This window comes from Papio anubis, chromosome 11, assembly GCF_008728515.1.
Source record: "Papio anubis isolate 15944 chromosome 11, Panubis1.0, whole genome shotgun sequence".
Lineage (NCBI taxonomy): Eukaryota > Metazoa > Chordata > Mammalia > Primates > Cercopithecidae > Papio > Papio anubis.
In genome coordinates this window covers 14,037,089-14,162,598 of record NC_044986.1, presented here as the reverse complement: position 1 = coordinate 14,162,598, position 125,510 = coordinate 14,037,089, and the positions used below count along the sequence as shown (strand labels likewise).

The 125,510-nt window shown below is 47.0% G+C and overlaps 4 protein-coding genes across 21 annotated transcripts in view; 2 read left to right on the top strand and 2 right to left on the bottom strand.

The window, feature by feature from the left end:
- Positions 1 to 8,643: 8,643 nt before the first annotated feature.
- DENND10 (DENN domain containing 10) lies at positions 8,644 to 39,255 on the top strand. 10 transcript variants are annotated; one of them, XR_652006.2, is made up of 11 exons: positions 8,657 to 8,768; positions 9,279 to 9,517; positions 12,434 to 12,650; positions 15,370 to 15,449; positions 20,143 to 20,291; positions 22,781 to 22,892; positions 25,914 to 26,014; positions 31,382 to 31,489; positions 34,103 to 34,197; positions 35,291 to 35,424; positions 37,739 to 37,850. XR_652006.2 is itself a non-coding variant. In XM_009215477.2 (10 exons), the coding sequence occupies exons 2-10, from the start codon at positions 9,339 to 9,341 to the stop codon at positions 37,913 to 37,915; spliced, it is 1,218 nt and encodes a 405-aa protein (XP_009213741.1). In that variant the 5' UTR covers positions 8,657 to 8,768; positions 9,279 to 9,338; the 3' UTR covers positions 37,916 to 39,255. The 10 variants fall into 10 exon arrangements, 9 of the variants coding, with proteins under 9 accessions (XP_031507889.1, XP_003904372.1, XP_009213741.1 ...); XM_009215477.2 differs by lacking the exon at positions 35,291 to 35,424 and having other exon boundaries at positions 37,739 to 39,255; XM_017944371.2 differs by lacking the exon at positions 35,291 to 35,424 and having other exon boundaries at positions 8,684 to 8,768; positions 9,279 to 9,533; positions 37,739 to 39,255.
- SFXN4 (sideroflexin 4) lies at positions 34,197 to 67,268 on the bottom strand. 5 transcript variants are annotated; one of them, XR_001891592.3, is made up of 16 exons: positions 67,077 to 67,267; positions 65,681 to 65,746; positions 63,929 to 64,003; positions 62,666 to 62,692; positions 62,508 to 62,562; positions 61,377 to 61,402; positions 59,626 to 59,679; positions 59,486 to 59,542; positions 59,283 to 59,348; positions 57,947 to 58,025; positions 56,321 to 56,436; positions 48,558 to 48,643; positions 47,065 to 47,182; positions 42,437 to 42,527; positions 40,061 to 40,298; positions 38,019 to 39,967 (listed from the first exon to the last, which is right to left on the bottom strand). XR_001891592.3 is itself a non-coding variant. In XM_017944376.3 (15 exons), the coding sequence occupies exons 1-14, from the start codon at positions 67,188 to 67,190 to the stop codon at positions 42,450 to 42,452; spliced, it is 1,017 nt and encodes a 338-aa protein (XP_017799865.2). In that variant the 5' UTR covers positions 67,191 to 67,267; the 3' UTR covers positions 34,197 to 34,522; positions 42,437 to 42,449. The 5 variants fall into 5 exon arrangements, 4 of the variants coding, with proteins under 4 accessions (XP_017799865.2, XP_017799864.2, XP_021799428.2 ...); XM_017944376.3 differs by lacking the exons at positions 38,019 to 39,967; positions 40,061 to 40,298 and adding an exon at positions 34,197 to 34,522; XM_017944375.3 differs by having other exon boundaries at positions 38,019 to 40,298.
- A 1,983-nt stretch (positions 67,269 to 69,251) lies between these two features.
- Positions 69,252 to 79,873, bottom strand: PRDX3 (peroxiredoxin 3). The gene is made up of 7 exons (XM_003904326.3): positions 79,769 to 79,873; positions 78,037 to 78,169; positions 75,505 to 75,646; positions 74,815 to 74,950; positions 73,630 to 73,733; positions 70,741 to 70,906; positions 69,252 to 70,074 (listed from the first exon to the last, which is right to left on the bottom strand). The coding sequence occupies exons 1-7, from the start codon at positions 79,802 to 79,804 to the stop codon at positions 70,021 to 70,023; spliced, it is 771 nt and encodes a 256-aa protein (XP_003904375.1). The 5' UTR covers positions 79,805 to 79,873; the 3' UTR covers positions 69,252 to 70,020.
- A 29,024-nt stretch (positions 79,874 to 108,897) lies between these two features.
- GRK5 (G protein-coupled receptor kinase 5) overlaps positions 108,898 to 125,510 on the top strand; it is a 251,195-nt gene continuing 234,582 nt past the window's right edge. For 4 of the 5 annotated variants that reach the window (XR_002524477.2, XR_002524476.2, XM_021943740.2 and 1 more), the window contains exon 1: positions 108,898 to 109,196. Coding sequence is in view for 2 of the 5 variants with exons in the window: in XM_021943740.2 (XP_021799432.1) it covers positions 109,145 to 109,196 (52 nt within the window). In the remaining 3 variants the exon portion in view is untranslated. Of the gene's footprint in view, positions 109,197 to 109,291; positions 109,879 to 125,510 lie in introns of those variants that run through there. The other variant, XM_017944378.3, reaches the window with a different exon arrangement.

The window sequence follows — 125,510 nt, the reverse complement described above, 5'->3', positions numbered from 1 at the left end:
CTACTAAAAATACAAAAATTAGCTGGGTGTGGTGGTGGGTGCCTGTAATTCCAGCTACTCGGGAGGCTGAGGCCGGAGAATCACTTGAACCCGGGAGGCAGAGGATGCAGTGAGCCGAGATTGCACCATTGCACTCTAGTCCAGGTGACAGAGCAAGATTCCGTCTCAAAAAAAAAATAATAAATAATAATAATGTAACAATATTGGTTGATTAGTTGTGACAAATGTACCATACAGATGTGTTAATAAGATGTTAATGACAGACAAAATCAGTTGCGGTATATGGTAATTTTCAATACCGTCTTTGCAACTTTTCTATAAATCTAAAGCTATTCGAAAGGTTTATTTTATTTTTATTTATTTATTATGTATATATTATTTTTTTGGAGATGAAGTCTCGCTCTGTCACCCAGGCTGGAGTGCAGTGGCACAATCTCGGCTTACTGCAACCTCCACCTCCCAGGTTCAAGTGATTCTACTGACTCAGCCTCCCAAGTAGCTGAGATTATAGGGGCACGCCACCACGCCCGGCTAATTTTTTGTATTTTAGTAGAGACAGGGTTTCACCGTGTTGCTCAGGCTGGTCTTGAACTCCTGAGCTCAGGCAATCTGCCTGCCTCAGCCTCCCAAAGTGCTGGGATTACAAGCATGAGCCACCATGCCGGGCCTAGGCCTATTATTATTATTATTTTGAGACAGAGTTTCGCTCTTGTTGCCCGGGCTAGAGTGCAAAGGTGTGATCTCAGCTCATTGCAACTTCTGCCTCCTGGGTTCAAGGAATTCTCCCACCTCAGCTTCCCAAGTCACTGGGATTACAGGCGCCCACCACCACGCCTAGCTAATGTTTGTATTTTTAGTAGAGACGGGGTTTTACCACGTTGGCCAGACCAGTCTCAAACTCCTGACCTCAGGTGACCTGTCTGCCTTGGCCTCCCAAAGTGCTGGAATTACAGGCATGAGCCACCGCCCCCGACCTAAAAGGTTTATTTTTAAAAATCTGAGAGGAAAGGAATTTTAAGACATTTCACTGTAGGTAATAAATTCTGTCCTCTTTAATGTTTTTTGGGAAACGGAAATAAGGATCAGAATTATTTTAATTACATTTTCCTTGCTGAACTATGTCGTATTCTTTTTTTTAGAGACTGCTTTTTTTTAGAGGCTGAATTTTGCTTTGTCACACAGGCTGGAGTGCAGTGGCTCAATCATAGCTCATGACAACCAGTGACTCCTGGGCTCAAGTGATCCTCCCATCTCAGCCTCCTGCGTAGATAGGTTCAGGTGCATACCTCCAAGCCTACCTAATTTTTAAATTATTTTTGTAGAGACAGGGTCTTGCTATGTTGCCCAGGCTGCTCTCGAACTCCTGGGCTCAATGCTTCTGGAAGCCTCACATATGCTAGAAGTGAGGACAAAGTGTCAGAGCAGTTGACTGAATCCCCTTCCAGTTCCCAAGTGAGACTGAATCCCTTAAATTAAAAGAGCTTGGCCAGGCGTGGTGTCTCACGCCTGTAATCCTGGCACTTTGGAATGCCAAGGCGGGTGGATCACTGAGGCCAAGAGTTTGAGACTAGCCTGGCCAACATGGTGAAACCCCATCTCTACTAACAATTACAATTAGCAGGACGTAGTGGTACACACCTGTAATCCCAGCTATTCAGGAGGCTGAGGCAGAAGAATTGCTTGAGCCTGGGAGGTGGAGATTGTAGTTAGTGGAGATCACACCACTGCACTCCAGCCTGGGTGACAGAGCAAGATTCCGTCTCAAAAAAAAAAAAAGGGCTGGGTGCAGTGGTTCACACCTGTGCCTGTGATCCCAACACTTTGGGAGGCCAAGGTGGGTGGATCACCTGAGGTCAGGAGTTCGAGACCAGCCTAACCAATGTGGTGAAACCCTGTCTCTACTAAAAATACAAAATTAGCTGGGCGTGGTGGCCTGCACCTGTAGTTCCAGCTACTTGGGAGGCTGAGACAGGAGAATTGCTTGAATCCAGGAGGTGGAGGTTGCAGTGAGCCGAGATTGCATCACTGCGTTCCAGCCTGGGCAACAGAGCAAGACTCCATCAAAAAAAAAAAAAACATAACAAAACTTCCACTCTAATGGCTCCCTTGGCTGACACAAAACCAATCTATGATGGAATCCAATTACAGAAACAAAGATGAAAAATAACCACATTTGACTCACAGGAACCTGGGATTGGACTTTGTGGGGTCTGAAGTGCACTTGTCCACGTGGCCGGTTTAGGCACTTTCCAAATCTGCTTCAGTGCCAGTAACTTACTCTTTTTCTGCAGAGCAAGGAGTGAGCAGTCTGTGCAAAAAAGAATTCACACGACAGGCCTGAGGGTGATATCCATAGAAAGTCTACTGGCCAGGTTGGCCCATGGCTGTGCCTGGAAACTTGGACTTCTGCAGTGTTCCCAGCATTTCCAGAACTGATAGAACTGATCAGAGTGATGGACTATGCCTGAACTATTTGTACATACAATGTGGTTCATGAGAGTCTGGAAATTTGGTATGAGCTAGGCAGAGGGTACTTATGTGACTGGCTCCCAGTAAAAACTGAGTTACTCGGTGACTGAGTTCTAACAAACTTCCCTGGTTGATAAATATCACAAGTATTGCCACAACTTGTTGCTGGAGGAATTAGGTGTGTCCTATATGACTCCACCAGGAAATAACTCCTGGGAACTTGGCCCTGGTTTCCTCCAGACATCACCCCATGTGTTTTTTCCCTTTGCTGATTTTGCTTTCTATCCTCTGGCTGTAATAAATCATAGCCCTGAGCTGGGGATGGTGGCTCACAGGTGTAACGCTAGCACTTTGGAGGCTAAGGTGGGTGGATCACTTGAGGCCAGAAGTTTGAGATCAGCCTGCACAATAAAGTGAGATCGCATCTTAAAAAAAAAAAAAAAGAGCTAGGCATGGTGGTGCCTGCCTGTAGTCCCAGCTACTCAGGAGGATGAGGTGGGAGGATCACTTGAGCCTGGATCAAAGCTGCAGTGAGTTGTGATCGCGTCACTGCACTCCAGCCTGGGTGACAGAGTGAGACCCTGTTTCACAAAAATAAAAATGTGTATCATAGCCATGAGTATAGCTATATGCTGAATCCTGAGAATCCTTCCAACGAATCATTGAGTTTGGGGGGTGGTCTTGGGGACCCTTTGTATTCTTATCTATAAAATTAGACTATTCTTATCTATAAAACTAGCATAAAGATTTTTCCTGATTCAAATCTTTATTGGGAGAGTCATGGAGGAAAGTATGGTTAGCTCCATTTGATCACTGAGAAAACATGCACAGAAAAGATAGGCAACATGTGTGAGGTTTTGCAGCTAAGATGGGCAAGGGGGGTTGGAACTCAAGTTGTCTGTTTCCACACCCCAGCTCCATCTGTCTGTGACAGCGCAGAGGTCATTCTTACTTCTAAAGGTTGGGGATGCATCGCCTCTGCTCTCTCCACCTTCTATTCTCTCCACCTTTTCCCTTCACTCTGGTATACCTGTCTGGCAGGTGAGACAGCACATGTGGAGAAATAGGAGGGAAGGAGGTGTCAATTCCAGGTATCATCCCACTCACTGGAGCCTGGACACACCCCTCATTATCTTTCCCCTCCCTGCACCCACTGTCATCTCCCTCTCCTTTGTTTTATTATCTGTTCATCATCATCTTCATCCTCGTTTCTTTTCTTTTTTTTTTTTTTCTGAGATGGAGTCTCTGTCACCCAGGCTGGAATGCAGTGGTGCGATCTTGGCTCACTGCAACTGTCGCCTCTTGGGTTCAAGTCACTCTGCCTCAGCTTCCTGAGTAGCTGGGATTATAGGCGCCCACCACCATGCCTAGCTAATTTTTGTATTTTTAGTAGAGATGGGGTTTCACCATGTTGGCCAGGCTAGTCTTGAACTTATGACCTCAAGTGACCCACCCACCTCGGCCTCCAAAGTGGTGTTATTACAGGCATGAGCCACCACGCCCGGCCAGTCCTCATTTATTTTCTAAATGCTTCCTGTTACAAATATTTGCACAATGTGCAAAGGAAATCAAGTTTTATTGATCTTGTGTTCTTGCTAATTTCATGGAAAATGACTCTCCAAGCCCAAATGCCACACATAATTATATCATGTATCGTGGGGTAAATGTGTCTCTGTAAGACTCAACAAATGACCTTGGTGAAGCAAAAAGGATAGGAGATCTAGGGCAAATTTTTTTTTTTTTTTTTTTTTTTTGAGACGGAGTCTCGCTCTGTCACCCAGGCTGGAGTGCAGTGGCGCGATCTCGGTTCACTGCAAGCTCCGCCTCCCAGGTTTGCCATTCTCCTGCCTCAGCCTCCCGAGTAGCTGGGACTACAGGCGCCCGCCACTACGCCCGGCTAATTTTTTTTATTTTTAGTAGAGACGGGGTTTCACCGTGTTAGCCAGGATGGTCTCAATCTCCTGATCTCATGATCTGCCCGCCTCAGCCTCCCAAGGTGCTGGGATTACAGGCGTGAGCCACCGCGCCCAGCTGGGCATATGGTTTTAACATATTTTCTCATCATTTCTGTTTATCATGTTTCATCAAATCTAGAAATGCTATCAATGATGATGTATCATTATTTTATACACCCCTTGGGGAAAAAAAACACTATGAATTATAATTGTAAAATGCATCCCAATTTCAGAGACTTTTTATTTAAACAACTGGAAGCAGCCAGCATGGTGGTTCACACCTGTAATCCCAGCACTTTGGGAGCGTGGGGCGGGTGGATAGCTGGAGCTCACAAGTTCAAGACCAGCCTGGGCAACATGGTGAAACCCCATCTCTACTAAAAATTCAAAAAGAAAAAAAAAAAAGTATTAGCCAGGCGTGGTGGCACACACCTGTAGTCCCAGCTGCTTGGAAGGCTGAGGTGGGAAGATGGCTTAAGTTGGAGAGGCTGAAGTTGCAGTGAACAGAGATTTTGCCAACTCCCAGATCATTCAGGGGAACAAGCTGCCCCAGGAGCAACAAGTTAGTCCTGAGGTCCTGAGGTCCATGACTCCACACACACACACACCCCTTGTTGCCTTCTCTCTGTGGTATTGGTATTCCTGTGGGTATCTGGCACATTTCCTCTTAAACCCTTCTCACAAAGGGAGGTAATTGTATGTTTTTTTTTTTTTTTTTTTTTTTTTTTGAGACGGAGTCTCGCTCTGTCGCCCAGGCTGGAGTGCAGTGGCGCGATCTCGGCTCACTGCAAGCTCCGCCTCCCAGGTTCACGCCATTCTCCTGCCTCAGCCTCCTGAGTAGCTGGGACTACAGGCGCCCGCCACCGCGCCCGGCTAATTTTTTGTATTTTTAGTAGAGACGGGGTTTCACCGTGGTCTCGATCTCCTGACCTTGTGATCCGCCCGCCTCGGCCTCCCAAAGTGCTGGGATTACAGGCGTGAGCCACCGCGCCCGGCAATTGTATGTTTTAATTCCAGACAAGGGACTGAGTGGCTGGCCAAGGAAGACTAAGCAAACTCAAGGGGCCCACACCTTGACTGCAGAGAGAAGAGAGGGGTTACCTTCAGTAATTCAAAGTTTTGCCGGCTTCTCTTTCGCAAGAGAAAAGGAGGAAACCCCCACAGAAATACAATCTCTGGCAAGGCAATCCATATACATCGAATACAAATTACCAGCCAGGCACAGTGGCTCTAACTTGTAGTCCCAGCACTTTGGAAGCCAAGGTGAGTGGATTGCTTGAGCTCAGGAGCTTGGGACCCGCCTAGGCAATCTAGTGAGACCCTGTCTCCGCTAAAAATACAAAACAATAGCCAGGCTATTTTGCACACCTGTGGTCCAAGCTACTCCAGAGGCTGAGGTGGGAGGATGGCTTGAGCCCAGAGGGCGAAGGTTGCAGTGAGCTGAGATTGCACCACTGCACTCCAGTCTGGGTGAAAGAGCCAGACCCTGTCTCAAAAATAAGTAAATAAATAAACAAATAAATAAAGAAGACATAAATAAATGAGCTCAGGAGTTTGAGACCAGCTTGGGCAACACAGTGAAACCCCATCTCTACAAAAAATACAAAAATTAGCAAAGCGTGGTGGCGCGTGCCTGTAGTCCCAGCTACTCAGGAGGCTGAGGTGGGAGGATCGCTTGAGCCCAGGAGGCAGAGGTTGCAGTGAGCGGAGATCATGTCACTGCCCTCCAGCCTGGGCAACAGAGTCAGATCCTTTCTCAAAAAGAAAACAAAATCAAACGACCCCCAAACCCTCCAAATTACCTAAGGGTAGCTACATTCGTTTTCTCAGGCTGCCATAATGAAGTAGCACAGAGTGAGTGGCTTGAACAACAAAAATGTACTTTGTCACATCTCTGGAGGCTAGAAATCCAAAATCAAGGCATGTGGGCAGGTTAGTTCCTCTGCTGCCTCTCTATTTGGCTTGCAGATGGCTGCCTTCTGGCCACCTCTTCACATATGCTCTTTTCTATGTCCACGCAGGCCTCTGGTGTCTCTCTGTGTCCACATTTCTTCTTCTTTTTTTTTTTTTTTTTTGACAGTGTCTCGCTCTGTTGCCCAACTGGAGTGCAGTGGCGCGATCTTGGCTCACTGCAACCTCTGCCTCCCGAGTTCAAGTGATTCTCCTGCCTCGGCCTCCTGAGTAGCTGGGATTACAGGCACCTGCCAATATGCCTGGCTAATTATTTTTGTATTTTTAGTAGAGACAGGGTTTCACCATGTTGGCCAGGCTGGTCTAAAGCTCTTGACCTCAAGTGATCCATCTGCTTCAGCCTCCCAAAGCGCTGAGATTACAGGCTTGAGCCATTGCACACGGCCCACATTTCTTCTTTTAATAAGGACACCCATTAGATTGATTAGGGCCCACCATGAATGGCCTCATTTTAACCTAAGCACCTCTTTAAAGGCCTCCAATACAGTCACTTTCTGAGGTACTCAGGGTTAGGGCTTCAACATATGAATTTTGAGGGGACACAATTCAACCCAGAATAATAGCTGAAATATGTTAAGTTTTTTTTTTTTGAGACGGAGTCTCGCTCTGTCGCCCAGGCTGGAGTGCAGTGGCATGATCTCAGTTCACTGCAAGCTCCACCTCCCGGGTTCACGCCATTCTCCTGCTTCAGCCTCCCGAGTAGCTCAGACTACGGGCACCCACCACCACGCCTGGCTAATTTTTTGTATTTTTATTAGAGACAGGGTTTCACCGTGTTAGCCAGGATGGTCTCGATCTCCTGACCTTGTGATCCGCCTGCCTCGGCCTCCCAAAGTGCTGGGATTACAGGTGTGAGTCACTGCGCCCAGCCGAAATATGTTAAGTTTTATATAATACTCTGGAAGGTTAAGGCAGGATTGCTTGAGCCTAGGATTTCAAGACCAGCTGGGGCAATATGGCGAGACCCTATCTCTACAAAAAATAAAACAGGCAGAGAGCGGTGGCTCATGCCTATAATCCCAGCACTTTGGGAGGCTGAGGCAGGTGGATCACCTGAGGTCAGGAGTTCGAGACCAGCCTGGCGAACATGGTGAAACCCCCGTCTCTACTAAAAAAAAAAATCAGCCAGGTGCGGTGGCTCACGCCTCTGATCTCAGTACAATAAGAGGCCAAGGCAGGAGCATCACTTGAGGTCAGGAGTTCGAGATCAGACTAGGCAACATAGTGAGACCCATCTCTACAAAAAAAATTTTTTAATTACCTGGGCGTGATGGTGGGCGCCTGTAATCCCAGCTACTCAGGAGGCTAAGGCAGGAGAATGGCTTCAACCCGGGAGGCAGAGGTTGCAGTGAGCCAAGTTTGTGCCACTTCACTCCATCCTGGGCAACAAGGCGAGACTCTGTCTCAAAAAAAAAAAAAAAAACCTTGACAATACAACACCAACTTGTATCAATCTGCACCTAAAATATCTGCTTTGGATGCAGGGCACTGCCATCCAGCAAACTGGGACAAAGATGTACCTTTTTTTTTTTTTTTTTTTGAGACTGGGTCTCACTCTCTCACCCAGGTTGGAGTGCAGTGGTACAGACACGGCTCGTTCTGGCCTCAGCCTCCCAGACTCAAGCGATCCTCCCACCTCAGCCTCCCAAGGATCTGGGACCACAGGCACACACCACCACGCCCAGCTAATTGTTTTATTTTATTTATTTATTTATTTATTCTACTCACCAATTGTCTGTCTTCCCCAGTGGACTGCTCTGTCCTGTTCAGCCCTATAAGGTATCCCTAATGCCTTATTAGGCCCTCAATTTTATTTTTGTTTTGGGGATGGCTGGATGAAGGAATGAATGGAGACCCTTCCTCCATCCTCAGGACGCCCCTTTTTAGGAACAAGGTGACCTGTTCTTTTGAGCTTGACTAGAGGGCAGAGGTAGAACAAGGAAAGCCTAAAACGGGAAGAAAGATTGGAGTGGATTGAGAAGAATGATGAAGAGCTGGATTAGAGAAATTGAGGGAGGCTGCGGAGACTCAAGGAGGTTTCCAAGGGCGAAGGGCCAAGGGCAGAAGAGGAGGAGAGCTGCATCCAGCACGTTCTGACAGGTAGGACTGGGGCTGGAATAGGTGGGCCTGCGGGTGGGGTGGGGCCGACGTGGGGGTTGATGGTCCTGTGATTGGGCGGGGCGGGAGGGAGGCGGGTCCTACGGCGGGAGGCGGGGCCTGTTATGGGGCGGGCCCTACGGCGGGCGGGCGGGGCGGGGCTCGGGTGAGAGGCGGGTCCTGCAGGCGGCAGCCAGAGCTGCGCGCCGCGGCGGCGGAAGATGGCTGCGGCCGAGGTGGTGGACACTCAGCTGATGCTTGGAGTCGGGCTGATCGGTGAGGACGTAGGCGCCCTGCCTGGCAAGCCTGCACCCTGGTTCTGCCTCTGCTCCACCTCGGCCCGGGGTAGCCCTGGCTCCCGCGGCCCCTGGCGCCGCCCGCATGAGGAGGGCGCGGCCCCCTCCCTGTTGGGCCTGGACTGGGGGCTGCGGAGCCCGGCCTCGGAACAGGGGACCCGGCCCGCCGCCGTCGCCCGCCCGCCCGCGGCCGCCTGTGGGGCCCTTCCGGCCTGAGGGAACCCGGGGACCTCTAAGATCCCAGGGTGGAGCTCCCCCTGCGCGCCCAGGCTGGGCGGCTGCGAGGGGCGCTGCGCGGGCAGGGCCGGGCCGGGCGGGAGCGGCCGGCTGGCGGCGCGGCGCGGCGCGGCGCGGCGGGGAGGAGGTAGGGCCCGGTTCTCCCGAGCCGCGCGCGGGCGGCTGCCTCGGAGCCACGGGTGACTGTGGGACCGGGCAGCTGGAGACTTCTGGGCCGGGTGCTGCGCGTAGTACACACGTTGTCTCCTTTTAGCTCTCACCAAGGACCCAGGGGCCGTGGGAAACGTCTGACGCGCACTTCACGGAGGAGCAAATGGAGGCCCAGGCCGTCATTGTGCACCGACACACTATAGGCAGTACAGAGCCGGGCGTGGGACCCTCGCAGTGTAGCCCAGAGCCCCCAACCCCCACCAGTGGAGAGCTCCTGCATCATGTGATCGAGCTTGTGCATAAAGCAGGAGTTTCTACACAATCGTGTGAGGTGGAATCTCGGTTAGCTCTGAGGAATGTAATTATCTTCCATAATTAAAAAATATCACATTGGGATCTTTGGGCAGCCTCGTGCAGTGTTTAGGGGGTGGAACCCCTTGGTTCCCTTCGAAAAAGTTTTATTTTCCCGAGATTTTTGCACACCCCTAAACTCTTTCTATTCCCCAAGTGCACAATAACATTGCTTAGGCTTTAGCAAAACTGAAGAAATATGCTGATTATTTTTCACTGCCTCGAAGCAGTGTGTTTATGTGGGAATCGCTTACTGTATTTCTTTTTCTTTCATCTTTTTTTTTTTTGTTTTAGGCAGGGTCTCCCTCTTATCCAGACTGCAGTGCAGTAGCGCAATCACCGCTGTCTGCAGCCTCCACCTCCCGGGCCCAAACTATCCTCCCGCCTCGGCCTCTGAGTAGCTGGGACCTCAGGCGTGCACCACCACCCGATTAATTTTTGTATTTCTTGTGGAGATGGGATACCGACATGTTATCCAGGCGGATTACTGTATTTATTTCTAATGTGATTTTCAAACTGCTTCAAAACAAAACCTAAGTAACTTAGTTTCTCCAGAAGGTACTTTTGAACTAAGGCTAAGTTAAACTGTCTTTACTAATAGCAAATAAAAAAATGACATACAATCATGTTTTGAACTCAGCAGTTTTTTTATTATTCACATTAATATGAATTTAAAAGGGGTTTGCAGCCAGCCTGGGCAACGTGGTAAAACCCTGTCTCTACAAAAAATACAAAAATTAGCCAGGTGTGGTGTGCCTGTAGGTGGGAGGATTGCTTGATCCCAGGAGGCAGAGGTTGCAGTGAACTGAGATCATGCCACTGTACTCCAGCATGGATGACAGAGCGAGATCCCCCACCCCGTCTCAAAAAAAGAAATAAAAAAAAAAAAAAAGAGGCCAGGCGTGCTGGCTCATGCCTGTAATCCCAGCACTTTGGGAGGCTGAGGCAGGTGGATCAATTGAGGCTGAAAGTTGATCAGCCTGGCCAATATAGTGAAACCCTGTCTCCACTAAAAAGGCAAAAAGTTAGCTGGGTGTGGTGGTGCACGCCTGTAATCTCAGACACTTGGGAGGCTGAGGCAGGAGAATCACTTGAATCTGGGAGGTGGAGGTTGCAGTGAGCTGAGATTGTGTCACTGCACTGCAGCCTGAGTGACAGAGTGAGACCCTGTCTCTACAGAGAAAAAAAAAAAAAAAGAGTGCGGGTGTCTTTTTTAATATAATGATTTCTTTTCCTTTTGGCAGATACCCAGTAGTGGAATTACTGGGTGGAATGGTAGTTCTGTTTCAATAACAATTTTTTATTTGTAGTTTTGAGAGACAGGGTCTCTCTCTGTTGACTAGGCTGGAATGCAGTGGTGCATAGCTCACGACAACCTCTGAATCCTGGGCTAAAGTGATCCTCCCACCTTAGCTTCCTGAGTAGCTGGGACCATAGGTGTGCACCACCATGCCCAGCTAATTAAAAATTTTTTTTGTAGAGATACAGTCTCACTATGTTACCCAGGTTGGTCTGGAACTTCTGGTCTCAGGCGATCCTCCTGGCTTCCCAAAGTGTTAGAATTATAGGCATGAGCCATTGTGATTGGCCTAAACAATTTTAAATACAAAATTCATACAGTTGCTATGCAACATGGTTTGAAAGATTTCACTGTTCATCTCCAGTTTTGTTTTCGACAGACCTTTTCTATGTATTTATTAAGAATTATTCAGCTTGGCACGGTGGCTCACGCCTGTAATCCCAGCACTTTGAGGGGCTGAAGTGGGCGGATCATCTGAGGTCGGGAGTTCGAGACCAGCCTGACCAACATGGAGAAAACGAAACCCCCTCTCTACTAAAAATACAAAATTAGTCAGACGTGGTGGTGCATGCCTGTAATTCCAGCCACTCGGGAGGCTGAGGCAGGAGAATCACTTGAACCTGGGAGATGGAGGTTGCGGTGAGCTGAGATTACTGCATTGTACTCCAGCCTGGGCAATAAGAGCAAAACTGCATCTAAAAAGAAAAAAAAAAAAAATTATTCCACCCAGCACTTTGGGAGGCCGAGGTGGGCAGATCACCTGAGGTCAGGAGTTCAAGACCAGCCTGGCTAACATGGAGAAACCCTGTCTCTACTAAAAATACAAAAATTAGCCGGGCATGGTGGTGGGCACCTGTAATCCCAGCTACTCCGGAGACTGAGGCAGGAGAATCGCTTGAACCTGGGAGCCAAGATAGCACCAGTACACTCCAGCCTGGGTGACAGAGTGAGACTCCGCCTCAAAAAAAAAAAAAGAAGAATTATTCCAACTAGATAAAAACTTAATATAATTTTAGTTTATAAGCATTTGTGTGGGAGGAGATGGGGAGAAACTCTAACAATCTCTCTCTTTTTTTTTTTTGAGACCGAGTTTCGCTCTGTTGCCCAAGCTAGAGTACAGTGGCGTGATCTTGGCTGACTGCAACCTCTGCCTCCCAGGTTCAAGCAATTCTTGTGCCTTAGCCTCCCAAGTAGCTGGGATTACAGGCATGCCCCACCACACCTGGCTAATTTTTGTATTATTAGTAGAGACGGGGTTTTTCCAGATTGGTCAGGCTGGTCTCGAAGTCCTGACCTCAGGTAATCCACTCGCCTTGGCCTCCCAAAGTGATGGGATTACAGGCATGAGCCACCGTGCCCGGCCAAAACTCTACCTTATCTCTAAGGCTGAATTTTCATTCATGGTTTGTTATAAAAACTTTTTACTCAGGTGGCCTGTAATTCAGGATCATGACAGCTAGATAATTTGAGCAGTAGAGATAGGTGGGAATTTGGGGTCTCAAGTACTCTAAGTTGCTTTGTAAAATGGGGTGTTAAAACTGATTCCACTAAGTGTTTCTGAGTAACCAATCAATTCACTTCCTTGCTGCTGTTTGACATTCTCACAGTGACCATCTTTCCACCGTAGAAAAGGACACAAATGGAGAAGTTCTGTGGGTGTGGTGTTATCCTTCCACGACAGCCACATTAAGGAACCTGCTGCTGAGAAAATGCTGCCTTACAGATGAAAACAAACTTCTCCATCCCTTTGTCTTTGGTCAGTACAGAAGAACATGGTTTTATATCACAACAATTGAAGTTCCAGAGTCTTCCATTTTGAAAAAGGTATGATTGCATGAAGATTAAAAAAAACCCAAAATAGGCTGGGCACAGTGGCTCACCCCTGTAATCCCAGCACTTTGGGAGGCCAAGGTGAGCGGATCATGAGGTCAACAGATCGAGACCATCCTGGCCAACATGGTGAAACCCCGTCTCTACTAAAAATACAAAAATTAGCTGGGCGTTGTGGTACACGCCTGTAGTCCCAGCTACTCAGGAGACTTAGGCAGGAGAATCGCTTGAACCCAGGAGGCGGAGGTTGTAGTAAGCTGAGATCACGCCACTGCACTCCAGCCTGGTGACCGAGTGAGACTCCATCTCAAAAAAAAAAAGAAAGAAAATATTAAATATTATTTTCATTGGGAATATTCTCTTTCACACTTCATTCTCATTCATTCTGTAAATATTTATTATTGTCTATTATATGACAGACCCTGTAGTTGGTATATTGGTGAGCAGTACAGCAATATGTGGTCTTTTCCCCTTTTTTTTTGTTTTTGTTTTTTTGAGATGGAGTTGTTCTCTGTTGGTCGGTCTGGAGTACAATGGCACAATCTCGGCTCACTGCAACCTCCGCCTCCCAGGTTCAAGCGATTCTCCTGCTTCAGCCTCCCAAGTAGCTGGGATTACAGGCACCCACCATCACGCCTGGCTAATTTTTTGTAGTTTTAGTAGAGACAGGTTTTACCATGTTTGTCAGGCTGGTCTTGAACTGTTGACCTCAGATGACCCGGCCAGGATAAATTCAGAATTTAGAAAGGCAAGCCGAGTGCGTTAGCTCACGCCAGTAATCCCAGCATTTTGGGAGGCTGAGGCGGGTGGATCACCTGAGGTTGTGAGTTCAAGACCAATCTGACCAACATGGAGAAACCCCATCTCTACTGAAAATACAAAAAATTAACCAGGCGTGGTGGCGCATGCCTGTAATCCCAGCTACTCGGGAGGCCTGCGGCAGGAGAATCTCTTGAACCTGCGAGGCAGAGGTTGTGGTGAGCCGAGATTGCGCCATTGTACTTTAGCCTAGGCAACAAGAGTGAAACTCTGTCTCAAAAAAAAAAAAATTTAGAAAGGATATTTAAGGCAGCTCAAGTATGAAGTAGACTTTTCTTGGTGTGTTGTTTGGTATGAACAGTATCAGTGTGACGTGGAAGACTAGGATGTCTAGTCGTGGACTTTCCTAATCCCAAGCAACCAGCAGGTTTTTTCAAAGAATAGAATATTGGAACAAAGTGGCTGAGCCTCTGGCATGTACCCAGACAGACATTTTTTCCTGTTTTAGGGCTAATGTATAGCCAATAGTGGGACTCTGTGAAACGTGACTAGAATACCAGCTTAAATTTAAGAAATTACATTTAAAATAGCAGGAAGGTAACAATTTAGAAACTGTAGAAGGCTTAAGACAAAGCAGATTCATAGTTACAAAATATAAAAAATACAAATTTGCAAGAAGATAGGTTGTGTTTTTTTTTGTTTTTTTTTTGTTTTGATGCGAGTTTTGCTCTTGTCGCCCAGGCTGGAGTGCAGCGGCATGATCTCAGCTCACGGCAACCTCTGCCTTCCAGGTTCAAGCCATTCTCCTGCCTCAGCCTCCTGAGTAGCTGGGATTACAGGCATGTGCCACCACGTGCAGCTAATTTTCTTTCTTTCTTTTTATCTTTTAACTTCAATTTTTAATTTTTATTTTTTGAGTCAGAGTCTCATTTTGTCACCCAGGCTGGAGTGCAGTGGTACAATCATGTCTCACTGCAGCCTTAATCTCCTGGGCCCAAGTGACCCTCCCACCTCAGCTCCCTGAGTAGCTGGGAGCACAGGCGTGCACCACCATGCCCTGCTAGTGTTAAAATTTTTTGTAGAGATGAAGTCTCACTCTGTTGCCCAGGCTGGTCTTGAACTCCTGGGTTCAAGTGTTCCTCCTGTCTTTTCTCCTAAAGTTCTGGAATTACAGGCGTGAGCCACTGCACCTGGCCAAAAAGATAGGTTTCAATATGTAATGAAATCTTTGGTTTATTGCTCAGTAAGTTCTTTTTATTTATTTTTTTCTTTTTTTGAGATGGAGTCTTGCTCTGTCACCCAGGTTGGAGTGCAGTGGTATGATCTCGGCTCACTGCAACCTCTGCCTCCCAGGATCAAGCGATTCTCATGCCTCAGCCTCCCAAGTAGCTGGGATTACAGGCATGCGTCACTACCTACTCTTCATTTTAAATGTATCTCTTCAAAGTTTTGTATTTCTAAAATTCTGAATTTTGTCTCATTAGTGGAAATATTAGGTATATGATTATCAGAAATTTATAATAATAGAGGCATATAAGTAAATGAAGCTTCTTTTCTTTTTTTGAGACAAAGTCTCACTCTGTTGCCCAGGCTGGAGTGCAGTGGCACGATCTCGGCTCACTGCAACCTCTGCCTCCTGGGCTCAAGCAATTCCCTGCCTCAGCCTCCCAAGTAGCTGAGACTACAGGCGCTCGCCACTACGCCCGGCTATTTGTATTCCTTACTAGAGACGGGGTTTCACTGTGTTAGCCAGGATGGTCTCGATCTCCTGACCTCGTAGTCCGCCCGCCTCGGCCTCCTAAAGTGCTGGGATTACAGGCGTGAGCCACTGCGCCCAGGCGGTCTTTTTCTTTTAATACTGTTATGTCTTAAAAGGTTTGTTAGAATATAGTAATAAAAATTCTGCTAAAGCGTCTTTAAAAAGTGTGTTTTTTTTTTTGTTTCTTTTGAACAGGTGACTCATTTTTCTATTGTTCTGACCACCAAAGATTTTAACCCAGAGAAGTATGCTGCCTTCACTAGGATATTGTGTAGGTCTGTATAAAAATTGTATTAAATGCTAATATATAAAATGAAGACCTTAATATAGTTAAATAGCAGATTTCTATACTGAGAAAACAAAGTTCAACCTTGTGTCTCCCCAGCAAAATCTTTAGTAGCCCTTCACAGACTGTAAAGAGGGCGTTTCTCTTTTGCTTTGTTGATACTTCTCTTATTTGGGTAAATGATCTAGGGGAAGAGAAGAAGCAGTTTGTGTAGCTATTGTAGCTCCTGGGTGTTCTGAGTCACTTCCTACTTTTGGTCTGTTACTTCTGTTCACTTCTAGTCTAGAATTCCCTTAGTAGGTTGGATAAGTTAAGTGCCTTATGACACGGTAAACTGGTTTGTATGTGTCAAGGTCTGTGTGTGCAGTCATTTTGGGGGAAGAATTATGCCGAAACACAAGAACACATTTCTTAGCTGGAATGTTGAGAAGCTAGGGAATTCTGATTAATTGGTTAGTCGTGATTCAGCTAGACTGTTTTAGTTTCATCTCCATTGTTGAAAAATTTATCAAAAATGGCCTGGCATAGTGGCTCATACCTATAATCCCAGCACTTTGGGAGGCCGAGGTGGGCGGATCACGAGGTTAGGAGATCGAGACCATCCTGGCTAACATAGTGAAACCCCGTCTTTACTAAAAATACAAAAAATTAGCCAGACATGGGGGCGGGCGCCTGTAGTCCCAGCCACTCGGGAGGCTGAGGCAGGAGAATGGTGTGAACCCGGGAGGCAGAACTTGCAGTGAGCCAAGATCGCGCCACTGCACTCCAGCCTGGGCAACAGAGCAAGACTCCGTCTCAAAAAAAAAACCTCAATAAATGGTTGCCTTTTGGCTGTTTTTGTCCATCAATGTATATACACACACCAGAAAAAGCAAAAAAAATAAAAAAGAGAAAAACTATCATAAGACTATCTTCTCATTACCTAAGGGTTTCAGTTAGATTATATCTTGGCTAAATGAGATTTCACCATTTTTGCAGCCAGCCAGAATAAAAAAGCTTCCTACTCTCATAAATTCCAGGTGAATGTCTCACTCTGGATAAACAGCTGTCTGCTAATGTGGCACTTACACAAAGGGAGATTATTATTGCCAGAAAAGACGCTATCCAGAAGCCATAAACTGAAACACTACAGAGGTATTTTTGAACAAACATTGGACTCCCATTTCATTTGGTTGCTCAACTGAATTCACTGGGAAATATTCTGGAGTCCAAAAGGCAAGGTTGCTTCAGACCCCACTTCCTGCCCAGAAGGAGGCCCAGATGGTTTCTCAGCTTCTGCGGTGCATGGCATTGTAGTATCCCGGATTTCCTCTCCCGTCATGGTGCAAGAGAAGTGAGAACTCGGAGCTACTGCCAGCCGCCTCCTCTGCTTCCTGCCCTTTAATGCAGCACTATGCTCTCTCTTGCATGTATGCACGTCCACGTATTTGTACACACACACACACACACACAGGTCTGCGTGTACATGCACACACTCATAGGCAAAGACTTCTTTTCTTCATGACAGTGAGGTTGATGGAGTTGTCTCCCTCCGTTTGTGGTGAGAGGAGCAGGCAGGCGTGCCTTCCACACACAGCTTGCTGCGCACAGCCGCAGCGGAAGCCCGCAGGAGGGAACCTCATTCCCTGTGTGGCTGCAGGTTCACTGCCGTGGTCCCCTTCAGCCTCTAGTCGCTTGCAGCTAGTGGCCCTGCTAGAGAACCAGGGTTTCATGCACACTTGCAGTCAGCTGTCCAGGCCAGGTGTGGCAGCCTATGGATGTCTATCTGAAAAAGGCCCTCTGGGTCACACTGTGGGCTTTTCCTGTGGAGTGCTTTTGGGGGGATTTTCCCCTCTGTTTTATCTCTCCTGGCCCAGGGTTGTCATGTAAGAAGTCATCTTATCCTACCAACCTTATGTTTCTCTTCTCTATTACTGTGTATTGTTTATATTTCATAATTTTTTTTTTTTTTTTTACATGGTCTCACTCTGTCACCCAGGCTGGAATGTAATGGCGCCATCTCGGCTCACTACAACCTCCACCTCCTGGGTTTAAGCAATTCTTGTGCCTCAGCCTCCCAAGTAGCTGGAATTACAGGCACCCACCACCACGCCTGGCTAATTTTTATATTTTTAGTAGAGACAGGGTTTCACCATGTTCACCAGGCTTGTCTTGAGTTCCTGCCCTCAAGTGAGCCTCTTGCCTCGGCCTTCCGTAGTGCTGAGATTATAAGCATGAGCCACAGTGCTCGGCCTCTATTTTAGAAAGTTAATGGCATTTTGCTTTTTTTGTTGTTGGTGGTAATAAAGCACACTTAGAAATACAGGAGATTATACAGTGAAAACTAAGCTCCCTCCTCCTCCTGTTTCCAGACTCCAGTTCTACCTCCTGACCCCCACTCCACACAACTCCTGTGACCTCCTTTTTTATATCCTATCAGAGAAGTTTTTCTCCCCGTGTGAGCTTGTGTGTGAGTTCCTGGGTTTGAATGTATTTTACGTGTGTGAAAGCTCACCACATTCCTTGTTCTTTACCTTTTTTCCCTCAAGTTATGAACTGAATTAGTAGTTTTGTTTTTTTTGGTTTTTTTTTTGAGACGGAGTTTTGCTCTTGTTGCCCAGGCTGGAGTGCAATGGCGTGATCTCAGCTCACCGCAACCTCCACCTCCCAGGTTCAAGTGATTCTCCTGCCTCAGCCTTCCCAAGTAGCTGGGATTATAGGCATGCGCCACCAAGCCCGGCTGATTTTGTATTTTTAGTACAGATGGGGTTTCTCCATGTGGGTCAGGCTGGTCTCAAACTCCTGACCTCAGGTGATCCACCCACCTCAGCCTCCCAAAGTGCTGGGATTACAGGCGTGAGTCACTGCGCCGGGCCTGAATTAGTAATTTTTTAAAAACACTGATGATTGACAAAAGGTGGCAAGCAGTTAAAACACTTGCTTTTTTCATTTAGTCTGTGATAAATATAATTTTCAAGTGATCTGTCTTGTTTTTTTTTGAGACGGAATCTCACTCTGTTGCCCAGGCTGGAGTGCAGTGGTGTGATCTTGACTCACTGCAATCTCCTCCTCCTGGCTTCAAGCGATTCTCCTGCCTCAGCCTCCCAAGTAACTGGGATTACAGGCATGAGCCACCAGGCCCAGCTAATTTTTGTTTTTAGTAGAGACAGGGGTTCACCGTGTTGCCTGGGCTGGTCTCGAACTCCTGGCCTCAAATGATCCGCCCGCCTCGGCCTCCCAAAGTGCTGTGATTACAGGTGTGAGTCACCGTGCCCAGCCCTCAAGTGATGTGTGTTAAATATGTTTTATTTTCTTCCCGATTTTCTATCCCACCAGCTCCTGAAAGGCCCAAATAGACCCAGTCATATTTCTCAAGCAAAATTTAGTTTTCGTTGCTCACAGGAAGAGATTTCAAGGGGAAGAGAGGGATTCCACATGTGAGCTATAAATGCATCCAGTTTCCTGTCAGCATTTTCTGGAAGCTTTAACTTGATGATGAATGTCTAATGTGCATTTATCACCAGAAACCTAAAGGAATGTTGATTTTTTATTTTTTTTTTTGAGACGGAGTCTCGCTCTGTCGCCCGGGCTGGAGTGCAGTGGCCGGATCTCAGCTCACTGCAAGCTCCGCCTCCCGGGTTTACGCCATTCTCCTGCCTCAGCCTCCCGAGTAGCTGGGACTACAAGCGCCCGCCACCTCGCCCCGCTAGTTTTTTGTTATTTTTTAGTAGAGACGGGGTTTCACCATGTTAGCCAGGATGGTCTTGATCTCCTGACCTCGTGATCCGCCCGTCTCGGCCTCCCAAAGTGCTGGGGTTACAGGCTTGAGCCACTGTGCCCGGCCTGATTTCTTAATTAGCTAAATGTAGCTACCTCTGGGAACTCTAATAATAAGTATGGGTTCTACAACTAATTACTGCTTTCTCTGTGAACAGTGCATAAAACTCCTTTCTTGTCAAAGGAAATCTTAGTAATAAAACAGAGTTGCATGACTAAGAACCCCAGTTGGGAATGTGAGACACAGGATAAGTGCACAACATTTTTTTTTTGAGATGGAGTCTCGTCACTCTGTCGCCCAGGCTGGATTGCAGTGGCGCGATCTTGGCTCACTGCAAGCTCCACCTCCCGGGTTCACGCCATTCTCCTGCCTCAGCCTCCCAAGTAGCTGGGACTACAGGCGCCTGCCACCACGCCCAGCTAATTTTTTGTATTTTTAGTAGAGACAGCGTTTCACCGAAGTAACACTACTTTCTACATGAAAAGATTCAAGCATTCAGGCCAAGTGCGGTAACTCATGTCTGTAATCCCAGCACTTTAGGAGGCTGAGGTGGGTGGATCACCTGAGGTCAGAAGTTAGAGACCAGCCTGGCCAACATGGTGAGATCCCATCTCTACTAAAACTACAAAAATTAGCGGGGTAGGGTGGCGCACACCTGTAATCCCAGCTACTCGGGCGACTGAGGCGGGAGAAACACTTGAAGCCAGGAGGTGGAGGTTTCAGTGAGCTAAGGTTGTGCCACTGCACTCTAGCCTGGGTGACAGAGTGAGACTCTGTCTCAAAAAAAAAGAAGAGTGAAGCATTCAGAAGGGCATAGCAAGGTGGCTTCGGATTCTTGAGAAAGCACCCAGACCAGCCTGGGTGCATATCTCCACATGATTTATGCCAAATGGAAGCATAATTGCTTTGTTGTCCTTTCTTACAGAATGTACCTGAAACATGGGAGCCCAGTTAAAATGATGGAGAGTTATATTGCAGTTCTCACAAAGGGGATATGCCAGAGTGAAGAAAATGGCTCTTTCCTTAGTAAGGATTTTGATGTCCGAAAGGCCTACCTGGCTGGCTCCATCAAAGGTAAGAAGGGAAAAAACAAAACCCATCCAACGACAAAATCCCCAAGCCAAGAACAGTCTCATTAGATCCTATTGTTCCTACTAATCAGATAATTAGATTATCTAATTAGAATTATCTAATGACTAGATAATTCTAATCCTTCCATATGTTATTTTCATTTACATAATATTTTTCATATCATTTGTACACAAGAGGGTAACTTTAACCCCTGTATTTCCTTATTGAGTTAGAATTCTCTCACGGGAAAACAGGTTTTTGTAGTGTTTGTTTCCATATTATTCTATTGGCTATTTTATTTTATTTTATTTTTTATTTATTTTTTTTGAGACGGAGTCTCGCTCTGTCGCCCAGGCTGGAGTGCAGTGGCGCAATCTCGGCTCACTGCACGCTCCGCCTCCCGGGTTCACGCCATTCTCCGGCCTCAGCCTCCCGAGTAGCTGGGACTACAGGCGCCCGCCACTGCGCCCGGCTAATTTTTTCTATTTTTAGTAGAGACGGGGTTTCACCATGGTCTCGATCTCCTGACCTTGTGATCCGCCCGCCTCGGCCTTCCAAAGTGCTGGGATTACAGGCGTGAGCCACCGCGCCCGGCCCTATTGGCTATTTTAGAAATGTTTTCTCACTGGTAAGCTCAATTTTATGGCTCGAGGTCTTCATGGATTACATTTCTTTTCTTAGATCTTAGCAGTTATCTCTGTCATCTGAAGAGCCCAAGTCCTTGACCCCAAGCTCCTAATTTAAGTTCCAGCTGGAAAATCCAAAATGCAGACAGCCCAGGCCTAAGCCACAGACTTCAGTGTCCCTGAGCAGGAGGCGAGGGGATCTCTGAAGGCGAGGCTGCTTTCTGTCATGTCCCCCCACAGTGCCCATCTGTCTTTTCTTTTGATCCCGCTGTTCTTTGAGTTTTCTCAGCATCCCTGTTGAGGTGTTAGCTGTTTGTCAGGCTAACTTAAGGACTTAAGTAATGATACTGGGGGACATGATGGAGTTAGTGGACTTACTTTTTTTCCTTTTGAGACAAGGTCTTGCTTTGTCACTGAGGCTGAAGTGCAGTGGTGGTACAATGATGGCTCACTGTAACCTCAACTTCCTGGGCTCAAGCAATCCTTCCACCTCAGCCTCCCGAGTAGCCCTGCCCAGCTAATTTTTTTTTTTTTGAGACAGAATCTCACTGTGTCACCCAGGCTGGAGTGCAGTGGCATGGTCTCAGCTCACCGCAACCTCTGCCTTCCAGGTTCAAGTGATTCTCGTGCCTCAGCCTCCCAGGTAGCTGGGACTACAGGCAGCTGCCACCACACCCAACTAATTTTTTTTTTTTTTTTTGAGACAGAGTTTTGCTCTTGTTGCCCAGGCTGGGTGGCGCGATCATGGTTCACCGCATCCTCTGCCTCCTGGGTTCAAGTGATTCTCCTGCCTCAGCCTCCCTAGTAGCTGAGATTACAGGCATGTGCCACCACGCCCACCTAATTTTGTATTTTTAGTAGAGATGGGGTTTCTCCATGTTGGCCAGGCTGGTCTGGAACTCCTGACCTCAGGTGATCCACCTGCCTTGGCCTCCCAAAGTGCTGGAATTACAGGTGTGAGCCACTGCTCCCAGCCTAATTTTGTATTTTTAGTAGAGATGGGGTTGCACCATGTTGGCCAGGCTGGTGTCAAACTCCTGACCTCAGGCGACCCGCCTGCTTAGGCCTCCCAAAGTGCTGGGATTACAGTGTGAGGCACTGTACCTGGCCCCATATACTTTTAAAACATTTTTTAGAGACAGAGTCTCCCTGTGTTGCCCAGGCTGATTTCAAACTCCTGGGCTCAAGTGATCCTCCCACCTTGGCCTCCCAAAGTGTTGGGATTATAGACATGAGCCACCCTGCACCTGGCAGACACTTTATTATTATTTTTTTTAATCAGGAAGTTTTAATGATACAGAAAGGTGCTGGTTCCCTTCACATCAGTTGTTTCACTTTTTTGTGAATCTAACTTCCTCTCTGCATCCCACCATAGAGTCTCATGTGGGGCAGAGCACACGTCCTGGGAAGCCGACATAGGATAGATCCCCTCGTCCACCAAATAAAGTGTTTGTAAGCTTTACAACATTTGCCTAAATTCTCTGTATTAAAAATAATTTTGTAGGCCAGGCACTGTGACTCACACCTGTAATCCCAACACTTTGGGAGGCTGAGGTGAGTGGATCACTTGAGGTCAGGAGTTTGAGATCAGCCTGGCCAACATGGTGAAATCCCGTCTCTACTAAAAATACAAATATTAGCTGGGCATGGTGGCTTGTGCCTGTAATCCAAGCTACCCAGGAAGCTGAAGCAGGAGAATCACTTGAGCCCAGGAAGCAGGTTGCAGTGAACAAAGATCATGCCACTACATTCTAGCCTGGGTGACACAGTGAGACTCTGTCTCAAAAAACAAAAAAAGAAAAAAAAAACCTTTGTTTCCTTACATGATGTGTAATGCAGTAACATTACAATTTCTCTTTCTTGAAGACATTGTATCTCAGTTTGGAATGGAAACTGTTATCTTACACACAGCACTGATGCTAAAGAAAAGAATTGTGGTGTATCACCCCAAAATAGAAGCGGTCCAGGAGTTTACCAGGTATCATCTCTAATTATCAAAAAGTGTTAACTTTCTTGGCAGACAGTTTGCGGTACTAGATGTTACTGTGTGCTCTGTTCTGTTGCACATTTGCTATAAATAGCATGTGGTGAAATACCACCTTTGGTCTGAAGTTTCTGTTTAGCTCTAGTAGTTCAAGGCCACTGATTTGGACTATTTATGACTATTCTAGAGCAGGGCGTTAGCAAACTTTTCCTTGCCAGACAGTAAATACTTTAGGTTTGTGAGCCATATGGTCACTGTCCCAACTACTCAACTGCCTGGGTAGCACAAAAGCAACCATGGATGATATGCACTTAAATGACTCAGCATGGCTGTGGTCAATGAAACTTTATTTTCAAGGACAGGCAGCTGGCCCATGGGCCATAGTTTGCCGACCCGTTTTAGGTAAATTGTTCCTTCTGTTCAATTTTATCAAAGACTCTTTTTTTTTCTTGTTTTAATTAAAAAATGTTAGAGCAGGACAAAGACTTATTTTGAGAGTACATATAGATTTTTAAAATTTTATTTTATTTTCATTTTTAGTAGAGATGGGGTCTTGCTGTGTTGCCCAGGGTGGTCTCAAACTCCTAGGCTCCTTGGCCTCATGCCTTGGCCTCCCAAAGTGCGGGAATTATAGGCATGAGCCACTGTGCCCGGCCAAAATACATATAGATTTTGTTATTGTTAATAATTTTTTTGCCAGGGGGGGTCAGCTCAGGGCCAGGAGGTGTCTGCCAGGCCCCGTCCCCTCTAACAGCCCCCCCACCTGCCATACATATTTTTAAAGAGTTTTTGTTTACTAAATCTAACTTGTTACTAGGTCCTTGTAAATTTTTTTCTTTTTTATTTTATTTTATATTTTTTGTCAAGATGGGGTTTCTGGGGTCTCACTATGTTGGCCAGGCCGGTCTTGAACTCCTGGGCTCAAGTGATCCTCCTGCCTCCGCTGAGATTACAGAAATGAACCACCACACCCAGCCATTAGGTCTTTTTTTTTTTTTTTTTTTTGCAACAGAATCTCGCTTTGTCGCCAGGCTGGAGTGGTGCAGTGGCGCAATCTCGGCTCACTGCAGTTTCCTGGGTTCAAGTGATTCTTCTGCCTCAGTCTCCCGAGTAGCTGAGAGTACAGGCACGCACCACCACGCCCAGCTATTTTTTGTATTTTTAGTAGAGATGGGGTTTCGCCATGTTGGCCAGGATGGTCTCGATCTCTTGACCTCATGATCCTCCCGCCTCAGCCTCCTAAAGTGCTGGGATTACAGGCATGAGCCACTGTGCCCGGCCAGATCCTCTTTTAAAAGCAAGAGGACTTAGCATTCGTGTTGGGTTTACTGTATGCCAGGCATTTTATAAGATACCTTAAATTATTGAAAGTACTTATAACAAGAACCCTGCCAGGAAGTATTTTTACCCTGTTTTATGAATGAGAAAATTAAGGTTGGCAGAGGATAAGTATAAGGTAATGAAAAGAACAAAGGCTTCATAGTCAGAAAGAACTGAGTTGAAATCTTGGGAGGGCAACTTATTAGCTCTGTGAACACATAAAAGATACTGAATGTTGGCCGGGCATGGTGGCTCACACCTATAATCCCAGCACTTTGGGAGGCTGAGGCTAGCAGATTGCCTAAGACCAGAAGTTCAAGACCAGCCTGGGCAACACAGCAAAACCCCATCTCTATAAAAAAATACAAAAATTAGCCAGGCATGGTGGCATGTACCCTTAGCCCGAGCTACACAGGAGCCTGAGGTGGGAGGATCGCTTGAGCCCAGGAGGTGGAGGCTGCAGTGAGCCATGATCACGTCACTGCAGCCCAGCCTGGACGACGGAGTGACACCCTGTCACAGAAACAAAACAAAAGAATTGATTGTTTCTGAGCCTGTGTTTCTTTATCTGTAAAATGATCATAATATCTACCTTACAAGTTTGTTTTTAAGACTGGAAATAATTTGTGTAAGATGCTTAACATGTACCTAGCTTAACATGTACCTAGCCTCTAAGACACACTTTAGGAGTTATTATTGTTATGATCATGATTGCATCAGATTTTAAGTGAGAGGGCCAGAACTTTTACCCTGCCCTCTCTGGGTCCAAAAGCCTGTATTTTCTATCCCATCACCTTTTCCCCCTCTACGTATGCTACTCAAACGGGACCGGTCATAGCTTCTGACATATTTAGCAGGGCACCGGGGGTTCATGAAGCCACAGATAAATTTGATACATCTTGTTGCAGTCATTATTCTACCATAAGTTTTTTTCAAAGAAACCCGTGTTATAGGAAAACAAACACACGTGGTTTGCGAGTTTTACTAGAATTTTAAATATAAACAGGAGACTTCCAGAAAATTTCTTGCTTGCAGAGGTAACTTTGAATTTTACCTTCAGACTCCCTTTCCATGGCAGTCTCCAGAGTGGGATGTTCAGAGGAAAACCTTAGAAGCATCACTCCTTGCTGCCACAGGGATCTTTTGAAATTTCACCTTGAGCTTTCTGTAGCTGATCTGATCCCCAAGAGCAGAGTTTAAAACATTGCATAGAGGATGGGTGCAGTGGCTCACACCTGTAATCCTAGCACTTTGGGAGGCCAAGGCAGGCGGGTCACCTGAGGTCAGTTCAAGATCAGCCTGGCCAACATGGTGAAACCCCATCTCTACTAAAAATACAAAAATTAACCGGGCGTGGTGGCAGGCACCTGTAGTCCCAGCTACTTGGGAGGCTGAGGCAGGAGAATCACTTGAACCCCGGAGGTGGAGGTTGCGGTGAGCCAAAATCACGCCATTGCACTCCAGGCTGGGTGACAAGTGAAACTGTGTCTCAAAAAAATAAATAAATAATAAAACATTGCATTGCTTTAATTTGAAGCCCAGAGGTTAACACATTTGGGACTTGGTCTCACCTCTGTCCCTGATTAGCTATAAACTCTACCCTCTTCATTTCCTCCTCAGGAAGAGGAGAAGGGGCAGGCTGAGTCTTTAAGGTGTGGACCAGCAACAACTTGAGTTCTTGCCTTGATTCCCCAGGACTCTGCCTGCCCTGGTGTGGCACCGACAGGACTGGACCATCCTTCACTCTTACGTGCACCTCAATGCCGATGAGCTGGAAGCCCTGCAGATGTGCACAGGTAGACAAGAGGATCCCAGGGGAGGAACTGTTTCACTTTTTTTTTCTTCCTGAGACGGAGTTTCACTCTTGTTGCCCAGGATGGAGTGCAATGGCATAATCTCAGCTCACCGCAACCTCTGCCTTCGATTCTTCTGCCTTAGCCTCCCAAGTAGCTGGGATTACAGGCATGCGCCACCATGCCCCGCTAATTTTATTCCACTTGTTTTTATTTTGTGCATTCCTAAGTGGAATACTGATCCTTTATTATTTCTTTGGCACATGCAATCAATTTTTTGCCCTTACATTTTTTTTTTTTTTTTAGTTTAAAAAAAAATTGTGGCCGGGCGCAGTAGCTCACGCCTGTAATCCCAGCACTTTGGAAGGCCAAGGTGGGTGGATCACCTGAGGTCGGGAGTTCAAGACCAGCCTGACCAGCATGGAGAAACCCAGTCTCTACTAAAAATACAAAAAATTAGCCGGGCATGGTGGTGCATGCCTGTAATCCCAACTACTTGGGAGGCTGAGGCAGGAGAAACGCTTGAACCCAGGAGGCAGAGGTTGTGGTGAGCCGAGATCATGCCACTGCACTCCAGCCTGGGCAACAACAGTGAAACTCCGTCTCAAAAAAAAAAAATTTTTTTTTTGGTAAAATGCATGTAGAATTTACCTTTTCTTGGCCGGGCGCGGTGCCTCATACCTGTAACCCTAGCACTTTAGGAGGCTGAGGCAAGTGGATTGCCTGAGCTCAGGAGTTTGAGACCACCCTAACCAATGTGGTAAAACCACATCTCTATTAAAATACAAAAAAAAAAAAATTAGCCAGGCTTGGTGATGGGTAGTCCCAGCTACTTGGGAGGCTGAGGCACAAGAATCGCTTCAATCCAGGAGATGGAGGTCGCAGTGAGCCAAGATTGAGCTGCCGCACCCCAGCTAGGGCGACAGAGCGAGACTCTTGTCTCCAGAAAAAAAAAGATTTACTTTTTTTTTTTGAGACCGGGTCTTCCTATGTTGCTCAAGCTGGTCTTGAACTCCTGAACTCAAGCGATCTGCCCACCTTGGCCTCCCACACTGTTGGGATTACAGGCGTCAGCCACCACGCACAGCTCCATTTACCTTTTTAACCATTTTTAAACATAGAGTTCAGTGGCATTAAGTACATTCACATTGTTGTTCAGCCATCATCAAAATGCAACCTGTTTTTGGCTGGGCACAGTGCCTCACACCTGTAATCCCAGCACTTTGGGAGGCCGAGATGGGGTGATCGCCTGAGCCCGGGAGTTCCAGACCAGCCTGGGCAACACAGGAGACCCCGTCTTTTAAATTTTTTAAATTATACTTGTAAAGTTCTTTTTTTTTCTCTTGAGATGGAGTTTTGTTCTTTTTGCCCAGGGTGGAGTGCAACGGTGTGATCTCGGCTCACTGCAACCTCCACCTCCTGGGTTCAAGCAATTCGCCTGCCTTAGCCTCCCTAGTAGCTGGGATTACAGGCACCTGCCACCATGCGCAGCTAATTTTTATATTTTTAGTAGAGACAAGGTTTCTCCATGTTGGCCAGGCTGGTCTCAAATTCCTTACCTTAGGTGATCCTCCCGCCTAGGCCTCCCAAAGTGCCTAGATTGCATGAGCCATTGTGCCCAGCAGAACTTGTAAAGTTCTAGTCTTAAAAGTTTACCAGTGACTTTTTTTTTTCATCTTAACTTTTTAATTATTATGGGTATATAATAGGTATATGTATTTATGGGGTACATGTGATGTTCTGATACAGGCCTACAATGTATATAATGATTACATCAGGGTAATTGCAGTATCCATCACCTCAAGCATTTATGATTTCTTTGTTTTAGGAACGTTGTGATTCCACTTCTAGTTTTTTTTTGAGTTGGAGTCTCACTCTGTTGCCCAGGTTGGAGTGCAGTTGCACAATCTCAGCATACTACAGCCTCCACCTCCCAGGTTCAAGCGATTCTCCTGCCTCAGCTGCCCGAGTAGCTGGGATTACAGGTGTGCACACCATGCCCGGCTAATTTTTTTGTATTTTTGTTAGAGAATAGAGATGGGGTTTTACCATGTTGGCCAGGCTGGTCTCAAACTTCTGACCTCAGGTGATCCACCTGCCTCAGCTTCCCAAAGTGTTGGGATTACAGGTGTGAGCCACTGTGCCCAGCCAACTTCTAGTTATTTTTAAATATACAATAAATTATTCACTGTAGTCACCCTATTGTGCTATCAAATACTAGGTCTTATTCATTCTAACTATATTTTTGTATCCACTAACCATCCCAAATTTTCCTCCTCTCCCCACTACCCTTCCTAACCTCCGGTACCCACCATTCTACTTTCTATCTCCCTGAGTTCCATTGTTTTAATTTTTAGCTCCCACAAATAAGTGAGAACATGCAAAATTTGTCTTTCTGCCCTTGCTTCTTTTACTTAACATTGATGCCTCCAATTCCATCCATGTTGTTGCAAATGACAGAATTTCATTCCTTTTTATGGCTGTATAATATTCCACTGTGTATATGTACCATATTTTCTTTTCCATTCATCTGCTGATGGACACTTGGTTGGATTCCAAATCTTGGCAGTTATGAACAGTGCTGCAATGAACATGGGAGTGGTGGTATCTCTTTGATACACTGATTTACTTTTTTGGGGGTAAATACCCAGTAGTGGGATTGCTGGATCATATGGTAGTTCTATTTTTAGTTTTTTGAGGAATTTCCATACTGTTCTCCAAAGTGACTGTACTAATTTACATTCCCACCAACAGTGTACAAGAGTTCTTTTTCTCTACATCCTTGCCATCGTTTGTTATTGCCTGTCTTTTTTTGAGACGAAGTCTCGCTTTGTTATCTAGGCCGTAGTACAGTGGCACGATCTCAGCTCACTGCAAACTCCACTTCCCTGGTTCAAGCAATTCTCCTGTCTCAGCCTCCTGAGTAGCTGGGACTACAGGCACCCACCACCACGCCTGGCTAATTTTTGTATTTTTAGTAGAGACAGGGGTTCACCATATTGGTCAAGCTGGTCTCGAACTCCTGACCTCAGATGATCCACCTGCCTTGGCCTCCCAAAGTTCTGGGATTACAGGCATGAGCCACCACGCCCAGCCGTCTGTATTATTTTTTTAGATACAAGGTCTTGCTTTATTGCCCAGGCTTGTCTCGAATTCCTGGAATCTAGGATTATAGGCATGAGCCACTGTGCCCGGCCATTTTCTTATGAAAATTTTTCGTTCTCTTTTTCTTTTCTTTTCTTTTCTTCTTTTTTTTTTTTTTTTAAGACAGGGTCTTGCTCTGTTGCCCAGGCTGGAGTGCAGTGGCTCAATCTCAGCTCACTGCAACCTCCACCTCCTGGGCTTAAGCCATCCTTCTACCCCAGCCTCCCAAGTAGCTGGGACTACAGGCATGTGCCACCGTGCCTGGCTAATTTTTGTATTTTTTTTTTTTTTTTTGTAGAGATAAGGTTTTACCATGTTGCCCTGGCTGGTCTCAAACTTTTGAGCTCAAACAGTCCACCCGCCTTGGCCTCCCAAAGTGCTGAGATTATAGGTGTGAGCTACTGTGCCTGGCCCAAAATTTTTTAATGTTTTTTATTTCCCAGTTAAGTTATTAATTTATCTGGAATAATTTTTTGTGTAGTGTGTGAGTTTGGGATCTGACTGAACTTTTTTACCCTATAGATAACCACTTAGACCAGGACATTTATTGAATAATCTCTTTTTTTTTTTCAGTAATGAGTAATATTACTTGTCATCTGTCACATTTTCTCATTCATGGGTGGGCCTGGGTCTGAGCCACTGCCCCCACCTGTTGTTTTTTAAAGTAAAACTCTAGGAATGATAAATTGGTCCTTGTATTAGTGTGTTCTTGCACTGCTATAAATAACTGAAGGCCGGGCATGGTGGCTCACACCTGTAATCCCAGCACTTTGGGAGGCCGAGGTGGGTGGATCACCTGAGGTCATGAGTTCAAGACCAGCCTGACCAATATGGTGAAACCCTGTCTTTACTAAACATACAAAACTTAGCCGGGCGTGGTGGCATATGCCTGTAGTCCCAGCTACTCAGGAGGCTGAGACAGGAGAATTGCTTAAACCCAGGAGGTGGAGGTTGCAGTGAGCCAAGATTGCGCCACTGCCCTCCAGCCTGGGCAACAGAGAGACTCTGTTTCAAAAACGAATGAACAAAAAGGCCGGGTGCGGTGGCTCGCCTGTAATCCCAGCACTTTGGAAAGCTGAGGCAGGTGGATCACGAGGTCAGGAGTTTGAGACCAACCTAGCTAATATGGTGAAACCCCGTCTCTACTCAAAATACAAAAATTAGCCAGACGTGGTGGCACATGCCTGTAGTCCCAGCTACTCAGGAGGCTGAGGCAGGAGAATCACTTGAACCCTGGAGGTGGAGGTTACAGTGAGCCAAGATCATGCTACTATACTCTGGCCTGGGTTACAGAGTGAGACTCTGTCTCAAAAAAAAAAAAAAAAAATGATAACTGATACTAGGTAATTTATAAAGAAAAGCAGTTGAATTGGCACATGGTTCTGCAGACTGTACAGGAAGCATAGTGGCTTCAGCTTCTGTGGAGGCCTCAGGAAACTTACAATCATGGCAGAGGGTGAAGGGGAAGCAGGCACGTCTTACATGGTTGGAGCAGGAGGAAGGTGGGGGAAGGTGCTGTATACTTTTAAACCAGATCTTGTGAGAACTCAATCATGAGAACCACACTAAGGGGATGGTGCTAAACCATTCATGAGAAATCACCCCCATGATCTAGTCACCTCTCAGCTGGCCCCACCTCCAACATTGAGGATTACAATTCGACATGAGATTTGGGTGGGAACACAGATCCAAACCATACCAGTCACTCCTCAGATAATTTTTTTTTTTTTTTTGGTAATTGTATTGCTCTGTGAAATCAAAAAAATCTGGGAATCATTGTTCTAACACCAATCCCAGAGGTCTGCTAATTCCTGATTTGCCTTGAATCCTTAAAGATGATGCCATTTCTACCCTGAGAACCCAGGCATTTGGCATTGATTTCCTGAAGGCAAAGACCTGAAGGGGGAACATCAGTCAAGAGATTCCTTGCTGCCTTCTGCCCCAGCTATCATTCTTGACCCCAAGAGCAATGATTGGAAAGTAAATGCCCTACTTCAGTCTTGTCTTTGACACTGACGGATGATTTTGGAATATTTGGAGTTGTGTGAATTTCTTCAGGCAACTGATAATAATGTAGTCTAAGTAACTGCCACAGGGTGCAGCTAATGTTCCCAAATGAATAAAGCAGTGAAAGAGAGCAGTCAATGAGCTTTTAGACCCAATGCTTTTGATGGGTTCACCATATTTCTTCCTACTCCAGTAAGGTTGGTCATGTTTATGATGCAGGTTACATCGCTGGATTTGTAGACTTGGAGGTGAGCAACAGACCAGACCTCTATGATGTGTTTGTGAATCTGGCAGAGAGTGAGATTACCATTGCTCCCCTTGCAAAAGGTTTGTTCTCTGTTCTGTTCTGTTCTTGATACAAGATATAAGCCAAACAGTTGTACATTTTTAGGCTGATTCTCTAAAACCAGTATTTGAGGGCTGGCTTACCCACTCTGCTGAAGATGGAGATTTCCGTGTCTAGAACACAACATTTATTCCTGCAGACATAGACATATGAGCAGAACATCCCGGGTGCTTACAAAGCAAAGTATATGCTAAGAAGTTAAATAGTCTGTTCATCTTGTTTCACCACTTTTGTGTTTAAACAAGGTGTATTATCTATTGCCACGTAACAAATTACTTCAGAACTTAGCGGTTTATTTTCTTAATTTTGAAATGTCTCTGAGTCATACAGAACTTGGTGGTTTAAAGCAACAAATATTCCCTTCTTCTTTTTTTTTTTTTTTTGAGGTGGAATCTCGCTCTGTCACCCAGGCTGGAGTGCAGTGGCCTGATTTTGGCTCGCTGCAGCCTATGCCTCCCGGATTCAGGTGATTCTCATGTCTCAGCCTCTCCAGCAGTTGGGTTTACAGGCATGCACCACCATGCTTGGCTAATTTTTTTTTTTTTCAAGTTGGAGTCTTACTCTGTTGCCCAGGCTGGAGTACAATGGCACGGTCTTGGCTCACTGCAACCTCCGCCACCCAGGTTCAAGTGATTCTCCTGCCTCAGCTTCCCAAGTAGCTGGGATTACAGGTGCCCACCACTGCGCCCAGCTAATTTTGTATTTTTAGTGGAGATGGGGTTTCACCATGTTGGTCAGGCTGGTCTTGAGCTCCTGACCTCGTGATCCGCCTGCCTCAGCCTCTCAAAGTGCTGGGATTACAGGCGTGAGCCACTGCGCCTGGCCTAATTTTTGTATTTTTAGTTGAGACAGGGTTTCACCATGTCAGCCAGGCTGGTCTTGAACTCCTAACCTCAAGTGATCCACTGACCTCAGCCTCTCAAAGTGCTGGGATTACAGGTGTGAGCCATCATGTTCTAAAACAACAAATATTTATCTCACAGTTCTGGTGAATCAGGAATGGCTTATCTAGAGGTAGTTTTGGCTCAGGAAGTTTCAGTCACGATATCCCTGAGCCACAGTCATCTGAAGGCTCCACTGGGGCAAGAACACCCGCTTTCAACGTGCATGTCTGTTGGCAGGAGGTCTCAGTTCCTCCTGCCATGGGCCTCTCCATAGGGCTGCTTGAGAGTTCTTACAATATGACAGCTGGCTCCCTCAAGAGTGAGTGACCCAAGAGAGAGATGGAAGCCACAGTGCGTTTTATAATCTTGTCTTGATAAAGACATTGATAGTCACATCATTACTTCCTCCATATGCTATTTGTTAGAAGCAAATCACTAAGTTTAGTCAACATTTAAGGAGAAAGGAGTAAGTCTCCAACTCTTGAAGAAAGGCGTATCAAAGAATATGTAGACGTTTATCACTACATAGGGTTAAATGTGACTCCAGTATGGAAAATCTTTTTGAAGCACGTCTCGGTAAGCACAAGGGAATGAAACTGTTCTTAGAGCTAAAGATCAGGAAAGGGTGTACTAGTGTTAGAGTGGCATTCTTAGACATTTTAAATTGTCCCAAATTACAGCTACATAAAGTAGAAAAGATTGGCTTAAATGTGTGTTGAGCCCAGAGCACTACTCAGGTAGTGGTTTTAGATGGGATTACTGCTAACAGCTTTGTTTTGTCACTTATCTTTCTCCTAAAAGTGGGGACAGCTGAATGCTGACTGATTGGGAATTGAATTGGGAATTGTTAGATTCAATTATGTGAGGTTTTATTGAACAACTTCAAATTAATAGAACCATAACTGACTTTAATTCATTGTAAAATTGCAAACATAATGCACACTCATGGTAAAAAATTCAAACTGTGGGTTCAGATCTTTAGGAAATAACTGCCTTTTGCCAAGCGAAAGTGAAAGAAAACTGGCTGTGGCCCGGGCCACTTAAGCAGCTGAAGCGTTAGGACCAGAAAAAGTGGCCATCTCCCTGCTGCCCTGTGTTGCTCTGTGTCTATAAAATGGGCTCATCCTAATCAGCACCGTTTGAATGGAGTTTGTCTCTTGAAGTGACAAACAAGTTTCTGTTAACCTCCTCAGTGCAGACAGTAGCAGTGTTTGTAACCAAGCTAACTTAGGTGGCTTCCTTTGCTCATTTCTAAGAACCTAAACGAATTGAGTGCTCAGCTGTCTTCTGCAGAACTGACAGGAAACTCCTCTTTCACAATATTCCCACCAAAAAGATAAATTTCTTAACTGAAAAGAGCTGGACTAGAAGGTCAGGCTCTTGGCTTATAGTCACAATTTAGTTGTAGTCAGAATTGTTCATTATGCTTTGGGAAGAAAAATAAAAGTTCTGGTCAGGTGGGTGTGAAGGGGAAATCTGGTTTGGTGTGATGTGTTTTTATGTTGGCCAAGAAGTATAAATCACGATTATATTATGCCTTTCCTCCCAGCATGTTGTCATATTTGTGGCTAGTGATAAAATGGACATGTGGGAGGTTGTCAGCTGCTGTTTGAAAATTTCCTCAGTGTGGTCTTTCAAGTTTTCAGATAGATGGCATGATTAGTTTTTATTATGTCAATTTCTAAATATTCACCTTCTTGATCTCACCAGAGGCCATGGCAATGGGCAAACTGCACAAAGAAATGGGTCAGCTAATTGTTCAGTCTGCAGAAGATCCAGAGAAATCAGACAGCCAGGTGATACAGGTAACTCCCTCACCTTCTGACTTACTGGAAGTCCTGACCCGGTGCCGCTGGGTGGTGTGCAGCAGAGGTGTGCACATCAGCAGAGTGGGGGGCTGTGGGAGAGGCCAGCGGGCAGGTGCTTAGAGGAGGGTTTGCAGACGGCCACAGCGATGATGGACAAGCAGGTGCAGGCTGGCCTGATCTAGTTAGTTACCGGGCTCGAGGGCAGGTATACACTGGGGCTGGTGCTGACGCCGACCATTGGCAAACAGAAATGTAACTCCCGAGTGGTCTGGAAGGCTTTTCTGGGCCAGCCAGTGCGTTCTCTCTTCCTAGGAGAATTTCCCTGGAGGAACAAATTATAAAGGGGAGGTTGTTGCTGAACATGGGGAACTAGATAGATTGTCAAAATTTGGCTTTGCGTGTCTCCAGGACAACAGAAATGCAGTCAGACTCCTGTCCCACTTAGTGACTGTTGCCACATGCCACAGAGCCAGCTCCTTGCTGGGGTCTACCTGGCACGTGGACCAGAGTCCATGTGGACCAGTGGGCACCTGCTCTGCCCTTGCCAAACTGGAATGGCAAATGGGTTTTATTTCTTGTACTTTCTACATAGTGGCCTGCAGCCTGCCCAGCTCCTTGCATTTGGCCTGTTCCCAGCTCCTTGCTCCTCTCCTGAAGGATAAACTTCCAGCGTTGCCTCATCTAGATGCCTGACTCATAACCTGGGGCTGGAGGGCCCAAAAGGACTGTCTCTGTCTGCACCTGTCCTCCCTGGGGGCACAGGGGCACCTCTGATATGCGGGCTATACTCATTCAGCCCAACCTGGCGCCTTCTCCATTTATCCATTCATTTACTCAGTGTTTCTTGAGCTCTGTTTGTCAGGCATTGCACTGGCAGTGGGGATGCAGTGGTGAGCAAATCCCTGCCCTCACGGAGCCTGTACTTCAGTGGAGTAGATGCACAGAAAATAATGAATGACAAGATAATTACAACCCATGATAGGTGCTGTGATAGAAGGGGTTGAGGTGGAGAATACTGGGGGAGGGGTAGGCCAGCTCTCTAAGGAGGTGACATGTCAGCAGAAAGATGAGAGGGGCCATTTCTCTGCAGTGCTGATGGCCTGGCTAGCTGTGAGCAGGAAGAGTGGGCTGATCTTGCCCTGAGGACCTGAACACTGGAGACTCTGGGGCTGCTGCCTTCCTACCATGTGAATCCTCACTGCCCACCTAACCCCCAGCATTAGAGTAAAGACATACTCTTACAATATCGGCAACATATGTGAACTTGAGTTTTGCATTACTGTGTTGTTCACAGACTAAAAGTGCTACCTAGATGACTTAGTATAATATATGTGACCTTGGGGAGGGCAAGTGAAAGTGCTGGGAATGCTGTGAGGGTTCAAAAATATATGCATGAATTAATGATGTCAGCAAACAAGAAGGAAGACATGATTTTTTTACTTTTTTTCTTCATTGAGTTTCACTGTCACCCAGGGTGGAGTGCAGTGGTGCAATCTTGGCTCACTGCAGCCTCCACCACGCAGGTTCAAATGATTCTCCTGCCTCAGCCTCCCAAGTAGCAGGCACCAGGATTACAGGTGCCTGGCACCGCACGTGACTAATCTTGTATTTCTAATAGAGATGGGGTTTCACCACGTTGACCAGGCTGATCTTGAACTCCTGACTGGAGCCAGTGCTCCGCCCGCCTCGGCCTCCCAAAGTGCTGGGATTACAGGCATGAGCCACCATGCCTGGCCAGAAGACATGATTTTAATGAGCGCTTTAGTGAGTCCTCAGCCACCCAAAAGGAATAAAGCCTGCGTGGCAGGTGCTGGGTTACTTATCCCAGGCAGACAAGGACTTTTGGGAAGAGATTCCTTCAAAAAACAGTAGCAGCATTTCTCAAAAAGTTAAACATCGAGTTACCATATGATTTGGCAATGCTGTTGCTGGGTATATACCCCAAATAATTGAAAGCAGGGACTTGGCCGGGCCTGATGGTTCATGCATGTAATCCCAGCACTTTGGGAGGCCGAGGTGGGTGGATCACCTGAGGTCAGGAGTTCGAGACCAGCCTGGCCAACATGGCAAAACCCTGTCTCTACCAAAAATACAAAACTTAGCCGGGTGTGGTAGTGGGCACCTGTAATCCCAGCTACTTGGGAAGCCACGACAGGAGAATTGCTCGAACCCGGGAGGCGGGGGGTTGCAGTGAGCCGAGATGGTGCCATTGCACTCCAGGCTGGGCAACAAGAGCGAAACTCCATCTCAAAAAAAAAAAAAAAAAAAAAAAGAAAGAAAGAAAAAGAAACAATACAGTAAAAATATAGCATTATCATCTTATGAGACTACCATTGTATATGTGGTCCCTGGTTGACCAAAACATCATTATGTGGTGCATGACTGTACTTGTATGGAAATATCCATAGCAGTGTTACTCACAGTAGCCTTTAAAAGGTGGCAGAAGCAACCTAGTGTCCTTCAGCAGATGACTGGGCAAACAAAATGCAGTCTTTATATACAGTAGAATATTACTCAGCTGAAAAAGGAATGGAATGTTTTGAATGTGGTTTTTGTTGGGGGGCGAAAAAAGGAATAGAATTCTGATACATGCTATAACATGGATGAACCTTGAAAACATGCTAATGAAGTAAGCCAGACACTAAAGGGTAAACGTTGTATGATTCCACGTATATGAGCTATCTAGAGCAGACAAATTCACAGAGTTAGAAAGCAGAGGTTACCAGGGCTAAGCGAGGGGAAATGCGGTTATTTAATGGGTACAGAGTTTCTGTTTGTGATGGTGAAAAGTGCTGGAAATACGGATGATGGTTGTGCATCGTTGCAAATGTACTTAATGCCACTGAATTATACACTCAGAAAATAGCTAAAATGGTAAAAAAAAATAATAATAATAAAAATATGATTTTTCTAAGTTAATTTGTTTCATTTTTCCTAATTTTTTTCTTTAAAAAGAATTATCAGGCCAGGTGCAATGGCTCAGATCTATAATCCCAGCAGTTTGGGAGGCTGAGGTGGGCAGATCGCTTGAGCCCAGGGGTTTGAGACCAGCCTGGGCAACATGGTGAAACCCCATCTCTACAAAAAGTATTAAAAAATTAGCTGGGTGTGGTGGTGCAAGCCTGTAGTCCCAGCTACTCAGGAGGCTGAGGTGGGTAGATCACTTGAGCCTGGGAAGTCGAGGCTGCAGTGAGCCATGATTGCACCACTGCACTCCAACCTGAGTAACAGAGCAAGACCCTGTCTCAAAAACAACAAAAAAAGGAGTTACCTTTTTTGTTGTTCATTTTTGAGACAGGGTTGCCCAGGCTGGAGTGCAGTGGTGCAATCATGGCTCACTGCAGCCTCTAACTTCTGGCTCAAGCCATCCTCCTTCCACGGTCTCCCAAAGTGCTGGAATTACAGGCATGAGCCACCATGCCGAGCTCATTTTTCATAGTTTATAGACAGTCTGAAAAAAATAGCAGGAAGAATTCTACAGAGTAAATATTCAAATTTCGGATACTAACATGTTGCATATTTTCCTGTTCTATTAAAGGATATTGCTCTAAAAACAAGAGAAATCTTTACCAACCTAGCACCATTTTCAGAAGTTTCGGCTGATGGAGAAAAGAGAGTCCTTAATTTGGAGGCACTAAAGCAAAAACGATTTCCACCAGCAACAGAAAACTTCCTTTATCATCTAGCAGCAGCCGAACAAATGCTGAAAATCTGACTGCGTGACAGAATGTATCACTGATGACTGATAGAAAGCCCTCTTTCACTCTGATTATCCATTAACTACATAAAGTCCTGAAAATAACAGAGAAACTGTTATATATTTTTAATGATTTGTTTGCAGGTATTGAGATTTGACCTGAAAAACAGTGAAACACATGAACATACTTCTGATTTTCTCCTAGCTGATTAGTTTCCTGCCTGCTGTCAGTGCTGGACAAAGTGCTGTTACTACTTTATATAACATTACAAAACAGCTAGAGGTCCTGGGGTAAGAGAAAAAAAGCACATTATGACAAATGCGAAAGCCTTCATTATTACACATTCCAGTTTCTCACTGTGTAGTCATAAGCAAATGGTTTACTTTCAGAAAGCTGCCTGAAATGTCCCTTTGTATTCTAGGAAGAACTTTAATTCCTCCTGAGGAACTCTACTTTCTGAGCCCAACTGCTAAGTTTTCTGTGGAACTGTCTAGAAGATCATTCAAGAGAGCCCGCGGTTGCACTTTCTTGTAAAAGTTAAAAAAACAAACAAAAAAGGTTTTTCCCAGCTTTTGAATATTTTGCCTATATTATGAGAGTTTTGCATATGTTTTATACTTGAGTAGACAACTTTAATAATCCATATTTATACTATCGCAGATGTAAGCATTTGGCAAACGTTCAGCCATTAGCACTCATTTAACCCTGTTAGCAATATTCTTTTGAAAAAGGTGCCAGTCCTTATGTGGTAAACTAAGAAGCCCATTGAATATAACAGTGTGTAGGACTGAAACAGTGACCTTATATTATTGCTAAGGGAATATGAGATTAACTTCCTACAGGAGCCAAAACCAGAGAAAGGCTTCCAACAACTTTGGTGAAAGTAATTTGGCCACATGTCAAGCCAACTGTTTGTATTCATTTATGTACCTTTTTCACAACTGGAGACCTTAACATTGCCAAATCAGCATGGAGGCCTCAATTACGTGCTTGTTAGTGTGTCATTCATGTTGATTGTAAGGGATTACTTTCACTCAGTACTGATGTCCTTGGAAATCTTACCTGGAAACATGTTTGCAAAAAACATTATTGGATCTTTCTTTTTTTTCTTGGTATTACATATTTGTTAAATAAAAATTAAACACCCTCCCTTTTTGAGTGAGGGCAGGGGAGGACCTGAAATAAGACGATGTTTACTAAGGCAAATAATTGAAAATTAAATCTGCACTTTATGGAAATGAAAAATACTAACATCTTTTTCCTCATTTTTTTGTATTACTATATTAGCTAATGATCAAAGTTGTTAAAATTATAAATTTATGATGCAGAAATAAAATGGAAATATTTTGATATTCAACTACTTTTAGGTGGGTGATGAATTGTCCCCTCTTTCTCTAATTCTGCTCATTCCAAAGAAAATGGAGAAAAAAAACTGTGAGGGCACTAGGGAATTATTAAAAGACCTGTCTGAAAGTTCAGGATGGCCAAGGGCGCAGTGGCTCATGCCTGTAATCCCAGCACTTTGGGAGGCCGAGGTAGGCGGATCACCTGAGATCAAGAGTTTGAGAATAGCCTGGCCAATGTGGTGAAACCCCGTCTCTACTAAAAGTACAAAAATTAGCTGGGTGTGGTGGTGGGTGCCTGTAATCCCAGCTACTCAGGAGGCTGAGGCAGGAGAATTGCCTGAACCTGGGAGGCAGAGGTTGCAGTGAGCAGAGATTGCACCATTGCACTCCAGCCTGGGCAACAAAATGAGACTCGGTCTCAAAAAAAAAAAAAGTTCAAGCCGTCCCTCGCCACACACCCTTTCCTCCCGCCCTAGCCCTCCTCCACTCGCCTTCCTGGAGCTGCCTCTGTAACTTCAGTCTCCTGTCCTTGGAAGGTGCCTTCACATTTCTGTCATCTGGTAGTGGTTAAACCTTCACCTGCAGCTGTTGCCCATCTTGTTCTCTAACTTTAATTTTGGTTAGTGTCAGCCTGTGGTCAGACTGAGCCATTTACTGATTTTGTCCTTTTAGGCTGTTGTGAAACTCTCCTCACCAGATTTGGAAATTAACCGTCATTCTGGCCTTGGGGAAACAAAACCACAGATAATTCTTTGGTAATTTGGGGTAGGGTGCATTGAAAACGTTAGTCCAATACTCAAATGTTGAGGTACCTACTCTGGGCCATGCCTGTGTTGTATTTTGGGCTACCCTTATGGGCAGCAGTCCCTGCTCTCGCGGTGCTGCGCACAGTCCGCTTGGGGAATAGGGTCAGCAAACAGGCTGCTGTCGTGCGGCTAGTGCTAGGCGTGATGTGTGAAACAGAGTGGTATCGGAGCACACAGATGGGGACCCAGTTCAGTGCTGTCAATCCTGGAAGGCCTCTCAGAGGGAGTGATCGATGTCAAAGTCAGACCTGAAGCATAAGAAGACATCTACTCAGACCAGAGGAAACAGCTGTGTGAAGGTCTGGAGAAGAGACCACAGCCCATGTGAGGACCTGAAGGGTCTAGAGGGAGGGGAGGGAGTGGCAGGATATGAGTATGGGAAAGGCTTGCTGTGGTGAGGAATGTGGGCTTGATCCTGACGCACTGGGAGGCCATTTAAGGCTTTTCAGGCCGGGTGCGGTGCTCATGCCTGTAATCCCAGCACTTTGAGGGGCCAAAGCGGGTGGATCACGAGGACAGATGACAGCCTGGCCAACAGGGTGAAACCCCATCTCTACTAAAAACAAACAAAAATTAGCTGAATGTGGTGGCTGGTGCACACCTGTAGTCCCAGCTACTCAGGAGGCTGAGGCACAAGAATCACTTGAACCCAGTGTCAGGCCTCTGAGCCCAAGCCTGCATGTATTCATCCAGATGGCCTGAAGTAACTGAAGAATCACAAAACAAGTGATAATGGCCTGTTCTTGCCTTAACTGATGACATTACCTTGTGAAATTCCTTCTCCTGGCTCATCCTGGCTCAAAAGCTCCCCCACTGAGCACCTTGTGACCCCCACCGCTGCCAGCCAGAGAACAACCCCCTTTGACTAATTTTCCACTACCTACCCAAATCTTATAAAACGGCCCCACCCCCATCTCCCTTCACTGACTCTTTTCGGCCCACCTGCACCCAGGTGATTAAAAAGCTTTATTGCTTACATAAAGCCTGTTTGGTGGTCTTTTCACACGGACGCGCGTGAAACCCAGGAGGTGGAGGTTGCAGTGAGCCAAGATCATGCCACTGCACTCTACACTCCAGCCTGAGTGACAGAGCAAGTCTCCGTCTCAAAACAAAAAAAACTGTTCAGCAGGTGTGATTTAGAAGAGCAGGCTGGAACGTGAACCAGAGGGAGTAGGCAGGAGATGGGCCAGGCAGTGCCAGCAGGGGACGCTGTTGGACTGCGCTGGGCGGTAGCAGCGGGCATACATGGGTTCCAGACTCCATGTACTGGGCCCCGTCTACTGAATACGCTGGGGTTAAGGTGGGGAGAGGGCGTCTCCAGTGATCCTGTCTGGTGCACCTGGGTAGGTGGTGGTGTCAATTCCTGAGACTGGGAGGGAGAGCTGCTTTCAAGTTTGGATGGGTTGACTTTGAGGTGTCTGGGACATCCATATGGCAAAGTGCAGCCAAGTAAGCAGCTCAGTGACCAGCCTGAGTGCCCAGCAGTGTGGCAGTGCCACATTCAGGTGGGTCACGGATGAGAGCAGTCTTAGTAGAATTGGAGGTGGGGCAGAGACTGTGAGGGCGACAACTCTTTTAAGGTCTGGCTACAGCCGGGCGTGGTGGCAGGCGCCTGTAGTCCCAGCCACTCAGGAGGCTGAGGCAGGTGGGTCCCTTGAGCCCAGGAGTTCAAGGCTGCAGTGAGCTATGGTTGTGCCACTGTACTCCAGCCTGGGTGACAGCAAGATCCAGTCTCTAATGAGGCAGGTGACAAGCAGTTTATTTCTTTTTGAGGCACAGTCTAGTTCTGTCACCCAGGCTGGAATGCAATGGCGCGACCTCGACTCACTGCAACCTCTGCCGCCAGGGTTCAAGTGATTCTCGTGCCTCAGCCTCCAGAGAGGAGAAAGGAGGCACTGGGCAGAGGGCAGCAAAGGTTTTAAGCAGCCATCTAGATTGGAGGACGCTGAGTAAGGAAACAAGATTGCTTTTGGGGTCAGAGGCCATAAACAGCGCCCCAGGGGTACGTGTTTCACTTGAAATGGCCTATCCATTGGACGCCTGTGTCCTGGGCACGGTGGACTCTTTGTGTTCTTTCTTCAAATACTCCACTTGAGACAGGTTTATTAGGTAATTAGTGATTTCATAGTATCCTTTCGCAGGCCAATCCCCACTCCAACCATCTCCTTAGCAACCCCAGGGATGTCAGACGGGGCACCCTCCCACTGTCTTCTCCAGCCAGCCTTAAAAACCCCAGACATGCCAGCCTGGGAGTGATCTCAGTGTGGAACTTTAAGTCACCTTGTCAGCACAGACACCTCTGGGGTCCCCAGAAGACCTCTGGCAGAGTTCTCTAAACCGAACCTGGAGAGGTGAAGGTTTTCAAGCAGGAAGCACATAAATTCACCTGAAACTCATGCCTACACCCCTCTGTGATAAAAGATTTCTGTTTCTTCTATTGAAGGCTGAATTTTCTCTTCATGACGACGGCACTGTATCTGAAAAATAGTTAAATTCACAATATTTCTATTAATAGTTTTTCTTGCCTTAGAAGCCAAGCTAAAAAAATCATTTTCTGAAAGCCACCATTTCAGTCTATCTTTTTCAATAATGTCTAATCTATAGCAGAAAATGTAGCCTTTTTTTTTTTTAAATCACCCAAGTAGTAAAGAAACTTTTTAAGCTTTTTTTGTTTTGTTTTGATACAGAGTCTTGTTCTGTTGCCCAGGCTGGAGTACAGTGGCACTATCTCAGCTCACTGCAACCTCTACCCTCCAAGTTCAAGTGATTCTCGTAGCTCAGCCACCCGAGTAGCTGGGATTACAGGCGCGCACCACCACCTCTGGCCTATTATTGTTATTTACTTATCTCTATATTTGTTTATAATTGAAACTTTCCATTAAAAAGTTTTAAGATGGCTGGGCACAATGGCTCATGCCTGTAATCCCAACACTTTGGGAGGCTGAGGCGGGTAGATCACTTGAGACCAGCCTGGCTAACATGGTGAAACCCCGTTTCTACAAAAAATACACAAATTAGCCGGGCGTGGTGGTGGGTGCCTGTAATCCCAGCTACTCCGGTGGCTGAGGCACGAGAATCGCTTGAACCTGGGAGGTAGAGGTTACAGTGAGCCAAGATCAGGAGGATTGCTTGAGGTGGGGAGTTTGCAATCAGCCTGGGCAATACAGTGGGACCCTGTCTCTACAAAAAATAAAAATGAGCCAGGTGTGGTGGTACGTTCCTGTAGTCCCAGCTACTTGGGAGGCTGAGGCCAGAGGATCACTTGAGCCTGGGAGTCAAGGCTGCAGCAAGCCATGATTATACCACTGCCCTCCCGCCTGGGCAACAGAGAGAAACCCTGTCTCAAACATACAAACAAACAAAAAACAAATGTGGAAAGAATGTAATGAACTCACATGTGCTCACTCAGGAATAACTATTAACAATTTGCAGATCTCATTTCATCAAGCACCTCCCACACCCAGCAGTAGGGTTTTTTCCCTTGAGTATTTTAAGGCAATTCTCATGTCATGTCACTATGCCATTATCATACGCAACAAAATTAGTAGTAACTCCTTAGCTCATCTAAGCACCTCCATGCCCGCCTTGAGCCAACAGGATATTTTCTTTTTTTTTTTTTTTTTGAGATGGAGTCTCACTCCGTCGCCCAGGCTGGAGTGCAGTGGCGCAATCTCGGCTCACTGCAAGCTCCACCTCTGGGGTTCATGCCATTCTCCTGTCTCAACCTCCAAAGTAGGTGGGACCACAGGAGCCCGCCACCACACCTGGCTAATATTTTGAATTTTTAATAGAGACGGGGTTTCACCGTGTTAACCAGGATGGTCTCAACGTCCTGACCTCGTGATCCACCCGCCTCGGCCTCCCAAAGTGCTGGGATTACAAGCATGAGCCACCACGCCTGACCCCAACAGGATATTTTCAAAGTCCAGCAAGCAAGTCTTGGCATCTGGGGTCATGTGTGTGACTGACTCCCTTTCCTGCCTCCACTCTGGCCTCTGGGAGTTCTGCCCCTTCCAACCTTGAATGACTCACCTGCCGCCCACCTCCTCGGCCTGGCTGTGCAGGCCCTGCCACCTGGCCCCCAGCATCCTGCCTGTTCCTTGCAGCCTCACGTGCCCATTCAGCCCTTCCCATCCTCCACTGGGGATAAACTCTTCCTCTCCTTCCTGGGCTCAAGTGATCCTCTCACCGCAGCCTTCTGAGTAGCTGGGACTGCGGCTGTGTGCCACTTCACCCCACTAATTTTTTTTTTTTTTTTTTGAGACAGAGTCTCACTCTGTGGCCCCATTGCAGCCTTGACCAAAGATCAGGTGATCTTCCTACCTCAGCTGCCTGAGTGGCTGGGACTACAGGCACATACCACCATGCCTGGCTAATTATTACTATTATTTTTTCTTTTTAATTTTTTTCAGAATAGAGATGAGGTTCAGGCTGGTTTCAAACCCTGAGCTAAAGTGATCCTCCTACCTTGGCCTCCCAAAGTGCTGGGATTACAGGCATGAGCCACAGCCCCTGACCTAATTTTTATGACATTTTATGTAGAAACGGGGTCTCACTGCATTCCCCAGGCTGGTCTGGAACTCGTGGCCTCAAGCAATCTTCCCAGCTTGGTCTCCCAAAGTGTTGGGATTACAGACATGAGCCACCATGCCTGGCCTGAAATTTTATTCTGAGATGCTGCCTCACTCCCCAACCCCTCGCCCATAGCATAGTAATAAGCATAACTATCTAAAATAATTTGAAACTTCTATGTTGTGCTGGCAAAGTTGCTTGAATGAATGATCCTAAAACCTAAACCTATAAAATGTGGATTCTGAACAAGATCATTCCATAAATATAAATGCTTTTGAGGACATATATATTTATAGTGACAGAAACAAGCACTTAAAATATTTAGCCAAGAAATTGCTGATATCTGCTAGCATCAATAATGTCCTTGACATCTGCTAGAAATTTATGGCAGAGCTTTGGAAATTTAAAAAACTGGCTTTCTGACTTAAAAAAAAAAAAAAATGTCCTTGCTGCCTACTAAGCAACAACCCTTGGTAGAGATGCCATTATCTTCAGCTCTCTTTAACAGATAAGAAAATGGAGCAAGTTGACCAAGGTTGTGGAGAAGCTGGAATCTGAGTCCAGGCAGTCTGACTCATAATAAATTATATTATAAATTATCTACAGAACTGGGCTGTCCAATAGCCACTAAGCACACAAGAGTACCTAATTTAAAATTTAACTTAATTTACAATTCCATTCCCTAGTCACACCAGCCTCTCCTGAAGTGCTCAGTAGCACATGTAGCTCTTGGCTACCATACTGGACAGCACCAATCTATTATAGAACATTTCCATCACTGCAGAAAGTTCTATTGGAGAGGGCGTAGTTAGAGAACATTTTGGAGTATTTAAAATTTCTTTAATTAAGTAGTTTTAAAACATTTCTTTTTATGCCCCAGAAAAAAATGCTTATGAAATAGTGTTAAGAAAAACAGAACCCAAAACTGCACCAAGAGAATTGAGGGATAGAATTAAATATAAATATCATTACAGTTAACCCTTGAATAATACAGGTTTGAACGATACAGGTCCACTTATACACTAATTTTCATCCCCCTACGTCACCCGTGAGACAGCCAGACCAACCCCTCTTCCTCCTCCGCAGCCTGCTCGACATGAAGATGACGAGGATGAAGACCTTGATCCTTACTGAAACTGATGACTCACCTTCATGTAATAAACAGTAAATATATTTTTTCCTCCTTATGATTTTTTTTTTTTTTTTTTTTTTTTGAGACAGAGTCTCACTCTGTCGCCCAGGATGGAGTACAATGTCATGATCTTGGCTCATTGCAACCTCCACATCCCCAGGTTCAAGCGATTCTTCTGCCTCAGCCTCCTGAGTAGCTGGGATTACAGGCACCACCACACCTGGCTAATTTTTGTATTTTTAGTAGAGCTGGAGTTTTATTTACCATGTTGGCCAAGCTGCTCTTGAACTCCTGATCTCAAGTTATCTGCCCGCCTCAGTGTCCCAAAGTGCTAAGATTACAGGCATGAGCTACCGCACCTGGCCTGATTTTCTTTTCTTTTCTTTTTTTTTTTTTAGACGGAGTCTCTCTCTGGTCGCCCAGGCTGGAGTGCAGTGGTGCGATCTTGGCTCACTGCAAGCTCCGCCTCCCAGGTTCAAGCCATTCTCCTGCCTCAGCCTCCCAAGTAGCTGGGACTACAGGCGCCCGCCACCATGCTCGGCTAATTTTTTTGTATTTTTAGTTGAGACGGGGGTTTCACCGTGTTAGCCAGGATGGTCTCCATCTCCTGACCTCATGATCCACCCGCCTCGGCCTCCCAAAGTGCTGGGATTACAGGCGTGAGCCACCGCGCCCGGCCTGATTTTCTTAATAACATTCTATTTTCTCTAGTTTATTGTAGGAATACATTATATAACACATATAGAATATGAAATATGTGTTACTTGACTTTTTATGCTCTTGGTAAGCCTTCCGGTCAACAGTAAGCTATTAATAGTTAAGTTTTCGGGGAGTCAAAGGTTATACTTGGATTTTTGACTACTAACCCCCAAGCTGTTCAAAAGTCAACTGTATTTTGTTTTATTATTTTATTTTTTTGAAATAGGGTCTCACTCTCACCCAGGCTGGAGTACAGTGGTGCAATCACGGCTCACTGCAGCCTCAACCCTGGGCCCAGGTGATCCTCCCACCTCAGCCTCCTAAACAGCTGGGACAACAGGTGTACATCACCACACCCAGCTAATTTGTGTATTATTTTTTGTAAAGATAGGGTCTTACTATGTTGCCTAGGCAGGTCTTGAACTCCTGGGCTCAAGCAATCTTCCCACCTTGGCCTCCCAAAGTGCTGGGATTACAAGTGTGAGCCACTGCACCTGGTCTTGTTTTATATTTTTATAAACTTTGCAGATTTGTAAGAATAACTTATTTACTTTACTCTTATAACTGCAAAATAAAAAACTTTGAGAGAAAAGTGGAATGGGGGCACTTACCTGTCCAATCTGTGGAAATATACTAAAAGAAACTGGCACCATCAGTCCCATTGTCAGGAAAGTACAAGACAGTTTCAGGATCCACAATGACCCTGGGTTTTTCAGGAAAAACTGGGTCCTGTAAGAGACAAGGCATGGCTCACTAGTGATGTGAAACTATCAGGGCTTGTTTATTTTCTGAACAGCTGAATCAGGGCCTGGTTTTTTTTTGCTTTGTTTTTTAATGTTTATTTTTAGTGCACCTGAACAGCTGGATCAGGGCCTGTTCTTTTTTCTTTTTATTGTACCTGAACAGCTAGATCAAGGCCTGTTTTCTCTTTTTTTTTTTTTTTTTTTTGAGAGAGTCTTCCTCTGTCGCCCAGGCTGGAGTACAATGGTGCGATTTTGGTTCACTGCAACCTCTGCCTCCTGGGTTCAAGCGATTCTCCTGCATCAGTCTCCTGGGTAGCTGGGATTATAGGCGCCCGCCACCACGCCTGGCTAATTTTTGTATTTTCAGTAGAGGCAGGGTTTCACCATGTTGCCTAGGCTGGTCTCAAACTCCTGACCTCAGGTGATCTGCCCACCTCAGCCTCCCAAAGTGCTGGGATTACAGGCGTGAGCCACCGCGCCATTCCATCCCTCCTTGGAAATGTGCTCTGTGTGTGGTCCTAGCAGGCGAATCCCAGCCTCGCCACACTGCAGCTCAGGCACACAACCCAACTCAGGCCTACAGAATCCTTCCCCAGGAGTCTGCCCTGAGGGGAAGACATTCCTGCCTCCCCTGGGGTTTGCTGTAGTCCACCTCTGATCAGGAGGCTGTGAGGCCATGAGCTGGGAGTTACTAGCAAACGGGTCCCTCATCAATATGAAGAAGCCAATCTGGCAGGAGAGAAGGAACCAACACCCACGCGGGTGACAGGGAGGCGCGCCCAGCAAGGGAGCTTCTGTTCAAGCTGCCATGGTCTGCAATCCTTGCCCGTTCCGGCCCTAAAGCCCCACATCTCCCCTCAAGCCTGAGCTCTTGCAGGTTAGGCTTCTCATACTGGGGGCCACAGGAACCCTGATGGATGCCCAGGTCCTCCACCTCATAGACCATTTCTGGCTTCTTCAAAGGGATGAATCTGAATCCGGAGTCGCTGAAGCTAATTTAAAACATGCTTGGAATGGGGGTGCAGAGGGGCGGGCTTGAGCAATATTCACAGCACATCAGAGCCAGGGGAACGTGCACGTCATCCAAGCCCCTCATTCTAGAGGTGAGGAAATGGCCGTGGAAGGTCCTTGGACACGTCAAGGACGCGGGGTAACTGGAGGCAGAGCCTGGGCTGGATTCCCCATTCGGTGGAATCCACACACCTGGATTTCCATGCCTGCCACAATCTGACTGTCTTAGCTGTGATGCGTGTTTACGGGAAGGTTACTCCTTCCACCCTCTACCACGGTCAGTATCTGACAGGTTTTTATAAGGATTTGACTTTCAGATCCCTACCTGGGGATAGGACCATGCCTCTTACCTTTTAAAAAAGTAGGTGAAGATTTCAGGAATCAGAGCAGAGGTCCCAAACAGCACTGTCCTGGATGCTGCCGTTTCTCTAATAGCCTAGCAAAAATGAAGAGAAAACAGCTTAGGCCAGGCACGGTGCCTCACACCTGTAATCCCTGCACTTTGGGAGGCTGAGGCAGGTGGGTCGCTTGAGGTCAGCAGTTTGAGACCAGCCAGGCCAACGTGGTGAAACCCCCATCTCTACCAAAAAATACAAAAATTAGCCAGGTGTGGTGTTATGCGCCGGTAGTCCCAGCTACTCAGGAGACTGAGGCACGAGAATCACTTGAACCTGAGAAGCGGATGTTGCAGTGAGCCGAGATCATGCCAGTGCACTCCAGATTGGGCAACAGAATGAAACTCTGTCTCAAAAAAGAAGCTTAGGACAGGAGCAAGACGATTTCTAGGGATCCCACAACTCCTGCCAGAGACAGGCAACAGCAACCCTCCCTTCTCACTCAGAAAAAGGATGCCCGTGGAGAGAGGCGGAGGGGATCCCTTCCACGTTCCTTTCCACGTACAGGTGTGTGCAGGTCGGCCACACGTGGTGCCAGAAATAGCTGGGAGGGGATTTACCTCCTCGACTCCACAGTGGTCTCCATCTGTCTGCCAAACGACCCCAAATAAACTATCCACTACGTACAAGCAAAGGTGGCTTCTAGACAGACCCTCACTGAGAACCAAATCGTTCCTCGGTGGAAATGCTGGATTTGCCACAGAGGTTCACTCCGTATTTCCCGTCCAAGCCACATCTCCGCCACCGGCCTGTCCTGTGCCTGGCTCGGCAGCAACTCCTATACCTGCCAGTGGGGGAGCCTCCAGATGCCCAGCTCTGAGGACACGGGCACGGCATGGGACCCACACGAGGTCGCCTGTCTGTACCCATTTCACAGCGAATTAAAAGTGTTGTACTATAAAATTGTGTTATGTACAGGTTATAACATGTTTGCAATCTTTTCTATAATGTACATTACTCCATACATTAAACATTTACATATACAATTTACTGTATAGGTGAATATGCACAAAACCATGTACCCCTTAAGGGCACTTTAAGGGACTTGTAAGGGAAATTTTGACTATAAAACAGCTCACGTTAACTTTTTTACTACTTGTATTTATTTATTTATTTATTTATTTATTTTTAGAGACAGGGTCTCACTCTGTCATCCAGGCTGGAGTACAGCGGCATGATCACGGCTTACTGCAGCATTGACCTCCCAGGCTCAAGCGATCCTCCTACCTTAGCCTCCCAAGCAGCCAGGATCACAGGTACACCCTACCACACCCAGCTAACTTCGAATTTTTTGTAGAGATGGGGTCTCACTATGTTGCCCAAGCTGGTCCTGACTTCCTGGCCTCAAGCAATCCTCCTGCCCCAGCCTCCTAAGTAGCTAGCATGTTAACTTTAGAACCCACCCCTGGGTAAGACACATACACCACAAACAGCACATGGTATACCCAAGAGGGGCAGGCACACCTGCACCCATCCTTCCCTGAACTCTGTCCTTCCACTTCCAGCTTCCCATGATTGGCTTTGACCTACCTTCCCAGGCTCCTCCTACTGGCCAGCCCCTGCTCTCTGCTCACACCTCTGCCCTGCTGCGGGTGACAGTCACGCTTGTGCGGTTCCCTCTGCAGGGAATGCCTTTCCCCTCACAAAAGAGAGGAAGCGGAGGAGGGCTGTTTTAAAAATAAGGTCTCAGGGGCCAGGTGTGGTGGCTCACGCTTGTAATCCCAGCACTTTGGAAGGCCAAGGTGGGCAGATCACCTGAGGTCAGGAGTTCAAGACCAGCCCGGCCAACATGGTGAAACCCTGTCTCTACTAAAAATACAAAAATTAGCCGGGCATGATGGTAGGCACCTGTAATCCCAGCTACTTGGGAGACTGAGGCAGGAGAATTACTTGAACCTGGGATGGGAGGTGGAGGTTGCAGTGAGCCGAGATCACACCATTGCACTCCAGCCTGGGTAATAGAGTGAGACTCAGTCTCTAAAATAAAAGAAAGAAAATAAAATAAAAGTCTCAGGGACATAAAGTAAAATTGCTTGACTTCTGGAAGGGAAAAATGGCTGTTGGTGTGCCGTGCGTCCGTGTCAGTGGGGTGAGGCCCGTCTCTGTCCCTTGGTCCCGTGTATGGGGAGGACACCCCAGGTGAGACGCCGTCATTAGGAGGCGCTGTGTGCAAAGGAGTGGCTTATGGGGCCAGTAGGGGGAGTAATAGCCACGAGTCACCTGAAATCGGACCAACAGTGCCCTCTCACCATCAGATATTGCTGGTTACGCAGTTTCTGAAATTTTAGCTAAAGGAAATGACCTTCCGCGGGCAGGGAAGTGATAGACGAATGCTTATTGCTTATGCACAGTTGCAGACAATTTATTCTTCAGAGAAAAAAAGACTTTTTTTTTTTAAAGCAGGCCAGTAAAGCTTTTCTTTGACCCTAATATGCCCCTCATGCCAAAAATGGAGTTTCTTCTGGTGAGATGGACTCCAAACAACCAGTCAAGCCTGAGGCTATCTTCCCGCTGGGAGGCTGGGGCTCCTAGGGAGACAGGGCTCTCACTGGTCAGCGTGTGTGCCTCCAGAGCCTAGCACCAAGCCTGGCAGGCAGGAGGCGCTGGGAATAACTTGCCGTTTCAATATTTGCTTTAAACTGGGTGCAGTGCCTCACACCTCCCAGCGCTCTGGGAGGCCAAGGCAGGAGGATCACTTGAGACCAAGAGTTTGAGACCAGCCTGGGCAACATAGCAAGACCCCCCTCTCTACAAACATTTTTTTTTTTAATTAGCCATGTATGGTGGTGCACACCTGTAGTACTCAGGAGGCTGAGGCAGGAGGTTTGCTTGAGCCCAAGAAGTTGAGGCTGCAGCGAGCCACATTCGTACCATTGCACTCCAGCTTGGGCGACAGAGGGAGACTCTGTCTCTATAAATAAATGAATAAATAAATGAACAAACTTTAAAAAATTTGCGCTCATTCTCCTCTCCAGCTTTACAAATAAGTCACAGCAATAGTAACACCTTAAGTTCACACGGAGTTGCAGAGAAATTCAAACACACATGTACATAAAGATGTGCAAGTGAACGTCAGAGCAGCCTGATTCATGATAACCCAAGGCTGGACACAACCCAAACATCCACCGCCTGCGGAATAGAGAAGCAAAATGCAGCACATCCAGGTATGGAATACTACTCAGCAGTGAAAAGTAACAAATGACCAACATGTGGTACAAGATGGATGAATCTCAAATGTGAAAGAAGCAAGATACAAAATACTACTGTGTGATTCACTTATGTATAATTTCTGGAAAAGGCAAAAACTAAGAAGACACAAAAGCAGTGGCCGGGCACGGGGGTTCATGCCTGTAATCCCAGCACTTTGGGAAGCCGAGGCCAGTGGATCACAAGGTCAGGAGATTGAGGCCATCCTGGCTAACACGGGGAAACCCCATCTCTACTAAAAATGCAAAAAATTATCCGGGCGTGGTGACGGGCGCCTATAGTCCCAGCTACTCAGGAGGCTGAGGCAGGAGAATTGCTTCAACCTGGTAGACGGAGGTTGCAGTGAGCCAAGATCACACCACTGCACTCCAGCCTGGGCAGCAGAGCGAGACTCTGACTCAAAAAAAAAAAGAAAAAAAGAAGCAGATCAGTGCTTCCCTAGGGCTGGGGGTAGGAGTGGGCATTTGGGACATTTTTAGGATGATGAAAATGTTCTACAATTGGACTGTGGTGATGGTCACACAACTGTTTCATTTATTTATTAGTATTATTTTTTGAGACAGAGTCTTTTTCTGTCGCCCAGGCTGGAGTGCAGTGGCGCAATCTCAGCTCACTGCAACCTCTGCCTCCTGGGTTCAAGTGATTCTCCAGCCTTAGCCTCCTGAGTAGCTGGGATTACAGGCATGTGCCACCACGCACAGCTAATTTTTGTATTTTTAGTAGATACGGGGTTTCACCACGTTGGCCAGGCTGGTCTTGAACTCCTGACCTCAGGTGATCTGCCTGTCTTGGCCTCCCAAAGTGCTGGGATTACAGGCGTGAGCCACCGCGCCCAGCCTATTTTTTATTTTTTGAGAAGAAGGTCTCTTTCTGTCAACCAGGCTGGAGTATAGTGGTGCAATAACGGCTTGCTGCAGCCTCAACCTCCTAGGCTCAGTTGCTCCTCTCACCTCAGCCTCCTAAGTAGCTGGGACTACAGATGCACCCCGCCACGCCTAGCTAATTTAAAAAAATTTTTTTTGTAGAGACAGGGTTTCGCTATGTTGCCCAGGCTGGTCTCGAACTCATGGACTCAAGTGATCTGCCTCTCAAAGTGTTGGGATTACAGGCATGAGTGAGCCACCGTGCCTGGCTGCACAATTGTTTTAAATTCACTAAAATTCATCAAACTTTCCTCTTACAATGGGCAAATTTTACAGTATGTAAATTATATCTCAATAAAGGTGTTTGAAAAAATGTCTCAGCCGGTGTGGTGGCTCAAGCCTGTAATCCCAGCACTTTGGGAGGCCGAGACAGGCAGATCACGAGGTCAGGAGATCGAGACCATCCTGGCTAACACGGTGAAACCCCGTCTCTACTAAAAATACAAAAAACTAGCCAGGCAAGGTGGCGGGCGCCTGTAGGCCCAGCTACTCGGGAGGCTGAGGCAGGAGAATGGCGTAAACCCGGGAGGCGGAGCTTGCAGTGAGCCGAGATCACACCACTGCACTCCAGCCTGGGCGACAGAGCGAGACTCCGTCTCAAAAAAAAAAAAGAAAAAATGTCTCTTTCGGGTGTTGTTTCTTTCCCCAGGGGAAAGCACGAATGCAGTCCTGGGTGGTTTGTTTTTGTTTGTTTGTTGTTTTTGAGATGGGGTCTTGCTCTGTTGCCCAGGCTGGAGTGCAATGGCATGATCTCGGCTCACTGCAACCTCCACCTCTCAGGTTCAAGTGATTCTCCTGCCTCAGCCTCCCGAGTAGCTGGGATTACAGGCACCCGCCATCACATCTGGCTAATGTTTTCATTTTTAGTAGACATGGGGTTTCACCGTGTTGGCCAGCATGGTCTCAAACTCCTGACTGACTGTGAGTGATCCAACTTACGGTTGGTTTATTAGGTCCAGAACCTTCATTTCAAACTTGTGACCTATTTTTTTTCTGGCAGCAATTTCTCTGTTACTTATAATTATTTTGTCTCTGTCACAATTCGTTTAGGTAAGGAGCTATGCTACTAGATGGTCTGGTGGAAATATCATTAGCATGTATCTGATGGTTTATAATTCAGCTTTGTCAGTCAGTGATAGGATTACTTTAAATCGTAATACGTTTGGTGAGCTGAATAATGACATATTTACCGATGGAATGAACAGCCATCTTTTCTGACCTCCTCTGCCACCAACACGCTGGCCAGTAGAGGGACGTACCCTGGCTGGCTAAGGGAGTCCCCGGGATCCCCCACTGCCAGAAGCCCGGTTAGTCTCTTCACTTTGTATCAGGGCTGTTCCACTCTGCTTGATATGTCATTTGCAAACAACTACAGTCTTCAGCTAAAGTCATTTCACAGGGACCAAAAAAGATCTCACCTGCTAAAAACATTATTTTAGAAGTCTACACCCAAAATGAAAACACCATAGACTATACTAGGTTCTCACAGCTGAATGCACTCAGTAGTCACTGTGCTGAACTGAATGAAAGAGTACTTTGGCCAGGCCCAGTGGCTCACCCTTGCAATCCCAGCACTTTGGGAGGCCAAGGTGGGCAGATCACTTGAGCCCAGGAGTTTGAGACACAACTGGACAACATGGTGAAACCCCACGTCTACAAAAAGCACAAACATGAGCCACGCATGTTGGTGCGTATTTAGAATCCCAGCTACTTGGAAGGCTGAGGTGAGGGAATCACCTGAGCCTGGGAGGTTGAGGCTGTAGAGAGCTGTGATCACACCATTGCATTTCAGCCTGTGCAACAGAAGGAGACCCTGTCTCAAAAAAAAAAGAAGAAGAAGAAACTAATAGTAAAAAGCATTCAAAATTGAGGCCTTGAAAAGGAGTTTTGGATCAGAAAATTCAATTTTCTAAATCCATTCTTGATGAAAGTAGTCCTTAGCAATGAAGACTATAAGGACATCTGCTGAAGTGGGAGAAGCAGGGCTTCTCTTAACCCCAGAGAGGGGTGTCCACTGACCTCTGTAAGTGCAGAGCAGGCTGGGAGGGGAGTGGCCCCCAATCAGCACACACTGGGAGGGCAGATATTGAACTTGAAGGACAGGATCTCACTCTCAAAGGTGCCTAGCACTTGTCAGATGCCTGTCTGTGGCAGTCAGCTTCATGGGTCACCATAGCAACAGTACCCAGTTATTTAATCCAGCACTCATCTAGTTGTTGCTGTAGGGGTATTCTGCAGACATGGAGCACATCTGCAATCAGCTGACTTTAAGAAAAGCAGGTTACCACCAAGCACAATGGCTCACACCTGTAACTAGTACTTTGGGAGGCCAAGGTGGGCAGACCACCTGAGGTCAGGGGTTCGAGACCAGCCTGGCCAACATGATGAAACCCCACCTCTACTAAAAATACAAAAATGGGCTGGGTGTGGTGGTATGCACGTAATCCCATGGTGGTAGCTGGTAATCCCAGCTACTCAGGAGACTGAGGGAGGAGAATCGCTTGAACCTGGGAAGCAGAGGTTGCAGTGAGCCGAGATCACGCCATTGCACTCCAGCCCGGGTGACGGAGCAAGACTCCATCTCAAAAAGAAAAAAAAAAAAAAGAAGGTTACCTTCCACAATGTGGGTGGGCCTCATCCAATCAGTTGGAGGCCTTACAGGCAAAAACTGAGGTTTCTCAAAGAAGAAATTCTGCCTCAAGACTGTAGCAGCAGCTCCTGTCCAAGTTTCCAGCCTCCAGGCCTGCTCTGCAGATTCCCACAATTGTGCAAGCCAATTCTTTAGAAAAAATCTCTTAATAGACCTGTAATCCCAGCACTTTGTGAGGCCAAGGTGGGAGGATCACTTAAACTCAGGAGTGAATGGGAGGGACAATGGAGACAGAGGTACATGCTTTTCTTCTGAGAGATTTCAAAAGGAATTGGGGGCCAGGCATGGTGGCTCACACCTGTAATCCCAGCACTTTGTGAGGCCAAGGTGGGAGGATCACTTAAACTCAGGAGTGAATGGGAGGGACAATGGAGACAGAGGTACATGCTTTTCTTCTGAGAGATTTCAAAAGGAATTGGGGGCCAGGCATGGTGGCTCACGCCTGTAATCCTAGCACTTTGGGAGGCCAAGGTGGGTGGATCACTTGAGGCCAGAAGTTCGAGACCAGCCTGGCCAACATGGTGAAACCCTGTCTCTACTAAAAATACAAAAATAAGCCAGATGTGGTGGTGTGTGCCTGTGGTTCCAGCTACTTGAAAGGCTGAGGTGGGAGGATCGCTTGTGGTAGGGAAGCAGAGGTTGCAGTGAGCCAAGACTGCAGCACTGCACTCCAGGCCGGTGCGACAGAGCAAGACCCTGTCTCAGAAAGAAAGATTATGTACATATATCCCATTGGTTCTGTTTCTCCAGAGAACCCAGACTAATGCCCCGTCTTTTACACATCAGGGGGCAAAATGAAAAATTTCTCTCTCAGCACGCTAAGGAAAGATGGGTAAAGAAAGGTTGAAGGTAGACATGAATTTGTCACTGGCTTCCAAACAGAAAAGTCAAGTCTTTGTCCAAAAGGCAAGCAGCTATAGCTCCATCGTGTCTCTTACCTTTGTCCCAGCAATTGTGGAATGGCCCAGGACATTGCCTTCCTTGTCCATGACCGCAATCCCCTTAATGGATTCAATATTTCGGGACATGTAGACATTCATTCCACTGGCTTGCACTGTAGATGTAAAGAAGTAAAGAACACCCAACACGGGGGTGAGTCTTGTTCCAGCAAAGGAACCTCTCTTTGGGTGTCTGCCTACTGCAAGCCTCTTTCTCTGACAGCTGGCCTTTCTCGACCCTCAGGTGGACACCTGCCACAGGCTGGGCCAACCAGGTGCTCTCCTGGGGCTGTGGAATTAGGCTCAGAGCTGCTGACCACTCAGTCTTGGATCCTGACCACAGCCTGGGACCAGCTTCCAGCACCCCTGCTTCCTTACCGGATTCCAGGAGAAACCCTGGGATCCTGGAAACATATCCCTCACCTTTGCTTAAGTTGTAAGGTTTCCTTTTCTTTTTGAGACAGAGTTTCACTCTTGTTGCCCAGGCTGGAGTGCAATGGTGCGATCTCAGCTCACTGCAACCTCCGCCTCCTGGGTTCAAGCAATTCTTCTGCCTCAGCCTCCAGAGTAGCTGGGATTACAGGAACCCGCCACCAGGCCCGGCTAAGTTTTGTATTTTTAGTACAGACGGGGTTTCATCATGTTGGTCAGGCTGGTCTCGAACTCCTGACCTCAAGTGATCCGCCCACAATGGCCTCCCAAAGTGTTGGGATTACAGGTGTGAGCCACCATGCCCAGCCAAAGCTGTAAGGGTTCTATAACACCATTTCCTCAATTTTACCACTGACATCAGTCTGCCAACTCTTCAAACTGCTATGATTCCCAAACTCAAATTTGGAGCATGACATAGTAAACTTGCAGGCTGGCAGAGTCAAAATATTCAGCTAATATCTCTGTCACCCCACTGGGTTGGAATCCCTATACTAACCATTTGCTTGCTGTGTAACTCTAGGCAAGTTACTTCACCTCCCTGTGCCTCAGTCTCCTCATCTGTAAATAGGAATAATAATATTTCCTATCCATAAGTTGTCGGGATTAAGTAAAATAATGTATGTAGAACGTTTATATAGATAATCTTTAAAATGTAGGGCCGGGCGTGGTGGCTCATGCCTGTAACCCCAGCATTTTGGGAAGCTGAGGCAGGCGAATCACTTGAGGCTGGACGTTCAAGACCAGCTTGGCCAACATGGTGAAAGCCTATCTCTACTAAAAATACAAAAAACCAATTAGCTGGGCATGGTGGTGCATGCCGGTAATCCCAGCTCCTCGGGAGACTGAGGCAGGAGAACTGTCTAAATCCAGGAGGCGGAGGTTGTAGTGAGCCGAGGTCACGCCACTGCACTCCAGCCTGGGTGACGGAGCGAGACTCCGTCTCAAGAAAAAACTGTAATTTGCGTTTCCAGTCTTGTGTTCATTCTTTGGCCATTAATGTGGGTATTTACAGAAAGTGTCACCTCTCAGAGCAAGGACCTAATTTGGGCTTTGGGGGCCTGCAGGGCCGCAAAGGCCACCTGTCATCAGTCACAATGTGCCAAGGCAGCCAGGTGCCTCTGGAGATGAAGGAAGGCTCACAGACCACAAAGACAGCCCCCACCCAGACTGCAGGCTCCAGCCCTTCTTGCTCACCGAGGAAGACCACAGGTAAGAGTCTCTTAATCCAAGGGTTAGTCAGGCCATACTTCATCTGGATAAAGTGAGGCACTACCTAGAAAAGAAGAGAGAAAAATCATTATTTCATGGGACTGAAAAATCAGCAGAACCTACTCACTAGCAGAGAGGCCGCCCTGACCTAGTTCCTGTTACAGGTCAGACCGCTGCCAGGGCCCTTCATGTATTTTTCAAATTCCTGCAACATGGAGGTCCTCTCCCTGTTCATCTAAGGAGTCAACAGGGGCTTAGAGAGAGGTATGAAAGTTGTCGAGAGTTGGCCAGGTGCGGTGGCTCACGCCTGTAATCCCAGCAATTTGGGAGGCCGAGGCAGGCGGATCACGAGGTCAGGAGATCGAGACCGTCCTGGCTAACACGGTGAAACCCCGTCTCTACTAAAAATACAAAAAATTAGCCGGGTGTGGTGACGGGCGCCTGTAGTCCCAGTTACTCGGGAGGCTGAGGCAGGAGACTGGCGTGAACCTGGGGGGCGAAGCTTGCAGTGAGCCAAGATTGCGCCACTGCACTCCAGCCTGGGTGACAAGCAAGACTCCATCTCAAAAAAAAAAAAAAAAAAAGAAAGTTCCCGAGAGTCACAGAGCCATTAAAGGTTTGAGCCAGGATGAAGGCCCAGGCTTGTCTGATGCTAACATCTCCATCTTTCACCAGTACAGTGTCCTGACATCCAAAGCAATACACAAATTATATAACACAGTTTATATAACATATTTATAACACACAATTTATATAACAATTTTTAAAAAGATAACAGTACTGGCCAGGTGTGGTGGCTCACGCCTGTAATCCCAGCACTTTGGGAGGTCGAGGTGGGCAGGTCACCTGAGGTCAGGAGTTTGACCTCAGGTGACCTGCCCACCTGGCCAACATGGTGAAATCCCGTCTCTACTAAAAAATACAAAAAATTAGCTGGGTGTGGTGGCGCGTGCCTGTAATCCCAGCTACTCGGAAGGCTGAGGCAGGAGAATCACTTGAACCCAGGAAGCAGAGGTTGCAGTGAGTTGAGATCATGCAATTGCACTCCAGCCTGGGCAACAGAGTGAGACTCTGTCTCAAAAAAAAAAAAAAAGAAAATAGAAAATAGAAAAAAATAAAAAGATACCAGTACCATGTATATGCCTGGAAACTTAGACTATTAACATGATTATTTTGGGATAATAGGATTACAGGCGACTTTTATTTCCTATTCATACTTTCTAAATTGTTTAAATTGGAACATAAATTTGTAACTAGAATAAATAAAGCTTCCTGGATTCTGAGGAATAAAGAAGATTTGACAGATTCTAAAAATACTTACTCCTAAGAAGGTTGAAGAAGCAATGGTTCCCGCCATTAATAATGATCTTTCTAGTGGTTTACAAGTCTAAGGAGAAACAAAAGTACTTATTTAGCAAATACCACAGTTTTATCCAGCAAGGATAATTTTAAAACAAATACATACAACAAATTCCAAAAGAAATAACAGAAAACCCCACACCCTCTGAGTCTCATAATACTCACATAACTTCTGTTTCCATTGATGCTGTTGAACGCTGTCATGTAGGTATAGAGGAAAACCTACCGAGAGAGGGGCAAATGGATCGCAGTTTGGTTTCAAGCATCACAGAATTTAGTAATCGTGAAACAGGAAGAATGGCTACCTGAGGTAAAATCACGGACTTGATCCCTTTTGGTGGCATCATTGACAAAAATACCTTTTAAGAAGAAAGTGGAACACAGTTACAAGTGTTTCTGTGGAGGGAGAACTTGCGGTAGCAAAGAACTTCCCAGGGGAGACGGAGAATTGAGCCCCACAGAGCTGGGGCAGGAGAGGCTGGTGGTGGGTACAGGGGCTGCCAGTTGGTAGACAAGGTTGAGTGAGAGCACCTGCCAAGCACCAAACTAGCAGCTCTAAGGACATCCAGGAGCACACAGCAGGCCGTCTCAAGGGCCTTAGTCCAGCAGGGTGGCTAAGATGTACACATCTGTTAGCTGGGCGTGGTGGCTCACTCTTGTAATCCTAGCACTTTGGGAGGCTGAGGTGGGAGAATCACCTGAGGCCAGGAGTTCTTGACCAGCCTGGCCAGCATGGTGAAACCCTGTCTCTACAAAAAACACAGAAATTAGCCGAGTGTGGTGGTGCGCACCTGTAATCCCAGCTACTCAGGAGGCCAAGGCAGGAGAATCACTTAAATCTGGAAGGTGGAGGTTGCAATGAGCCAAGATCGTGCCACTGCACTCCAGCCTGGGAGACAGAGCAAGACTCCGTCTCAAAAAAAAAAAAAAAGAAAAAAAAGAAGAAGTAGTACATATTTGCTAGGGGAAGCAGACAGGAGCCGGCCTGTGATGTGGACAAGTACCTCCTGGGCTGGGAGTGGTGGCTCACGCCTATAATCCCAGCACTCTGGTAGGCCAAACTGGGAGGATCCCTTGAGCCCAGGAGTTCAAGACCAGCCTGAGCAATGTAGCAAGACTCTGTCTCTGGTAAAAATTAAAAAATTAGCCCCATGGTGGCGAGTACCTGTAGTCCCACCTACTCAGAAGGCTGAAGTAGGGGGATCGATTGAGCCTAGGAGTTTGAAGTTACAGTGAGCTATGATTGCGTCACTGCACTCCAGCCTAGGCAACAGAGCAAGACCGTATTTTACAAAACAAAAAACGCTCCAGGCATGGTGGCTCATGCCTGTAATCCCAGCACTTTGGGAGGCCAAGGTGGGTGGATCACCTGAGGTCAGGAGTTCGAGACCAGCCTGGCCAACATGGCGAAACCCCGTCTCTACTAAAAATAAAAACACTAGCTGGGCGTGGTGGCGGGTGCCTGTAATCCCAGCCACTCAGGAGGCTGAGACAGGAGAATTGTTTGAACACGGGAGGCAGAGGCTGCAGCAAGCTGAGATTGTGCCACTGCACTCTAGCCTAGGCAACAGAGCGAGACTCTGTCTCAAAAAACAAACAAACAAAAAAACAAAACAAAAAGCACCTTCCGAGGACTAAGGTGGGAAAGCCCCACGGGGACAATGCCAGGTCCCACGGGGACAATGCCAGGTCCCAGGTGAGGGGCTGTGTCAGACGAGGACTTGGTGGCGAGGGGTTTGTGCAGGGAGCGCATCCTAACTCACTGGCCGCTTCTCCAGTGCTCTGCGCATACTTGGTGTTCGGGAAAGGGATGACCTTGCCAAGCTGTGGCCTTCCAGAGGCCCGGATGCCTGACTGGGAGGGTGTGGGGAGGGGGAGGGAGTGGAGACAAGGACATATGAATGGCAGCCACGGGTTATCAGTGGGGGTCCACAACCATCTATCAGGCAGTCATGGGACAGGGGTCTGGAGCTGGAGGGACACAGCCGAGGTTAGGAGGAGAGTGGCCATCTTCCCAAGCTCCTAGTCTCCTAACGACGAATGTCTGCTTGCTCACCGTGGGCGCCATGAAAGGCAGGAACGCTGGCAGGAGAAGAGAGGAGGTGTCAGTGACCGCAGTTGCCCAGGCAGAGGGGGCCAGAAGGGACCACCCACCTGAGCACCTCTTCCCCAGCTTCCAGAAGGCACAGACCTCAAAGGACTTTTTCCACTCATTCTTTTTTTTTCTAATAAAATGGTGGGTCAAGGTCTTAGCGCTTTGGTAGGCTGGGGCTGGAGGATGGGTTGAGGCCAGGAGTTTGAGACCAGCCTCCATTTTGTAGAGGTAGTGAGACCCCCATCTCCACAAAACATTTAAAGAAGGTTATGGCAGGATGACCCTGTGGTCCCAGCGACTCAGGAGGCTGAGGAGAGGAGGATCCGCTGAGCCTGGGAGTTGGAGGCTGCTTTGATTATGGTGCTACTGTACTCCAGTCTGGGTAACAGAGTGAGACCCTGTCTCTAAAAATGATAATAATAATAATAAAGTATGTACATAAAATTACTATAACATGGCCGGGCATGGGGGCTCACGCCTGTAATTCCAGCACTTTGGGAGGCCAAGATGGGCGGATCACAAAGTCAGGAGTTCGAGACCAGCCTGACCAACATAGTGAAACCTTGTCTCTACTAAAAATACAAATACAAGCTGGGGATGGTGGTGGGCGCCTGTAATCCTAGCTACTCGGGAGGCTGAGGTTGCAGTGAGCTGAGACTGTGCCACTGCACTCCAGCCTGGGTGACAGAGTGAGACTCTGTTTTAAAAAAAAAAAAAGAAAGAAAGAAATCCTGCTGGGGGAAAAATAATTGAAGCAAAGCAGGCAGAGTTTTCTTTTTCTTTTTTTTGTTGAGATGGAGTCTCACTCTGTTGCCCGGGCTGGAGTGCAATGGCTCGATCTCAGCTCACTGCAACCTCCGGCTCCCAGGTTCAAGCAATTCTCCTGCCTCAGCCTCCCAAGTAGCTGGCACTATAGGCATGTGCCACCACAATGCCCGGCTAAATTTTTACATTTTTAGTAGAGATGGCATTTCACTATGTTGGCCACGCTGGTCTCGAACTCCTGACCCCAGGTGATCCGGCAGGCAGAGTTTTCTAAGTGTTAGAAACTACATCTTCTCAACCCACTTCTGAAAATTAGAGCCGACTCACCTGCAGGTCGAAAAAGCTTGGGGATCAGGTTGCTGCTGTCGGGATGCACTGTGGCCTTCAAGAGGAGAGATGCAAGGTTAGATGCAAGAGGAGAGATGCAAAGATGTCTGGTTTTGTTATTTTAGGACACTAAAAATTAGGAAGGGACTGAAACTTACAAGACTCCGCTTCCAAGCTTCTTGTATCTTAAAGGAGAAAAAAGAACAGCTTTGTTTCATTTTAAATATTGTTTAAGAGACAAGGTCTTGCTCTGTCACCCAGCCTGGAGTGCAGTGACACAATCCTCACTCACTGCAGAGCAGCCTCGAACTACTGGGTTCAAGCGATCCTCCCACCTCACCCTCCTGAGTAGCTGAAACTGCAGGCTCATGCCACCATTCCCAGCTAGAGATGGGGTCTCGCTATACTGCCCAGGCTGGTCTTGCACTCTTGGCATCAAGTCATCCTCCCAAACCATTGGAATTACAGGGGTAAGCCATCACACCCAGCTTAAAAAAAAAAAAAAAAAAAAAAAGGCTTTTAAAGGTGGCTCAGCACCAAAGAATCTCTTTGCCAGTCTCATTTCTGGGACCACCTTTGCTCTATCTTTCAGAAAGTGAAGTCCAGAGCTGTTTTCCACCACATCGACAGAACAAATCAAAATCAATGGATCGTATGAATAAACAAATGAACTAATGGCAAGCAGAGATGAGCCACACAGAGAAACTGACCAGAACATTAAAAAGTCCTGTCTCTACCCTTGGAGAAGACCAACACCTAACTTATGCCTCAGATGAGTCCCCGAATCCGGCTTGCCTCTGGCTCAGAGCAGAGCAGGCCGTGTGCTGACGACACACCGTGCCATAAGCCAAGTTACTTGCAACAGAGCCAAGCTGTCAGCCCAGGGTCCCCAACACATTCTTAGAAAAAGTAAGTTAAATATGTGAGCTCTCCAGAGGCTGCCTTGAGGAACTGGTGTCTGTGAGCTCCAGAAAGCCCCACACACTGCGAGGTAGATAAGGAACCTCGACAGGCTCGTTTGAGCCTATCAGCAGGAACACCGCCTGCAGTGCAGAATGAATTCTGACGTCAGAGGCCTGTCTGAATTCTGGAGTTTGCCATGGGCCTCCAGGAATCAGCTGCAGGGAATCCCCACAAATGTCCACTGCATAGGAAGAATCTTACTGTCTGGTTTATGGGACAAAATTCTAACTACGTTTTAAAAACTAACCCAGTTTTGCAAAGCTGGTCCTCTGGGCAGTATATAACAATGACAGCATTAATAGCCAATAGAACAGTGGCTCCCAAGGGAAGGAAAAAAGAAAGAAAAGAGATGGAGAGAGAGATTAATGGCCAAATTCCACCTGACCATGCAGGCAGAACCATCTGAGGGCAACTACACCCAGCCTTCAACCAGCCAGACCTGGGCACATGGAACATACCCTTTGGTCCTCCGAGGCGGGGTTGGAAGCATCTTCATTTGTGCACAATAGTTGCCTCGAGTTTTCTATACTTTCCTAAAATTAGACATCAAGAAATCAAGTAATGATCTCAAATTGTTCAGGTTTATCCCCAGATGTAGGAATCACCAGCTCACTCACTAGCATGCACTGGACTTCAACTGCATGCCTGATTTCAAGCCACAAGGTGCCCTAGGCTCTCTAGCCATTAGGATAGCCCTGAGTGCCATTCAGATTTACGCCTTCCTCTTCCTAGATGCTCCAGCAGCTGCCCGCAATCGTGCTGTCACCTCCCCCACTCTCTGATGTCAACTGTCTCACTGAATGGTTACCACCATCCCCTGGCTATGCATGTCAGAAACCCGGAAGTCTTTCTCCCTCACCCACTTCCACGTCTAATCAGTTCAGTCTTACCTCTTTTTCTTTCTTTATTTTCTTATTTTTTTAAGAGACAGAGTCTCACTCTGTTGCCCAGGCTGGAGTGCAGTGGTGTGATCACAGCTCACTGCAGCCTCGAAAACTCCTGGGCTTAAGTGATCCTCTTGCCTCAGCCTCCCAATTAGTCGTGACTACAGGCACAACCCACTACACCTGGCTAACTTTCTATTTTTATTTGTACAGATAGGGTCTCGCTATATTGCCCAGGCTGGTCTCAAATTCTTATTCTCGAGAGATCCTACCATCTCAGATTCCCAAAGTGCTGGGATTATAGACACGAGCCAGCCTCCATTTCTTAATTTGAGAAAAAATAATTCAATACAAAAATTACAAAGAATGGCTATACACTATAATCCCCTCACCCAGAATTAACAACTGTAAACATCTGGTTATATTTGCTTCTAATTTTATTACATTTTATTTCTTTTTTTTTTTTTAAAGACAGAATTTCACTGTTGTCGCCCAGGATGTGACCAGTTTAGCCAGTCTGTCCTCCATCATGTGGAAGATTTGTTTCTCTCTGAATCACCAGCACCCGGCCTGGGCCTGATATTACCTGTTAAACAAATGTACGCTTTTCTTTTTCTTCTTTTTTTTTGGATGGAGTTTTGCTCTTGTCACCCAGGTTAGAGTGCAGTGGCGCGATCTCCGCTCACTGCAACCTCCGCCTCCTGGGTTCAAGTGATTCTCCTGCCTCAGCCTTCCAAATAGCTGGGATTACAGGCACCTGCCACCACACCCAGCTAATGTTTGTATTTTTAGTAGAAATGGGGGTTTCACCATGTTGGTCAGGTTGGTCTAGGACTCCTGACCTCAGGTGATCCATGTGCCTCGGCCTCCCAAAGTGCTGGGATTAAAGGCATGAGGCATGGCACATGGTCAGATGTATGCTTTTCTTTACCCCTTCCAATCTGACAAGCTCATTCAGAAGGAATACACACAATAATATATGCAGATTGTTATTTCAACTGCTTTTAAAAGGGACATGTGGGCTGGGCCTGAGGTCAGGAGTTGGAGACTAGCCTGACCAACACGGAGAAACCCTGTCTCTACTAAAAATACAAAATTAGCCGGGCATGGTGGCGCATGCCTGTAATCCCAGCTACTCTGGAGGCTGAGGCAGGAGAATCGCTTGAACGTGGGAGGCAGAGGTTCCTGTGAGCTGAGATGGTGCCATTGCACTCCAGCCTGGGCAACAAGAGCAAAACTCGGTCTGAAAAAAAAAAAAAAGGGACACGCGGTCTTTAAGTTTCAAAATAAAATGTGAAATTCATTAGCTCTGAAGACAATACTTACAACTGAAATGAACACATTTGTAGGATCTAATAATTCTGTCCATAGAAGAAATCGTCGAATAAAGGACTTATGAGGGAGAAAAGCAACAGAGAGGTTAATAGCAGCAGAAAAATAAAGACATAGTAGTAACAGTTGGCTTTTTTTTTTTTTTTTTTTTTGAGAACCTGCCAGGGTCTGTGATCTGCCTTTTACTGGCATCAACTCCTGGGATCCTCCCAACCTCTCCATTCTCCAGGTGAGGAAGCTGAGGCTTAGAGGGACTCATGAATGTACTCAAGGCAACACAGCCAGTAAATGATTCAGAAGTCTCTGCCCTTAACCGCTCAGTATCAATTGCCCTTGAGGGCGAAAATCCCAGACTTTGGGGTTCAAATGGTCCTATGTTCATATCTCACATATGACCTCGAAGCAACGGCCTAGAAGATCTCAAAATCTGTGGCCTCACTCTCTGCTTGCTATAAGGCTTCACTCCAGTGAAAAAGGATGGACGCCCCATTAAGGGCTCAATGGTGCAGCTGGGGTCACACTGGGTAAAGGAGGTTTGCTCCAGCAAACCCCAAACTTTGTAGTGGTTCTGGCTTTAAGCCCTGGTTCTGCTGGAGCAACCGGAGCTCACTGTCCCTTCTCAATTTCCCCACCTAAAAAAACAGGGCTGGACCCCACTTTAGGAGAGGCCTAAAAGAGAACCCTGTAAAGCCCTGCTCCCTGATTCGCCACATGCGGCTAAACCCAGATGTGCTGCGAGTGTAACAAACGCTGGATTGGAAGACTTCGCACCAAAAAAATGAGTAAGATATCTCAGGAATGTTTTGTACTGATTACATGTTGAAACGTTAGTATTTTGCACCTGCTGGGCTAAATGTACTGTATTGTTAAAAATTTCACCTTTTCTTTTTATCTTGTTTAACGTGGCTACTGGAAAATGTTTAATTGCCTGTAAGGCTCACATCTTATTTCTATTGGACGGTGCTGCCCTAGACGCCGCAGGGAGGTGAGTCCTGCTTATTTCCTGTCCAAGGGTGGCTTCCCAAAGCCTCGGGGCTCTCACCGAGAGTGGCTGGGCTTACCAAGGTGGGAGGGCCTGTTTCTCCCCAATCTGTTGCTCAGCCACAGCTCAGGGAGTAGGGAGCAGCCACCTGCGCAAACTGGGCCCCTCCAAGAGGGCGATCTGGAGGATGACGTTGCGGTCATGGGCAGCTTGGGTTTCCCCTGCGTCCCCTCCCGCGCCCTAAGGGGTGAAGGCCGGTGGTGCGCGTACCCCGCACAACTCCGGAACGAGGAAACGGAGACGGGGGGCGCCCACGTGGCCTGGCCAAGGTCACCGGGGCCAGCCCGACACCACGCGGCCCGGCCCGCCCCCTCCCCGCCCCCAGCCGCACGGGGCCCGGGGCCGTACTTGGCGCACGGTGGTGATCCAGAAGCGCACGTTGGGCTCAATGAAGGCGGGGACGGCGTCGCTGCATCCTAGGAGCAGCCCGTGTTGCGTTTCCTCCTCTTGTTCTAGGGACATCTTGTGTTGGCTAGAGTGGCCGCCGCCGCCAGGCCGCGCGCGGAGGAAGAGCCGGGCGGCGAGCCCCGCCCCTGGCCGCGCGCGGAGGAGGAGCTGGGCGGTGAGCTCCGCCCCGGGCCGCGCGCACCCGCAGTTCCCGACCCAGGCCCGCGCGCCCGACTTCCCGTGTCACCGCGCCTCGGGGCCCTTGCGCGCCCGCTGTTCCGGCGAGCCCAGCTCTCCCACAGGCCATGTCTTCCCAACCCTGCTTGCCCTCCTCCGCACATTTGGGGAGCCGGGCCGTCTCCAGGCCCCAAAGGGTCAATATCGGAACCCCATATCACAGCATCTAATGCGAAGATCCCCAAAGGTTGTGAGTGAGGCCCTCCGCAACCTCACCATGCGCTCCTGCCGCGCCCTACCCGTGGTCATTGCCCTGGAAAATCCCTCCGATTGCCCGCGAATTCCAGGGTGCATGGTGTTGCGCAGTCAGGCCGGCGGCATCATGGACTCAGCCCAGTGAAAATGTCAAATGTGGTGCCCCTTATTCAAGTTACTGAGAATTTCAAGAAAGTAACACCAGAGCATCAAACCAAGTATAGGGCCCTGGGCACAGTGCACTATCCCTCAGCCCGACAGGTTTTTTTGTTTTTTTTTTTCCAGTGTTGGGGCAAATTCAGTTCCTTCACCTGCCCTTCCCTAGCACAGGAGTGGGTGGGGTCTGTGTGTGCACTTAAATTCATGGAAGCCACAAGCGTGCCTAAGTCATTCAGGGGGCCTCCGGAGTCCTGGACTGGGGGACCCAGCACACCGCCTAGGTGTGTGACCCTCGCCAAGTCAGTATCTCAAAGTCTATTTTCTCATCCGCAAAATGCGGATAACAATTGTACCTATCTCAGGGTTTTGTTTCGGATCAAAGGAAATAAAATATCCCTAACACAGCACTGAGCTCTCCCAAGTGCTCAGTATTGGCCATTAACCTCCAGCGGGCCAATTCCTTCCCTTGCCCTGCCCCTCCTGGGACAGGAAATCGGCTCATGTTGTCCTTCAGGCCTGTGTGACTCTGCTTCTATATTTGCTCAGTTTGCCTCGCTCACTTTTCTTAACCTCCAAGGGTTCCTCCTCTTCCAGGAAGCCTTCCCTGACCCTCCCAGTTGAGTAAGGTGTCCCCTCCACTTCTACCCTTATGCCGCAGAAATCCATCTAAGCACCGGTGCAGCAGTAGCGTGCTGTTCTATTCTGTTGTCTCTACCCTCCAGGATGTCACAAAGCCAGCCCGCTGGCCTGCTTCCCCACTTTGGACCGCTATGTCCAGTCTTTAACAAAGGAGCCAGAGTGATTATCTTACAAGTTGATGTCACGCTTCTTTTCAAATCCTTCCTGACATTCCCCACCCCAGAACAGAACCTCAAGTCCTTGGCTTGGCCAAAAGGCACTCTGGGACCCCCACCACCGCCCTAGTCACCAGCATCCTAGTAAATCTGCATCCACTCTGAGTCCACTCTTGCCTTACGGCCTTTGTGTTTTCCATGCCCTCTACCTAGAAGCCTCTTATCCCAGTAACACTCTCACTTCCTACACGTTTTCTCTCCCTTGAGGCTCATCAGAACCCCGAGATAGGTACAATTATTGTCCTCATTTTACGGATCAGAAAATTGACCCAGAGACAGGCTCTCCCTTAAGGCCTTCCTTAACAACCCCATCTAGAACACCTACAACTCCGCTTCAGCAGAGCTTCACTCCACATTATTTTCCTTCCAAACACTCTACTTTTACTACATGTATTGTGTTTCCCCTGTAGAACGTAAGAGCTTAAAAGCAGGGGTTTGTCCTTTGTTCCCTCCTGTGCCTGGAAAACAGCACCTGGTGCAGGGTAGGCACTCAAGGATTTACCGAAACAATGAGTAAATGTTTCCCTATCTGTCTTGCCCCTAAACCTGTCTTGCCCCTAAACCGAGTTCCTTGAGTGTGGAACCAGCATCTTATTCTCTTTGTGGCCCCTGAGGTAAATGCTCAATAAATGTTTGTTGATGTAATCTGAGAAGGAAAGGAGAGCCCAGAATAAGTTGATCCAACAGTTAATGGTGGTAAAATGCAAATATTTTAAAATATGTTTATGTTTTACAATGAATACTTCAGCAAAGAAAATAATTGTAATTTCAAAATGCAATCCCTGAAGTTAATAAATATCCTTTATAATCAATTACACTAATCAATATCTAGAAATATACATAGACAAAGTTAGCTAGTGAATAAAATAAGTAGAATGACTACATAAACTATCAATTTCAGGGATGAGGGATCATGCATAATCAGTTAAGTCACTCTGCCACTTTTAAAAATAATATGATTCACATTTGCTTCAATCACATAAACATTCATTTCAAGAGTTAGACGGCTAATTGAAAATAGTGATCTTTGTTAGCTTAAAAGAAAATTCAGTTTAATACAAAGACATTCAAATTGAAAATTTCAGGACCCTTGATCAGACGCTTTCAATGCATGTTGCTCTACTTTGTTATAGGCAAGATTCAAGTAAGGCTAAGACAGAAGACTGTTTCCACTGAAGACATGATCTAAGAATCGCTTTCTACATAGGCAAATTATGTTCTGTAGAAACTAGCTAGCCAGCCACCAAGACGTTACCAATAAAGGATTCCTTGTACTAGCAACTATCATGTTTAAAAGGTCTTAGCCAGAATTACAAAAACAAAACATTTAGAGTAATATTTATGAATACAAGCATAATTGGTTCCTTGCCTTCTACAAATAACCATCTTTAAAATGATAAAAGCAGGTTTCAACTGTGGTTCTTCTCTGGGGTGAGAAGGTGCAGATACACATGGGCGATCTACTGATTTACCTTCTGAAAGTACTCTTTGGAAGCAGCTGGATTTGGCTTAATCTGAAAATACAAAAGCTTAATTAGGTAACTGTGACTTTACCATAATAATATGGTAAATATGCCCAAAACTGAATAGCAATCCCCCAATTTTTAACCTAAAGTTCTTTAAACTTTTAAAGATTTCCTTTAAAACACAAAGATCAAAGTTTCATTAAGGCCTGCCTGTCTCTAGGCCAGGTGCGGTGGCTCACGCCTGTAATCCCAGCACTTTGGGAGGCTGAGGCAGGTGGATCAAAAGGTCAGGAGATCGAGACCATCCTGGCTAACACAGTGAAACCCCGTCTCTAGTAAAATACAAAAAATGAGCCGGGTGTGGTGGCAGGCGCCTGTAGTCCCAGCTACTCAGGAGGCTGAGGCAGGAGAATGGCATGTACCCAGGAGGCGGAGCTAGCAGTGAACCGAGATCATGCCACTGCACTCCAGCCTGGGTGACAGAGCAAGACTCCGTCTCAAAAAAAAAAAAAAAAAGAAAAAGAGTCTGCTTGTCTCTGATAATTGGTTTCTGGCTCCCCACCCCACCCCCTCTACCCCACAGCAGCTTCACCCATTTGCACATCATCTGCACGCTTGCTCCAAGGGTGGGCTCCCTTTTGTGGATACTTCAGGTCAATAGCTCTCGAGGCTGAGAGAACATGGACCTCACTGCTTTTGGGGAAAAAAACCTACCGTAGGAGAATCTGGTGTCCAGTCCGCTGGGCAGACTTCTCCATGGGTTTCTACATACTGGAACGCCTTCACCAAGCGGAGGGTTTCTTCCACACTTCGGCCCACTGGGAGATCATTGACGCTCAAGTGCTTGATGACTCCATTGGGGTCAATTATGAAGAGACCTCTGCATGATCGTTTATCCTCGTCAGTGCCTCAACAGTACCAGAACTAGAACAGTCTAACTTCTTACCCTTTAGGTCTTTAATTCTTTTAATAAAATATTAAGCATAATCATATGCTTAAAGGTAGGGTTTTCACTGTTGTGCAAAAAGTATATCATCTCTTACTGATGACAGATGCTTTAACAAAGGCAGTACTGGACCAGGTCACCATAAAAAGCTTGCAGTATGGTCACATTTACAAACTCACACAGTGCCCTGAATGTTACAGTGTCGGAAAGTCACTGAACTAGACAGAGCGAAGACTATTAGTGACATGGCAAGCATTCTTTGAGCTACTGTATCACATCTTGGCAAGAAATTCATAGGCAACTGGGAAGAGACAGATATGTATTTTATCTGGATTCAACAACTGTTTATTATGAATGAATTCTTGGGTAAATGGGGGGAAATCCCATGGGAAAAATCTTTGTAGAAAGAATGTACAGGCTGTAAGTCTACGCAAAACAGAAAACCATGCTAATCACTTTTAATCATGTAGCAGCATGTAATGAGATGAACCACGCTACCACAGTGGTCTGTGTTTATCTTCTGTGTTGGTGTTACTGTGACAGATGCAGATATGTTTAGCCCAGAAGTTTTTTTGGTTGTTTAGTTTAAATACAGCGTCTCACTATATTGCCCACGCTGGAGTGCAGTGCTATTCTCAGGTGTGATCACAGCAGGCTGCAGCCTCGAACTTCTGGCTCAACTGATCCTCCCACCTCAGACTTCCAAGTAGCTATGACTATAGGTGTGTGTCACTGTGTCCAGTTATTTAACCTACAGATTTTAACAGTCTGTCTTAAAAGGATGTGGAAATTCCAGGTATCAATCACTCATGGAAAAGGCAGGTTAGAGAAAACTCAGGGTAAAAAGGTGCTTCTCCCACCCTCGGTCTGGCACTAGGGGCCTGGGGTTTCAGGTGAAACTGTTCCCAGAGGGTGCAGCCAGCTGAAGTCCACCAATAGAAGCAGAGGCAGAGCTGGGACAGAGCAGGGCTCACAGACTCCTGAAAGTCTTATCTTATAAGCCAGACTCAGCTTCTCTCTCTTGTTAATCTCGATATTAAAACGGGTACGGAAGTTAACTGCAAAATTAGTGAGTTCTCATAGGGAAGGGGACCGTAGGAGAAAAATAGCCAGTACCCTTTCTCTGGCCATTGCCAATTCTGAAAGACCTAGGCATTCTTTTGATAATCTCTTTACAGTTAAACAAACAAACAAAAAGACCCGCCAGGTGCGGTGGCTCATGACTGTAATCCCAGCACTTTGAGAGGCTAAGGCAGGCAGATCACAAAGTCAAGAGTTCGAGACCAGCCTAGCCAACATGGTGAAACTCATCTCTACTAAGATTACAAAAACTGGCCGGGTGTGGTGGTGCGTGCCTGTAATCCCAGCTACTCGGGAGGTTGAGGCAGGAGAACTGCTTGAACCCAGGAGGCAGAGGTTGCAGTGAGCCGAGATCACGCCACTGCACTCCAGCCTGGGCAACAGAGCAAGACTCCATCTTGAAAAGAGAGAAAAAAAAAAGAGAGACAGAGAGAGAAAAAGGCCCAAACTCTAAGATGCCACCCAGCACTAAAATCCAAGGTGTAACCCAAGAGGAGCAGGCCAGAGATCACCTACAAAAGAGGCAGGTGAGCTGGCTTTAAGCTGACCAGCCCCCAGCAAAACTGTGAGGCACAGCATATCAAAAGGAGGGCCCTCTCTTCCTTCCTGGAGGTCAAGTTCTGCCCAATCCCTTCTTCACTCCTATTCTCAGCAGACTTCAAGATGCCAGTTCTAAGGCCCAAGTTCTCACCCCTCCCAGGAAGGTTATGTTTGAATGTGGAGCTGCTGAGGACTGAAAGCTTTTCACACTCAAAGGAATAAAGGTTTAATAAGGGACTGAATACAGATAGAAATGACATTCTGGGGCAGAAATCCTAACAGCTGCTGCCAGTAACTATGCTAACTAGCTGTGTCACTTATTTAATCCTCACACCCACCTGTGAGGTACCTCCTCATTTTAGTTATGGAAAAACTGGGGCTCAACAAGGTTAAATCAAATCACTTGCCCAAAGTCACATAGCTATTAAAAGTAGCTGAGTTTAAAAAAAAAAAAAAGAAAGAAAAAAATCAAACCCAGGACTGTTTGGCTCCAGGGCTGAAAATGGTCACCATTCCAAGAGACTACCTCTTACCCTGCTAGTCCCCCCTTCTGCAGTCTGATGGCTTCACTGTCAGGTGTGTGTCCCCATGGAAGCGGCTCCCACATAGTCAGGGAGTATGGAGCAGTGTGGCCTCAAGACGCAGATACCCTACTTTAGAAACAGACCCAAGGTGGTGGAGGGGACACGCATGTCTCAGCATTTCTGAGAGACCGCCAATCGTTGCAAGAGGCATTTTATCAGTGCTTATTAAAGACTAAAATTAAGGATTTTTTGATTATTATAAATTTTAACTTTTTAAAATATAACAGGGACGAGGTCTCACTATGTTGCTCAGGCTGGTCTTGAACTTCTGAACTCAAGTGACCTTCCCACCTTGGCCTCCTGAAGTGCTAGGGTGACAGGCATGAGCCACCATGCCCAGCCAGGATCTTCTGGATTTAAAAATGCTTTACCAAGATCTACATAAATCCCCTAAGAAGTAGAATGATACTAAACATGAAAAATAATTTAAGTTCATCAGAAACAGGATCTTACCTTAGCGCAAGACCAGGACCTTCTAACAGCACACCGTAGTCTCGGGAAATCTGCTTAGTTAAATCTGACAAGAGTGCGATGTTCATGTGGCCCAAACCACCATTCTAATCAAAACGCAAACACCACTGTTAGACGGCGCGGCCTCGCCGCATCCCTGACTGTGTACCACACTGTCTGAGACCAACAGTAATGGCAACAGGGAACAGTAATTGAACAATGGGCCAAGACGGCGCGGCCTCGCTGCATTCCTGACCGTGTACCATACTGTCTGAGACCAACAGTAATGGTAACAAGGAACAGTAATTGAACAATGGGCCAAGACGGCGTGGCCTCAAAGCATTCCTGACCGTGTACCACACTGTCTGAGACCAACAGTAATGGCAACAGGGAACAGTAATTGAACAATGGGCCAAGCACTGCTATTAACTTACTGCCTCCTCGAAACCACCCCGGAGTAGGTATCATCAAAATGAGGAAACTGAGGCACAAAAAAGTTAAGTAACTTGTTCCAGGTCACAGCTAGAAAGGAGCAGAAGGAAGATTTAAACCTGGCTAATACTATAGGCCTTTTCAAATTGTTTTTTCCTTTTCTTTTTTTTTTTTTTTTTTAAAGACACAGAGTCTCGCTGTCACCAGGCTGCAATGCAGTGACGTGATCACAGCTCACAGCAGCCTTAAACTCCGGGGCTCATGCAATCATCCTACCCCAGCCGCCTGAGTAGCTGGGACTACAAGTGCTTTTTCTAATTATTTATTTATTTATTTAATCTTTTTTTAATTGGCTGGGCGTGGTGGCTCACGCCTGTAATCCCAGCACTTTGGGAAGCCGAGGCAGGCAGATCATGAGGTCAGGAGATCGAGACCATCCCGGCTAACATGGTGAAACCCCATCTCTACTAAAAATACAAAAAAAATTAGCCGGGCATGGTGGCAGACACCTGTAGTCCCAGCTACTCGGGAGGCTGAGGCAGGAGAATGGCACAAACCCAGGAGACGGAGGTTGCCATGAGCTAAGATCGCGCCACGGCACTCCAGCCTGGGCAACAGAGCGAGACTCTGTCTCAAACAAACAAACAAAAAAAAACCCTTGAGTAATTTAATCTCGATAGTCCAGCAGCATAGCTAGAAATTTAGATTCTTCCAAGCAAGTTCGTAAGAGCAAAAGCTAGGGGTGCAATGCGATACCTTTCTTGGCGTATTTATCCAGGCAAGATGGCTAAAGTGGGAATCCACTGAGACTGCAACAACTTCACAGTTCACGTCGTGAAATTCGTTAGCTTTGTCACTAAAAGCAACAATTTCTGTAGGACATACAAAGGTGCTGGAAAAAAAGGAGAGACATTCTCATTAAATAATTCAAAAGCAAGGATTTTAACAACTAGTAGTCTAGCAACTAGTTCAACTTGCTAAGAGTAAAAAAGGCAAAACGGTTAACCGTCCTCACTGGACTATAGTGTTGCGCTGCAAAAGTACTATTATCTCCCCTCACCTTTTTATTTTAGGAACTGTATCAAAAAATGGGGAAAGGGAACATACATTTTAAGGAAAAAAATTACAGTTCAATGAAGTTGCTTTTTGAAAAAAATCGTTTTATTATGCCTACTTTTCTCATTTTTCCCCAGACCAGCGAAAACTTTCATACACTGGCTTAGGGAAGCACTACTGCAGAGCAGAGTCACACTATCCCACCCCTGAAGTTTATCACTTGTAAACCAGCTACAGACCCCAGCTGTAATCAACAAGGCCATGGGTGATAAAGGGTCAGACAGAATCCTTCCTTTCACAAGAGTATCTAGGGGTAGACAATTCAGTGCGGGAACAGGATATGTGCTTGCTCTCAGAATGACACGAAAGCATCATAGAAATTACACTTACAAATCCAAAGGATAGAAGAAAAGCACCAAATATTTCCCCTTAAAGTCATCAAGGCTTAGGTCTTTGAACTCTCCATTGACAACGGCTGTACCCTTAAAATAGGGCGCATGCTGGGTGACAGCAGGTGCATGGTATGAGGAACCTGAAAAAAACCCACACTCATATGTAGTTCATCATTTGCTACGTCAAGCACTTATGATTTTATTTAAACTTCTCATGATAATTAGTAGTATAAATCAAAACATTCAGTTCAACTGTACAGTCATCCTTTGCCACCTGTGGGGGATTGGTTCTAGGATAACAAAATCCACAGACGCTCAAGTCTGCTACATAAAATGGTGATTTGCATATAATCTACACACACCCTCCATTATACTTAAATCATCTCTAGATTACTCATGATACCTAATACAACGTAAATGCTATGGAAATAGTTGTTAAGCTGTATTGTCTAGGAAATGACAAGAAAAAAGTCTTTGTGTTCGGTACAGACACAACCATCCATTTTTCCCTCCCAATAATTTCGATTCAACCAACCACAGATACAGAACCCAGATACAGAGGGCCGACTGTAATTTCTCCTTCTATAGTTTTAGATTGTGCACAAATTCAACTCCAAGTGCTATGGAAACTTAAAAAAAGGAAGACAAAGATAGTAGGGATAGAATTAAGGAAGACATGAGACTAGAGATGGATTTTAAATATGGTTCAGATTTTGTCAAGTCTAGATGGGATGGGGCAGATGGCATGGAGGAAATAGCAGGAAGGAAGACAGGGCATGTGTTGGAGCAGCCTGTGGCACAGTCTAATGAGAACAGAGAGTGTCTAAGGGTACGGAGTGAAGAGCAGGCAGCAGGCAGGAATGGTTGAAGGCCATGTTGCAAGAATCCTTAAATACTAGGCTGCTGGGTCTTCTTAACAGGAAAGATAAGAGTTAAGGGCGGAGTCTTGCTCTGTCGCCCAGGCTGGAGTGCAGTACTATGATCTTGGCTCACTGCAAGCTCCGCCTCCTGGGTTCACACCATTCTCCTGCCTCAGCCTCCCGAGTAGCTGGAACTACAGGTGCCCGCCACCACGCCTGGCTAATTTTTTGTATTTTTAGTAGAGACAGGGTTTCACCGTGTTAGCCAGGATGGTCTCGATCTCCTGACCTCGTGATCTGCCTGCCTCGGCCTACCAAAGTGCTGGGATTACAGGCGTGAGCCATTGCGCCTGGCCGAGATGGCAGTTTTTAGAAAGATCAGTCTGGCAGGAGGGAAAGAGGAGCAGGAGAAAGGGAGAGACATGTTTGGAGGTGGTTTCAGTGATTTTTTTTAATTTTTTTTTTTTTTTTGAGACAAGAGTCTCGCTCTGTCACCTAGTGACACAGTCTCGGCTCACTGCAACCTCCGCCTCCCTGCCTAAGCCTCCCGAGTAGCTGTGATTCCAGAAGCACACCACCCACCCGGCTAATTTTTTAGTATTTTTAGTAGAGACGGGATTTCACCATGTTGGTCAGGATGGTCTTGAACTCCTGACCTCAAGTGATTCACCTGCCTTGGCCTCTCAAAGTGCTGGGATTACAGGTGTGAGCCACCGTGCCCAGCCTCGATTTCAGTGATCTTACGCATATTGAGGGGAGGGATGGGGCAGAAAGAACAGAAAGGAATGGATGCAAGAGAAGTGTCAAAACTGAGAAGGACTTGCTTCTACCTGGGAATGAGGGACAGAGTAGTTCCGATGTCAAAATGCCTGAGACTGCCACGAACAGAAAAAGGAGGAGTTGCTGGGGATGGGGATGGGGATTTGAAACCAGTGGAGTAAATTTTAAGCCTGTGGTATCACATCACTACTAGAAATATTTTAAAGCTCCACGGTAGTAAAATTGCAAAACCTCTTAGAACATTTAGCCCACAATGGCTTTACTAAAATATATATGCCCCCAAACCATTACATATTAAATACGTGCTTTTTCAAAGGCTAGTCAAATCCAGACAAGCTATTTTCAAATATCACTCATTATCTGAGGCTGATCTTAGCAAAGCCTATATCCTAGAGAAGGGAATGTAAATCTCAAGAAACAGCTAAATTTCACTCGGATTACAGAAGATACCATTAGACAGGTCTGGTTCCTAAGTGGCCATCTGGGGCCAGTACACAGGTTTGAATCTTAGAGCAGCTGCCCTCTCAGGTCCCCAGAGGTTGCCCACCACTCACAGCTCTTCAGACAGTAGATCCAGAAGGCATCTGAGCTCCCAGTAACCCCCTCCTCAACACAGTGGATTAGAAGCTCTGGCAACCAACATGGAAATGTGACAAGGGCAGTTTGCCTCAGTGATTCTCAACCCTGGCTGCACACTAGAATTACCCAGCATGTCCTGGTCTCACCCCAGAGACTGACTTAATTTGTCTGGGGTGGGACTGGGGCAGTGCTGTGTTTCTGAAAGCTCCCAGATGAGTGTAACATATGGCCAGGGTTCAGAGCCGCTGTCCAAAGACCATGGTTCATTTTTCCTTTACCTGGCTCCAGCCAAGACATCACATAACACTTACTGGTGCTGAATAATTTTGCTTGACTGGAACCAGAACACAGTAAGTTTGTCAAGCTCGTTCTTCCACATGCAGCAGGCCTGAGGGCTGCAGTGGCAGAAATGCCCCAAGGAATGGCACTCACATGTCGGGCAACCTGGAAAGAGAAACTTTTTATTAGAAAGTTTTTCTGTACTGGTGACTGAAGGCTGAAAGGGCATCGTGCCAAGGGTGGTTTCAGCTGTCCCTGTTCCTGTGAACCAAATAGCAAACCCCAAACTAAGAGCATGGATTGGGTCTGCACATTCTTAACACTCCCTTCTGCTTCCTTCTCCCAGGAGACTGGAAGGTAGAGGGGAACTATAAGAAAACAAAGACGGGCTGGGCGCAGGGGCTCACGCCTGTAATCCCAGCACTTCGGGAGGCCAAGGCGGGTGGATCACGAGGTCAGGAGTTCAAGACCAGCCTGGCCAAGATGGTGAAACCCCATCTCTACCAAAAACACAAAAATTAGCCAGGCGCGGTGGTGGGCACCTGTAATCCCAGCTGCTTGGGAGGCTAAGGCAGAAGAATTGCTTGAACCCGTGAGGCGGAGGTTGCAGTGAGCCGAGATCGCGCCACTGCACTCTAACCTGGGCGACAGAGCAATACTCCGTCTCAAAAAAAAAAAAATCAAACTCCATGCGCTTAAAAGCAACACAGGGTTCAAAAGCCAGGGGACTTGGGCAGGCTTTTCCCAGCACTATCTGCTGAGTATGTTCTACCATGTCAAGGTTTTCCTTAGAAAAAAACAAGGCCCCTCCAGGACCAGCGACCAGTAAACAAATAGAGCCAAGTTCAGTCTCTGGGAGTCTGGAAAAGGCTCAAGGGAAATGTTTACTCAACTTTTTTTTTTTTTTTTTTTGAAACAGAGTCTCGTTCTTTCACCCAGGCTAGAGTGCAGTGGCGCGATCTGGGCTCACTGAAGTCTCGACCTCCTGGGCTCAAGTGATCCTCCCACCTTAGCCTCCCCAGGAGCACTGACCATCACGCCCGTCTATTTTTTTTTTTTTTCTGTAGAGACAAGGTCTCACTATTATTGTCCAGACTGGTCTCAAACTCCTGGGCTCAAGTGATCTGCCCGCCTCGGCCTCCCAAAGTGCTGGGATTACAGGCATGAGCCACCGCACTCTGCCGGTTTGCTCAACTTTAATGTTCAAAATGACTCAGGAGAACGAAAGGGAGTGTGTTGAACCCCACCAGAGAAAGCCGTGTACCAAAAGAGCACGACGCATTGCCCACAGTTAAGCAAGAAACAGCAGCAGAAACACGCGGGAGCGGGATTGGGAGGGAACGCCTTTGTAATTTGTTCAGCACTCTGCGCGTTTTTATCCAGTATTTAAGGGGCTGTTCACAGCAACGCCTTGACGTAGGCATCATTCTTTCCATCTTAAGTACACAGGCTGAGAAAAGCGAAGGTGACTGCCCAAGGTCACAGGGTCGGTGGCAGAAGCAGGGTCAGGAGATGGGCCTGGGGACCCGGAACGGCGAACGAGGAGGGACTCGGGGAAGAGACCTCGAGGAGGGACTGAAGAAGGGCGGTTCTGCGCAGGCGCATGGAACCTTCGCCGGGGGAGGCCTCTGGGTCCGTTACCCGCGGAAACCCTCCAAGAAGGGCAAATGGCCCTCAAGCCCAGAAGCGCGGGATCCTGTCTGGGAAGCACGTTCCCGAAGCCACCAGTGTCTCCGCGCCTGTCCCCAGCCGACAGCCACTCACCGACGCTCGAAGCAACCTTCCTACAGCAGCCGCCATCTTCAGTGCACTCGGGCGCCGCGGGGTGGGCAGGGACGCAGGGGCGGGGCCTACGGGGTGGTGGGCAGGGCCTCTGCGGGCGGTGGGGCGGGGCCGGAGGAGGGGACTGGGCTGGAGGAGCTCCCGCCTCCCTGCCTCCTGGGGACCTTGAGGGAGGAATTCCCTTTAGGGTTGAATGCTTGGGCAAGTGACACGTGGTTTTCCTACTGTCGCCCCAACCTAAAAAGAACGAATCCAGGCGGGGAATTAGGTATTTTTTTCTGTATTTCCCACTGTTTTGTTAACCTTGTGTGGATTACTGTGTCTACTATTTCTGTGACAGGATCGCTTTCTTATTTCAGCCTCAGGTAGAGACTTCTGGCTTCTGTATGAAATGGAATTAATTACAAACGCAGTTTTAGTCCGTTAATAAGCTAAGTGGGCTAGACACATCAAGGCTTTGCTGGCCTGAAAACCGTTAGAATTGTGTGTGGTCTTCCATTTGGCCTCTCTTCCCAAAATTGGGAAAATTGGGACAAATTTAAAATTTGTTTTTTGTCAATTAGTAAAGCGCAAGTGTTCAGTGGTGAGCGTGGTACTTTGAAGCAACCACATCAAACATAGATAAAAAGCACACGGTGGCCTTACAGTAAGTGTGACAAATTGCAATCATTTTCTTTCTTTTTTTTTTTTTTTTTTTGAGACAAGGTCTCGCTCTGTTCGCCCAGGCTGGAGTGCAGTGGCGTGATCTTGGCTCACTGCAGCCTCTGCCTCCTGGGTTCAAGCGATTCTCCTGCCTCAGCTTCATGAGTAGCTGGGATTCCTGAGCAGCTGGGATTACAGGCGCCTGCCACCACGCCCAGTTAAGTTTTTGTATTTTCAGTAGAGATGGGGTTTCACCATGTTGGCCAGGCTGGTCTCAAACTCTTGACCTCAAGTGATCCACCCACCCTGGCCTCCCAAAGTGCTGGGATTACAGGCGTGAGCTACTGCATCTGGTCTGAGTTGGTATTTTCCAATCACTAGTCATTCCATTACCAGCTTAGTTTTTCAAGTCTTCTTATCACCAAATATCACTTACTATTTTCTTTAAATTGGTTTCCTTTTTTTTCCCCTTTTTTTTTTTTTTTTGAGACGGAGTCTCGCTCTGTCACCCAGGCTGGAGTGCAGTGGTGTGATCTCGGCTCACTGCAAGCTCCGCCTCCCGGGTTCACGCCATTCTCCTGCCTCAGCCTCCCGAGTAGGTGAGACTACAGGCGCCTGCCACTACACCTGGCTAATTTTTTTGTATTTTTAGTAGAGACAGAGTTTCACCATGTTAGCCAGGAAGGTCTTGATCTCCTGACCTTGTGATCCACCTGCCTCGGCCTCCCAAAGTGCTAGGATTACAGGTGTGAACCACCACTCCCGGCCTTTTTTTTTCCCCCCCTTTTCTTGTTTGAGACAGACTCTCACTCTGTCGCCTAGGCTAGAGTGCACTGGCACAGGTACAATCTCGGCTGACTGCAACCTCCACCTCCCCGGTTCGAGCAATTCTCCTGGCTCAGTCTCTCGAGTAGCTGGGATTATGGCCGTGCACCAACACACCCCACTAATTTTTTTTGTATTTTTGTAGAGACAGGGTTTCACCATGTTGGCTAGGCTGGTCTTGAACTCCTTACCTCAGGTGATCCGCCCACCTCGGCCTCCCAGAGTGCTGGGATTACAGGCGTGAGCCACCGCGCCCGGCCGCCCAGTGTATTTTCTAAAATCATCTCAGGTATCACGAGGCGCCACCCTGGGTACCAGTCCCCAGATGTGGAAAGGACTGCCTTGGATGTGTGGGGACGCAGGTGTTTCGACCATTTCACCTCACACCTTCCTTGTGTTTGTTTAATTGGTTTTAATTATGTCTGTGTTAAGCAGATGATTGAAAAGAAAAGAAGATTATCATTTTAGAGCTCAAAATCGTACTGTATGCCAGGCGCAGTGGCTCACACCTGTAATCCCAGCACTTTGGGAAGCTGAAGTGAGCGGATCACCTGAGGTCAGGAGTTCAAGACCAGCCTGACCAACATGGTGACACCCCGTCTCTATAAAAATTGCAAAATTAGCCGGGCATGGTGGCGCATGCCTGTAATCTCAGCTACTTGGGAGACTGAGGCAGGAGAATCACTTGAACCTGGGAGGTAAAGGTTGCAGTGAGCTGAGATTGAACCACTGCACTCCAGCCTCGGCAATAAGCACAAAACTCCATCTTAAAAAACAAAACAAACAAACAAACAAAAAACCGTACTGTAGTTCACAATGGAATATTATTCATCCATAAAAGGAATGAAGTACTGATACATGCTACAACACAGATGAACTTCGAAAACATTAGCTAAGTGCAAGAAGCCAGACACAAAAGAATAAATAGTGTGTGTTTCCTTTTATATGAAACATCTAAAATAGGTAATTCCAAAGGGACAGAAAGCAAATCAGCAACTGTTAGGGACTGGGAGGAGCTAGGATGGGAACTATTTATTTATTTTTTATTTTATTTATTTATTTTTGAGACGGAGTCTCCCCCTGTTGCCCAGGATGGAGTGCAGTGGTGCGATCTCAGCTTACTGCAGCCTCTGCCTCCCAAATTCAAGTGATCCTCCTGCCTCAGTCTCCTGAGTAGCTGAGACTACAGGTGTGACTGCTATGCCCAGTTAATTTTTTTTTTTTTTTTGTATTTTTCAGTAGAGACGGAGTTTCGCCATGTTGGCCAGGCTGATCTCGAACTCCTGACCTCAAGTGATCTGCCTGCCTCGGCCTCCCACAGTGCTGGGATTACAGTCGTGAGCCAATGCGCCCAGCCGGGACTGTTTAATAGGTACAGAATTTTCTTTTGTGGTGATGAAAATGTTTTGGAACTAGATAGAGGTGGGTATAACATAATGAATTAACTAAATACCCCTGAATTGTAAACTTTAAAATAATTAATTTTATATTAGGGGAATGTCACCTCAATTTTTTAAAAAAATTAGAAAAAGGCCAGGCATGGTGACTCATGCCTGTAATCGCAGCACTTTGGAAGGCCAAGGTAGGAGGATCACTTTGTGCCCAGTGGTTTGAGACCAGCCTGGGCAACATAGCAAAACCCTGTCTCAAAAAAAAAAAAAAAAAAAAAAGGAAGAGAGAGAAAAAAGGTAGAAGAAATAGGGACTAAAAACATTGTATACGGCCGGGCGCGGTGGCTCAAGCCTGTAATCCCAGCACTTTGGGAGGCCGAGACGGGCGGATCACGAGGTCAGGAGATCGAGACCATTCTGGCTAACACGGTGAAACCCCGTCTCTACTAAGAAATACAAAAAACTAGCCGGGCGAGGTGGCAGGCGCCTGTAGTCCCAGCTACTCGGGAGGCTGAGGCCGGAGAATGGCGTGAACCCGGGAGGCGGAGCTTGCAGTGAGCTGAGATCCGGCCACTGCACTCCAGCCTGAGCTACAGAGCGAGACTCCGTCTCAAAAAAAAAAAAAAAAAAAAAAAAACATTGTATACTATAGGCTACTCCAGTGATTTAATAGATCTAAAGATGAAGAGATGGAGAGACCTTCCCAAAATCACATCGCTGGCTAGAAGTAGAGAGGTGGGGCAAGAACCCCGAACTTCCATACCACTGACCACCCAGTGTGTGTGTCTGATGGAGTTCAGCCTCAGCACCTTTTCCCTAGTCGACTCGTAAGATGACATCATCCACACCCTCATCGTCTCCTCTTCTCCCTCATACTACAGGGTAGTTGTTTTTGTAGAAACAAGGTCTCGCTATCTTGCCCAGGCTGGCCTTGAACTCCTGAGCTCAAGTGAGCCTCAGGCTCCCAAAGTGCTGGGATTACAGGCATGAGCCACCGTTACAACAGCCTGCAGTTTTGTTTTGTGTTTTTTTTTTGTTTTTTTTTTTTTTGAGACGGAGTCTCGCTCTCTTGCCCAGGCTGGAGTGCAGTGGCCGGATCTCAGCTCACTGCAAGCTCCGCCTCCTGGGTTCACGCCATTCTTCCGGCCTCAGCCTCCCGAGTAGCTGGGACTACAGGCGCCCGCCACCTCGCCCGGCTAGTTTTTTGTATTTCTTAGTAGAGACAGGGTTTCACCGTGTTAGCCAGGATGGTCTCCATCTCCTGACCTCGTGATCCACCCGTCTCGGCCTCCCAAAGTGCTGGGATTACAGGCTTGAGCCACCGCGCCCGGCCCAGCCTGCAGTTTTTAAGTACTTAAGCTTCAGTAGCTCAAGTCAACAAAAGGGGAGTGGGGAGGGGGCAAAGCCAAGCCAAGGGGTCGCCTTCTCTTCTCCTTATGCCCACAGCCCTTTGCCCACCTCTCCCTTCCCCTTGCTGGAGGGCCCCATGCTCTCCTATTGTAGGCGTGTGTCTTTTAGTCCCTGTACACAGGCAGCTTGGCTCATAACTAAACTTCACTGTAAAAATGTAAAGCACGGCGTAAGTCAAAGCAACAGAGCAGAGTGGAGTTCCCTCAGAATTTCACCTCACTCATCCTGGTTTCAGTTTTAAAGCTCAGAAGCATTAGTTAGTGCCAGCTTATAGGCAGGGTTAGGCTTCAAGGTAACATTACTTGAGGGCCTCATAATTGGCTCTGAAGGCAATTCTTTCTTTTTTTTCTTTTTTTTTTTTTTTTTTTTGAGACGGAGTTTTGCTCTTGCTGCCCAGCTCAGCTCAGTTCTCAGCTCACTGCAACCTCTGCCTCCCAGGTTCAAGCGATTCTCCTACCTCAGCCTCCTGAGTAGCTGGGATTAGAGGCATATGCCACCATGCCTGGCTAATTTTGTGTTTTTAGTGGAGACGGGGGTTCTCCATGTTGGTCAGGCTGGTCTCCTGACCTCAGGTGATTGGCCCGCCTCGGCCTCCCAAAGTGCTGGGATTACAGGCGTGAGCCACTGCGCCTGGCTGCTTCAAGGTAACTTTACTTTCTGTCTTCCATGTAGCCTCATTCACCTGCCGCTGCCTTCAGTTAGAGAGATTTCCTGCATCATTCCTGGCCATTTTAGCCTTTGGAGTAATCTGTTTCCTGTCTTATTAGGTTCCAGGTAGACAGCCCTCTGGTATTGGATAAAAACTGCATCAATTAACAATGGGATTTTTTTTTTTTTTTTAGAATCTTGCTGTATTGCCCAGGCTGGAGTGCAGTGGTGCAATCTCGGCTCACTGCAACCTCTGTCTCTGGATTCAAGAGAGTCTCTTGCCTCAGCCTCCTGAGTAGCTGGGATTACAGGTGCCCACAACCACACCCGGCTAATTTTTATATTTTTATAAGAGATGGGATTTTGCCATGTTGGCCAGGCTGGTCTTGAACTCCTGACTTCAAGTGATCCTCTCACCTCGGCCTCCCAAAGTGCTGGGATTAGAGGCGTGAGCCACCACACCCAGCCAACAATGTGATTTTAATCATTAATAAACATGTACTGGAGAGGATCACTCAGACCCTACTGCCGAGGAACTGTGTGCGTATCCGAGGAATACTGATAAGATCATTTTAAAAACCCAGTCCAAGATCCAGCATTTTAAGAGGCATGAAAGAGGCATAATGGTTGAGTGTGGACAGCTGAAGTTCACACACCAGCTCTGCTAGCTGCAGGTACATGGCCTTGGGCAAGTTACTTTGCACATTTTCTCATCTGTAAAATTGAAGTGATATTAGTGCTTTCCCCAAGGACTTTTGTGAGGAATAAATAAGTTCATATTTTAAAGGCATTAACACAGGCAGCAGGCATATAGTGTTTGTTATATTAAAAAAAAAAGAGAGGTGCAAGTGAAGCGCTATCATAGTTTAGAGAAAGGGGCCAAGAAGGGCTTCATAGAGAAATCATCTGTCCTGCTGCTTGGGGAAGGTGAAGGGGAAGATGGCAGGTGGAAGTGATGAGTGACCTTTGTCCCTTTGGTTTACTATTATCTTCAGTGACCACACTATGGGGCCACGCTCTGGGTTGAATGCAGTATCTCTCTATTCCATCTGCACAAACCCTGTGACACAGATGTTTTTTTGGTTTGTTTTTGTTTTGTTTTGTTTTAGACAGAGTCTCACTCTGTCAACCAGGCTGAAGTGCAATGGCACGATCTCAGCTCACTGCAACCTCCGCCTCCCGGGTTCAAGGGATTCTCCTGCCTCAGCCTCCCAAGTAGCTGGGATTACAGGTGCGTGCCACCACACCCAGCTAATTTTTGTATTTTTAGTAGAGATGGGGTTTCATCATGTTGGCCAAGTTGGTCTCGAACTCCTGACCGCTAGTGATCCTCCTGCCTTGGCCTCCCCAAGTGTAGGGACTACAGGTGTGAGCCATCACACCTGGCCACAGGTACAGTTTTTAATTCATCATCCCCATTTCCAAGGTTAGGAGACTGAAGTTTGGGGAGGTTTAGTAATTTGTCCAAAGTCCCACAGCTGGAAAGGGAAGGAGCCAGGATTTAAACCTTGAAAGCTGACTGCAGAGCCCCCATTCCTTTTTCTTTTTGTTGTTTTGTTTGTTTGTTTTTGAGACAGGGTCTCTCTCTGTCCTCCAGGCTGGAGTGCAATGGTGCAATCATGGCTCACTGCAGCCTCAATCTCCTGAGCTCAAACAATCCTCCCACCTCAGCCTCCCAAGGAGCTGGGACCACAAGTGTGTGCCACCAAACCCAGCTAATTTTGTTAGTTTTTGTGGAGAAGGGTCTTCCTATGTTGCCTAGGTTGGTCTCAAACTCCTGGGTTCAAGTGATCCTCCTGCCTTGGCCTCCCAAAATGTTGGGATTACAGGTGTGAGGCCAAAGCCCCAACTCCTAAAGCAATGTTGTATGATCTCCTGCCATCTTTGTTGGAGCACAGTGTGCTTGATGGGACATAATGGCAGATGGTACTAAAAAGGTGGGCTGTGTCAGAACATGAAGGAGGACTGACCATCTGTCCTTTAGTGAAATGTCTCAAGGACTCCACTCCCAGACGCCAGGCCTGCCTGTGGATGCTGTCCTGTGATGCAGTACGCTCTGCTCTTTTGCCTGAGCATTTCTAATAGGTTCCGCCCCTGCAATTGATTTTCATCATTTTGGGGCCCACTCTATTCTCAGCCTTCTTTTTTTTTTTTTTTTAAGACGGAGTCTCACTCTGTCACCTAGGCTGGAGTGCAGTGGCACCATCTGGCTCACTGCAACCTCTGCCTCCCAGGTTCAAGCGATTCTCCCGCTTCAGCCTCCTGAGTAGCTGGGATTACAGTGCCTGCCACCACACCTGGCAATTTTTTTTTGTACTTTTAGTAAAGACGGGCTTTCAGCACGTTGGCCAGGCTGGTCTCGAACTCCTGACCTCAAATGATCTGCCCGCCTTAGCCTCCCAAAGTGCTGGGATTACAGGTGTGAGCCACTGCGTCCGGCCGACTCTCAGCCTTCTTTTCCTTCTCTGGGGTCTGTCTGTTCCTGTCTTCCTGCCAAACTTGTGAAAGGAAGGCACCCACTTAGTTGTGACAACCAAAAATGTTTCCAGATGTTGCCAAATGTCCCCTGGGGACAAGAGAACCCCCGAAGGAAACCACTGCTCTAATGGTAATGGCACAGGCTCTGGAGCCACCAGGACATGGGATCAAATTCTTGGTCTGTCACTTATGGTCTTGGAGGGCAGGTCACATGTCTCAGGCATCATAGAATCCCTCGTGACTAGACCAGTTAATGCTTCCATACCTCAGTTTCTGTAGGTGTGAAATGAGGTAATGATGGCATCTACAGCTTCAGCCATGCACAGTGAGATAATGCCTGCAAAAGACGTAGTGGGGTGCCAGATACAGAGAAAGTGGTAAATAAGTTCTTCTTTTCCCACAAGCAGACATACTACATTTTCAAACAACTGGCACAGGCTCTGAAGACATTTTATTTTTCTCAAAGTGATGAAGCTCCTTTTTCCTTTCTTTCTTTCTTTTTTTTTTTTTTTTTTTTTTTTTTGAGACGGAGTCTCGCTCTGTCGCCCGGGCTGGAGTGCAGTGGCCGGATCTTAGCTCACTGCAAGCTCCGCCTCCCGGGTTCACGCCATTCTCCGGCCTCAGCCTCCCGAGTAGCTGGGACTGCAGACGCCCGCCACCTCGCCCGGCTAGTTTTTTGTATTTCTTAATAGAGACGGGGTTTCACCATGTTAGCCAGGATGGTCTCGATCTCCTGACCTCGTGATCCGCCCGTCTCGGCCTCCCAAAGTGCTGGGATTACAGGCTTGAGCCACCGCGCCCGGCCTCTTTTTTTTTTTTAAACACAGTCTTGTTCTGTCATCCAGGCTGGAGTGCAGTGGCAAGATCTCAACTCACTGCAACGTCTGCCTCCCGAGTTCAAGTAATTCTCATGCCTCCCCCTTTCGAGTAGCTAGGATTACAATTGTGTGCCACCATCCCTGGCTTTTCTTTCTTCTTCTTCTTTTTTTTTTTTTTTTTACTAGAGATGTGGTTTTACCATGTTGGCCAGGCTGGTCTCAAACTCCTGACCTCAATTGATCTGCTGAACTCAGCCTCCCAAAGTGCTGGGATTATAGGCGTGAGTCACCACGCCCAGCCCTTTTCCTCCTTTCATTCAGGAGTGAGGGGGGAGGGATCTGTGCAAACACTGATCCCCAAACAGGCTCAAATTAGGCTCTTCTGAAAGCCACAGGGACATGCGGGCAAGGAAAGAGAGATGCTGGGAATCTACCTGTTCAGGTTAGCTTAACCTCTTCTACCTTGAGGCGCACCTGCTGGGTCTGGGCTGTGCTTTGACTCAGGAAACTTTGCCAGTTTTTTCTTTTTTCTTTTTTGAGATGGAGTCTCACTTGGTCACCCAGGGTGGAGTACAGTGGCGCCATCTTGGCTCACTGCAAACTCCGCGTCCCAGTTCAAGCGATTCTCATGCCTCAGCCTCTCAAGTAGCTGGGGTTACAGGCATGCACCACCACACTCAGCTAATTTTTGTATTTTTAGTAGAGACGGGGTTTCACCATATTGGCCAGGCTAGTCTCGAACTCCTGACCTCGTGATCCGCCTGCCTCCGCCTCCCAAAATGCTGGGATTATAGCCATAAGCCATTGCACCCAGCCCAGTTTTTTCTTTTAAAGCTAACTATGGGCCAGGCTCGGTGGCTCACACCTGTAATTCCAGTACTTTGGGAGGTCAAGACAGGTGGATCACTTGAAGTCAGGAGTTCAAGACTAGCCTAGGCAACATGGTGAGACCCTGTCTCTACAAAAAAATACAAAAATTAGTTGGGCATGGTGGTGCATGCCTGTAGTCCCAGCTACTCGGGAGGCTGAGGTGGGAGGATTGCTTGAGCCCAGGAGGTTAAGATTGCAGTGAGCTATGTTTGCAACACTGCACTTCAGCCTGGGTGACAGAGTGATACGCTGTCTCAAAAAATAAATAAATAAATAAATAAATAAGGCAAGCTAACTATGAGGAATAAGGGTGACCACAATGGTTAGATACCTATCAAACCCCCATCTACCTGAGATGGACTTTAGCTCTGATTAGAAAGACATCTTGGCCAGGCACGGTGGCTCATGCCTGTAATCCCAGCCCTTTGGAAGGCTGAGGCAGGCGGATCACCTGAGGTCAGGAGTTCAGCACCTGCCTGGCCAACATAGTGAAACTCCGTCTCTACTAAAAATACAAAAAAATTAGCCGGGTGTAGTGGTGGGCACCTGTCATTGCAGCTACTTGGGAGGCTGAGACAGGAGAATCACTTGAACCTGGGAGGTGGAGGTTGCGGTGAGCTGAGATTGCACCATTGCACTCCATCCTGGGTGTCCAATAGCCTGGTCCGATTTTGAAAAAAGTTCTCTTTGTCAGATGGAGAAACAGTTAACTTCCACTGTATTAACTTGTGCCTGACATTTTAAATATTTTCTGTTTAATGTATGGTTTAATTTTCATCTTAAAAATGCACTGCCTTATAGGTATCTTTTTTGCTTTTTCCATCAATGTAAATCAAGCTAGGACATTTTGTAATTTTTATCTCCATAAATCTCAAGCATTCAACAATCATTCTTCACATGGGCATTTCAGGCAGGCTCAACAAAGCGTTATTGTTTGTTTCACACCAGGCAGAGAGGCCCAGCACAGCAGCACAATTCCCAGGGCTTTTGGCCATTGGAGATGAAGTTTCGCTGCTTATCACTTCTTGACCAAACAGGAAGCTGAGGCAGTTGCCTGTGGTTAAATAGTTTACCTCAAGTCGCACGGGGATTCCTTGGTTGGGGGGCTTTCCAGTGTACATGTAGGCCTTCTGGTCTGCTGATCTCTGCCAAAGAAATGAAATACCCTAGAATCTCTGACCCAGAGGCCCAGAAGGAATTTCATGCAAGAGCCTCCCAATGGCCTGTTAAGATTTGCAAAGTGTCCAGCTAGTCTCGGGCTGTGCAAATGACTTCTTCTGGTAGGACTAGTAGAGTCCCCCTTTTGTTCATTCCAACAAAAGATAACCATGATTGATTTTTGATCACCAATATGAGCCTTAGGAGGAAGGAGCAGCTGTTCTGCCAAGCGTTCCCTGACCGCTTTCCCAGCTCGTCCTGGTTAGAGACCCCTACCAGGTGCCTAGAAAACACCAGGCCCAGAAAACACCGTGCCCTTCTCATTCTCACCACTCCCAGCTCCTGTCTGGAATTTTCTATTGCCTTGTCTGGGTCTTAACCATACTGTGAACCTCTTGAGGGTAGAGCTCACGTTTTACTCATCCCTGGAGTCCCAAGGCTCAGCTAACCCCTGGCTCGCACCAACTACCCAGAGCAAGTTTGTCAAGTGAATCAATAAGCAGCAGGATGGCCGAAACGTGCTTTCTACACATATTCTGGAAAAAAAAAAAAAAACAATTTTGGCTGGGCGCGGTGGCTCACACCTGTAATCCCAGCACATTGGGAGGCCAAGGCAGGAGGATCACTTGAGGTCAGGAGTTCGAGACCAGCCTGGCCAACATGGTGAAACTCTGTCTCCACTAAAAATACAAAAATTAGCCAAGTGTGGTGGTGCACATCTGCAATCCCAGCTACTGGAGAGGCTAAGGCAGGAGAATCGATTGAACCTGGGAGGCGGAGGTTGCAGTGAGTCGAGATCATGTCACTCCATTCTAGACTGGGCGACAGGGCAAGACTCCATCTCAAAAAAAAAAAAAAAAAAATTATTCAGCTTTCTCCAGCTATTGCAACAAGAACACATATTTTTCCCCTGAAAGAAAGAGACAGCAATAACCACAACAAAAAAGATAACAAAAAAAGAAAGAAAGGAGGGAAGGAGAGAGAGAGAGAGAAAGAGAGAGAGAGAGAAAAAGAAAGAAGAAGAAAAAGAAAGACAGAAAAAGAGAGAAAGAGAGAAAGAGAGAGAGAGAGAAAGAAAGAAAGAAAGAAAGAAAGAAAGAAAGAAAGAAAGAAAAAGAGAGAGAAGGAGATGAACTGGCGTTATTCTCATGAGTAAAAGAGTAGAAAATGACTGAAATTCTCCCTTTTCAGTTTGGTAGGGAAAAAAAATTGGACCTAGTTGAGGGGGAGGCAAATGAAAAGATATATGTTCATTTTTATGATGATTAGGAAAATACTCCCCTGGAACCACAAGTTAACTTTCTGGTAGCTGGGGCTGCAATTAGAGATGGCAAGCAGGACTCTGGATTTTTTTGAGTTCTTCCTCTTTCCACGGCAAAAAAAATACATTTTGTTTTTCTTCTTTTTTTTTTTCCCCCCATTGAAGAGGAGCCCCAAATTTGGCTCTCTCCTGGGTTCAGGGAAGATGAAGTGTCAGAACCAAGCCCTGTCTCCCAGCCGAGTCCTCTTTTTGTTTATTTTTTATTTTTATTTTTTGAGACAGAGTCTTATTCTGTCACCCAGGCTGCAGTGCAGTGGTGCAATCATAGCTCGTCGCAGCCTCAGCCTCCCAGGCTTAAGTGATCCCCCCGCCTCAACCTCCTGAGTAACTGAGACTACATGTGTGCACCACCATACTTGGTTAATTTAAATTTTTTTTTTTTTTTTTTTTTTTTTTTGAGACGGAGTCTCGCTCTGTCGCCCAGGCTGAGTGCAGTGGCGCGATCTCGGCTCACTACAAGCTCTGCTTCCCTCCCAGGTTCACGCCATTCTCCTGCCTCAACCTCCCGAGTAGCTGGGACTACAGGCGCCCTACACCACGCCCGGCTAATTTTTTTGTATTTTTAGTAGAGATGGGGTTTCACCGTGTTAGCCAGGATGGTCTCGATCTCCTGACCTTGTGATCCCCCCGCCTCGGCCTCCCAAAGTGCTGGGATTACAGGCGTGAGCCACCGCGCCCAACCTAAAATTTTTTTTGTAGAGATAAGGTCTCTCTATATTGCCTATGCTGGTCTCAAACTCATGGGCTCAAGCAGTTCTCCTGCCTTGGCCTCCCAAAGTGCTGGAATTATAGGTGTGAACCACAATGCTCGACCAAAGCTTCCCTTCTAAACTTACTCCCAGCCTTCTCCAGCATGGTCTTGTGCTGCTCCAAGTTAATGTCAAAAGCAGGCAGCCCAGGAATGGAAGGAGTTGAAATGTACTTGATTCAAAGCCCCATGGATTCGTTCACCTTTCAGAGTCTGTCTCCGTATAAACCCTCACTCATAGGCTGATTGGGAAGTGTGTGCCACCCACTAGGCCTCGGTTGAATTCCTTAGGCTGAGTCATTGCCCTCTCTGCCCACCCCCAGGCACACCTTGGCTTGCTTACTTCTGAGCTGTTCTCCTCCTTGCAGCCTGTTCCCTCCGCCTTTTTTTTTTTTTTTTTTGAGATGGAGTTTCACTCTTGTTGCCCAAGCTGGAGTGCAGTGGCACGATCTCGGCTCACTGCAACCTCTGCCTCCTAGGTTCAAGTGATTCTCCTGCCTCAGCCTCCCAAGTAGCTGGGATTACAGGTGTCTACCACCACGCCTGGCTAATTTTTTGTATTTTTAGTAGAAACAGGGTTTTACCATGTTGGTCAGGCTGGTCATGAACTCCTGACCTCAGGTGATCCGCCCACCTTGGCCTCCTAAAGTTCTAGGATTACAAGTGTGAGCCACCGCGCCCAGACTCCACCCTTTTAAAAATACTTTATTTATTTATTTATATTTTGAGACGGCATCTCACTCTGTTGCCAGGCTGGAGTGCAGTACATGATCTCGGCTCACTGCAACCTCTGCCTTCCGGGTTCAAGCGATTCTCCTGCCTCAGCCTCCCAAGTATCTGGGACTACAGGTGCGTGCCACCACGTCCAGCTAATTTTTGTATTTTTAGTAGAGACGGGGTTTCATCGTGTTGGCCAGGCTGGTCTCGAACTCCTGACCTCAGGTGATCCACGTGCCTCGGCCTCTCAAAGTGCTGAGATTACAGGTGAGAGCCACCGCACCTAGCCAAACTTTGTATTTTAGAACAGTTTCAGGTTCACAGCAAACTGAGCAAAGTACAGAGAGATCTCCCAAAGCCCCTCTTCTCAGCCTCTCCCACTATAAGCATCCCAAACCGCAATGGTAGATTTTGTTACACTCGGTAACTCTACAGTGATGTGCCATATTCTCTCTCAAAGCCCAAGTTTAAATTCAGATTCACTCTTAGTGTTGTATATTCTATGTGTTTTGACGAATGTATAAGGACACGTATCCACTGTTATATTATCATATGGAACACCTTCACTGCCCTAAATATCCTCTGTACTTTGCCCATTTATCCCTCTTTCCCCTCCAACTCCTGGCAACCTGTCATCTTTTAGAGCTGTGTCTCCAGCCCAGGCCTGTCCTCTGAGTGCCGCCTGCCAACATCTCCACACAGATGCCTCTTATGCACCTCAAACTCTTGCTTTCTTCGAATCTGTTCCCCGCCACCGACTTCCCCAAACCTCCCCAGGTCAGTACATGGCCTCACTGTCCATACAATCATTCAAGCCAGAAAGTAGGAGTCATCTTGATTCTGATGAGGTTCAGAACACCATAACCCAAAATATAGCACCATGGCATCTGGAAAACAGCAAAAGCAGGAAGGTCACTTTCTGACCTCCTCCTGCCCTTCTTCCCTGAAGCTGACCATGAAAGAATCCTCTGACCTTCCTCTGAAGAAGGCCCTCATTCCAGGGGTGCCCAGCCTGTACTCAGAGGACAGGAATGTCCTTATGTCTGGAGATACAGGGATACAGAGAGGAATACGAACAAACAGGCCGTCTAAGTTCCCTCAGTTTATTGCCATTAGATCACATCTCCTTTGTCCAGTCATACTGCTGCTCCTGCATGACTGTCTACTCCATGAAAACTAAGCATGAAAAGACACAGGGTTCCCTGTTCCTTTGGGTCGTCATCTGTGGATGCTTCCATGCCACGTAAAACATATTCAATAAATGTGTATGCTTTTCTCTTGTTACTCCGTCTTTGGTTATAGAGGGTGTCAGACATGAATCTAGAGAGGGATGAGAAAAAAACGTCTTTTATCCCCTAAAGTTCCCACCCTTCCCTCCCTGCTGGCCAGCAGCACCCAAAGGAGACACCGTCTTATCTCCACCTACATTTGCCTCCACCTCAGTCCAGGCCACCATCATTTTTCTCATGCAATGCGTTCACAGCTTCTGAGGGTCTCCTGACTGTCAAGAGACAAGATTACTTCCATCATGTGAGGTCTATTATATTATATTATTATTATTTGTTGAGATAGGTCCTCACTCTGTCACCCAGGCTGAAGTGCAATGGCACAATCATGGCTCACTGCAGCCTCAAACTCCTGGGCTCAAGGGATCCTCCCACCTCAGCTAATTAAAAAAATATTTTTTTTTTAGAGACAGGAGTTTCACTATGTTGTCTAGGCTGTTCTTAAACTCCTGACATCAAAAGATCCTCCTGTCTTGGCCTCCCATAGTTCGGGGATTACAGGCGTGAGCCACCATATGGCAGAGGTCTATTTTAAAAGTGAAACGACGACACAGAGTATAGCTTTCACATCTCTCTGGTATCCTCAGACCCTGCCACTTCTTTGGGCTCCAGAGATTTCCAGCTGCCAGGATCTGCATCTTTGTGTGGGGGTCTTTCTGCATAACTGCAGAAACCTGGTCTGCCCACCCCTGAGGAAAGACAGAAGTGCTTGGGAATTTATACCGCTGCCTGCAGCCCTCAGCAACGGCTGGGTGGAGGGAATTTGTGTAGAAATACCCCAGCTCCTTTGCCTCTTGAGTGGACAATCTGGGGCATGTGCCTCCCAGGGTCTTCCCACAGATCCAGTTCTGGTCACCATGGAGGTAACAACACCCCATTCACTGGCTGCCTTCCTTGTGTTAGTTCCCCTCCCTTACCTCCATTCCCAAATAAACTACTTGCATTTGAATCCTTATCTCCAGGTCTAGGGACACCCACACTGAGACACAGCACAACAAAAACTGTAATACCAAATGCTCCCCACAGGTTGATTATAGGACTTAGGTAGAAATATTTATTCGGGCCAGGAGCACTGGTCATGAGAACCAGACTAACAGGCGTGGGATGGCCTTTTTCAATCCCATCAGTCTCTCTCTGTAATGGTACGTGGAACTTCATCTGGGGACATTGCAGAAGTCCAAGCATGAGGACTGCCCCTGTCTGACAGCTTCCCTTTCCCCCTCCCGCTTTTAACTGGCCTCTGGCTTTCACTCTTGCCTCCTTTCAGTCCATTCTCTGCCCAGCATCAACAGTGATGCTTCTTAAAACACCAACCACTGTTTCATCTCATCCTTAAAACTGTTCCATGGCTTTCCATCTCATTAGAGGAAAGCACAAATTTGTACAAGGCCCTACGTGGCTTGTGCCCCTGCAGGTCTGCATGCCTGCCTCCTCTCAGATATCTCCTTTTGGGTTCCTTTGGACCCCATCCCTGCATTAGCCACACTGGTCTACTTCCACCTCCCCAAAAGCTACCCCTCACCTGGGCACATGCGGTCCTCTTGATTGACATGCTGTCACCCTCCACGCATATCTGACTAGCTCTTCTTGATTATTTAATTCCTGGCTTTGATGGCATCCTCCCCAAGAAGACTTCCCCAATATTAGTCTCTGTTTTGGCCCTTGCTTGTTTCCTTTTACTGGAAACTTAAAATTGCAATAACTTTATCTATTTACTGGGTATTGGTTGGGTTCCTCCCTAGAACAGAAGTCCAACAGGGCAAGGATCATGCCTATCTTGCTCACTGCTATATCCCCAGTACTTGGCACAGTGCTTGGCACATAGCAGACTCCTAGAAAATTCAGATGCATCTGGTGGAAGGCCCAGCTAAACTCTCACTGTGCAGCCAATTCTGACACCCCCAGCTGACACATCCTTTCCCTGAATGCCTATGGCAGTCATCATCAACATCACTCTTTTAGTGGTTAATCCTCTGTGTTCTATCACAAAACTACTGTTGCCTTATATATACATTTTTTTTTTTGAGATGGAGTCTCGCTCTGTTGCCCAGGCTGGGGTACAATGGCACGATCTCAGCTTGCTGCAACCTCTGCCTCCCGTGTTCAAGTGATTCTCCTGCCTCAGTCTCCTGAGTAGCTGCGATTACAGGCATATACCACCACACCCAGCTAATTTTGTATTTTTAATAGAGATGGGGTTTTGCCATGTTGGTCAGGCTGGTCTTGAACTCCTGACCTCAGGTGATCTGCCCACCTAGGCCTCCCAAAGTGCTGGGATTGCAGGTGTGAGGCACCATGCCTGGCTGAACTATTTTTAAATCATGGTTTCTTTCTTCAAAATCTCTGATGCCTATCCTAGTTTGCAGATTAAATAACTAATTCACTTTTTTTTGTTTTTTGAGATGGAGGCTCACTGCAACCTCTGCCTCCCACGTTCAAGCAATTCTCTTGCCTCAGCCTCCCGAGTAGCTCGGATTACAGACACCCACCACCATGCCTGGCTAATTTTTTGTATTTTTAGTAGAGACAGGTTTCGCCATGTTGACCAGGCTGGTCATGAACTCCTGACCTGAGGTGATTGAGGCCTCCCAAAGTGCTGGGATTACAAGTGTGAGTCACTGTGCCCAACCCTAACTCACTTTTTAAAATTAATTAATTAATTAATTAATTAATTTTTTTTGAGAGGGAGTCTCCTCTGTCGCCCAGGCTGGAATGCAGTGGCCGGATCTCAGCTCACTGCCAGCTCCGCCTCCCGGGTTTACGCCATTCTCCTGCCTCAGCCTTCGGAGTAGCTGGGACTACAGGCGCCCGCCACCTCGCCCAGCTAGATTTTTTGTATTTTTTAGTAGAGACGGGGTTTCACCGTGTTAGCCAGGATGGTCTCTCGATCTCCTGACCTCGTGATCCGCCCGTCTTGGCCTCCCAAAGTGCTGAGATTACAGGCTTGAGCCACCGCGCCCGGCCAATTTATTTATTTTGAGACGGAGTCTGGCTCTGTGGCCCAGGCTGGAGTGCAGTGGCACAATCTCGGCTCACTGCAAGCTCCGCCTCCCGGGTACACGCCATTCTCCTGCCTCAGCCTCCCGAGTAGCTGGGACTACAGGCGCCCGCCACCATGTCCGGCTAATTTTTTGTATTTCTTAGTAGAGACGGGGTTTCACCGTGTTAACCAGGATGGTCTCCATCTCCTGATCTCGTGATCTGCCTGCCTCGGCCTCCCAAAGTGCTGGGATTCCAGGCGTGAGCCACCGCGCCCGGCCTCCTAATTCACTTTTTAAAGCCCCACAATATTTGACAGTGTATTTTTTAAGAACAACAATATTCTCTTATATAATAACACTATTACAATGCTCAAAACCAGGAATTTTAACATTGATACACTGTTAGCTAATGCACAGCCCATATTCAAATTTAATCAGATGTCCCAACAATACCCTTCATAGTAGTCACTCACTTCCCTACCATGATCTAATGCAATATTGCACATGGCACATTTAGTGGTCTTGTCTCTAGTTTTTTTTTTTTTTGAAACAAGGTCCTGCTCTCTCACCCAGGCTGGAGTGCAGTGGTGCAATCATAGCTCTCTGCAGCCTTGACCTCTGGGGCTCAAGCAATCCTCCTACCTCAGCCTCCTGAGTAGCTGGGACTATAGGCACATGCCACCATGCCCAACTAATTTTTATATTTTTTGTAGAGATGGGGTTTCGCCATGTTGGCCAGCTGGTCTAAATCTCCTGGGTTCAAGTGATCTGCCTGCCTTGGCCTCCCAAAATGCTGAGACTACAGGTGTGAGTCACTGGGCCTGGCCTCTTTAGTTTCTTTGAATCTGGAACAGTTCATCAGTCATTCTTTATCTTTCTTGACCTTGACATTTTTGAGGAACACAGTCTGGCCGTGTGGAACATCTCCTATGTGGTTGGTCTGATATTTCCTCCTGATTAGATTCAGGTTAAACATTTTTGGCAGGAATACCACTGAAGTGTTGTTTCATAATTTACTTAACCAATCTGTTATTCTTGGAAATTTGTGTTGTTTCAACTTTTTCTTCATTTTATAATCAATAATGTAATCTTTATGCATCCTTGTAGCCAAATCTTTGTACACGTTCTTATCTAATTTTTTAGGGTGTTTCTCTAGAAGTGGAATTGCTATGACTAAGGGCTAGGTGTTTTGTTTTGTTTTGTTTTGTTTTTTGAGATGGAGTCTCTCTCTGTCGCCCAGGCTAGAGTGCAGTGGCGTTATCTTGACTCACTGAAACCTCTGCCTCCCAGGTTCAAGCAATTCTCCTGCCTCAGCTTCCCGAGCAGCTAGGACTACAGGCGTGTGCCACCACACCCGGCTAATGTTTGTATTTTTAGTAGAGACAGGGTTTCACCATATTGGTCAGGCTGTTCTTGAACTCCCGACCTCGTGATCCGCCCACCTTGGCCTCCCAAAGTGCTGGGATTACAGGCGTGAGCCACCATGCCAGGCCCCTAGGTGTGTTTTTATGATTTTTGTTATGTATTGCCAAACTGCCTTCCAGAAAGGCTGTGCCAGTTTACACTCCCTCCACAGTGAGTGAAAGCAGCAATTTCTAGGAGATTTTTGCCAACGCTGGATCCAAACAGTTTAAAACACCCTTCTTACAGCAGTCTGTACTTCTCATGTTGATCTGTCTTATATTCCGGCTTCTTGTGTATGTGTAACTTGTTGGCCCTAAACACCTGCAAGCTGTTTAAAAAAGGGCTTGCATGACTGACTCATCTCTGTGGTGCCTAACTGTGCTTCCTACTTAATAGTCACTCAATAAATGTCAAAGGAAGGAAGTCACACGTCTTTGAACAATGCGACCTTATTTTGTCAGGTTCTGCTTTGACATACTGGGCTACTGTCTTAGTTCTGGCTGCTGTAACAAGTACCATAGACTGGGTGGCTTATTAACAACAGAAATTTCTTTCACACAGTTCCAGAGGCTGGAGGTTTGAGATCAGGGAGCCAGCATGATCAGGTTCTGATGAGGGCCTTCTTCTGGGTTGCCGGCTGCTGACTTCTTGCTGTATCTTCACATGATGGGGAGAGGGTGGGAGAGTTCTCTGGCGTCCCTTTTATAAGAGCACCAGTCCCTTTCATGAAGGCTCTATGCTCATGACTCAATTACCTCTCAAAGGCCCAACCTCCTAATACCATCATATCAGGGATTAGAATTTCAATCTGAATTTTGGGGGAACATATTCAGTTCATTGCAGCTACCAAAAAAGTTACTAACGGTAGTATCCAAAAGTCCAACAACCAGAGCCCCTACTTGCCCGGACTAGCAAGATTCATTCTCAGGACCTCTCGGGAGCCCCAGAGAAACTTTCCATTTTGTTCGTATGGATCCTGGGCAGGCTCTTTATCTTGGGTATCCAGCTCACTGCAGACACCTGCTTCTTGGGTCCCCTCCAGCCCTAGCTCCAGGGGCTTCTCTGGGCTGCTGCTGCTCTCCTTGTACTTACCTCTGGGTATCTGGAGGATCACACGCCTTTCTCTCAATTCTCCAATCCCAGCTAGGACAGGCAGTCCTTTTAAACTAAAGGCTTAGAAATAACAGACAGAAATTACAATGTTGATAAGGCAAACATAAAGCAGGATGTGAGCTACAAATTCTATCACCTTTTTAGCCCCATAGGGACCCCCTTAGGGACTGTTTTTCTCCTTTGAAATACTCCTTCCTCCCTCCCCTGTGATGCAAGATCTGCTCACCTGGGAGAACACCGTGTGGGACACCCTTGATCTTGCCTCTTTTTCCCCATCCTGGCCATCCTGGGGTATTAAGAGTTGGAGCCTTGAGAGCAACTGGGTCATGAGAATGGAGTCCTCCTGAATAGGATTAGTGCCCTTATAAAAAAGGCCTGAGGGAGCTCTTTTGCTCCTTCTGTGATGTGAGGCCATAGCAACAAGGCACCATCCATGAAGCAGTGAGCTCTCACCAGACACCAAATCTGCTGGTGCCCTGATCTTGCATTTTCTGGCCTCTAGAACTATGAGCAAACCATTTCTATTGTTTAGAAATTACCCAAAGATGCGTGTTGTAGCATTGGTATCCTGGAGCACACGAAGGTTGCAGAGCTTGCAGCTTGCTTTTGCCATCTGGGGGCCGGCTGCAGCTCTCCAGAGTTCATGCTAGGTGGCATCCTCTCTCCATCGAGGAGACTATGACAGCTGCTTGGAGTGAGTGCTCCAACTGTATCTAACCGCTCCTGCACAAGCTCATTTCTATAGCACATCAACTCACAGCTTTGCTCTGAGATGCCACTACAGGTAGGACTTGAGCTGCTCCAAACCAGCTGGGCAAATTAGATGTTATATTCTATTTTATGTAATTGTGAAAAGAATCAGTCTGTGCAATGCATTACATTTAGCATATAACTGGCTAGCTGAGACTTCAATGAGGGTGAAAATATATCCCCCTTTTATCTGGGCAATGAAATATTCACATGCATATAATGGCCTATATTAGGTCAGTAAACGCTTTATTCCAAGGCTTCAAAAATAACTGGACTCAGAGTTTCTGGAGCAAGAGAAAGTTTATATAGCTGGGTGCGGTGGCTCACGCCTGTAATCCCTGTACTTTGGGAGGCTGAGGTGGGTCGATCACCTGAGGTCAGGAGTTCGAGACCAGCCTGGCCAACATGATGAAATCCCGTCTCTACTAAAAATACAAAAAATTAGCCGGAAGTGGTGGAGGGCGCCTGTAATCCCAGCTACTCAGGAGGCTGAGGCAGGAGAATCGCTTGAACCCGGGAGGTGAAGGTTGCAGTGAGCTGATATCGCACCACTGCACTCCAGCCTGGGTGACAAGAGCGAAACTACATCTCAAAAAAAAAAAAAAAAAAAAAAAGAAAGTTTATGCTATCACAGCAGTAGGGTCGAGACCCTGTAAGCCCACTTCACCTTTGAGTCATCTGGTTGTAAGGGCTCCTAATGTTACATTTAATTCAGCCTGCCTCCTCCTCCTCTCTTAAAAAGGAGTTGTACCTTTGATAAGATGGTATCTATATGTCCAATATAGGCTACCATGCAAAACAATTGACTAGCTTTAGGCATGTCATCACCTGATAGATGCTGGTCATAAAGAGACCACAAGTGATGGTCTGGATTCTTTCCTTACCTATATTAACAGGAAATTATTGGCTTTTAAGTAAATTACTGGAAAAGGGGCCAGGTGCTGTGGCTCGTGCCTGTAATCCCAGCACTTTGGGAGGCCGAGGCTGGTGGATCACCTGAGGTCAGTAGTTCAATACTAGCCTGTCCAACATGGCGAAACCCCGTCTTTACTAAAAATACAAAAAATTAGCTGGGCGTGGTGGCAGGTGCCTGTAATCCCAGCTACTTGGGAGGCTGAGGCAGGAGAATCACTTGAACCCAGGAGGCAGAGGTTGCAATGAACTGAGATGGCGCCATTGCACTTTAGCCTGGGCAACAAGAATGAAACTCCATCTCAAAAAAACATATAAAAATTAGTACAAATTACTGGAGAAGAGGTTAATTTTCCTTCCCCTACTTTGAAAGTACAGAATTAATTTGTATATATTTACTCTGTAATTTCCTTGCCAATTTGAACATTTTTCCTCCATCTAAATCTATTGACTGTTTCATCACTGAACCAAGCAAAAAAATGCCCAACTTTCTGTGTGCCATTTTTGGGTTAAACATCTTGTGTTTTACTCAGTCTGAAAATGGAATCGAAGTTGATTTGCCTAGTTTCCTTTAAAATTCTGGGACCAATTTAACTACTGGGTTGATTATAGGTGATACCAGGTTTGAGGTCAGAGGTACCATTAGAGAGCTGGAAGTTCAGGGACTGAGAGTCTGCCCTTGACTTTCTATAACACGTTGACCTCTGACAGGAGACCAATCTCCCCTAATTTTTTGCCTTTTAAAATCTGACGTGGCAGAGATGTGGGAATTTTGATAGTTACCTAGTATAGCAAAATTTAGCAGCCCGGAGGCCCAGGTGGGACTGAGTCATGCCATATGTGGTACAAGTCAATAAATATGGCCAAATGCTCACTGTGTCAGGCATGTACTAGGTTCAATAGAGAAGGGAATCAAAAGATGGAAAAAACACATTTTAGGTCTTTGAGTAGGGAAAGCAGACACCTAAATAACTAGCCTTACCATCCACTTAATCAGTTGGCCTTGGGCAGCAGACCTCCTAATTCTCTGAGGCTGTTTCCTCTATATACAACGGAGGCAACACTGTCTTTCCACAGTACCCACGTTGGAGGATTGGATGAGGTTCTGGGTACAGTAATGGGATGGATACTGGAGAAAGGTGCATGGACTGAAAAGCCGTCTCACTGAACTTTGTAACACGTCTACTATGGGAACCCTCCTAACTGAACATGGCACCAGGGAAGGAGGACTTTCCTTTTCATTAAAGAAAACCGTGTTAAATTGCTGTAGTGACAGGAGTTTGGCAACCACGTGTGGCTGAGACAATCAGCAGGCGTGTGTATTTCAGCAAGAATCTTCTTTTCTGAACTTGCAGTTGAGAATTAATGCAAGACAAATGATCCCACAAAATCTCGTGACCAAGCTAGGTGGTTAGATGTGTATAGGTAACAATCACCTGGCAAAACCAATCGATTCATTGAGATTGCCCAGTTCATCTGGAAACCAAAGGCTATAAAGACACCACGTGTTGCTTGAAGATCGGTTTTTTCGAGCGTGAGACTTCTACTACTCCTCAAATTTCACAAATATTATTGGTTAGGATGAATTAAAGTTTTCAAAGTGAGCTGACTTTAAAGAAAAATAATGACCAGGCATGGTGGCTCACACCTGTAATCCCAGCATTTTGGGAGGCCGAGGTGGGTGGATCACCTGAGATCAGGAGCTCAAGACCAGCCTGGCCAATATGGTGAAACCCACTTTCTCTGCCTGCCTGCCAGCCTCATAGCGGCAGCGCGGCGCAAAATAAACATTAGCCAGAGGCGTGGTGGGTGCCTGTAATCCAGGAGGGCTGAGGCGGGAGAATCGGCTTGAACCGGGAGGTGAAAGTTTGCAGTGAGCGAGGATACCGTTGCTGCGCACTCCAGCCTGGAGCGAAACAGAGTGAGACTCCATCAGCAGGGGAAAAAATGTAAAGTCCTGCAGAGCAATAGGCAGTTCACAACATGTTCAGAAACTTTGATCATCTATCCTGGGCTGGAGTCACAGTAAAGCGATCTCGACTCCTGCAAGCTCCGCCCTCCGGTTTCGCCATTCTCCTGCCTCAGCCTCCCGAGTAGCTGGGACTACAGGCGCCCACAACCGCGCCCGGCTAATTTTTTGTATTTTTAGTAGAGACGGGGTTTCACCGTGGTCTCGATCTCCTGACCTTGTGATCCGCCCGCCTCGGCCTCCCAAAGTGCTGGGATTACAGGCGTGAGCCACCGCGCCCGGCCTAAAACTTTTTTTTTTTTTTTTGAAACAGAGTCTCGCTCTGTTGCCCGGGCTGGAGTGCAGTGGCGCAATTTCAGCTCACCACGACCTCCACCTCCTGGGTTCAAGCAATTCTTGTGCATCAGACTCCTGAGTAGCTGGGACTATAGGTGCACACTGCCATACCTGGCTAGTTTTTGTATTTTTAGCAGAGACAAGGGTTTCACCGTGTTGGCCAGGCTGGTCTCAACCTCCTGACCTCAGGTGATCCGCCTACCTTGGCCTCCCAAAGTACTGGGATTACAAGCATGAGCCACCATGCCCAGGCATAGTAAAACTTTTAATGTCCAACTGGTAACCACTGAGGTCCATTGATAAAAGGAATTCAGAGGGGAGGAAATGTTAACTGGAAACCTCAAGCCTCCAGATTTGCTTTCAGCTCACATTTCTCCTCTCTTGGTGCCTGAAATCACTTCTTCCCCTGTTTGCAAAGTCCTTTGTGTATGTCTCCACAATGGCCCTTATTCCATTGTCTGGAGGTTGTTTGCATCCGGTGTGTTTTCCTTCCCAGTGGTGAGCTCTCTGGGAAATTGCCTTGAACTCCCTGTAGGGCTGGACACATAAAGGTAAACTCTGAAGAACAGAATAAATGAGAGAATGGAAGCTCTATCTGCAGCTGCTTCCTGAGGATTAGAAAGCTTTGAGTCAAAGAAAGGGATGGAAACTCCAGTTCCTGGACTATTCAGAAAGCCAATTTGATTATTCAGGCAAAAGGAATCCATATTTTAGAAGTCAGATAGGTTTGTGGCTTTCCAGCATAGTAGACTTCTACTTGCAAGAACTCTGACCTAGCAGCTTTATTCATGGCAGATACAGGTTCTGACAGAAGAATTGGAAGGTTCCCTGTTTCTTTCGCTTTTTTATTTTTTAGAGAGGGTCTTACTCTGTCACCCAAGCTGGAGTGCAGTGGTGCGATCATAGCTCAGTGCCACCATACCTGGCTAACTTAGATTTACTTTGTAGAGACAGGGTCTTGCTATGTTGCCCAGGTTGGTCTCGAACTCCTGGGCTCAAGTGATCTCCATCCCCCCAACCCCCGCACCCTTGCCTCAGCCTTTAAAAGTGCTGGGATTGCAGGCATGAGCCACTGCATCTGACTTCTTTTGCATTTTTGGCTCAGCTGCTCCTGAGTGGAGTCTGAAGCTGGCTGTCTTTGACATATTCCCATCCCTCCAGCCTCACCTCTACTCCTCCATTTAGATTTCCCTTCTTGCTCTCAGCTGGCTGTCAATGATTCCCTACTTAGCTATTGATATTTAATTGCCTACTCTTCCTTGAATCAAACCCATTTTTCAAGAAGACCACAAGTTGTTAGTGCAGTTAATTGAAAGGAATAAAGCCATAATGGTGGAATTATAGATGGAAATGGAAAACCCCTTGAATTCTTAATGATTTAGTCAACCACATGCTTTGCCTTCTTTTTTTGAGACGGAGTCTCGCTCTGTCGCCCAGGCTGGAGTGCAATGGCGCAATCTCGGCTCACTGCAAGCTCCGCCTCCCAGGTTCACGCCATTCTCCTGCCTCAGCCTCCTGAGTAGCTGGGACTACAGGCGCCCGCCACCGTGCCCGGCTAATTTTTTGTGTTTTTAGTAGAGACGGGGTTTCACCGTGGTCTCCATCTCCTGACCTTGTGATCCACCTGCCTCGGCCTCCCAAAGTGCTGGGATTACAGGCGTGTGCCACCACACCCGGCCTTTGCCTTCTTATAACACAAGTTCATCCTGGCAGCCACACAGAACAGTTACAACCAAGCTGTGCTGGCTACCTTGTGCAAGCCAGAAATTAAGTGCACCAACTCTGAGTCAGGCTGACGGGTTCAAATCCCGGGTCTTCTACTTATTAGTTATGTGACCCTGGACAAATTATAAAACCTTTCTCTTTTTTTTTGAGGGGGAAAAAAAAAAGTCTCGCTCTGTTGTCCAGGCTGGAGTGCAACGGCACTATCTTGGCTCACTGCAACCTCTGCCTCCCAGGTTCAAGCAATTCTCCTGCCTCAGCCTCCCGAGTAGCTGGGATTACAAGGCACCTGCCACTACACCTGGCTAATTTTTGTATTTTTGGTAGAAATGGGGTTTCACCATGTTAGTTAGGCTGGTCTCGAACTCCTGACCTCAGGTGATCTGCCCGCCTCGGCCTCCCAAAGTGTTGGGATTACAGATGTGAGCCACCACGCGGCCTCAGATCTATAAAATCTTTCTTAACCTGGTGCTTTGTCTGCAAAATAGGCCTGTGTTCCCTACCTCATCTGGATATTGTGTTGAAGGAGATAATCCATTTAAAAGACCACAAGGGCCTGGCCCACAGTTGGTGTTGAGTAAATGCTAGCCATTATTATTCCATTCCTGCATTGGAATGTCTGAATTTCCTTCTAGAGGCACAAAAACCTGATGTACAACCATTTATTTGTGTAGGCAGGATGTAACAGCTTGTAGTGGAGAAAAAAGTAGTCTAACACTAACTTGCTGAGTGACCATTCCAACTCACTTACTTTGGGTCTATTTCACATCTGTAAAATGAGAGGGAGAGGCAGGGGTTCCCGGGATGGAAAACTTAAATGTCTATACAGGCCAGATAGATAAAATCACTAGTGACTTGGGCTGGGTATAAGAACAGGGAGTTACGGTAAACTAGAGGGCTTTTCAACTCAGAGATGTGGTCTACTGACCAGGAGGATCGACGGAACCCTGGAGTTTGTTAGAAAGAGCAAAATCTCAGAAACCACCCCAGAGCTATCCAAATGCAATCTGCATTTTAACAAGATCCCTTGTGATTTGTATGCTCGTGAAACTTTGAGCCAGGCACGGTGGCTCATGCCTGTAATCCCAGCACTTTGGGAGGCAGAGGGCGGGTGGATCACTTGAGTCCAGAGTTCAAGACCAGCCTGGCCATCATGGCGAAACCCCGTCTCTACTCAAAATACAAAAATTAGCCAGTCATGGTGGCACACACCTGTAATCCCAGCTACTTGGGAGGCTGAAGTACAAGAATCGCTTGAACCTGGGAGGCTGAGGTTGCAGCGAGCCGAGATTGGGCCACTGCACTCCAGCCTGGATGACAGACTAACTGTCTCAAAAAGAAACAGACAAAAAACAAACAAAAACAACCTTTGAGAAAATTGTTTTTTGTTTTTTTTTGGGTGGGGGGACGGAGTCTCGCCCTGTCGTCCAGGCTGGAATGCAGTGGCATGATGTTGGCTCACTGCAACCTCCGCCTACCGGGTTCACGCCATTCTCCCGCCTCAGCCTCCCGAGTAGCTGGGACTACAGGCGCCGCCACCTCGCCCGGCTAATTTTTTTTTTGTATTTTCAGTAGAGACGGGGTTTCACCGTGTTAGCGAGGATGGTCTCGATCTCCTGACCTCATGATCTGCCCGCCTCGGCCTCCCAGAGTGCTGGGATTCCAGGCGTGAGCCACCGCGCCCAGCCTGAGAAAATTGTTATGGTGCATAAGCCATCTAAAGGCATTCAAACATTTTCTTTCTTTCTTTCTTTTTTTAATGTTAGCCGAATAAACAAACTTCGGTTTTCATCAGGCCCTATGCTGCCAGCAAGTGACCACTGTGGTTGGTGGAGGGCTCTGGGAGCTACCAACTTTAGGGGTCTCGCTATCTGAGAGAGATCCTTTCATTAAAAGTTAGGGCTCTAGGTATATGAATACGCAGCAGAGACCAAGCCTGGATTGCTTAGAACAGTAATTCCTGGAGTGGTAGGTGCCTGAAAAGTTACCCCCTGAGCCCTCCGCCTTCTGACAGGTAAACTGTTATTGCCCCCATTTTGCAGACAAGATAAATGAGGCCCAGGGAGACTCACTGACCCAAGTCTAGACACCACAAAGGGGTGATGGTGGGTACACTGCCCCAGGGAAGAAGATAATCTTGGGTTGTTAGAGTCAGTGACCAGACCAGTTTCCAAGGCCTGGAAGGTTTATTGATTTCTTTATATTCTCCAATACATAATAACTGTTCTCTGTTTCTCTCGGCGCCTCCCTGCGACTTCCTGGCAGCCCTGGGGACAGAGGGTTTCCTCCTCCTGGACAGAGAAGGCCCAGAGTCTGCTTCTGAACGGATATCCGGCCCGCAGGATGCAGAGGAGGCAAAGGCCTCATTGTTCTTTGGGGCCTGCCTGCCTGCCCCGCCCCCAGCCGTAGGACACTCGTGGCAGATCCCGGGTGACCGAAAACAGCCCATTTCCAGGAGTGGGGCCTTCGGAGCGGAGGGAGCGAGAAAACAGGGCTGATCACAGACCAGGAGTCTGATGTTCTGAGCATAATACTGGAAGGAGCTAAGAGCCCCAAAATAAATAAGACCGGAATTTAAAAACGTTAATCCCACGCCGGCTCGGCGCTGGCCTGGCTGTTACTCATTAACGCTCCCCACGGCGGAGACTCCGGCGACTCTGTCTGCGTTTTTATTACTTAATCTAGCTGGGTTTGGCTGCAGGGAGGCTCCTGGACTTGCTGGCCGGGTGTGCTGGAAAGCAGTTTATTCACAGAACCAGCGGCTTCCCACGGTGGACCCCGAACCCCGGGCGCTGTCCGCGTAGACCCCGCGCCTGCGCACCGCGGCCGCCGGGGGGCGCTCGGGTCGCGCCGAGGGCAGCGCGGGCAGTCAGCGCCGGGTCGCCGCCGACCCGCAGAGTCCTTCGCGCCCTCGGAGGAAACAAAGTGCATCTTTGTCCGCGGCCCGGGGCGCCGCGTGGGAGACGCTGGGCAGGGGCCAGGCCGGGCCGGCCGCCGCAGCGCGCGGGGACCCTGGGCGCGCGTCACTGACCCGGGACTCAGCCCCTCGCGGGCCTGGTGTGGACCGGAGGAAGCGGGCTGTGGCGCGCGGCCGAGCTGGCGGCCCTCCCACTCCAAGCACGGCTCGGGACCCGCACTGGCTCTTGCGGAGCCGCGGCGCTTCGCGCGCTACCACCGGGGCCTGAGCACTTCGCTTTACGGGCTGGCGGCGGGGCGGGAAGGGGGCAAGCGGGAGCCTGCGGGGGTTGGTGGGGACTTCGGCTCGGCTGGGCCGCCTTTGAGTCGCCAGTCGGCCGGGCGGTGCCCGCCTTCGCTTTCGGTGCCGTCCCGGGGCGGGTCCCCGCTCCGGCAGCCGCGCGCCAGCCCAGCTCAGTCCCGGCGCCGCGCGGCCGGGAGGACTCCAGCTCCCAGCAGGCCCTGCGCCGCGAGCGCCGAGGCAGGAGGCGCGCCTGGGCCGGCGCTTGCGCAGTGCGGCCGCCCGAGCCTGCTAGTACCACACCCCCGGGAGGGACGGAGGGGAGGCAGAAGCATCCGAGGCATTAAAGCATCCGAGGGAGCCGGAGGGGAGGAGAATGGAGTGACAGAGACACGCGGAGGGTGGGGGGTGGGGGGGAGCGTGTTGAGGGAGGGGGGGGGGGGGGACACAGAGGGAGGAAGAAGCGGCGGCGGCGGCTGCTCCTCTTTGCAGAGGGGGAAACTCTTGAGCTGAGAGCAGGAATAATGCGGTAGGCAAGGCGGGCTGCTGGCTCCCCCGGCTCCGGCAGCAGCGGCGGCAGCCCGAGCAGCGGCAGCAGCAGCGGCAGCACCCCAGGCGCTGACAGCCCCGCCGGCCGGCTCCCTTGCTGACCGCCGACTGTCAATGGAGCTGGAAAACATCGTGGCCAACACGGTCTTGCTGAAAGCCAGGGAAGGTAAGAGGCAGGGCCGGTACGTGCCCGGCGCGTCCGTCGCGGGCCGGGGTGCGGGTGTCGGGCGGCGTGCGGGCTGGGGCTGCGCCCGTGCAGGATGCCCGCTGCCGGCGAGTGGGTCGCGAGCAGGACACTTCGGAGAGCGGCTCTGCAGACCCTTCAGGGTTCTTGCCTTGGGGCTCAGAGAATCTGGACTTGGGCTGAGAAGGTTGCAGGGATTTGGATTCTAACATATCTCCTAGTTTCCAGCGCTCGCCCTGCAGAGCGTGCCATCTCGGCAGCTGTTGAAAGGTCAGTTGGAAAAGCATTCATTCGGGGAGCGACGAGCAAACATGCACATAAAATAGCGTTTCAAGTCGGCCCGGGATGGTTCTGTGTGAATTGGTGTGTGTGTTCGGGGGGGCGGGGGTGGAATGAGCAGAAGCCAAGTCTTTGCCTGCGCAGGCTGAGTTGATACAGACTATTGCTGGAAACCATCCGCTGGGATGTTTCTTAGGGAAATCCCGTCGTGTGGAAGGAAGCCTTTTAAAGACAAAGTCAGATGTTGAGGAATTAGCCTTTTCATAGAATAATCAAAGGATGGCTATACAGATCACCTAGAAAATAATTCAGTATTTCGGGTTTCTCTTTTCTGGGAGTGTGATAACTGAAATTGTTAGATTTTGGCTCAGTTAAGAAAAGAAAGGTAAGTGTGCTGGTGCTTTAGATATGTTTTCTATGCAAATCATTAGATTTCCTGCATTTAGCTGGCAGGAAATATTGTCTAAATGGAGTGTGTAAGATCCTGAGTCAAACCCTGAGAACACATATTTTGACTCTGCCTTGAGATGAAAAACAGAAAAAAGGCGGGGGGTGGAGGGGAGGCCGAAACTTAGATACTTCCTAAAATGATTGTGTTGTGTACATGTAAACAGATGTATTTAGGAATACCTGGAATTTATGTAACATCTTTTTCTTTTTTCTGGTCAAGATTTGAGCTCTAGTGTGCGACCTTTTTCATAAAAGGGGAAGAGGTTTTTGACTTTCACGGGAGAAGGCTTTATTTGATACTAAAGGTAGGAGGCAGACTGAGGAAGGGCTTGACTTTAGAAGGATACTTGGTGAGCAGTCCATGAAAATGTTTTACCTACTTAATATTTTCATTCACCCGCTTTGATGAATGAAGGGAAGACTTTCTGGCCAGCAATAAAACGATTCGTGTTTATTCAGCCGGTTCCATCACCTTGTGGCTCCCTACACACTGTGGGGGTAGGTGATGCATAGCCTTCCGTGGGCAGCGTTTCAGCAACTCAGCCCAGCATTCGTGTCTTGTGTCTTACTTTCGTCGTCACTTGTCACTCAAAAGCAGCCAGTGGGCAAGAAGGTTTATTTCAGAAGCCCGGAAGGGAGGCAGTGCTTTGAAAACCCCAGCAGAGTTTAAAATATACAGGTTAATCTCTCTCCCATTGCTTAGCTTTGGTGGGAATAAATTTTTAGCAGAGGCTTGTTACTTGGTGACTTCAGGTCTAAGGCCTGAGCTCTGTGTGTGTGTGTGGTTTTTTGTTTTTTTTTTCTTTTTTCCTAACCTGACATTTTTAGTGGACACGATCAAGGTGGGTGCTGGTAGGCTCTTCCCTGGGTTGGGGAATGGTCCTGAAAGGGAGGAAGCAGAGAAAACAACCCTCCACCTCCCCCGCCCCTCTTGCAGCCTTTGCAGCTGGCCACCTAGTGGTGGGACACGGTTGTATATCTCAGGATTCCGGGGCTGGGAAAGTTTTCACTCTCCCTCCATTCTGAAATTATTTCTTGGGAAATCCCTGGGTCTGATGGTACTGGAGCCTTGCAAGTTTTGCTGGTTCCTGTTGCCCAGGGAATCTGCCCCCTACATTTGCTGCTGTAGGTATTTGTTTGCCTGAGAAATACTTTTTTTCTTCCCTGAACATTTGGTTGCTTGTTTTATAATGCTTTGCTTAGAGTGGGCAAAGTGATATCAATTCCACCCTCCCCCTCCAAATTGTTCTCCCCAGTATTTTTTCACCAACGTGAATTTACTGTCTGATATTGTTCGTTAGGCCAACAAATTGGTTTTTTTTTTTTTTTTTTTTCCCAGAGCCCTGGGGAAGAGAGCTGCAGGCTGGAAGCTTGTGTGGAGTGACCGGCTCCCATTGGGGCAGAATTACAGTGATTGAAAGTGCTCAAGAATGTGCCTTTCACTTTTTTTTTTTCCTTTTAAAGGCTTTTTCAATTTTGCTGTGAGAGTTTGGTCGTCATCTCATGGTGAGAAAATAGCTCTTGATGATGCCTTGGAAATGGAGAGGGCCTGCGGAAGCTGGGAAAGACAGACACGTGAACAAGAAAAATTAATCATTTAATGGAAACCTCGTTTAAAATGTGCATCTCTTTCCCTCTTTCTCTCTTATGCCTAGAGGAAAGCCATGATTTTAAGTGCTTCCAGTTTCTTTTGGCTGGGCCTTTATTAGAGACTTGAGCCCATATATCCTAATTAGTATGGACACTTTTAGAAATTAAAGCAGTTTATTTTTCTCTTCTCAGTTCTCATATATTTGAATTTATTTTACTAAACTTAGTAATTCTCCAAATAACCATATTATCTAAATATTCGGGAATGACAGTTTCAGTCAGTTTAGTGAAATATCTAATATAAAACAGTACATTAAAAAAATCTGAGTTGTTTAAAAGGTTTAAAAACACTTCTTAAAGTTTCTTGTCAGTGGTTACAGAGGAGAAATATAATTGACAAATGTGAAATTTAATTTAGTTCACTTAACAAAATACACCATAAACAATTTAAAATTTGACTTTCAAGTAGAAGTCACATTTGTCCCAAACAATGGAGAAACAGACCTTGAAGAAAGACAGGCACACTTTGCAAATGCTGTAAAATTATTTGTAGTTGTCCATGGTGGTGGGCAACACTGGGGCCTATCTTTTCTTATTATGGTGCATTCTTAAAGACAGATGGCTCCTAAATTCACTGTATCTTCAAAGTCTTACCATAATAAGACATAATATAAAGTGGAAAGCATTAATGTAGCAATAAAATAGAAAGCCTGTAAGTGGATTAGAGTAAAATGATGGATTGTTAGTAATTAGAAAATATAGCAAGCAAGCTCTACCCTTGTGACAATTATTTTAAAATAAGAAAAGGTAGAGGTATGGGTTCCAGATTTTAAACCACGGAAATGTATTTTGGGGCCTGTTTATTTGTCCTGGGTCTCATGAGAAAACATCAAGTCGATCACTTTTAGGAACTTTAGATTGCTCTCCTAAAAAGTGGTTAAGGAAAAAAAGAAAGAAGTTGAGACTGAATTCATGGCAATTTATGGAAATGAGCTAAGTGATTAAGCATTTCATGAAAAAGAGGCCCAGACTAACTCTATCTATCTATTTATTTACATTTCAGAATCTCAGGAAATTGGCAGGCAGCTAATGTTGAAATAACAGTGAGAAGGAGAGTTTGCTGAGTGCCTTTTGTGTGTTTCTTTTTGGTTTTATTGTTGCAGTAAAGGTTTTTGTGTTTTTCTCATCTTCTAGATCTGTTGCCTTTCTTCTGAGTGAACAGTGGTGAGAAAAATTTTGCAAGGCCCTGCTTTTCCTTTCTTCACAGGCCAGCAGTAGCCATATCTGATCAATAAAATTATCTGAATGCATATTGATCACATTTGCCTGAGGCACTAGCAAGCACAGGAATTGAGAAGTTAGGACTGTAACAACTTTGCCATTTGTCACAATTGCCAAAAATTAGAATACACAGGAACTGTTTTCTCAGGTAACTCTGTGACTTGGCTGGATCTTCCTGATGATCAAGATTAGCACCCCAGGGGCCTGGGAGAGGTTAGGGAGGGCAGGAGGAAGGAGTGAGCCAGCATCCAGCCCTGGTGGGGCAAGCTAGCCGTGGACAGACTTAGCATTCCACAGTACGGCTGAAAGCCCTGGACCTCTTTCCTTTGCACCCTTAATTCATGGTGATAAAACCGAAACACGGTGAATTAGGTTATTAGAACATTGGAACGTCTCTGAAGCCCAAAGCCGTCTTATTTAGATTGCTATGTGAAGGCATACGTGGAGGCATACGTACTCCACCTTGAAGCTTCTCCTTCAGTTTTAATGTTAATCTTACCAAGAGACAGCTTTCATTCTGGTGAAGGCAGCTCGCTGTGTGTAAAAGCAGCCTGGCCTGTTAAACACAATGCTGTTAAATGAAACTGCCTTTCATTTTTTTTTGAAGTTTCCTTTTCAGTACTGACAACTTGGAGGTAGAGAAACCAAAAGCAATGTTTTCAGAAGGCCTTGCTTTCTTAAAGATTTCAAATGATGATGGTAGTTAATCTGGCTGCCTGTTTTAAAAACCATCAGATAAATGCCTACAAGGCTCTCATCTTTCAGTAGCTTAGCTGCTGCTTGTCAGATTCGAAACTCCAAAGCGCTTGACTCTTCCAGTGCCCAAACTAATCCTTGTTTAAATTATGTCTTCAGAAGCTATAACTCTTGTAGTGGCTTGCTAAATGATAGCCTTTGGATCTGGGTTGAAGACTTCCAGAATGCCCAAGTGAATTTCAGGAGCAGGCTCAATGTTTAACCAAATTCACCTTTACCAAGGGCTATTCAATCCATATCTGGGATGCTTTAAATAAAACTATCCAGGACTGTGGGCAATACTTAAAGTTAATATTTGTTGCCAGTATGTTTGGAGTGCAAAATAAAGCATTATAATGTCTAGACATTTTTGAAATAAAAAAGTCTTCTGGTTACCAAAAGGCATTATTGCCATAGGTTATGCAACTCAGAGGTGAAACTTGAGAAAACAGAAAGTGACTACCAACAGGTGACACATTGAGAAGATAATTAGGAATTTCCTCGATCATACAATTTCTCAGCACCCATTTCTCACATGGAAATAGAATAGTGGAGCTGAGTGTGGTGGCACAGCCTGTGGTCCCAGCTACTCTGGAGGCTGAGGAAGATCATTTGAGCCCAGGAGTACTGGTCTGCAGTGGGCTTATGCCTGTTGGGTATCTGCAGTCAGCTCGGCATCAATATGGTGACCTTTCGGGAGTGGGGACCACCAGGTTGCCTAAGGAGGGGTGAACTGGCTTGGTAGGAGACAGAACAGGTAAAAACTCCCGTGCTGATCAGCTGTAGGATTGCATCTGTGCATAGCCACTGCCCTCCAGCTTGGGCAACAAGAGACAAGACCCTGTCTCCAAAAATAAATAAACAAACAAATGGGATAGAAGAGAATATTGAAGACAAAGGGATGAAGGCTTGATTTTAAATGATTAAAATGGGCCGGGCATGGTGGCTCATGCCTGTAATCCCAGCACTTTGGAAGGCCGAGGCAGGCGGATCACCTGAGGTCAGGAGTTTGAGGTCAGCCTGGCCAACATGGTGAAATCCCGACTCTACTAAAAATACAAAAATTAGCTGGGTGTGGTGGTGCCCGCATGTAATCCCAGCTACTTGGAAAGCTGAGGCAGGAGAATCACTTGAACCCAGGAGGCAGAGATTGCAGTGAGCCAAGATTGCACCACTGTACTCCAGACTAGGTGACAGAGTAAGACTCTCTCAAAAAATAAAAATAAAAAATTAGAATGTATGGTGGCCTTAAATAATAGGGTTGATTTCTACTTTAAAACATATCCTGTTATATTTCAGTGGGAATTTTTATTTAAAAATATTCAAAATATTGAAAAGATGTATTTTTTGGGGGCAGAGATAATGTCATTCCTTTTATTACCATCCAAAAACTGGAGGAAGCATTTCATTTTGTGTAAACCGTGCTACTTTTAAAAGAGAAAGTCCTTGCTTCCTGACTGGACCCTTCTCCTACCCCATTTCTCATTTTGAGGAAACCATTCTTGAATAGACTTCTGAAAGTCTTACGAGGATAAAATTTATTTATTCAGCATTTGGTTGTTGAAGGACCGAGTGCAGAGGTGACATTTGGGTGTCAGCCTTAGATAAATACAGCGTGAAATGAGTGAAAAGATGCAATTGGGCACTGCCATTCTCTTTTTACATGTGTTTTTGTTTGTTTTTTGTTTTGTTTTGAGACAGAGTCTGCTCTGTCGCCCAGGCTGGAGTGCAGTGGCTCAGTCTGGGCTCACTGCACCCTCTGCATCCCGTGCATTCTCCTGCCTCAGCCTCCTGAGTAGCTGGGATTACAGGTACCTGCCATCAAGCCTGGCTAATTTTTGTATTTTTAGTAGAGGTGGGGTTTCACCATGTTGGCCAGGCTGGTCTCAAACTCCTGGCCTCAGGTGATCTGCCGGCCTTGGCCTCCCAAAGTGCTGGGATTACAGGTGTGAGCCACTGCACTCGGTCTCTTTTGACATTTTTTAACTGGTCAACTGGGTGTGAACAGAACTGGATTTTTTCCCCCCGAATTGCTGAGGCTTACTGGGGTGTGACCTACTCACCTGTGTAGACTGTGTTGACTCTGCTGTGCCTAGAATTTGGACAATGGCCTGAGGGACCAGTATGTGATTTAAGCATAATTTAAAGGTTATACTTGAAGAATAGACCTGAATCTGGAAGACAACTGCTAATTTTTTTGGGGCACTGTGGGGTTTTTTGTTTTGTTTTGTTCTTTGAGACAGGGTCTTGCTGTCACCCAGGCTGGAGTGCAGTGGTGCGATCTCAGCTCACTGCAACCTTGACCTCCTGGGCTCAAGTGATCCTCCCACCTCAGCCTCCTGAGTAGCTGGGACTACAGGCTGGTGCCACTATCCCTGGCTAATTTTTGCATTTTTTGTAGTGATGGGGTTTTGCCACGTTGTCCAGGCTGGTCTCTAACGCCTGGGCTCAAGCAGTCCATCCACCTTGGCCTCCCAGAATATTGGGACTACAGGTGTGAGCCACCACCCCTGGCCAACACTGTGTTTTTATGAAGGTCTGTTCCTAGAAATGGAAACATTAAAAACAATGGAAAAAGACCCTTTGGTTGAGGAATGACAAGATCCAAAAGGAAAACTGGTGTGCCGTGGCACTTTCCAGGCAGAGCAGTTGTTCAGGGCAGAGGCCTGGGCAGTGGAGGGGCTGCAGTTCTGGAGTGAAGATGGTGGAGGCTGCATTCCTGTCTGGCTTTCTGTTGGCATTGGCCTGGGTGTGTCCTTTGACATAAGCCTGTCACAGGGAATGACCGAAAAGATGAAAAGCACCTGTTCCTCTTCAGGAGCTCTGTTCAACGTGGCAGCCACTAGCTGTATGTTGTTATTTATACTTAAATTAATTAAAGTTAGGAATTATGTTCCTGGAGCATGCAAACCACATTTCTCATGCTCAGTAGCCACGTGTGGCTAGTGGTCACTGTATTGGACCATGCATGTAGAACATTCCCATCATTGCAGAAAGCTCATTGGGACAGAGCTTCTCTAGAGGGTTCTGTGCATTTAGTGAGTATGATAGCCCCATGACTTCTGACATGAAAAATTAGGGAAAATTAAAAGAAGCAGAGGGAGGCAGGGAGTTGGGGAGAGAGGCAGTGTTGAGGAGAGGGAAAAAGAGAGATGAGAGGGGGAAATGGGTAGGAGAAGGAGAAAATAGAGGAGGGGTTGCGGAGAGTGAGGAAGAGACTGAGGAAGGGGAGGGGGCTGCACCATGGAGGTGGGGTGAAGGCAGGGGTTGGAAGTGGGGACTGACTCACCTAAGAGGAAATTCAGGTCAGGGACAATCATGGATGGTGGCGGGGGTGGGGGGGTTAAGCTACCATATCCTCCCCCACCCCCTTTTTCATATCTTGTTGGGAAATTTGCCTAAATTGAGCAACTGACTTTCCTGATTCAAATTAAGCGCATGATACAGACACATACAGAGCCCCATGTTCCTTCTTGAAATTCCTGGCCGGGCGCGGTGGCTCAAGCCTGTAATCCCAGCACTTTGGGAGGCCGAGACGGGTGGATCACGAGGTCAGGAGATCGAGACCATCCTGGCTAACACGGTGAAACCCCGTCTCTACTAAAAAATACAAAAAATTAGCCGGGCGCAGAGGTGGGCGCCTGTGGTCCCAGCTACTCGGGAGGCTGAGGCAGGAGAATGGCGTGAACCCGGGAGGCGGAGCTTGCAGTGAGCTGAGGTCCGGCCACTGCACTCCAGCCCGGGTGACAGAGCGAGACTCCGTCTCAAAAAAAAAAAAAAAAAAAAAAAAAGAAATTCCTAATGTGGGGATATTTTAAAGCAGTCATTTTATTTAAAAAAACAAAACAAAACAATTAAGTTGCGTAAGTGCGGCAGATCTACAGCAAGACTACGAAGCACCTCCACAGGCAGGTGATCTAAAATGGGGGTGAAGACAGGCAAAACCATTTTAAGGGTTTTCATTTTTTCTGAACTGGGGAGATAGCAGGAGGAAGGTATATTTAGAGATGCCAAAGAAACTCATTGTTCTTGTATCCACTTGAAAATGGTTTCTCCTTAAAAACTGTTTCTTGTGAGATTTGAAACATTTTAACAATAACTCAGAGCACACTTAGAAAGAAGGTAAGTATTTGAAACAATAAAGCAGTTCGTTGCTTGTTCCCTGCTGTCCGAAGCAAGGGAGTCTATCTGAGTCAACTGGTGACATCCTCCTAAACTAGGCCAATTTTGATAGGGCCTACGGTGTTTCTAAGAACTTGTAATCTGTGGAATATCAAGAATTTTTTTAAAAAGGTAATGATGAAATGAACCCCAAGGACAACTTCTGGGGCCTGTGCAGAAAGCAAGGATAAACAGATAAGCTGAGAAAAACAGATAAGAACATTCCTCTGTCCTGAAGTGGCAGAGGCTACAGAACTGCTGGTGCCTCGACTTCCCTGAGCCCTCTCAGCTGATCTACTGCCCTGTCCTCTGTTTCCTGCATAGAGGTTACCCTTGGTTTAACAGATGGGGAAGCTGAGATGAAAGAAAGGAAGTCAGGGCCGGGCGCCGTGGCTCATGCCTGTAATCCCAGCACTTTGAGAGGCTGAGGCAGGAGGATTGCTTGAGGCCAGGAGTTCAAGACCAGCGTGGGGAACATAGCAAGACCCCTATCTCTACAAAAATTAAAAAAATAAAAATGGCCAGGCGTGGCGGCTCACGCCTGTAATCCCAGCACTTTGGGAGGCTGAGGCAGGAGGATTGCTTGAGGCCAGGAGTTCAAGACCAGTGTGGGCAACATAGCAAGACCCCTATCGCTACAAAAAATAAAAAAATAAAAATGGCCAGGCATGGTGGCTCATGCCTGTAATCCCAGCACATTGGGAGGCCAAGGGGGGGGGGGTGGATCACTTGCGGTCAGGAGTTCAAGATCAGCCTGACCAACATGGTGAAACTCCATCTCTACTAAAAATACAAAATTACCTGGGTGGTGTTGGGCACCTATAATCCCAGCTACTTGGGAGGCTGAGGCAGGAGAATCACTTGAACCTGGGAGGCTGAGGTTGCAGTGAGCCGAGATCGTGCCACTGCACTCCAGCCTGGGTAACAGTGAAACTCCGTCTAAAAGATAAAATAATAATTTTAAAAAACACATAAAAATAAAGAAAGGGAATCACCTGTTCAAGGTCACTTGAACTGTGGACTTTTGGGGAGCAATTGCAAGTGGATCTCCCCTACCCTCCAAAGTGCTTTTATGTTCCAAAATAAATCTTTCTTCCTTCCTTTCGTAATATATGCCCAAACAACAAACTCTTCTCAAGGTGGTAGGGTTTTTAAGTGTAAATACCCATGAGGTTGTAATTGTGGAGGAGAAAGAGTGTCTTTGTCAGATTCCCTGGGAAAAGGGGCAAATTGGGAATATAATTTCCCTCTCAGACCGTGATTTCAGCTACAGCCAGTTTGAGAGCAACTGGATAAAGTAATTCCTACTAGGTTGTAAATGACTGATGGGTGAATCCTCAAAGTAGATGTTTCCATTTTGAAAGTCGAACTGTGTATCAATACAACTGAATCTGTGTTTGAGGACAGGTCAGGATGCATACATGCCATATATAAGTGCCTGTACATACATATGTACCTATGTGGTATGATCGCCTCTGGAGGCCCATTACCTGTACTCGCTCGCCGCCTGGGGCCCTCCTACCAACACATGGGACAAGCAAGGCCAGCCTCTTGCATTCTTTTTCCCCTCAGCAGGCCTAGTGGCCAACGAATTGCCCCCAAGGGACAGGATGTGAAGCCCCATGGGTGGTGGTGGTGGGGACAGTCGTGGGAGTTTAGGTGTGGGCCACATCATTGGCAGCAGCACCACCTCCTTTCCTTGGCAGAGGCAAGAGGTGGGCAGTGGGCACGCTAGTTCCTGCTGGCTTGCCACGCACAGCTCCCATCTGCCCTGCACCCTGCTTCCCTGGCCGCTTACTGCCCCTCAGGAGGTTCTTGCCCTCAGTTGCCTCTGCATGACAGTGGCACCTTATGTGTGGGCTCAGGTCTCTGCAGCCCTCTTTACTTACTACCCAAGTAGGGGGTTAGAGAGGGGGAGGGTTTTTCTTGCAGATTGCAGGGCATCCCCATCTCCTCCTCAAAGAGAGGGTATGAAGTGGCCTTTTCCCCCAGAAAAGCTGTCTCTGGATGAACCCCTTACCATTTTTCAGTGGTAACCTTGAGTGTTTGCATTTAGGAACCACGTCAGCTCCTTTGTGTGTGTGTGTTGCGTTAATGTTGCAACTCTGCTTTTCAGGGGGCTTTGTGAGGAAAGGGAGTGTGCAAGAGCCATGTAAAATTCCTTGGGGGTCCACGGTCAGACTTGAGATCCTGGTGGGAAGACAGCCTGGTGTCAGTCCCTGATGATGAGGGCACAGGAAGCCATGCCTTTGATCTGCTCCTGCAGAGAAGGTGTAGCTCTGCACTTACCCACTCTGGGAAGGGAAGGGGTGGGGGTAGGAGATAGAATTACCCAACTGCTGGATGGAGAGAACCCAGCCAGTGTAATTGCTCTGCATGTCTGATAAAAAGTCTTGTGAAACCTCATTTGAAAATGGAATTCCATCCTGGCATGGGTCTTAGCACTGCTGCTGAAATGGAAACAAGCTGGAGAAGGTCAACAAATGGCCCAGGAAGAACAGCTTTAAGTGGCTGATGCAGAAATGGGTCCTGCTTGGTCTTAATGTTTTCTGTTAATGCTCTCAGGAGGAGCTTGTTGGGATATGTAGATAACATCCCAGGAGAAGGAACACCTAGCTCTAGGAAGAATAGAGGTGGAGTGAGGACAAAGGATTGGGCCATCGACTTGAATAGCAAAGGATATCTGAGCGTCCAACTTTTCTCAAGCCAAATGCTGTCGTGGATTGATGCCACTAAGTCTGCTGTCACAGATTAGGGAGGGTGTGTGTCCAATGAATATGTTCCTGGAACATAGTAGGTGTTCAAAAATATTTCCAGAATGAATGACTGATGCTACACAGCTTGAGTATCCCTAATCCAAGAATCTGAAATCCAAAATCTGAAACTTTTTTTTGAAACAGAGTCTTGCTCTGTCACCAGGCCAGAGTGCAATGGTGTGATCTCAGTTTACTGCAACCTCCGCCTCCCAGGGTCAAGTGATTCCCCTGCCTCAGCCTCCCAAGTAGCTGGGACTATAGGAATGTGCCGGGCGTTTTTTGTATTTTTAGTAGAGAGGGGGTTTCACTGTGTTAGCCGGGATGGTCTCGATCTCCTGACCTCGTGATCCACCCGTCTCGGTCTCTCAAAGTGCTGGGATTACAGGCGTGAGCCACCGCGCCCGGCCTAATATCTGAAACTTTTTGAAAGCCAACATGATGCATACAAAATGATCATTGGAGCCTGCCTTCCTTCCTTCCTTCCTTCCTTCCTTCCTTCCTTCCTTCCTTCCTTCCTTCCTTCCTTCCTTCCTTCCGTTTTTTGAGACAGGGTCTCACTCTCTTGCCTCGGCTGGAGTGCAGTGGCACCATCTTAGCTTAGCTCACTGCAGCCTTGGCCTCCTGGGCTCAAGTGATCCTCCTGCCTCAGCCTTCTGAGTAGCTGGGACTACAGGTGCACACCACCACACCTGACTCATTGGAACATTTTGGATTTTAGATTTTCAGATTTGGGATGCTCAACCAGTATAATGCAACTATTTCAAAATCCCAAAACATCAGAAATCCAAAGCACTTCTGGTCACAAGCATTTTAGATAAGGGATACTCAACCTGTGTTTATGTTATGTGATGGTGAAGAAGAGAGCCGAGAAAGTGATATCCTCAAGAAATGGCCTTGGGGTCACAATAAATGGTACATTAGGAAATGATTCAACACGGTTAAGAAAGGTTAACTAAGGTTATAGGGCAAATCGGAAAATGTTTTCCAAATGTTTGTCTTAACTGTGAAAAATGTTTGGAAAACTCCCCCTCCCCCCTAATTTGGAAGTGGTTTGTTTTAGTCGTACTGGAAGAAATAAATATTTGCATTACACCAAACATTTGGGGCAAACAGTTCTCCCCAATTCTGAGGCTCTGTGTGAGTAGGAGGAGATGTTTCATGCCGATAACACTCATTCCTTTTTTGGCCAAATCGAAGGTAACTTTGGATGTGAGCTTCACATGCTTTTCACAGCACTGCTAGAATGAGACTGAGGAAATGGAAAGAAAAGAGGAAGCCAAGCAGCTTGATCCTTCCAGACCTGGGGATGGCTGATGACCTGGCATTTGAAGGATGTAATCGTTAAAGAAAAATTGCCTTTCTGCTCATGGGCAGGGAGGCTGGATCCAATTAAGACAAGGAAAACGTATGTTAACTTGGAGGAAAAATTTCTAAACAGTCAATGCTGTAATCCTCTCTGAAGAGGAAGCGGCCAACATGATGAGGCTTTATGGATGGTGCCAAGCCCTGTGATATATAATAATTAGTAACCACTGGTTATTTTGCCGCACACTCATTCTCCAAACCACTAACCATTGCTTGGGATGGAATGCACCAGGCCTAGATATTTGCCCCAGATGTGTTCCCTTCAGCAGTATCCAATTAGAGGGATTTTTACAAATTAAAGCTTAATTCTCTATAATATATAGCAAAATATAAATTAAGGAAGGAGAAACCCAATTTCCTTGGTTGGTTCCATGGGTTATGGAGGTGAGGTGCACCTAGTCTTCAGGTGCACCTCTTAATTTATGCTTCAGCAGCTAGTGGTGACTGTTCTATATCATGGTCCTTGGTATTTTTGCTGTGTTTTTGGTAGCTTAAAAATATTTCAGAGGCTAGGCATGGTGGTTCATGTCTATAATCCCAGCACTGTGCACTTTGGGATACCAAGGTGGGTGGATCACCTGAGGTCAGGAGTTTGAGACCAGCGTGGCCAACATGGTGAAACCCTGTCTTTACTAAAAATACAAAAATTAGCCGGATGTGGTGGCACACGCCTGTAATCTCAGCTACTCGGGAGGCTGAGAGAGGAGAATCGCTTGAACCTGGGAGGCGGAGGTTGTGGTGAGCTGAGATCGCGCCACTGCACTCCAACCTGGGTAACAGAGTGAGACTAGGGCTCAAAAAAAAAAAAAAAAATTGCAAAGGTAGTACTCACTAAAGAAAGTCCAGGCCAGACGTGGTGGCTCATGCCTGTAATCCCAGCACTTTGGGAGGCTGAGGCTGGCAGATCACCTGAGGTCAGGGGTTCAAGAAGAGCCTGGCCAACATAGTGAAACCCCATCTCTACTAAAAATACAAAAAAAAATTAGCTACTTGGGAGGCTGAAGGGAGAGAATGGCTTGAACCCAGGAGGCAGAGGTTGTAGTGAGCTGAGATCGCGCCACTGCACTCCAGCCTGGGGGACAAAGTAAAACTCTATTGCGGAAAAAAAAAAAAAAGTCCAAAGGACCGTGTAAAATGTCTCTCTCTCTTCCCATGCGCCCCTGCTACCAATCCCACCCTCAGAAATAATTAGCATCAGCATGTAGGTGACCGTTTTCCCAAATCTCTGTATATGTGCATACGAACATCTAGATAGAACTTTACACCAAATGGGTCCCAGTGTGCACACTGTTCCGCAGCTGTTTTCAGTCCACAATGTGCTGCAGAGCCTTTCCATATCTGTGTTTATAGTTTCCCATGAAATGGATGGGTGTCAGGAAAAATTGTGAAAGACTTTGGAAGCTGAATGCTGTTTCAATGGAATGCTGGGTATGTTCTAGCAGACTCTTAGGGGTTATCCAGTTCTAAAGGGGTCTGTGTTTTTCATTGTCTTTGACTAGTTTGATAGTATATTTAACCAAGCCCCTAGAGTGAGCCATTTAAATTATCTAATTTTAAAGTAATAGTATAAAGGAATATCCTACTCAGGATATATTCATCTTTATGCACTAATTTTAAAGACTTCTGTTTTTTTCCTGTGGGAGTATCTGCCTAATAACATCCCCTTTCCTCTTTGGGAAGAATCATAATCATTTGTGAAACAGGCTTCAGTGACCCTAGGGATGTACAATGAAGATTTTCTTGTGAGAAAGGAGCGTGATACATGTGACATGACATTTCTGAGACCTTTGGGACTTAACATCCCTCACCTCTGAGTAATCAGTTATCTTTTCTATGGTATTCCAAGTTTGAATTAGGGAAATTGAGGTTGAGTTTAGTCAAAGACTTTAGTTGCGAATGACTTTTCAGTTGCCCTTGGGTTTTGCATGTGTAAATCAGGCGGGGAGTACACTCAGAAAACAAGCCCACAGCCTTGAAAAGGTGTCCCGGATCTCTCGCTGTGGATCATCAGCACAACCCTGTGGGGTAGGTCTGGGAATTGTTTTTGCTGTTGCTGTTATTATTCTAATTTGAGAAAGAAGGAAATCAAGCTCAGAGAGGTGAAGTGGTTTTCTGAGATCACGTACCAAGGAGCCACTTCCCCTTATTCCTGTGGTGCTAACCCGTTGCTTCATTTTTCATGTTTGAGGGCTTTTGCGTTTCGTTGTACATTGTACAATTCTAGGGAGGCATTGTTCCCATCCTAAAGCTGGTAGATTCGTAAATGTATCAGGTCGGGGGGCAGAAAGTGTCTTGAGGAAGGGACGCCCCTTCCTAATCCCCTCCAAGTGCTGCCTGTGCTGGTGTCAGTTCTCCTGAGGTCATTTGCTGGGTCTTTGATCTGGCACAGTGTCCTCCTCTGTGGAATTCTGTAGCTCCTCCTCTGGTAACTGCTTTGACTAAAGGTTTGCATGGAATTTACCTAGACTAGGGCTCTGTGGTTCCCACCTGAGAATAGAAAACGCCCATAAAAACAGCATGACACAAAACAAATCAGTGGCCCCTCCTCCTGCTCTGCCTCCCTCTGAGATAAGCTTGGCATGAGGGCATAGTCCAGAGCCCCATGGCCTTCAATAATTTTGTAACAATTGGAGGAGAGTGGCATTTTCTTCCTGGAAACGTTTGTAGATGTGTGAGCTCGCTCTACATGGAGAAGGGCTGCCCCTTCACCGGGTGCTGAGGCTGCAGGCTCCGTGTCCTGTCAGAGTGTGGGAGGGAGCTCCTCACACTGAAGCCAGCTTCTTCCTTCCCCAGAGAAGGGATCTGGGGGCCAAAAGGGGCCCACATGGGTGGCCATGCAGGAGCAGAAAGAGCCTCCAAAGCAGGATGGGTCCCCTGGCCTGGATTTTCCTCCAGGGCAGCTCTGCAACTCTAACACCCATCCCCAGGCTGTGTGTTTCCTAGGGATACCTAATAAAGTGCCGCAAACTGGGTGGCTTAAAACAACAGACATCTATTGTCGCACAGTTTTGGAGGCCAGACGTTTGAAATCAAGGTGTGCGCAGGGCCATGCTCCCTCTGAAGGGACCCGGGGAAGACCTGTTCCAGGCCTCTCTCCTTGGCTTGTTGGTGGCTGTCTTCTCCCTGTGCCTCTTCCTCTTGTGCGTCTGTCCCTGTGTCCAGAGTTATCCTTTGTATAAGGACACCAGTGCTATTGGATCACGGCCCACTTGAATGACCTCATTTTAACTTGATTACCTTCGTAAAGATCCTATTTCCAAATAAAGTCACATTCTGAGGTACTGGGGGTTAGGACTTCAATATAATCTTCTTTGGAGGACACAGTGAACCCTGGAACACAGGCCCTGCCTGTACCGAAGCAGCAGCTCTTGGGGAAGAGCCTGTATTTTTAAAACAGGAGGTTCTGAGGATGAACCAGGCATGGGAACTGCTGCTCTGTGGAACCCTGGAGCTGGTGGGTTTTCTGAGTGCCTTCCGAGATTATCTTGGAGATCGAGAGTACTTTGACCGGGTCCCAAGATAGGAGTCTGCAGGTTCCCTGGTGGTTGACTTCTGTCTTCTGCTCAAATCTTTCTAGAGATGGGGAACTCATACCTTCTTCCAAGCAGCCTATCTCATTTTGAACCACTGGATTAAAAATATCTATAATATTATATATTATATATATGCATATACACAC

Bases quoted from the DNA above. Each gene is read 5' to 3' on its own strand.
- SFXN4 (XM_017944376.3), bottom strand. From the start codon at position 67,190: ATGTCCCTAGAACAAGAGGAGGAAACGCAACACGGGCTGCTCCTAGGA. The intron at 59,543-59,625 runs GTAGCCATTCTT...CTCTCTCGGTAG, and splicing joins AGTCCGTGATTTTACCTCAG to GTTTTCCTCTATACCTACAT. The intron at 56,437-57,946 runs GTGAGCAAGAAG...TTACATCTACAG, and splicing joins CTTACCTGTGGTCTTCCTCG to TGCAAGCCAGTGGAATGAAT.
- PRDX3 (XM_003904326.3), bottom strand. From the start codon at position 79,804: ATGGCGGCTGCTGTAGGAAGGTTGCTTCGAGCGTCG. The intron at 75,647-78,036 runs GTAAGTGTTATG...GGTTTTTTTCAG, and splicing joins AGCAAAATTATTCAGCACCA to GTTCCTCATACCATGCACCT. The intron at 70,075-70,740 runs GTAGGTTTTTTT...TTGTATTTTCAG, and splicing joins GGACACCAGATTCTCCTACG to ATTAAGCCAAATCCAGCTGC.
- DENND10 (XM_009215477.2), top strand. From the start codon at position 9,339: ATGGAGGCCCAGGCCGTCATTGTGCACCGACACACTATAGGCAGTACA. The intron at 9,518-12,433 runs GTTAGCTCTGAG...ACATTCTCACAG, and splicing joins TCGTGTGAGGTGGAATCTCG to TGACCATCTTTCCACCGTAG. The intron at 22,893-25,913 runs GTATCATCTCTA...TTGATTCCCCAG, and splicing joins GCGGTCCAGGAGTTTACCAG to GACTCTGCCTGCCCTGGTGT.